The sequence below is a fragment of the Hydra vulgaris genome, chromosome 12 (assembly GCF_038396675.1).
Source record: "Hydra vulgaris chromosome 12, alternate assembly HydraT2T_AEP".
Lineage (NCBI taxonomy): Eukaryota > Metazoa > Cnidaria > Hydrozoa > Anthoathecata > Hydridae > Hydra > Hydra vulgaris.
In genome coordinates, this window is record NC_088931.1 from 26,681,508 (window position 1) to 26,825,686 (window position 144,179).

Sequence of the window (144,179 nt, forward strand, 5' to 3'; positions counted from 1 at the left end):
AATGATTTTTTTGGCAAAACGAATGATGATAGGAAATCACGATGAACCTGGAAATGAAGTTGTTTTCCGTAAGATCCCCAAACATAAGCTTGAAGTGAATATCTCAAGTTGCGCTTTATTATTTTCGCTTATATTGCGCTTTATTATTCAACAAATTAGTATGCATATAGGTTATAAAATATAGCCTATTTCGAATTTTTAACGCAATGCCAGAAGGCAAACAGGTCGCATTGTCACTATAGAACAAGAGCAACTTTTGCTTGTAAAAGAGCATGAAAAGAGTATTTTCAACAATAATTTCATAAAAAATCTGAAATTAAAAAATAAAGTGTTATTTAATCCAGATGCGTATCATAAAAATATGGATATAAAGTAACATAAAATAAAAACACGATTATTAACTTCAAAAATTTATTTGCTTTTGTTTTAATTTCTTTTTAGAATTATGCATGGTAATGAAGCCGCCTATATGGAAACCATACTCAGTTGTGTAATACATCTGGTTTGCTGAACAGTCTTGTACTAATCTTGTTTCATTGTTTTTTAAGCAATGTAAAGCCGATTGGTACTCTTACCAAACTAATATGAATGTTAGGAGCTTCACAGTGCTCACATTGGATTTCGGCTGGTTTTGTTCTAGTCTGTGACGCACGAACCTAGCTTTGTTTTATGTAGATTCATCCTTAAATGTAGATTCATCACTGAACATAACCTGAACAAAACGATCAGTATTGACGTTTAAGACGTTTTCAAATACAAGTAACATCAATTGAGATAAGATATAAATCAATTCCAGTATTTGAAGATTCGCAAAACTAAAATATTATAATTAAAGTTGTTTTAATCTTTTTTTTTTTTTTAAAAAAAACAAACAAAAAAAGATTTAAACTTTTCTTTCTTTTTTTTTTCAATGCTATTAATCTAAAACAAAAAAAACGCGAGTTTGTACCTTAATATGAGTCGGTCCGGTTTGTATGTTAATATTGTTTGCCTTGATGAGTCGGTGCACTACGCAATTTTATAAAGAATTATAACATCGACCCCTGGCTTTAGTAGAAAAATAAAATCTTGCTTTTAAGTAGAAATGCAAAGATATAATTTGCGACCAGGAATTACTAAAGGCTTATTATATATCATGTTACCGGTATTTAAAATTATACATGAAATATATTTACAAAAAAATAAATAAATGTTTAATCATTTCAGAAAGAACCATTCGATTATTTAATTCTCATAAAAATCAGGTCGTCTAATTCTCATGCATCTTGAACAATCTTGCAACCTCGCTACTTTAACAATCTTATGTACATAAAGCAAAATTCATAAAAGTCATCCAGAGTGCGATAAGACCAGCCAGCTAATAACAAAATAAAACAAACAAATAGGATAAACTGCTAGGGGCTTGCGATTATGTGGTTGGCTGTCGCCGAGAAATGCCAGAGAAGCTAAATAGAAGTTTATTCTATGAAATGTTATCACAAAGATAAAATTGTAACTCAGTTAAAATCTAGTCAATAGAGCGACAATTAAAAAAAAAATAAAACAAAGAATTAAAAAAAGAAGCATATAGAAGAAAACTTATAAAACAAAAAAATAATAAAAAAGATTTTAAAACCATATTAGAAAAAATATATATATACATCACAAATAATGATAATAGTAATAATAACAATATATAATAAAACGAATAAGATATATAACAACAATATAATTAACATTAAAATTATAATACAGGGGCGGATGCAGCATTTTTTGATGTCTGAGAAAAGGATCATCCATAAATGACGCAACACTAAATTTATTTAAAAAACAGAAGATCTTAAGCTCTTTTACGCGGCGATGCGGATTTGCATGTCAAAAGGTAGCAATAGTTAAAGAAGCAAACAATCATCAATGATTGATTTATAGGTTATTGCCTCGGAAACCTCGTTAAATCTTTATCCTGAGTAAACAGTTCCCGTTTAAAGCTATTTAATTGTTAATGTAAATTGAAAACAATTTTATTCATGTTTCTTGTTGTATGAAAAGAACATATATGCCATAATCAACACTTCTTCATAAGAATTTACTTAATAAGATTTTACCAACTTTGGAAGACATTTCATGTTGCAACTGTTTCAAAGCTAATAAGGAAATAAGAGTTTTTAACATTTAGAAAACAAAAACTTGAGTTATATTACATATGATACGATTCTTGAAATTAACTGTTCAATGTTGTTTTTATTTTTAGCCTCGTGCACAATCAGCGATTATGTTTTCATCAAAACCTACGGCAACCGCTTTTCTATCTGCATTTTACGCGTATTGCAAACGGTGCAAATGATACTGCCTATGGCTAATCATACTGCCAATGATGTACGGGAAAAAAATCCGTCGCGACGATTTTCATTAAATATAATGTGCTATTTAGATTTTTTATTTAATTTAAGGCTCTTGGAGGTAAAATCTTTGATCTTTGTTTTTTTTATTAGTGAAATTTAGCGTTGCATAGTTTACGGACGATTCTAAAGTTAAATTCTAGACAACTCTAAACATTTATATGTTTATACTTATGTCAAATAACGATGCTTTGTAATTAATGCGATGGCTGAAGCCTGGGAACAAATAAGCCCTAAAATGTTAGCTACATCTGCTCCAAACGTGAGAGTAACAAGCTAATAAAACATTTTTATTTATTATTTTTTACTAAATTTATATTCCTCGATAAATTTTAAATTTCATGCAATAATAACTAATCGTTCAAAAATTATGATCTTTTAAATTTGTAGCCCCCTCAAATTGAGTGAGGTTTAAACTTTATATCGTCATAATTTTACTATTAGATAGATACTATTAATAAAGTTATCTCAATCATCAAAAAGTGCCGCATTCGCCCCTGACAAATGAAAAACCAATAGTGAAAATAATTATAACAATAATAATAAAGTTATTGCTACTACATTATCACTATCATAATAAATATTACTAATTAAGTAACTAAATCTTTTTAATAAAATAACAATAGTGTTAGCAAATTGAATTAATATAGTATTTAAATATTAATAGTAATGAAAAATAATATCTTTATTATTACAGTAACATAACAAGTTTTAATTTTTTTTTTCTATTGAGAAGAATAAAGTTACTAAGAAAAAATAGAAAATTAAGTTTATAAATCTTTGATAAATGGTATTGATTGGTTACAATGAGAAATACATTGACGAAGAGCTTGTCATACTTTATTGTATCGGAAAAAAGGATAAAAATTTCCAATTTCCTATATTTTAGGTGCAATATTTATATATATATATATATATATATATATATATATATATATATATATATATATATATATATATATATATATATATATATATATATATATATATATATATATATATATATATATATATATATATATACATTCATATATATATATATATATATATATATATATATATATATATATATATATATATATATATATATATATATATATATATATAATCACTTTTTTTATAATAATTCTACTTATTACTATAGCATTACTATATTATATTATACTATTACTACATTAGTAAATCTTTTTTAAATATTAGCTCGAATAGAAGAAAATGCCATAATTCTTTTGAACGTATGCTGTAAACTGTTTATACAATTTAAAAAACTTTTTTTTTTGACCCTTAACAATGCAACAATAGCTAAAATGGGAAGAAAATATTGCAGTAGATTGATCTCAAATATTTTTGGACGCTTTTTATTTAAACAAATCATTAAAAATTTTTGTCAACTACACTGATAATAATGCTAGTAAATGTGAAAAATTCCTAAAGAATGAAGAAAATCTTAATATTATGTTATTAAGAATTTTATTATGATACTTTAGATTAAAAAAAAAGATTTTTACTTAGTAACAGAGGTGTAGAGTTCAAAAAAAGACTCTGGATTTGAAAGCCACAAAAGAATAATTTTTTTCTGGCTTTTGGTATCCAAGAGATCCAAAAATGTAAAGAAGCTTATGGACTATTTCTGGGAAAAAAATTAAGACTTTAAGGTTAGTGGAACAATCATATTTTAAACTTGGAATCCTTATCAAGGCCATAGACAACTTTTTTTGATGTTTGAGCTAAGCAACTATGAAGCATAAAGAAAACTCCATATTTAAGTATGTTCATATATATGAGGAATGAGGATGCTATGTAAAAAATTGCAGTGATTGGAGACTGGGAACAATAAAAACCCCAAAACGTTAGCCCCCAGCCCCAAATAAGAGGGCAATGAGTCAATGAATTTGTTATTTTTATTATAATTTTAAACTTTATTTATATTCATCAACAAATTTCAAATTTGATTCAATAATCTCTTTTTGATCGGCTCTTATGACTTTATAAAGTTTACACCTCCCTCAAATTGAGGCCTCACATACAGCCCTCAGAATTAGGCAAAATAAGGTCGGCAATAATTCGCCAAGCTTATTACACTTGCTATATATTTATTTATTACCTTATTCATTAACATTACTTATTTGAAAAAAAATTTGACAAAGCTATAAAAGTTTTTACTGCTTATAAAAAATGTTTTATAATTTCTTATTGTAATAAAATGCAAGCATTTTTAGAATTATTACAACAATTAAAAATTCCACAATAAAAGTGAATAATATATCAAAGTAATTAAAATGCAAAATATAACTCATTACATAAAATAAAAAATATTATGCAATAATTTAGAGTGTAAATTTTATATTTAGCAAACAGTCCGATCTAATCAAAAACATTTGCATTTAAATCGACACTCTTTTTAAATTTTTTTTTTTGCAACAACCATGGCTTTTAAAAAGCATTGCTGCTTATTACACAATTAATTTTTTTTTTATGAAAATGATTTTGTGCTTTTCATTTTAGTTACAATGATAATTACAGTTCTTGCAATTTCTTATCAAAAATTTTTCTATACTGTCAGAATTTAAACTAGTCAAAACTTTGTCAGAGTTTAGGCACCTTTAATTAAAAATTTTGGTATGTTTTGAATTAAAGTGAATTACATCCATAAAAATTTTTCTAATTGAGACAAACTGGAGGAATTTTATTTTCAGAATTGTTTAATATATAAAAACTACATAAAAGTTTTCCAAACAAAAAAAAAAGCAGAAGGGAAGGTTCAAAGCCCTCTGCCTCTTTAATTGTAATATTTTTCTAGAAAATTGTTATGCAATTTTTTAAAAAAAATTTTTTAAGTTAAGCCCCCCTCTCTTTTTCCAACCACTCATAGTCTTCTTATAAGGGTGCCTTTTAGACACCCTAAATGAAAAGGCGCTATCATTAAAAATATTTTAAAATTAAATTTCTGAAAAAATTTATTTTCAGAAAGTTTGAGAAAAAGAAATTATTCAATTGATATATCCATAAAATTAATAAGAATAAGGATGTTTTGCTCATTTTACTTATTTGTAAAATGTTTTTTAATATATTTGAAGAAAGACAGTTTTGGTAAGTTCATGATAACCATGGATAGGCTCTTTAACAAATTTTTTTTGACTTGACAAAAAAACTTACTCCGTAGTTTTTTTTAACCTCCTGAATCCTTCATGATGTTGAATGCCATCTGTCGTTTTAAATGTTTTCAGAGTATTTCTGATGCAAGTTTCTGAAATTTTTCATATTCTTGTTTTTTATCTGTTACTAATCATAGAGCCTTCATATTTATTTTTTCATATTCACTTATTATTTAGCATCCTTCATACTTATTATTTGCCAGTTTGCTTTTGCTTTTTAACCTGCGGTAGTGGTAGAGCGCTCGTCTCATAAGCGAGACGTTCAGATTTCAAACCCCACCACGTCCCTGGTAGCGCTTAACTTGTTTCTTCATGCAGCGGCTTTGTTTGTCGAGATTTGTGTTTCAAAGTTATAGAGTTGAGAGAGGGTGTAACCACAAAAGCAGCCTCTTTGACTGTAGTGGCCTTCTCAGCCTTGGGGATGGTAATAATTTATAAAAAATAAAAAATAAAAACTTAAAAAAAGGCTTTAAATGTGGCAAAACTATTTATTGTAAGCAATTTTATATAATTGTTAACCTTTTTAAGTAATTGTCGACCTAACTAAGTTTGCTTATTTATTTACAAGAATTTTTGGTATGTTTTTTGTATTCTTTTGATATAACTAAATTAAAAAAAGAAAAAAGTAACAAAAAATGGAGTTTTTATTGACATGTTAGTTGTAGAGAGTTTTCATGTCTTGCAAAAAAAAAAAAGTCTTTAGCAAATATTGTTATTTTTTTATGTTAAAAAAAAAAAAACTTTTTTAATATTGATTTAAAATTTTTTTTTAATAAAATTCAACAAGATGTACGTGGGGGTAAAAACATGAGGCATGAATCTCTCTTTTTTTTGCAATGACATAATTTTCATACTTCTATAGCCAAGTTTTTATATGTAATTCATAAATAAACATATTTTTAAATTGATTGTTAATAAAAAAAATTGCTGCAGACATGTTCAGAATAATACTAAATATTGCTTTTACAGACTTGTAACTTGTAAAACATATAAGTTAAATAATTACCAAAACATGACCATATCATTGTCACCATAACAACCAGACACCTAATGGTAAATAACAATGTCGTGCTTTTTGCAAGAAGAATTATCTTACAAACTATAAGTGCTGCGACAAGCGGAAGAACACAATAACCAAGAACACAAACACTTTGAAAAAATGAACTAAATAAAAGTAATAAATATAATACTTTTATATAACTTAATATAAATAACAATTAAATATAAATCAACTAGGAAATATTTTTTAATCTAATAGGAATTTAAAACTTACATGGTGCCACCTAAAAGTTTTGAATTTAAAGTGACTACTCCAGAACCTACCCAGACAACAGCAAAAACTTGAGCAAACTGTGGTGCACCATCACTCTCTCTACCTTGCAGGAGTGTGGCCAACAAAATACATAAAATCAATGGACCCCATAAATCCCCTAAATAATTACAAAAACAAACTTAAAAACAGTTTTTTTTAAATAAAAAAGTTTCATCATATATTTTTATTGACTTTAATTCAAACAAAATAAAATTATTAAAATAAATTTTTTAATAATTTTATTTTATTTGAATGAGAGAATTCATTTAAATTGATGTTTCATTAAAATGAAAGAACAAATTTAAAACTCTTGTTTCATTAGAATAAGATTAATCATATTAAAAACAAGCGTAGATATAAAAAAAACCTTAAAACTTTTACCTAATTTATATACCAATATCTGTTTCTTAGGTACTCTCGAGTCCTTAACTCAAGGGGGAGGAGGAGGGAGGGGTGTAAGAATTTTTCCATGTTACAATATAAGTTTTTTTTTATTAAAGATTTCAGTTTGTAAATCCAAACTAATATTTTTTACAAAACATGCATAAAGTCGTTCAATTCTAGAGTGGCTTGCGGTCAAATGCACATTTTTTTAACAGCTGTTTTATCAAAACTTCAATAGAATTTAATATGTTGAAGTTTTATACTTTGGTAAGAAATAAGCCAAAAGCTCATTTTTAACAAATCAAGATTTACTAGGATGACAATTTTTAAAGCCTGTTTACACTGAAAGTTTTTGTTTGTAAAATTATAATAAGTAATAAACAGGGGGCTCTTAAAAAGCTTAGGGTGGTTGGGAAAATTAAAGCATCTAATTATATTGACATAAAAGACTACAAAAGTTTAAAAAAACTTGCACACTTAACCAGAGATTACTAATCGAGGCTATGGTTAACCTTGAATCTAAATCTCTAATTTATTATTAAAAACTAATATAATTAAAAAAATCTTATAAGCTTATAAAATAAATTAGAATGAAATAATTCATTGCAACAATTTAAACACTTTTTTTTCTATGTGTAACCGTTTACACAAAAAATTTCAAAATGGTAAATTAAAAATGAAAATTTCTCTAAAATTTTAGATAAATAAAGACAAAGTATAAATATTAAAATGTAAAGAAATTTAATAAATCTTTTCAATGATTCATAAACAGCTTCAAATTTAAAAACTGATAAAAATGTAAAAATGTAAAAAAATGATCAAAAGGTAACATACAATCACGTAGCAAAGATTTTTTTTGTCTTGGAACAATAACATGAAGAAACTTCGAAACTATAGCAGTCAAATCTCTTCTCTAAGTAAAAAAAAAGTTTATAAACTGTAATAACTATAATACAAACCTTTAATAAATTATCAAATTTATGGATTCCAAAACTGAATTGTGGTCCATCAGGATGGATTTATATATAATATTATTTGTAGATAAATTACCACCCCAAAAGAGCGTATAAACTGATAACTCTTAAGTCTTTAAAGTAACGCTCTTGATATGAACTTTTTATAGATTGATTAGTAAAATAACTTTTACTATTTTAGATAAATATGATCCGTATCTTAATTTATTGTTCATATTATCATTAATTTTTTTATTGATAAGGTTTAATGTATTATTTTAAGTGGCTCTATGTATTACTCTATGCAGTAGCAAGAATGGCACCTAGTGTAGAAACCAATGTCACCACCCTTTTTCCTAGCTTCATTTAGAGTTTGCAGATTGAGATTAATTAGACAGTCATTGTAATCTAGATTTTCTATTTCTGGTACCAGTTTGATTGCACTTTTCTATATAAAACTTTTTTGTCTTTTAAAAAAATTCCAAGCAGATGCATAATATTCTAGATAAGGCTAAACAAAGGTTGTACACAGTTTGATAAAAATAGAAGATCTAGATTCTTGTTTAAGAATTCCTAAGATTACATTTGCCTTATTTGTATGGGCGTCAAGATCACTTTAAATTGATAAAATAATTAGATTATTTTTAATCATAGTGACAAGCTGGCAATCAACTGCATAAAGTTTACAATTTTCTTCCTTTAAACTATTTCTGGCATATCATTATTATATGTTAAAAACAACACCAGCGATTCCTGTGGTACTCCACTAATTAGCTTTGCCTATAAATACTTAAGACTTCTCTTAGAAAATCAGAAATCCAAGTTAATACTTTTACAATAAATCTAAAACCATAAAATTTTAAGTTCATGGCTTACTAAAAACTTTAAGTTAACAGTTATGCTTTGTTAAAATCTTTGGAAAAATCAAGTAGGATTAGGACAGTCATATACCTATGATTTAGTGCCTTAGTAACAATGTCTAAAAGTTCTAAGAAGTTTGTGGCATATGACTTTTCACTAAGAAACTCATCCTGGTGAAAAGAAAGTAATTTAAGATTACTAAGGTAATTACATGTGCTTTTAAGTTTCTATTCTTTTTTGAAGATTAGTAAGATATTATCATCATTCAAGAGCACTACGCACAGAGACACACAACTTTATAGGTGTGTGTGTGTGTGTGTCAAAAGTCAAAAGCAAGGATCAAGAATAAACTTAATAGTTAACTTTTTTTTCTTCTAAAAACTAGACTAGAGCAATGTTTGTAAAAAAATAAAAAAGTATGGACTCATATCAAATTTATAAAAAATAAAAAACCCGAATATTTATATTTGCATAAATATGCAATAAAAATAGATGCTTTAAATTTAAAAAAATATGCAATAAAAATTGTTTTAAAACAAAGATTAACCAATATTTTATTACATAATATCTACAACTACCAAAATGTAATAAAAAACTCTGTATAAAAAAATGTAAGACTTTTAGCATTACAAATAGCAGATACCTACTGTAATAATCACATAGAAATAATTTGCATAAATTGGCATTAGTTCTATATGAATTATCAAATCGAGGAAGTGTACTGCACAGTTGTGACAACTACCTAAGCCTTGTAAATTGTGCATTATATCGTGTTTACATTATCTATAATAAGTTATCAACTATATATTAATGTTGTGCTCAGTTAAAAAAAAAAAAATAACTTTATGTTTTTTAGTTGGGTTACTTATATTTTTATACAAACCAAAAAGAACTTTTTGGTTTGTATAAAAATATAAGTAATCCAAAAAGAACTAAAATTATTTAATCTTTTACCCACATGAATTTGTTTCTGTGGTCGAGTAAATAAACTAAATTAGTGTGAAAATTATGAAAAGTAGCGATTATTTAGATATATTTTATATTATAAATCCGGTGAAATATCAAAAGAGAAATGCAAAATACTAAAGTTTGAGTTATGGGTTCATCTAAAGTGCTTTGATCTTCTTCTTCAATCGAAATTCCAGCTACATGGATATCTCCTTCAATTTCAGATGTATTTAATTCATGAAATTCACTTTCCTTGCCTGGAAGGATTTCACCTGCCATTTTGCATGTTTTTTTCTAAAATGTCAACACTGTCATTTAAACATAACGGCGCGACGTAATTTGGCGTAAAAAAAATTATACTAAAGGGTCTTTGTGCCGTGGCGAAATCCAGAATGTATTTTTCTTACAAAGGAAAAAAAAAACCAAATATCAAAAAAAGAAATTGTTTCAATTATAAATTATAAAATCAAAATAGAAAGATGTAGTAATTAAAAAAATGCTTGCTATATTATAAAAAAATAAATAAAAGGCGACTTAACAGAAGTAGAAAAACAAATGGTAATCACAGAAAACGTCTAAAAGCGGTACAATAAACTTTGTAGGAAACGAGTTAATTATTCATAAAAAAATCATGAAATACTATAAAAGCTAGCACACAAGTTTTTAATAGATATTAAATGTTTCAATCGTCAAGTTCTAAAAAAAGAAATAAAAAAGTTATTTTCCAATTATGTCATTTTTCGGAGCTGGCAAAGAAAGATCAATACGAATTGTTGTCTAATAACAAACTTGAAACTGAAATGTACCTAAGTACTACAGCGTCCGTTGTATCACATCGTGATAAAAAAGACTTAATTCATTTCATAAAAGAAATAATTCAAATTAACATGAGCCATAGAAAAGAAAGATTTGAAAGTTCCGACCTCGAACCACGGACCTCCAGTTCTGAAGCCAGAACTAAAACTATTAAACCACGGCTGCTTTTGTCATATTCGTCCATTTTGTCTACAATCTGCTATTTTACACGATTTTGTCGTTCATAAAAATCAAACTTAAACAGGAAAGAAAAAAAACTTTATTGAATTAAAAGAAAAATACGATAAAGAAATTGCTGAACTTAAAATGATTATGATTACATTAAAGTCCGAAACTTTTTATTTAAAATAAGCTGTGTAAAACCTTTATAGACGAAAAGATTTTAGCAATTTTTACAAAAAACATCTTCTATTTTAACCATGGCTATAGTTGTTTTTCGAAAGACATAAATAAACCAAAAATTTTTACACAAAGCGTATTCAATGTTAACTCAGTAGCTCAACAACACAGTTTAAGTATTCTTCAAGCGCGTATCACTTGTGTATACGTTATTTTGAAACGATGTTACAAATTTATCACACACCTGTCTTAAAATTTAATGGAAAGTGCATTAAAATGAAAGTAAAGTAAAATAAGGAAGGTTAAAATTCAAAGTTTATTCAGAAACAAACTTAAGATGGGCATGCCATCTATTCAGAAACAAACTTTGTATTGGCAAGCCAAAATTAGATGGTAATACAGAAAACGTAGCAAAAAAAAGGCAATCAAGGATCCAAAGCTTTTATCTGAAATTATTTTACATATCAATTTAGAGCATATTTAAAAATTATAAAACATGATCTAGATAAATTTAAAGCTAAGATTTCATGCAAAATATGATAGTTTAACAATCAAACGTCAGGGACAAGTGTCAATCAACAGAACCTTAAATTGTACAAGGAAAATGGCTCGCAATTATTTAGGTTTGTTTGTGTTTGAAAAAATGTTATGTTTCATATTTACCTAACTTATTGCATTATAATAATATGTTTCTCTTTAAAGCTCTTTCTCTCCTTTCAAAGTCCAGATAGGTATAACTAATTTAATCAATTATATTGTAGATGCATTAGCAGAGGAACTTATTGCAGCTGGAATTATGACAGAAGCAGAGCAAATTGAGGAAGGGGTTTGGAAAAGAAATATTGACACCACAAGAATTTATAATAATGATGAAACTCCTCAATTCATTCATTATGGTGTTGATGGAACTTCTTGTGGTTTGGTCTATGCTGCGAAGGGAGATCAATGTAAAAAAATGCGAAAAAAAAAACAGAGAATGTGTTAGCATTTATCACTTCGTGTCATTCTCAGGTTTGTTTTAATTTTTGTATTCTATATTTACAAAACGGTCGGTCTTGCTCCATCATAGCCAGCTGTTAAAAGGGTGCTTTCTTATAATCTACATTTTCTAAAAAATCTCTTTTTATTGAGACTTGATTTAACATAGACTCTCTATATATTTAAAAATAAAAGTAATAAAACTGTTTTTGTTCAGGAACTTTTAAAACTAACTTAAACTGAAATAATATTACTAATAAAACTATACCTTACAATTCCAGGAGAGGTCTGTATGTGTCAAGTGATATTTAGCAATGTCAGTATAACAAGCCTGATGGTACCAAATGAAATAGCAGCTAACATAAAACATCTACTAGTAACCACTTCAGAACATGGTGTATCAAATGGCCATACCCTTTTAGCTGCTGTTAAAGAATTTGATGAGTATTTGAAAGAAAACAATGTTAAAAGACCTGTAATCCTATTATCAGATGGACATAGTTCGAGGTTTGATTTTCATGTTATTTCATTCCCTTTTGATTATGAAAACTTTTCATGAAATTGAATTCATGCAACAAGACAAGTTTAAAAGAGCAAATAGTTGTATGGAGACTCCTGAAGACCCATCAGTTTCATCCACACCATCAATCATAAGCTCTGATTTCTCTTTTGTTGTCTCTCCTGATAAAAGAAAAGGATCAGCATTGTATTGGAAAGAAAAATTTGAAAGTGCTCAATTTTTGATTAAAGATATGCATGAGAAGAGCATCCAATTAGAGGAGATACAAGGTTTTATGACCATTAAAAAAGTAAAGCCAAATCTATCAACCAATTCCACACGAATAACTCAAGTGCATGGGTCCATGAAGGCTAAGGATGTTTTCAGTTTAGTTAAAAACATAAATGAAAAGAAAGAGCAAAAAAGTTCGAAAACAAGTGCAAAATGTAGAAAAAAAAGAACAAGAAAAAAAGTCTTTATTAAATGTAGAGAGAAATGTGTGTGTACTGAAGAAGTGTGTCAGAGAAATGTGTGTGTACTGAAAGCATTTGTAGAGTAAAAAAATTGAGGGGCCCAAAATGCCACAATATTTTGAAATCCTAATGCAGCAAGTTAGCATGCCGTGATGATGGAAAAAAACCTACAATAATTTTTCCTGCTGCAGCTTTGCAAAGAACAGTAAAAAATCGAAAAACAGCTTATTTAATGCAGATAGTGATAGCTTATTCAATGCAGATAGTGATTCAGAGAGCAATGAAGGATTTATTGTAAGCCTAGTTTATAATTTCATATAATACTAAACATTATTCTAGTTGTGTTATTTGACTTTTATGTTTATTTGCAAAATGCACCCCAAGAACCTTATCACTACTAAGTTGACCTTTGCTCAATATTATCAAACATAACACTTAAATAGATTTGACCATTTGATTATTATTAAAAAGGACATTCAAGAGCTTAATAAAAAGTCAACTTCGCAAACTTGACATTTGCGTATTTTATTTTATATCTGACATTTGCGTATTTTTTATTTATTTATACTGAAAATATTGCTTTAAAAAACCAGAGAAAATTTTTGAAAAGGCTTAAAAAAATTGTTTTATGCTATAAAAACATCAATGTTTTTTTTCTTCTTCATTAGTTTGAACACAAAAAAATTGCAATCTTATACTTATTATGTTTAAATAGGCCTGGCTACAGTGCAATGTGTCCGTGTGGTTTTTGAGGTGCGTTAGTTTTTGCGGTGCATATACCTGTACAACGCTTTAAAAGTTAAAGCAAAACATAATCTTAAGACTTTCGAAGTCCAGCATTTCTCAAGTCCTATGCGTCTCGGCTACTTACATACTTATAAGACGATTGCCTACCAATTAAAAATATTTATTCTTATTTTTACGATGAATAAAAATAATTAATCTTTTCCGTAAACAAGCATCTCACTCGTCTCATGTTGTCATAGAATGACTACATTAAACTAATTTATAAATGTAAAAAAAAAAAAGAAGACAAAGTTTAAAGTTTAGAAAGTTTTTATTTAAAAGTAAAAAATCTAAAACTTTTTTAAATTCTATTTTTCATTTTGTAAAAAATTTCTTCGAATAACTTAAAGTTCTTTCATTTCTTTTATTTGAAATTTGACTTATCAAATAAGGCCATTCGCCACGTGATAACTGCATAGATACTATTACGGTCACAATATAAACCAAATGCAACCTCAAAGCTACAACTATAACTAATTTCCAAAATTATTTTTCGACTTCGCTCAAATCAGGAATCCAAAATGCCTAATAAAGCAAACAAAATTAAAATAAAAATACATTTACTGTGATAATAAAAAACCGAGAAAAGGTGTAAAAAATTCATATATAAAAAATTTTATTTTCTTCATTTCTCTCTCTGTATATATATATATATATATATATATATATATATATATATATATATATATATATATATATATATATATATATATATATATATATATATATAAATATATATATATATATATAAATATATAAATATATATATAAATATATATATTTATATATATATTTAATTTCTGACCCCATAGTATCCGTTTATAAAAGACTGTAACTCAGTTGTTAGTTAATACTTTTTATTCATTTTTTCACAAAATTTTTAGAACAATGTTACTGATCATTAGTGAGTCATTCCACCATTTTTACCAGAACATTCTATAATTCTGCCACGAGTACTTTCAATGAGTGAATAGCATTCTTCCTGGGTGATGGAAGCCCATTCTTATTTAACTCTTGTGATGAGTCGTTGGCGGTTTTGAGGTATGGGATTTTAAAAACGCTGTTCTTGCCAATACATGCTCAATGCAATTAAGGTCTGGCGAATTCCCTGACCAATCAGTCCAGACTTTATTGAACTCACTATTGACGACATCCATTATTGGATTAGCGGTATGGCACTTTGCTCCAACTTGCACTAAAACAGCATACTGAGCAAGGGGAAATTTTTCTTTATCAGTCATGGCAGCTTTGTAAACAGGCAAGATCTTTTCTTGTAATAGTCACCACCCACTGTGTTTTGGTCAAACATTGCAATGAAAAATATGAGGGGGTCAGATACTAATTGTACATGTAAATATATTTATATAGTTAAGATTATAGATTAGGTTTTTTTTTCAAAAACTAATTTCCTTTAGCCAAGGAGATACTGAGGGCGTTTATTGGGAGTATTATTGTTTAGTTTAGATGTTTAATTTAGAGGTTGACTGACACAATATACATCAAATTTCAGGAAAATTAAAGTCTCAGTAAACTACGTCAATTGATAATTTGTTAAATTAAACCATTTCTTAGAATATTGATTTATAAAAATATATTAACCTAATAAAGAAAATACTGAACAAAGTGTTTTGTTTCAAAAAAAGCCTGCAAAGAACAAGACTTCGTTCAGAAAAATGATGAATACGTTTCAGTTGTGCCAACAGAGATAAAAATGTCTACATTACAATGAGGAGTATTCAAAAAATGCAAAGGAGCAATTCTTTTTCTAAATGCAATTACCTTTTGCAAGCTTGTAGCTTTGTTAACTTTTAAGTTTATAGCTTTAACTATAGTTTATAGTTAGCTTGGTTAGATTGCAATCTTGTAGCTTGGTTAGATTGCAATCTTGTAGCTTGGTGCAAATGTGTATATCAATCATAAGGCTACAAATCTTGTTTTTAAAATAAAATTTTAAAAATATTATATTAAAAGTAAAAAAAAAAGCTCTTCAAAATCAAAATAAGATCTTTTGTACACCGATTTCTACAAAATTCTTGAATCTATCATCTCTTTTTCTTCAATCAGCAGCCTTTTTCATCAAGTTTTGTATTTTTGAGTTAAAGGGTTTAGAAAAGGAGATAGCAAAAATTAAGAGATAAACAAAAAAAATATAATAAAAAAGTAATGTAAATAGCCTCTTATAAAATAACCAGCTCCCCACCAAGAGGGCCACTATAGTACTCTTGGATCTTAGGCAGGTGAATTAAGTTTGGTAAACAAAAAAAAAAAAGTATAATTTTTTACTTTGATCATAAAAATTGATTTTTAAAAATCATACAAATTTTATAACTTAAAAAAAAAAGTCTCACATCAGCAAAAAAGGTTCTCACATCAGCAAAAAAAGTTCTCACATCAGCATAATCACATCAGTATTTTAAAAAAAAGTCCTCACATCAGCATTATCACATCAGCATCACCACATCAGCAATTAAACCAAAATTAATTGATAGATTTCAAGCTTCATGAAATTGTTTAAAAGCCATAAACATTTTAAATTGACAACTTTTTATGTCTTAAGCATGGGATTGAAAGAAAAGAGAAAATGAAAAAAGAGTTAAAAAAGGAGTACAAAAATACTTTATTGTATTTCAATAGTGGAATTTTGTTTGTAGGAACAATTTGGGTATTTTATTGCTTGGAAAGAAAAAAGTAATTGTAGTATTTCTTCACTTTCTTTACCAAAAAATCAGAAACGTTGTACTTTTAAGTTCTTTCTCTATTAGACAAGCATGGATTTCTTTCAAAAGAACAGCAAATCTTACTGTTAATTTGTTGTTAAAAAAAAAAATTTTTCTTGAACTTTTAGCTCGTTCAATAAATACAGTCTTATATCTTTTTATAACCTTTCCAACAGAAGATATAGGAGTTCCAGTAGCTTTTAAGAATTGTTTGTAGTTCTATGATGGATTTTCTTTATGAATGTGCAAGATTTTTTTCCAATTTTCAACATGCATCAATGCTATTTTTATAAATTACTATTTGAACTACTTTTTTTTATGTTTTTTGACAACTACTATCATTACTAGAATAAAAAATTACTATTGTTTTAAAAATATTAATTTATTTTGAGAGTGGTTTCTGTTTCTCAGTTTTAACAATCTTATGCTTTAAGTGGAGAAAGAAGGAAAGTTCATAACAAGTTCAGCCTTATAACAAATAAAAAGCCTCATACTAATTATAAAAAAAAAGGTGTAATAGAAATAAATATAATACCAAATTTGAACAGCCAGTTGAAAACATCATATACTTTGGGTTGAAACGTATCCGTAAACAGGGTCCTGGATGCATTCCATCAAGAAGAGCTATTCTTTTCCCACTATCAGTTGACCATATATGGACTTTACCGTCAAAAGACCCTTAAATAAAACTAAGTATTAAAATTATTGTTTTTTTTTTTGATAATTCAAATTATTATTAAATAAGATTTTTACAATATATATATATATATATATATATATATATATATATATATATATATATTCATAAAATACTTATAAATGATATATTATACTTATAAAGGCCACACAATATTAGAAAAGGGTGTAACCTATCATTGGAAAATATTTTGCTAACAAAATGTAAAAAAAATCTCGCACATGTGTAAAAATTATTAAAATACTCAAAAAAGATATTTTTTTACTTACTTTTTTTATATATAAAAACTTTAAAACAGGAAAATATAGGATTTTGAGGAGGATTAGTTATATAAAAACGGAAAAAAAAGCAAGGAAGAAGGGGAAAAGTAGACTAATATTAGGAGGGGAAAAAAAAATTATTATTAAGAGGAAACATAATATCTAAAAATAATATAACATAAAATAACATCTAAAAAAGAAGGAAAAAAATTTAAGACTACCCTTTGTAAAATTTAACAAAATGATCTCAAATCTCAACAAACTGCAAGATAAAACAGTTTAAATTGGAAGTTACAAAAATTGTGAGAAAGATAGTTCAAGTCTTCTTTTGCTTATTTATATAGATATATACATCCCTTATATATATACATATACATACATACATACATATATATATATATATATATATATATATATATATATATATATATATATATATATATATATATATATATATATTAGGGATGTACCGGAATTCCATTGCCTAAAAATCATAAATTCCGGCCGGAATTTGTGATTTTTAGGTCATTTTGGTTCTGGCTGGAATGCCGGAATTGTGACACAGACAGTAAATTAGATTAAAAAATTATTTTCCTACAGGGAAATGAAGTACTAAAGGTGAACCTAGGTGAAAAATACAAAATTCTAAATAAACACAATGTAATTATATTTGCAGTAAATTACAGCAGTGACCGATCCAAGATTTTTTGGTGCTTGAGATAACTAACTTCCAAACATGGAGCAAATTCCAAACATTTGTATGTTTATACTTATGTAAAATAATGAGGCTTTGCAAAAAAAAATGCAATGATTAGAGGCTAAGAACAAAAAAGCCCTTTGGCTTTATTCCCCCCCCCCCCCAAAAAAAACAAACATGAGGAGCAACAAGTTGATAAAATATTTTTTGTACTATTCTCAACTAGGGTTTGGCAAAAACCGGTAAATTTCGAAAAAACAGTTAATAATAGGTTATCAATCCTGTTTGTTACATTTGATTCATACAGCAATAATAAAAATTCGCTTTTATAATAAAAAACCGGTTTACACCGGTTTTTTATTATAACCAGTTTACACCGGTTTTTTATTATAAAAGCGAATTTTTATTATTGCTGTATGAATCAAATGTAACAAACAGGATCGATATACTGGAATTAGATCTGTAAACTAAAAGAAAGTTTTTCATAATAAAAAATTAATTTTTATCAATGTACAGAAATATTTACATCTTTTTTAATCATTATTAATTTAATTTGCATCCAATGATGCAAATTAAATTAATAAGTCTCTTTTTTCTTTTTTAATCTTTTTTTTGTGGCAACTCAAATCCTTTTTTATTTAATACTATATATATTTAATACTATATAATACTATAAAAAGTAGCATACTCATAACTGAATATGCTACTTTTTATCAATGTAAAATTATGCATGTGATCTGTTTACAAAAGTGTAATGTAAAAATATACTACGATTTATAATATTTAAAGTAATACAAAATAACAAAAACAAATTTATTGACGAAATATTTGCTTTTGCTGTTTAACTTTTTTTTTCAGTTTATGATTACAATGATAGTCATAATACATAATAACATAAAAGTCTTTTAAAAAAATAAACAATTCAGCGTACAACAATATAAAGCTAGGTTTCAGAAAGAAGTAATAAGGATTTTATCATCAGAACCTTAAAAGTTAAATATATTTATTTGTAATATATAGATATATTGAAGATTTAACATAATGCAAAGATACAACATACAAACATTTTAATATATAATATGCTGAAGATTTAACAAATACATTTTACATACATTTTTAATAAAATTTTAGAATGCTGTCCATAGAAAAAATATTTTTAAATTTAGTTTTAAAAACAGGAAGACCAAAAGTAGGATCAAAATATGGTAATACTATTTTATTTCAAAGATGGGGTGCAAGATTTTGAGATTTAACAACCTCAAATTCAAAGAATTAAACAACAATAACAAAAAATTAAACAACAAACGAAAATATCAAAAAGTTGACAAAATACTTTAAGTTAGTGTTACCTGACTTTCCTGGATTGTTTTGATTATTTTAAGTATTTTAAAATTTAAATATTGTTGAAAGATTCTGTCAGTATGTAATTTATTAGTAAATGGTAAAAAAAATATTGAAATAAATAAAACTAAATGTATAAATATCGAAGTGCTTTTTATAAAACTATATATATTTTCATGTTATTTGTGCATTCCACGCTACTTGCTAGTTCATCAAAACAAGAAATCTTTAAACTATTTATCTATTTAGTAATGCATAACAACGACCGGTTATTTTTAGGGAAAAAAAAACGTTTTTCGGTTTCGAGGAAACTGAACAAAAAACCAGTTAACCGGTTTTTTGTTCAGTTTCCTCGTATACTAATTTTTTATTCTAGTAATGATAGTAGTTGTCAAAAAACATAAAAAAAAGTAGTTCAAATAGTAATTTATAAAAATAGCATTGATGCATGTTGAAAATTGGAAAAAAATCTTGCACATTCATGAAGAAACTAGACTTATATTCATAGATAAATTTTAAGTTTCATAGTATTATCTCTCAGCGTTCAAAAATTATGACCTTATAAAGTTTAAACCTCCCCCCCTCTACTTGTGGGGGTTACAAATTCTATATGGTCATAATTTTTAGCTCTTTTTTCATTAAAAATGTTACCTGCCTCGGAGAATAGTCTTATTTTAAATGTTACTTAAACTTTAAATAAGGTAAAAAATTACAAAATATATATTAAATAACTCTTATTCCAGCCAAAATTTTATTAACAATTCTGGCAAATCCGGTACAACCAGAATTCAAAATTTCTGACACAGTACACCCCTAATATATATATATATATATATATATATATATATATATATATATATATATATATATATATATATATATATATATATATATATATATATATATCATAAATGTTCTTTAATTAAAGGCTTTTATTTATTTATACTTCACAACAACTAATTAAAAAGTCTTTTTTATGACAAAGTATTCTCACATTTGAAAAAAAAGTTTTATAACAAAAAAGTACTTAATATTAAGTATCTTTCTATATTGTAAAATTCAAATAAAAAAAAGTGAGAAAATTTCTATTACTTTTTTATTTTCAAAACCAATTATTTTTTAAAGACAAAAAAAAAATTAGCTACAAAGTAATATCTTTAAAAACATTTTTTCTCTTCTGAAATTTGAACTGCTTTTTCCAAAGTTTTAACTTTAAAACATTTTTCTTTGCTCTTCCTTTTCAAATCTTTTCCTTTAATTAATCCTAAATCATTGATCTTTTTATCATAGAGCTTTTAAGTTCAATTTCCACAATAAGCAGTACAGAGGATATTGAACTTGGATCAAACACATTTGCATTTCTTACCATACAACAATGTAATGGACTTTTTGAGTGTTTTTCTCCTTTATAGTTACCATTTTATTAGCTTCCTTTTTAAACTATTTTACATTTGCAGATTTTACTTTAAGTAACTTTTATTTTAATTTTATCTTTAAGCAATAAATTCTGAAAATCTCCTTCAATTGTTCTATTAATATTGACTTTAAAAACTGCAAAATAAAAAATTAGTTCCCTGCACAGAAAGTATAACTGAATTGTTCAAAAACAGAATTTTTTTTCTTCTGTTTTTGAACAATTTTATCAACTTTATAAGTCCTATTCTTTACATGACTCTTTAATGCCACAATGCCCATGTTTAATGATATATCAACTTTGCAAAGTCTACTTCTTGGTTGAGAGTCCACTACTGTTTTACATATATATGAACTAAATTCAGAAAACAGCTAAGTATCATTGAAAATATGTTTGCCTAATTTTTTAGACATTTGGAAAAAATTAATAGCAAAAATAAATTGAATGTTTTAAGACAATACTGATTGAGTCTATATTTCTTGTATAAAACAAATGTATTTAGAATTTATTTAATATTATAGAATAACTGATTTAATTTCTTTAAATTTTAATTAATAAATAAATTTGAATGAACAATAGAAATTGAAGAATTTTAATGAACGTAGAAAGTAGACTAACAAATTTTATAAATATAGAAAACTGAAAAAATTAAAATATTAAATAGTCAATAAATAGTTTATATTTAAAATAATTAAATTTAAACATTATTAACACTCAATATTCAAAATCCAATAATTACAAATTAGTTGTAAGATACCTAATTTCATTTTTACTGAAATTAGGTATCTTACAACTAATTTGTCCAAAATAAATGCAAAAAGAGTAAAAAACATTGCAGTTTTGATTATCGACAAAAAAATTTTATCAACAACAAAAAAATATCATCATTAAAAATGTAATTATATCATGTATTTTTTCAGTAGGTTGTTGCATGCAATGCTTTTTTTAATGGTTTCTAAGCACATTGACATACTATTTACAAGAGTTAATGTGAAATCAATATTAACTTCATATTTCATCAGAAGCTTTATAAAAATCTTTTTTTGTTTATTTTAAATGAGATATTTGGATCCTAAATTTCTAATAACTTTTTTTATGAGTTGAAGTTACAGACTTCGTGGCTGCCCTTAGGATGTTAAGGTTACTTTTTTTGAGGAACTGTTATGTTTGGATTTAATTTCTTGTTAAAAAAAACTATTAGCATTGATAAAAAATTTTTGGCAAGTAAATCCATGTACAATTGTCCTGACATTATACCTTCACTATTTACCAACCTTTCTACACCATTAAAATCAAAGCATCCTGTAACATTCATTCATTCCCAGACCATGAGATGTTTGACAAGACTTTTAAGAACATTATACTTTGTGATTTTTTAAACCAAATATTTTCAAAATATCTTATATTTATATATCTTAAATTTACTAATATCAAACCACAACACAGAGCTTCATATAGTCTGACCTAATTTAATTTGTATTTTTGCAAACCCAAAAGGTTTTTGTTCATACAACTAATTTAGGGTTTGCTTTTCTGAAGACAAAGAGTTTGGGGATATAGAGGGAAATGCATTTCTGAAAGCAGCCTATTAAACCATTTGAATTATTCTATGCACAATTTGACTTCTTATGCAAATCAACATATCAGTTATCAATAAAATCTTAAAAAACAACCAAATTTTTTCTAATGAAACCAATTATTTTATATTTAATACACATCTTTAATCTAAAATAAACCAATTATTTCATAGTTCACACACATCTTTCTAACAACGCTTACTGATAAATGAAAATTTACAGCATATTGTTTGTAGGTTAGATAATTTTTTTTACAAATTACTCTAGTTAATAATTTTGCTAAATAGTTAATAATTTTGATGATAAATCATTATTAGTTTTATTTTCTCTAAAATAAATTAAAAATAAAAATTTAATAGGTTTAAAATGTCTATTTATAGTATTTTTTTTTATTAAAAAAAAAAAATCTTTGATCAACAAATTGCAACAATTTTTGTTGATTTTTTACATAGACTTAATTATTTTGCAGTAAAAATGTAACCTTTTTTTAAATATTTAATAAATAAAGTTATACTGTTGTTGTTTTGGTGAATATTATAATGAAGATGTAAAAAAAGCATACTAAAAAATATTTTTGGAGCAGTATTTCAAAAATATTTTTGGAATGCCTTACTTTTGACTCTTAGTCATAGAGTTATTCAATATTGTCTGTAACTGTATATATATTTTTTATTGTTAATTCACCTCCCCAAGGCCGAGAAGGCCACTACAGACGAGGAGGCTATTTAATTGTGGTTATAACCTGCTCTCAACTCTATAACTCAAAAACACAAACCTTGACAAACAAGGCCACTGCGCGGAGAAACAAGTTGAGCGCAGTATATTATAAATATACATACATAAAACATAATGTGAAAGAAAAGAGATGCTTTGATCCAATTGTGGATCACACAGTGACCATTTTTTAAGGGTATGATTAAGTATTTAAAATAAGATAACATTAGTTCTGCCCTGATAAGAAAAAACACAGTATCTGTAAAATTTCTTAGTTAATTAAACCAAAAAACAAAATTTTTTTATTTATTTTAATGTTAAAACTCATTAATAAATACAACCTAAAAATTTATGAAATGTTTGAAAAAAAGTTTATTAAAAAGTTTGTATGGTTTCGCATATGAACATTGAGTATATTTAAAATTGTGCAAGATTAATATTTTACAGATACTGTGTTGAATATCCTTTTTTATAGGGACATTATCAGCATTATGATAAAAATCATGCTGTGTTTTAGAGTTAACCCAATACCTTATACCTCATACTACAGTTATAGATCTCACTACTAAAAACTGAGAATTTATGCTCAGTGCAAAATATCTTTCCTTTTTCAGAAAAAATGCAAAATAAAAATAAATAAAATTAAATGATGTTATACTAGTTAAACTGTTATTAAGTTTTTAAACAAACTTAAAAGTTTTTAAACAAACAATAAAAAAATAAAAACCTGATATTTTTTTAAATCAAATTTACTCCTATCAAGCCTGCAAACAACTTTAAAACAAAATTTAAGTTGAGAGTTAAAAAGAAGAGTAAGACAAATGTTGACAAAAAACTTAAAAAATTGTAACTGTATATATTATGAGTCAACATAAAGATGAAAATCATATTCATAACAAAAACAAGATGAAGTCTTTAAAATAAAAAGACAATCATACAGAATGTCACAAGATTGTGTTGGTTGGTGAAACAAGATTTGTTCATTTATAGCTTGCTTAAGCAGTAACCATGGAAACATTTTTATTATAAAGAAATAAATATGCTTATATTATACTTATATTATAAAAGAATAAACCTTATGACAAATGGGACAAAGGCTTAAACTTAACAGCAACTTGAGGTTTATTGACAATTATATTTACAATGCAGAACCAAGGAGAAAATCTTGTAGGCACCCAATAACTACAAGATTTTTTTTCTATTTATTGCTTCTGTCTTACGTACAATAGAACCTTTTTTTTTTGGTTAGTATCAGTAGCAAGTCAGCAGTAGGACAAACGGATCATATTTGACCAGGGCCAACAATATCCATAATAATTGTCAGAAAGTCATTAATTGGACTTAAGCTGAGATATTAGAAGTGTGATAACAACTCAAAGACCTTGAGTTTAAATTATTGAAGACTGATAAGGTAATAGTTACAGGGATCAGAGGGTTTGTTAAACAGTTTAGCAAGTTTTAAAGAGAGTTCTGGAGAACGCTTTTGTAAGACTGTGACACTAGTGTTGTCAGGACCACAAGCTTTAGAAAGAGTTTAAGTGAGAAATAACTTAAGCAACAGAATACAAAATGATTCCAATGCCTAAATTGGATTAACCTGTTTAACTGGGATGTTAGGAGGAGTTTAGGAGGAGTGTCAGGAGTGTAGTCATTAGATTCAAAAGATGAATTAGGGAAAAAGTTCTCTGCTTTATTTTAGGATAGGTAACAAAACTGACTTATATAAAAAATATACTTTTTACATTAGAATTGGACAATAGTTTTTCACATCTATTTCTTGTGATGATAAAAAAAACATTCTCAAGTTACTTGTTTTGGTGAAAGACTAAGATTAAATTGCAAATAATAAAATAGGAAAAAACTGCAAAGAAGCCATTTTCCAGCCATTAAGAACAAACTGCAAATAAGCCACTTTCAGGCCATTAGGAAAAAACTGCAGAGAAGCCATTTCCCAGCCATTAGGAACAAACTTCAAAGAAACCATTTTCCAGCCATTAGGATTAAACTGCAAAGAAGCTATTTTCCTGCCATTAGGAACAAACAAGATCAGTCTTAAACAAGATTCAGCAAGAAGTGAGAAATAAGTTCATCATCAAAAGCCAGAGTGATTAAAGTATTTAACAATGGATTAAACTGTTTCTCTGGGATGTTAGAAAAGTGGTCATTAGATTTAAGAAATGAATTAAAAGAAAAGATCTTTGCAACAGTTACACCTTGGTAGAGGTTATAAAATCTAACATGTGTATGAATTATCAAAATTCAGAATTATTTTTGTTAAAAAGTTTCTAAAATCTAATTTCTGAGTTCTGAAATACAAGATTTAGTAATCTGACAATAGTGAGCTTAGCATTAGAAAATATCTTTTTGCATTAATTTCATCTAATCATAGGAAGATTGGTTTCAAAAAAAGTTATCCAAGTAAAAATATTAAAGAAATGATTACAATTAAAAATAGTAGCTGCACAAGAAAGAAAAAGACATAAGGAGGAGAATAGAGAAGAAGAGCCATACTCATGAGAGCCATAGAGTAGATGGAATTTTGATGTGAAACTGAAAAGAAGGAATAAAAGTGCCTGTGCTTATCTAAATTAAGGAGATTATATTGGCTTCCAAACCTAAATCCAGTAGGTTTTTTAGAAGTTGTTTAGTTGGTTGGGTTTAGAAGCAATTTTTCAGAAGAATAAAAACAAAAGCACCAGCATAAAGACTATTGCACAGAAAACCACAAAAAGAACCCTTATTAGAATCCTTATAATCAGATAGTAGTAAAAAATGCAATAACATAATAGCATAAGGGTGAATAAGATGTAGAAAAAAGACAAGATAAAACTTTTACTGAGACCGTAGCATGATTTAAATCATCTAAAGGAGAGCAAGGAAAAATTAAGTGAAGCACAAGCTAGGGTCAGAGAAAAGGCATGAATTGAGGAGAGATGGTGATTGTTTTAGATTATCTGAAAAATATAATTATCTGGGCAAATGATTGAGAAAGACAAAAGGTTTACATTTAGACCAGCCATTTAAATGAGAAAGGATGATTAGTTCTTAAGTCTTATCTAGAAGGTCTTCAACAAGACAGCAGGCAACGCAGTTAGACTTATTTTTATTAAGACCTCATCTCAAAGCCTTTACTCAACCAAGAGCTCTTAGGCAGGATAGTATAAAGTTAATTTCTCCTAGCCTTTGGTATAAAAGTGAGTCAGCAATGGACAGCAATGCATGTGTCAGGCATGTCAGCATGTCAACAGGACAGCAATGCATGTGTCAGGCTAGTACTGGATTATACATTACCCTACTGCTAATGTATAATACTACAATTAAATCAAAGAAATAATGATCCTGACCTGACTTGAATTATTTGGAACTATATAAAGTACAAGGAACCAAAACAAAAGGTTGGGTACCGCATAAAACATTAGGAACCAGATAAAACACCAACTATTTTGCTTTTTTTATATTAAAAAAAAGAAAATAAGAAAAAATTCAAAATAATTTAACTGGAAAGAATATTTATGTCAAGGAAACTAATGCAATGTAAAAAAATATGTACAAATGCCAAATATTATATTGACTGAAAAAAAATATTAGAGAAGTGCATTTAATTCAGATAAAATTATTACAGTAAAAATTAAGCAGTATTACCACCAACTTAGTACCCAATTCAATGGAAAAATAATTTAAATATCAATGGGAAAGCTAATTTTTTAAATAATTTAATTTGACTTAAACATATTTCTAATGAAACTAAAGTGTATGCTTTTTTAATATCTAAATCTTTTTGAATGTCAAATTTTAGATAAAAAAATTTTAGAAAAAAAATTTTTAGAAGAATTTTAGAAGAAATTTTAGAAGAAAAAAATTTCTTTTCAATATTCTACTGCTTTATCAATTATATATTATCAACTTTTAATGGTTTTCCTTTATTATTTATCAAATATAGATTTGGTTAACTAATCAGTTGCTATTAAGCAGATTAATTTTATCTACTTTTGCATCTAATATCAGACAAATTACATCCTGCTTATGACAACATATTGTTTGAATAAAGAAGAAATGTTTAAAGTAACTTATCAAAGATTGTTATCATATTTTACTTACTTAAAAAAACAATTTAATATTTTTATAATTTTGAAATTTATACTAGTATTGTAATAATGGAAAATACTTTGATGGGTTAATTCTAAAACATTGTCCATTTTAGGAAGTTGTGAGAAAAATGATTTTAAAAGTTTAAACTCGTATATAAATTCAAATATTTAAAAATATATTATAATTGTTGTTTTATTGTGGATATCTCATCCACTCCCTATAATTTGGTAGATAGTAGAGGGTGCAGAGATTGACATTTTAACATTCATAACTCAATATAGCCCAAATTTGGACATACAATGTTTTAGAATTAACCCATCAACTTAAACTAATATGTTTATAAAAATTCATAAGTAACATTCTATTGAGGCGTTAAAAGTAGGTCTGTGTGGTATCAGAAAATTTCCTTCGTCAGTTTTGTGTAAAAGACATAAAAATAAATGGAAGACTAACCATCCATGGAAAAAAAAAAAAATTTGACATAAAAATATAAATATCAGGAGGGGTAAAAAACAAACAAAAATAAAACAAACAAACAAAAAAAGAACCAATAGCATGATCTCTTATTAAAACAATAAACTTGTGACTCATAAAGCCAGTTTAGCATATCTAGTTATAAAATAATTAAAAAGCCAGTTTGGCTCATCTAGTTATTGAAAGCCAGTTTAGCTTATCTAATTTTATGTAAATTATGTAAATTTTTTCTAAATTATGTAAAATTATTCTTACATTATTTTTCATTTAAAAGTAAAAAGTGTTTTATGCAATAAAATGTAAGTTATCATTGGAAATTTCCAAAGGTTAACTATCACTTAATTTAACCCTATGGCCAAAATGATTTAGTCTATCTCAAAGTCAAAACAATTTTGTCTATCTAAAGCCAACATGATTTTGTCTACCTAATAAATATTAAATAATATCTACATTTTGTAAGTGTTTATTTGAAAATTTCATTGTGCTGAAAAATTTTTTTGTGCAAAGACATGACCAAACTAAAACTTAAAAAAAATTATTTTATTTCATTTAAAATATAAAAATATAATTCAAGATATTTAAAATACCTGAAAGGACATATTGTGAGTCAGGAGAAAAAGAAGCTTCTAAGTATGTTGACGCAGTGCTGCCTTGAGATAAACCCTAAATGTAGAGAGTTAAAATGAAGAACTTTATTTCAAGAGAAATTTATTAAATTTAATACTTTTTACCTGAGTAATACTTTTAAAAAGCATTAATGCAATTAGTACTTATTAAATTATAAAACATAAATATATTAATAATTTAAATTATTTTTAAATTATAAAACATTCTTATAACTTTTTAAAATCAACATTAATTGTTAGAAATAATTTCTATTTTTTTTTTTTTTACATTAAACATGTTAAACTATACATACAAATTTATAATATAAGTAACTTGATATAGTTAAGAACTACAAACCCTGTAATTCAACAGATTAACAAATACATACAGAAAATGTATGCAATAGATTTCCTTGAAATGCATCTAATAAGTAGACAGAGCCATTTGTTGTAGGAACAATAAACTTTTTTCCATCATTACTAAACTTTATAGCTGTTAACTCTATACCAGCGTCAGCTAAGGGCAGATTAAATGTAGCAAATGGACCCTTAATAAAAAGATAAAAGATAGTTGTACTATAAATAATTTCTTAATAAAAGTTATAATTATAGACAACCCTATACCAGTTACAGTATGAGTTGCAAACCCTATCAGGGTTGCAACTCATACTTTAGTAAACAGTTTGCAACAAATAAATAAATAAAACATATTTTTCACAAGTTTTAAAAATTTTATCCAAGTAGAGTGACAACCCTGTTATAATGGTAATAAATGAACTTATACCTGATTATTCCTTTTTTTAAAAGTTTAATTACAAAATAGAACATATTGTTATAATAAAAAAATAACTGAAATTTAACCAATAATTAATATAAATATAAATTTGAGATAAATATTCATTTTCATTTTCTTAAAACTCTTTTGATTGATTTTAATTGAGTTGAAGTAATGTTATTATTAGTATGTGACTGGAGTTGTGTTTTTGACTAGGTATGGGTATTTCTTTGACAAACCTTCTCCAATACACTCACTTTTTCTACTCTCTACAATAGATCATGGCTGTTTTTCTTGTCTTAATAGAGCAACACCACTTATCTTATTGATGATCATCTGATCATCTTCTTCTCTCTTAGAAAATACTACAAACTATCTTGGTTTTTAAAGCTGTCCGTCAAAAAATGCATGTGCACTACCAATTCAAAGCTTTTTTTGTAAAAATTTTTCTAGGTGATCCAATTTGGTGTTCACACTAAATTGATTGCACCAGGTAAACTATACTTCTATGGGTTATACAACTTTTCATGTTTAATGTGATGGGATTTAAAATGCAAGAAATAATCTAAACTTATCTTATAAATTGATGCAAGCATGATATTGCAGTGATATAACAAAATAGTTCAAAGTTTGATCAGAACTACCAAGTTTTCCTATTTAATTAGTGATAAAATCAAAGGGTTAAAGAAATTGTTCAAGCATAATTTAAAAATAAATAGCTACAACCATAAACCTCAAAATTAGTACTTTGTTAAGTGATTTTTAATTAATAAAACAAAATAATGTCGTAACAGTTAAAGCTTTTATACAGTTTATTATTTGTAGAATTTAATTTCGCCTAGGCAACTTTAATCCCATTATAAGTTTTGAATGAATTGTTATACTTATCAAATATATATATAAACTGAAACTTTTTGATCAAAATTGTGTGAACAACAACAACAAAAAACATACTATTTTTATTTTTTTTAAACAAGTTTAGTGATTCGTTATTTTGTATTCTTTTTTTTTTTTTGTATGCCATCTAAGATGGGAAGCCAGAATCTAAATATTAAAAGTAAGAAACATGTCAGTGTGTTTTTATAATGGCTGACATTTTATGCTTTTTTTATTAGATATGAATGATAAACTCATTAATTTGATTTTTAGTACAATTACTCATAATAATAACCATTAATAAAAAAACTACATAATAATTTTAGAATTTTTAATCAAAAATTTTATCAAAAAATTATTAAAGACTTGACAAAATGTTCTCTGCAAATTCATTAAATAAATTCAGGGGCATCCATTTCTCCACAAATATAAATTTCATTAATCCTGAGATCAATAAAAACTGTTTAAAAAATAATTTTTTTAGAATTAAGATTAATTATAAATAATAAAGATTCATTCGAAATCATACAAATATATAGTTTAATATTTTATTTTTAATAAAATAAATAATTATTTACTTTGTGAAGTGAAATTTTTGATTTTTTTAAATCTCTAAACTGATATTAAAATGTTTCACCTGATGATGACATCATGACATCAACCTGATGATGACATCATGACATCAACCTGATGATGAAATCATGACATCACCATGATGACACCTAAAACATCCTGATGATGACATTTAAACTAATTGATTAATTACTTAAAGCGCTTAAAAAAATTTACTTATATTATTATAATTGCTATAAGAGAACCAGGTAAACAGTGACATGAGCAATTATATATTCATAAAGTCCTTGATAAGCTTTAAAACTTACCAAAAAAAACATTAATTTTAATATTGATTTATCAATAGTCAAATTCTTATAAAACTGTGATTTCATAACAAGTTTATAAGAATTTGACATATCTGCAAAACTATAAACATTACAAAATATATTCTAAAATATATTGCAGTTTTATATTATGTTTTGAATACACAAGAAAAACGAAGATCAACTTTAATGCAAATTAGAGCCAAATAATATCAAGGTTTTTAACAGTTGTGTAAACTCCTATCTTACCCAATCAGGTTTTATTTTTTTAGGACCAAGCAAGTAGCCACTGCTGAATAATCAAAAAGCTAAATATCTCTAGTAGACCAAGGACCGCCAACATTTGTTATGGCAAACTACAGTTCAGAGAAAACTAAGATAAATCGTATTATTTTAAAGAACACATTGCTGTTGTCTTTTACTTTCTCATATGCAACTTAGATCTTTAAAAAATCGAGTTACTAATTCAAATTGTTTGCTACATTTCTGATCCAGAATATGTCATCTGGCCTGGTCAATGATTAACTTGATAAAAAATTTCCAATCTTCTATGGCCTAGAAGTTCATCAGATATGAATCCAATTTAAAACATAAAAAAGTCAACATTCAGAGAGTTTCACAGCATAAACAAACTTTTTATACATTAATTTAGGCAAAATTTAATTGATTTTGTTTAAATTATTGTATACATTTAAAAATGGTACTAACCCTGTTGAAATGTTTGTTAATTAAAAGGTGCGTCAATCAGATGTTTGATATAAACATTATAAAGAATTCACAAGTTATTTTGCATGAAACAAGTGTTTCATGTTTTTTAAGTTGTTAATTCTATATTACACACTATATACTATATTTGTCATAAAATATTATACAAATAATAAAAATGATGATGCTCAAAAATGGTCATCACTAAAAAGGGAATTTTCTGATGTTTAATGTCTTTTCATTCATAACTTTGTTAAATGGATGGCTCAGATCTCTAAAAATAATGGCTGATATCTGCCATCAAACAACCCTAAATTCTAATATGGCTAAATTATGTAAATAAAATTTGTTTAATTTTTTAAAGAAACTTAGATTCTTTTCGAATCAGCAAAACTCATAAACTGAATATGACAAATTTAATGCAAATTAAAAAAAAGGTAAAAATCAAGGTTTTAAAAAAATATAATTTCTCAAGATTCTCTTCCAATTACTTGCAGTAGTTGAAATGGCCTATTTCAATTTTCTAGAAGATCCTTGAAAAACTCCAAAATGTTCCTTTTTTTTCTTTGTTTTATTCTTTTTTGATTTAAAATATTTTTTTTTCCCCTTAAATACAAAAAGTTTTTTTGTATTTTTCCCTTAAATAAAAAATATATTTAAGGGGAAAAAAGTAATTACCTTAATAAAATAATAAATAATTAATAAATATAAAAACTTAAAACTTATTTGTAAAAGTTTTATTATCAATTCAGGTTTAATTAAATTCATCTTTATTATTTATAATTTTTATTAAACAAACTTACTTTATCAAATGTTCTAATATCATAAAGTCGAATTACTTCAGAGTCAACACCTGCTGCAAATATTAACCCTTCAGGATCAAATGATGTTACAGGTCTACCACTTACATGCATTATACCCTGTTAATGAAATAAAATTAATTTAAAAAAACTACTTTAGAATACAAAAAAAAAAAAAAAAAAGAATTTACAACTATACAAACTTTATTAAATGTGTTAACCATAACTTTATATATTGATTTAAATTTCAAACTGACGAGGAAGTGTTCTAACTATCGAAGGGTGTTAGTAGCATAATAATTACATTTCTATATAAAATTTTTATTTAAACAACATGTGTATACTTTAGTATATCAGGCCTTGTTAAGAAGCATTATGCAGCTCACATTTTATGTACAAAATGGCGATTTGCGTACCCGTTCAGCAGTTTTACATTAAGCACAAACTTTTTTTTATCTTTTAATATCCTTTATGTGATGTTTATTCAGAAAATATTAGATTGTAAAAAAAAGCATTTTAACCACAACTGTGATTATTTTTTTAAAAAAACAGAATAAATTTTATAAAAATTTTTTATTTTAAAAGACTTAAAATTTAATTTAATTTTAAAAGTTTAAATTTAGTTTTGATGGAATGTAAAATAGTAAACTGTAGAATATAAAATTTAGATTCAAAGGAATGTAAAATAGTTTTGCAATATTTATTAAAGAATTTTTTTTTCTTATCATCTGCTAACTAATTCATTACATAAAACATAAGTCTCCATTATAGATTAAATTATTTGAAAGCAAATAAAAAAAAATTTTAAGAATTCTCTTAAAAATTTTTAAAATTTTTAAGAGAATTCTTTTCACAAATGTATTCAAAATTTTTTGTTCTTTATTAATTCAATATGGTGTAAAGTTTTTTTCACATAATTTATTAATGAACATAAAATACGTTTATGAATACCTTATTGGTAACTGATAAAATCTATCTATAAATTGTTTATAATCTTTATTTTAAAATATTACATTAAATATATAAAAAATAAAATAAATAAACTGTGATAAACAAACAAAATAGTATGTTAAGTATATGATTATTTTAAGTAATATAAAGAATGCGTATTTTAAAGTACTGGGGTGTAATTTAATTTAATTTTAAACGCGGTTTAAAATTAAATTAAATTACAACGCAGTACTTTAAAATACGCTAAATGACGCAACTTAACTTTTAACGATATAAATATCAAAGCTGTGTTAAAGTTATATTAATTGGTGTTGCATTTTATTGCATTTTTGTTATGCAATAAAATTTTATAGCAAAGCCTGTGAATATAATAGGCTGATACATAATTATTGCAGCTTTTTTTCACTTTTTTTGTTGATGAAAAAATTGGCATTTGGTTTATTACTTTTTCATAAAAATAATCATTTCTCATTTACAGAAATGCATATTGAAAATTATCTTCATATTCGTCACATAATGCTCTACCTCTTACTCTTGCCACATAATGCCACCTCTTCAAGAATGGTAGAAAAACGGCAGAATCATTTCATGACTTCAATGGACTTTTTTGCAAGAGAACAATGAACGAAAGTTGAGTGATGGTTTAAGATCAAACAATTATCAAAGCTCAACAACCAAGCTCTTTTAGTGAACATGGAAGAAGACAAAAGGCTGACAACAAAAATGCTAGCTAATGACTTCAATGTTAACCGGTCAACAATCGCTTGTAGTCTCAAAAAATTTTAAAAAGTCTCAAAGATGACTGAATGGGTCCCTTAAGAACTTTCAGACAACAACAAAGCAGAATGTGTATGCATTTTTACTCATTTGCTGCAATAAAATGGAAAAGCTCTGTTTCTGAAGCATGGTTAATATTTAAAAACATCAAAATGAAGACTTAGGTGTCGTTGAGTGTTTCTCCAAAAAAATATCAAAAGGTTTCTACTGTAAGAAGAGTAAGTGGCGTGAATAGTGGAACAGAAGCAGAATCATCGACTGGGAAATCATCTCAAACAGCATCTGCTATAGGTTAAATGACAATGAATAAGTACAACAGTGGCAGATTTGGGACAAAGATTCAAAATATTCTCAGTATCTAAGTATGCTAGAAAAATGAGTTTATTATTTATCTATAGTATTTGTGCACGCGTACAAAATTTTTATTTTATTTTGCAACCATTTTTTTCTTATTACATACTTCTTAGTAAGCACTTATTTAAAAACAAATTATTTTTACTTTTTCACCTAAAAATTCCATGTAATTTCCAAAAATTTTTAAACTTTAAACAGAAAAACTTCAACAAGAAAGTTTTTTTTAATGAAATTTGTAGTCTATCATTAATTCTTGTTGTGTTTTTAGATAGAGCAAATATTTTTGAAAAGACATAAACTTACTGCAAAATGGGAGATGATGAGTTATATGGTTATTTTAAGATCAGCAAACACACTCAAGACAACATCACCTGACAATTTAAAAACAAGATATCGCCATAACATCAGTATATAAAGATATCTTATCAAAGATTTAATACATGGCCTAAATCTATGTCTAAACATGTGCATAAAATGCACAGGTTTAGTCATAGACTCTCATTGAGATGTGGCTGACCTCTCATTGTTTCAATCAACTATTCCAAAAGCTCAAAGAAATTTATTCAACAAAATGTTAAACAATTTTAAAAATAGTAAAAGTAAAACATTTTTACCCAAAGGCTTTTAATAGAAAAATTATACCAATTTTCATATTTTTAGTACCAATGTCAGGTTTAGCCATAAACAAAAAACAATTTTACTAGAGCTGGCTTGCAGGAGACATTTAATATTTATGAAATACATCTCAAACATTTCTGCAAAAAAATTTAACATTGGAAAAAACTCTCAAGAAACTTAATAAAATGGTTTCAACAAACTTAAATGACACAAAAAGTAAAACTTATTTTGTAAACTTTTTCGAGGAAAATGTATTGGCTAAGTGTTAGAATGTACATAAGAGTCAGTTTTAATGGCTCCTTGTAATCTCTTCTGGATTTCTTTCTTAAAAAGAAGGATATCCAGACCATCAAAACTGAAAAATTATGCTTTTTTTTATAAAGATAACACTTTATAAAAAAAACATAACCAACACATTTTTGCCAGAAAAGACTACAACCATCAAAACTTATATATGCATTTTTACACTTATTCAACAAATTTTTGCCAGAAAAGTTAAAACCATCAAAACTGACTGAATTTTTGCCAGAAAAGTTAAAACCATCAAAACTGACTGAATTTTTGCCAGAAAAGTTAAAACCATCAAAACTGACTGAATTTTTGCCAGAAAAGTTAAAACCATCAAAACTGACTGAATTTTTGCCAGAAAAGTTAAAACCATCAAAACTGACTGAATTTTTGCCAGAAAAGTTAAAACCATCAAAGCTGACTGAATTTTTGCCAGAAAAGTTAAAACCATCAAAACTGACTGAATTTTTGCCAGAAAAGTTAAAACCATCAAAACTGACTGAATTTTTCCCAGAAAAGTTAAAACCATCAAAACTTATGAACTCTTAGAAAGTCCTAAAAATGTTGACAGACTCTAAAGTACATGCCCCATGTGCATTTTATGGCGAAGGTTATCTATTATTTAAGATTCGAAATATTGAATATCAAATACTTTAAATTGTTGCGGCATCAATATCATATTAGTTTTATAAGAACAAACAGTACCTAGATGTTCTGCTTTTTCTTCTAGACCAAGATCTTTCTATTGCAAAGAAAAAAGATGGTGCTCTTCTCAAAACTTGTTCCTGAACTGTTCAGACATTCAGATATTTTGTTAAAGGCTCTTGACTTTTAGCTTTAAAATCTCACATAATTAGTAAGAGAAAACTCAGGAGTATGTTGACCAGTTTAGAGTTTTCACCAACTGTGCTGATGCATTCAACAGCTCTGTTGAAATTGTAATAAACTTTACAATGCTCACAATCAAGATAATAATTAAGACCTACTACTTTCTAATTAGCATGGGAGAAAAAATTTCTATGGGGCAAAAACTAAGGAATTTACAAGTAGCATAAAAGCAATCTTAAAGTATCTTTGATACAGTTTGTATAACAAAATATTAAGTTGTAAAGTATCTTTGATACAGTTTGTTTGATAACAAAATATTAGGTTGTAAAGTATCTTTGATACAGTTTGTTTGATAACAAAATATTAGGCTGTAAAGTATCTTTGATACAGTTTGTTTGATAACAAAATATTAAGTTGTAAATACAACTTAAAGTATCTTTGATACAGTTTGTTTGATAACAAAATATTAAGTTGTAAATACAACTTAAAGTATCTTTGATACAGTTTGTTTGATAACAAAATATTAAGTTGTAAATACAATCTTAAAGTATCTTTGATACAGTTTGTTTGATAACAAAATATTAAGTTGTAAATACAATCTTAAAGTATCTTTGATACAGTTTGTTTGATAACAAAATATTAAGTTGTAAATACAATCTTAAAGTATCTTTGATACAGCTTGTTTGATAACAAAAAAGTTGTAAATACAACTTAAAGTATCTTTGATACAGTTTGTTTGATAACAAAAAAGTTGTAAATACAACTTAAAGTATCTTTGATACAGTTTGTTTGATAACAAAAAAGTTGTAAATACAACTTAAAGTATCTTTGATACAGTTTGTTTGATAACAAAAAAGTTGTAAATACAACTTAAAGTATCTTTGATACAGTTTGTTTGATAACAAAAAAGTTGTAAATACAACTTAAAGTATCTTTGATACAGTTTGTTTGATAACAAAAAAGTTGTAAATACAACTTAAAGTATCTTTGATACAGTTTGTTTGATAACAAAAAAGTTGTAAATACAACTTAAAGTATCTTTGATACAGTTTGTTTGATAACAAAAAAGTTGTAAATACAACTTAAAGTATCTTTGATACAGTTTGTTTGATAACAAAAAAGTTGTAAATACAACTTAAAGTATCTTTGATACAGTTTGTTTGATAACAAAAAAGTTGTAAATACAACTTAAAGTATCTTTGATACAGTTTGTTTGATAACAAAAAAGTTGTAAATACAACTTAAAGTATCTTTGATACAGTTTGTTTGATAACAAAAAAGTTGTAAATACAACTTAAAGTATCTTTGATACAGTTTGTTTGATAACAAAAAAGTTGTAAATACAACTTAAAGTATCTTTGATACAGTTTGTTTGATAACAAAAAAGTTGTAAATACAACTTAAAGTATCTTTGATACAGTTTGTTTGATAACAAAAAAGTTGTAAATACAACTTAAAGTATCTTTGATACAGTTTGTTTGATAACAAAAAAGTTGTAAATACAACTTAAAGTATCTTTGATACAGTTTGTTTGATAACAAAAAAGTTGTAAATACAACTTAAAGTATCTTTGATACAGTTTGTTTGATAACAAAAAAGTTGTAAATACAACTTAAAGTATCTTTGATACAGTTTGTTTGATAACAAAAAAGTTGTAAATACAACTTAAAGTATCTTTGATACAGTTTGTTTGATAACAAAAAAGTTGTAAATACAACTTAAAGTATCTTTGATACAGTTTGTTTGATAACAAAAAAGTTGTAAATACAACTTAAAGTATCTTTGATACAGTTTGTTTGATAACAAAAAAGTTGTAAATACAACTTAAAGTATCTTTGATACAGTTTGTTTGATAACAAAAAAGTTGTAAATACAACTTAAAGTATCTTTGATACAGTTTGTTTGATAACAAAAAAGTTGTAAATACAACTTAAAGTATCTTTGATACAGTTTGTTTGATAACAAAAAAGTTGTAAATACAACTTAAAGTATCTTTGATACAGTTTGTTTGATAACAAAAAAGTTGTAAATACAATCTTAAAGTATCTTTGATACAGTTTGTTTGATAACAAAAAAGTTGTAAATACAACTTAAAGTATCTTTGATACAGTTTGTTTGATAACAAAAAAGTTGTAAATACAACTTAAAGTATCTTTGATACAGTTTGTTTGATAACAAAAAAGTTGTAAATACAACTTAAAGTATCTTTGATACAGTTTGTTTGATAACAAAAAAGTTGTAAATACAACTTAAAGTATCTTTGATACAGTTTGTTTGATAACAAAAAAGTTGTAAATACAACTTAAAGTATCTTTGATACAGTTTGTTTGATAACAAAAAAGTTGTAAATACAACTTAAAGTATCTTTGATACAGTTTGTTTGATAACAAAAAAGTTGTAAATACAACTTAAAGTATCTTTGATACAGTTTGTTTGATAACAAAAAAGTTGTAAATACAACTTAAAGTATCTTTGATACAGTTTGTTTGATAACAAAAAAGTTGTAAATACAACTTAAAGTATCTTTGATACAGTTTGTTTGATAACAAAAAAGTTGTAAATACAACTTAAAGTATCTTTGATACAGTTTGTTTGATAACAAAAAAGTTGTAAATACAACTTAAAGTATCTTTGATACAGTTTGTTTGATAACAAAAAAGTTGTAAATACAACTTAAAGTATCTTTGATACAGTTTGTTTGATAACAAAAAAGTTGTAAATACAACTTAAAGTATCTTTGATACAGTTTGTTTGATAACAAAAAAGTTGTAAATACAACTTAAAGTATCTTTGATACAGTTTGTTTGATAACAAAAAAGTTGCAAATACAACTTAAAGTATCTTTGATACAGTTTGTTTGATAACAAAAAAGTTGTAAATACAACTTAAAGTATCTTTGATACAGTTTGTTTGATAACAAAAAAGTTGTAAATACAACTTAAAGTATCTTTGATACAGTTTGTTTGATAACAAAAAAGTTGTAAATACAACTTAAAGTATCTTTGATACAGTTTGTTTGATAACAAAAAAGTTGTAAATACAACTTAAAGTATCTTTGATACAGTTTGTTTGATAACAAAAAAGTTGTAAATACAACTTAAAGTATCTTTGATACAGTTTGTTTGATAACAAAAAAGTTGTAAATACAACTTAAAGTATCTTTAATACAGTTTGTTTGATAACAAAAAAGTTGTAAATACAACTTAAAGTATCTTTGATACAGTTTGTTTGATAACAAAAAAGTTGTAAATACAACTTAAAGTATCTTTGATACAGTTTGTTTGATAACAAAAAAGTTGTAAATACAATCTTAAAGTATCTTTGATACAGTTTGTTTGATAACAAAAAAGTTGTAAATACAATCTTAAAGTATCTTTGATACAGTTTGTTTGATAACAAAAAAGTTGTAAATACAACTTAAAGTATCTTTGATACAGTTTGTTTGATAACAAAAAAGTTGTAAATACAACTTAAAGTATCTTTGATACAGTTTGTTTGATAACAAAAAAGTTGTAAATACAACTTAAAGTATCTTTGATACAGTTTGTTTGATAACAAAAAAGTTGTAAATACAATCTTAAAGTATCTTTGATACAGTTTGTTTGATAACAAAAAAGTTGTAAATACAATCTTAAAGTATCTTTGATACAGTTTGTTTGATAACAAAAAAGTTGTAAATACAACTTAATATTAAATGTTACTTAATCATTTCTTGCATCATTTGCTTTTCTAATAAAACATTTACTTACAGTTCAAAAATAATTGTTATAAATTGTCAAGTGAAGCAACCATTCTAAAAACCATAGAAGCAACCATACTAATAACCACACCCCTTCCACCCACTTCGTGGTAAATTCACGAAGAGCCTTTTGATTTTAAAAAGAACAAAAATAAGGAATTATTATAAGGCTATTACAGTTAGTGTCCAGGGCAGATTACCATCATAGATAAAAATAATTTTTTTAAATATTTTATTTGACACTATTATAAAAAAAAAATTGTAAGTTCTAGTTTGTTCTGTGTCTGGAAACAATTTATAAGGAAATCCTAAATGTTTTCTATACACCACTGGGAATTTTTGCTTTGTTTTAAAATTGCTTACTTAAATTTTAAATGAGAAAGTTCATTTAGAATTTAAGTAAGCAATTTTAAAAAATTATAATAAGAAAAAAGTGTAATCTTTGAAAAATAAATTTATAATAAATAATAGTAACAATGAAACATTTTTTTGGGAAAGAAACTTTTTAAGTAGCAATTTATTTTGAAGCCTTTAAACAAATAATTCTAGAAATGTAAGTTCCAATTTAAAAATTTTTTCTTTAGACTTAGTTTAAAGTTAGCTTGATCAGACAATACAAATGAACAATTTTATAGATACATGAAAATAATACAGTGCTAACTAATAAATAAATAATTTTTTTTACCGATTCTTGTGTGAGTTTTTATCTATTTTCAGTTCTGGTTTCAATTATGAAAACAAACCATTTTTTGTTCTGGCTTTAGTGTAAGCCACTATTTATATAATAATCAAATTCTCTTTAGAACAAATTAAAAAAAAATAACAACAACCAGACAGTTATATTGAACTAAACCCAAAAGTTCTTTTTCTAACAAATAAATAAAAATTTAGACAAGTAGACTAAACTTTTTTTTAGTTTATTTGTATAATTAAAAAAAACAAAACAATTACTGACAACTGCATACAACTTTATACAAAATAAATATTACCTGACAGCTATTAGATCTTAGATCCCATAAACGTATTGTTCGATCCAAAGATCCTGATATAAATGAGTCATCAACAGGAGACATGTTTAGTGCAACAACACTGTATAAAAAATTTTTTGTAAAGTAATATTACGTGAACCTCTCCCCTTCAAGAAAATTTTTATTTCTTTTCTAATATGATAATTCTTATTTCTTAAAAGCACTATCTTTATATAAACTGTAAGGTCTAAAAGGCTGATAAAATGGAGACATTTTTCTTTAGAAAACTAATAAATATTTTAGAGTATCAATCAAGGTCAAGAACGAAAAATAGTAAAGTTCTCAGCTTTAATGAACAGAATCTACTCCACTTAAATTATCTATTATGAAGAAAGTAACTTTGTAACTTATAAAAAAGTGTGAGAAATAAACAAACTACCTTTTTGTATGACCTGAAAAATACCGTAGATATTTGTTATCATGTAAAGACAGGTAGCGAATTGTATCTAAACAAAAACAAAAAAAGATTTATCTTATCAACATTTTTTCATCCCTAAAATATTTTCTTGTTTAACCTTTCTATATTCAACACAATCGAAAGTGTGTAAAAATAAGACCTGGATATGACAATGGTCTTCTGGTCTACATGACAATCTGCCAGAGGGAGGTGACTAACCATCACAAAATTTTTCTAGCAAAACAACTGATGATTTTTTTCCGATTAGGTGAGCATGTTATTCCTTTTATTTTACATGAAATGTAAAAACAAAAAAAAAAAAAAAAATAGAAAATTGTGTAACATTTTTAAAGGAATTTCTAAATCCCAACACATGTTTTGTTTACACAATAAAAGTTAATTTAAAACAGGTTTGGCTCTAAAAACCTCTTCATATTTCTACATATAATTCTTGAGGGAATTCTTATAACCTTTTTTTTCATTAAGTCCATCTACAAGAGCACAGTGAGCTGTGTCAAAAGTCAAAAATGTCATGCTCTTGAAAAAAAAATTTTTTAATAATTCTAAAAGTTTCTACAATATAAATATTTTATTCCTAATTTTGAGTATTGACTATTGATTTGTTTGTAATAACTCTAGCCCTTCCCCTCCTATTCTGGAATAACTAATAAAAATAATAAAATTAAGGTTGTAACTTAAGTTTTGATTTAAAAGTTATTTCTCATTTTCATTCACATTATTTAGTTGACATTTTTATCCATACACTGCTTCAATTTATAGGTTTTAAGTTGACCTAAAAGGTACTCAAGATGTTTCAAGATAACAATACTTTGGGTGTGCATGAGATGTATTCCATTGAGAACAAAATAAAATGCGTTCCTTTTTGGGATTTTTTGCTTTTTTAAATAATCACTTTGCAGATGAAATTTTAACTCAGCGACAGATTTAGCCTTTTTTGGTGTTTTAGATACTAACTTCTAAACATAACTAAAAATATAAATGTTTAGAGTAAACTTTAAACATTTATATTTTTATACTTGTGTCAAAATAAGGACATTTTGTAAAAATATTGGAATGTTTGGAACAAAAAAGCCCTATTAATTTTACCCCCTGCTCTAAAGGTGAGAGTAACAAGTTCATAAATTTTTTTTTTTCCACTAATCTTAACTAAAATCATATTAATTTAGAAATTTCCAATTTTATAACAAAATCTTTCAGCGTTCAAGAATTATGGCAATATTAAATTTGTAACGCCCTCAAACTGAGAGGGTTACAAATTTAATTTTAAAACTTTAAATAGTCTCATTTTTGCATACTAAGAAATAATTGCAAAATATTCGAAATTTCTTATTAAAAATGAATTTAGTTACAAATAGAAAAAATAAATAAAATTGTTAAATCGTTGCTCTCACATTTGGGGCAGGGGGGAAAATATTTTTAGGCTTTTTTTTTGTTTGTTTTATTTCCAGGCTCTAATCATCCTAATATTTTGCAAAGCATCTTTATTTGACACAAACTTAAACATATAAATGTTTGAAGTTTATCTTATGCTTTCTCAAACATCAAAAAACGCAGATTCTGAACCTGAAGTTTTTTTAAGCTTTATTTTAAACCTGAAAAGGTCTCTGCGTAAAAGCAGTTTGAAAATTTATTTGACATTTAGGTATTAAGATTAAAAAAATTTGCTAAAGATTTATGAAAGAGCTCCCAGTATCGAGTCAAAATGAGGCTAACAAGACAAAGGTTTCATAAAGATAACAGGAATGCAGTTTGTTTTTGCTGTCTAAATAAAGACATAAAATGTTATAAATAAGAGAATTATATATAAATAAGACCCAGCTCTGCAAGAATTATTTATTCTATATGTGGATCCTGGGTTTATTTTGGAAATCAATTCTCTACCATCTGAATGTAAAAAATGTCTTCATTTAAGAAAGATTAAACAAAAGTTTATCATTAATGCTGATGTATTGATGATATTAGAAAATGTAAATATATATAAATGAATATAAAATACTATATTAAATAATTTTAGAATGAAGAGTATATTTTTCAAAACATAGAAGATTAATGGAAGATTGGAAGAAGTTTAATACAGAAACTAGGATACTGATCTATGCATTCCATTTGTTATATTGCAAAAGAGAAATGTCATCGAAAAATCAATCTTTCAGAATTTATTGAGGATTTTAGTAAGAGCCTGTATCCTCAGGTGCGAAAAATGCATCTATTTGCACAGTTTGATGCCAAAGGGTAGGTAAAGGTATCATTCTTGTACAAAACCTGCAATAGTGCAAAATCTGCATGCGCTCATTTTTTCTCAAGACTTAAAAACATCCAAACAAGTTATTTCCTCTGTACTAAAAGATATGTATAAAACATCGGACAATAAATAATTAACTGTAGCAACAGGTAAATGTGTATTTCTATTTATCTATGTTTATTATCAATTTTATATAATTCATTTATATTGAAGTCAAACATTAGTGAATAGAAAATTTGGGTTGCGAAGATAACAGTAATGTAAATGAACTTTATCTTAAGTCTTTCCAGTTAAATCAAGTTTATGAAGTAGTTTCATGCAGCTTTCAACTAACACACAACAATGGAAACTGCAAGGTTGAAGATACAATTCAGAAAGATGTTGTACTTGTTCCTAAACCAGGAACAAATACAACATCTTTCTGTGGGAACTAATAAAAAAGATCTATGAACACAGAAAACTTAATCCCTATAATTGCTTAATAAGATTTGGTATTGATGGGGGTTAAAGTTCACTGAAAGTCATAATACACATCTTCAACCCAGAAGAGCTACAATCAGAGAAAAGAAACATAAAAAATACAGGGGTCAATGAAGTTCTTATTTTGGGTCTTGTACGCGGAGTACAAGAAAGTAACTATAATTTGGAGAGGCTCATTAAGTTACTTAAGCTGAATGAGCTAAAATACATAGTAGCAGCTGACCTGAAACTTACTAATTTGCTTACATTTACTATTTATTAAATACTGGCACATATTTATATATTTTCAAATAATTTACTTCCAACAAGATTGCAAGCAACCACTATTAAGTTATGAGTTATTTTAAAATTGAGAATAAGTAAAAATACTAGTAAATGGTTAACTGAAGACTTAAAAAAATGCAGGTTGTATATAAAAGTAAAACATAAAGATAGCTAAAAGTTATAAGGTTTTTGCAAAATGCAAAGAAAAACACTGGATTAATAAAAAAAATTTTAGCATGAAGGGAGCCACTGCAAGCCTTAGGCTGTTACAGAAGAGAGATCATATTAAAAATCTGCTGCTTGTTCTAAGCAATCAAAAAGTGAAGATTTTTTGTCAAGACAAGAGTATAAAGTTGAGTCATCAGCAAATAGAGCCACTTTAGATGTAAAATTTTCATGAAGATCGATATTGTAGATAAGAAACAATACAGGAGCAAAGATAGAAACTTGTGATACTCCTAAAGTTACTTAAAGTAAAAAAGAGTGTAGGCCTTCAAGAATAACTTTAATACTGCAGTTAAAAAAGAATAACTTAATCTAAAAACCTTTATATAAAGAAACTAATAACAGAGTGAAGACTAATCATAGGATAGTTGAAGAGGTCAAAGTATTTTCTAGAGTTTTGAAAAATTGGAACCATTTATTTGGCACTTTTTAAAAGTTTAGCAAAATGTAGAAGTGTTTAATTGAGAATTAACTTTAGCATTGGAAGCCAGAGTGATATGGATGTTTAACAATGGGTTAATATGTTTAACTGGCAGGAAGAGTGTGGCCATTAGATTCAAGAGTCAAATTAGAGTAGGATTTCTTTGCAAATAACTCTGCTTTATTCTGGAAAGAAGTAAAAAGATCAGACCCATGAATTAGAGATAATTATAATGTAGATATTTGATTTAATGATTATCATAATGTTATACTTACTTTAGTAAATGACATTGTTGAAGACTAACCAAAAGTCTCTAGAACATAACATCTGATGTAAGATAAAAGATTTAGTAAACTAAGAATAACAGAGCATAACATTAGACAGGATCATTTTACATTGCCTTTTGGAATAATAAGAGAACATTTGTCCTTAAGAGAGATGTTCTTGTAAAAAAGATGAAATAAATGATTAATAAAGCAACTACTCAACATGGTAAAAAATGTGGAGTAGAAGGAGGCTTGACTTAAAATCAGAGTTGTTAAGACCAAAAGTATTAAGGCCAAGGCCACATGTTGCAAGGCCAAGAATAAGAGTTTCAAGGCTAAGGCCTATGCAAACATCTTTAAGACCAAAGACTTAAATTTTTGCCTTACATTAAGGCCAATTATTAAAAAAACTGTTGGTAGCAAGTGCTGTGACAATAAAACCACATGATTTTAAAATTAGATCAAGGTTATGGGCAGAATTCAACTAAGTCAATAAGAAAATATGATTGTAGATATATATAAAAGCCGAAAACAAAAATACATAAAAATAAAGAATGAAAACTTTTAATTCTTTAATTTTATGTATTTTTTTTATGAAGGCCAAAACAATCAAGGCCAAGGCCTTAATTTTTGGCCTTAAGGCAAGGGCAAGGCCAAGGACTAAAAACTCTGCTTGAAATTGAAGAGTAGGAATAAAAGCTTCCACACTTTTAGTCCAGAAGGAAAAAAAGCTTTGATTTAAAAAAAGATGTGCTTTATGCATACAGATTATGGATATAAACATATGTTTGCTATTTATTTTGATGCTGGCATACAATATTCTTTTATTTTTATATATACTTTAGTATTTATATGGTGTAGTATTTGCCAAAATAGAAAATGATCAGATGATGATGAGGAGGAGGAGAATAGTAATGATGATTATAATGATCATGTTGATCATAATACTGTTTATATATAAACATATATATACAAAATATAACATGAACTTTAAATTAAAAATATATACTTTAGGATGCATAAATGTTTATGTAGCCTGATCACAAACCCAGCCCCGGCTATATTTTATCAAACCCAGCCCTGGTTCCAGTCAAATATCAACCTCGGTTGCTTACTAATAAATATAAATCTTTTGGAAATAAACAAAACATGCTTTTGAACAAACAAACATTTCTTTTATAAAAAACATTGACTATATTTTATTCAGGTCTAAGAGCATCTACAGAAAATTGGTTGTTGCTATGAAAAACTATCCATAGCAACCAAATATAATAAAATATCTTTTGCATATGAATCATAGATCTCATACTTGTACTCAAGGCAAATTTTGTAAATGTAGCTCTAATGGAAAACCTCTAACTTATTAAAATAGGCTACTGCTAGGCAAAATTAGGTATTTATTGCAACTAAATATATAAAAAAGACCACTTTAAAAAGAAGCATCTATCTGTTAAATTCAATTATATTCTTGTATCTACCTGTTAATTCCTTTACCCTTGTATCTATCTGTTAATTCCTTTATCTATGGATTTCTTTTATAATAAATTTTAATCATAACTAAATACATTCCCTTTTTTCTGAAAAAATTCAATTTCCCTGTAAATCCCAACAGTAAGTAACATCTTTTGTAAGTCATTTTTTTACCCTCTTAAAACAAATAGTATTAAATATTATAATGTTAAATAAAATTTCCTTCGCATCTGTTTCAAATAGAATGCAGTTTAAAAATAGAAGTGAAATAACGGTAACTAAAAACATTAGGAATGTCTAAAAACAAGAACTTTTTATTCAATTAAGAATTTCTCAAGCTGTCAAGAAAATAAATTTCTCAATTCAAAAATCAATAAAAATTATACTAAACTTTAAGTTCCTATAGTATCAATTTAATAGTTTTTTTACTACTAAAACTAATAGACATAAAAATCAAACAAAACATTAAAAAGCAAATTTTTTTTTTTATTGCTTTTCATTCTTCTTTGTCTGAAAAATGTCTGGTCTTGAAGTATATATTTTTAATTTAAAGTTCATGTTATATTTTGTATGTCAGGATTTTTCTCAAGAATTTTTTAAATCTAGAATATTTCAAATTTAAGTTTCCCTTAAAAAACTTTAGACAAAAACAACCCTAAATATAACTTTTCAACAATTTGATGTTATGAAGTTAAAACAAAACTTTTCATTATTATTGCACAACTTATTATCAGAGTAGAATAGTTGATATAAATAGAGATATGGTATATAATATTTAAAACAAGTGTGGAGCCGATTCAACACTTAAAAAAAATCTTTATTAAGAGTTAATCAGTTTAAAGACTTTGCTGGATCATTCTATAAATGGACATAAAGAAGTTGCTCGAAAACTCAAAATAAAATATTCAAATAAATTTTGTAATTTAGATAAATTAAGTTAGGGGTTTCAAATGAAGCGAAATCACATGAGAATTTCAAAATTGATAACAATACTATATAAAAATAAATGTCAGATTTAGCAACATAAAAAATGAATTTATAAACTAAATAGAAAAAAGTGCATTTTTACCAATTTTTTTAACAAAATTTTTTTTTCAATAAGATTTTTATAATATAATTTTCATTTTTGAAATTTTTATAAGTTTGCTTCATTTAAGACATAATACATTTTTAAAGAATTTTTTTAGTCGATAATATTAGGAACTCATTATATGTTCAAGGGTCTTGAGGGACCCCTAAAAATATCTTTACTCAACAAATTTTTAAAACCAGTGTTTTTTTATCACACAGAACACATTTAGGGGTGGTTGCATATATTTTTCAATAATTTTGTTTTTTGGGACACCCTAATATACATAACATCTTAGAAGTAACTACCCATCAGTTGAATATTACCCTTTGCAAAATTCACTAGACTTGCTTGGTCTTCATAAGTGTAATTAATGTAAAACTAATTTAGATTTCGTTATTCCTTTATTAGATATCAGCATTGACAGGATAATATATATATACACAGTGTGTTAGCCAACCCAACGGCGCCACGTATACTGCCAAGTTTAAGATTTCGAAAATTCAATGAGCTTTTTTTTTTTTTAAAAAAAAAATATAGGACAATATCAATAATTTTGTTGAAAAATAATAAATATTAAGTTAAAAAAAAATGTTGATATATATATACACTGCGACCATTTTCTATAGACGCATCTAGAATTTAGCGGATTTACAGTGTTACCGTGGTAATAAAAATGTTCTAATGGTACTTTTGAATAAGTATATGTAAGAAAATAATGATCCATTATGAATCTGATTATTAACTGTCTTGATTGTATTAAAATAATTAAATTTTTAATATTCACGTGGCAATTTTCTATAGACGCCTTATATTCTGTAATATTTTTTATTTTGTGAGTCGAAATTAAGTTGAACTTAAATAAATGCCGAAAGGAAAGACCCTTACCGATATTGAAAAAGGTCCAATATCGGCTTATCATCAAAAAAAAGATCCAAATCGAGAAATTGCTAGAAGATTGAAGAGATCAGATCACGTTACCCATAATTTCTTGAAAAATCCAACAGATTATGCAACAATAAGCGGAACCAAAGAAATATAAGGTTTCAGGTCGTGAAAAACGCAGAATTGTTCGACTTGCATTAAATTCATCAAAAAGTAAAAGTGAATAAAGCACCAAATTTGAAGCCCGTTCACAAACAGAAACGGATGAAATTCGCCCGCGAAAACATGGCACGCGATTGGAAACAAGTATGAAATTTCAGGGTAAATTCTCATGAATACGTAAGATGTTTAAATAGCTGAATATTTTTGTTTTCAATACCAGGTGATTTTTTCGGACGAGAAAAAGTTTAATCTTGATTGGTCTGATATTTTTAGTGGCTACTGGCGTGATTTGAGGAGAGAACCCAAATATTTTTCAACAAGGAATTTTGGTGGTGGATCTTTGATGGTTTGGCTTAGGTTTTGTGCAACAAAAAAAGTTAAATTTAGCATTTACATCTTGCAAAATAAAAAGTTCTGAATACATTGATGTGCTAAAATTATGTTTGATTCCATTTAAAAACAAATATCGACACAAAAAATTTGTTTTTCAAAAAGACGACGCCAGCATTCACTCTAGTAACAAGACTAAAGCTTGGTTTAAAGCTAAAAAAATCGAGAAAATGTGGTGACCTGCTCGCAGTCTAGATTTAAATCCTATTGAAAACATCTGGGGATTCATTGTAAGACGTATCTATGCTGACCAGAAGCAATATAACTCTGTGGCAGAGCTAAAAGTAGCGGTATCAGAATGCTGGGAGGATATGGAGCCAAAAGTGCTGGAAAACTTGGTGGGAAGTATGGCAAAACAAATTTAGCAAGTAATTGAGCGCAAAGGAGGTCCAATCAAGTATTAAAATGTGATAAAAACATTTTTTTTGATAGTTTTGTTAAAAAATGTGAACTGCGTCTATAGAAAATAGTCAGCTATCTTTTGAATTTAATTCATTTATGATTGGCCTCTTTTCAAATTTGATTTTTTTTGGTGATAATTTTCATTATTTTTTGATACTTTATTTATAATTTATTGAAATACACTATTAAAATAAAATAAAGTTAAGTACTTTTTAAGTGTATATATATATATATATATATATATATATATATATATATATATATATATATATATATATATATATATATATATATATATATTTAGTAAAAAAACTAATAATTATAACACTCGATTTATTTAAAACATTAATCCGAGTTTCATGCAAATAGCGATCATCAGATGTTACATCAGGAAAAATGAGGCAATAAATTGCCAACCTAAAACTGTTAAAGGTTGGCATCAAATTGACAAATAAATTTGACACAAAAGAGGTTACCATAAAACATAGAAATGAGGTCGGCGATTTTTTGCCGACCTCAAACACTTTAAGGTCAGCAGTTAAGACAGCATTTCCGAATGCCGACCATAATTCCGAGGGCTGTATATATATACTATAGCATATTTATGTAACAAATTGTTAACCTATTTTTGTTACATTAATTTATACAGCTATTTCTTTTTAAGGCTTTCAGTGTGACGTCCAACTCATATTCTGAGCATTTATTTTATAATCATTTTAGTTGTTCCAAAATTATTAGTAAATTCAGTATAGCATATAAACTTTTTATATACAAAACAAAAAATAAAGTTGAACACACAGTAAATAAAACACTTCATTTAATTACTAATTAATTTTTAAAAAACACTCAAGTGTTAAATTTTTTGAAATCAAGCAGCCCAGTTTTTATTATATATATTAAAACGTTAAAACTATCTATTATTAATTTAGATTTATGTTATTATTTATTTAATCTTTTGTCCAATGGTTTTTATAAATTTCAACAAATATATTAGCTTTTAAAACCCCTTGTAAATTTATTTTACAAAAAGTTTAACTTAAAAGTTATTTTAATGCTTATAAAAACCAGTAGTTTTTACTACACCATTAAATTTGAGTTATATTTGTTTTCACACTAACAATTTTTGCAATTAAAAGTTGTTTATAAAATCAAAGACATATAAATAGATTATTATTACTATTAATACTAAGTATCTGCGTCTTAAAACGGTACAAGACGAAATGAAACGAAGCGATAAAAAATATTATTTTGATAAAACAGGTACGAAACAAAATAATTTTTATACAATTTTACAAAAAATGGTACAAAACGAAACAGAGTTTTCTTGTTTCATGAAAAATACGGTACTAATCGAAACAATAGCTTTTTGTTTTGTAAAAACCGGTTTGAAACAAAATAAAGTTAAACTTTTTCTGAAATGAAATGGTAAAAAACCAGATAAACAAGAAATTTCTGAGTTTTACCAGGAATACTTATATTTTTACGACAGATATGGTTATCATAAAATTAAAAATTTACTTTTACATTGTACCAATTTACGCAGACATTTTCAATTTTTACAAGAAATTAGTTTTATTTAGACTTACTAAATTAATTAGCTTTGCGGAATATTGAAAGTTAACACAATTATCTCGTATTTAGTAGGTTCTCTCTTTTATATAATAGAACTTGAAATATTTCATTCAAACAAAGTTTGTTGTTGATATTTTAACCAAAAAGTATATTAACAAACCAAACAAAGTTTGGTTTGCTAATATACTTTTTAGTTAAACTTTTGTTTACAAAACACTAAGTTAGTAAGTAAGTATTAGACGCGCATTTATTCTGCTTGAATGTTAAAGTTCATGTATTGCTTGGGAGGGCGTGGGAAATTATGAAATATGTGTTTGGGGCGGGGAATTATGAAATACTCCGTAGAAACCAATACAAAACAAAACAAGTTTTATTTGTTTTGTAAATAACGATACGAAACAAAATTTTCTTGTTTTATAAAAATACGGTACGAAATGAAACAAGCTTTACTTGTTTATTTTTTTGTTTCGTAAAAACGGCATGAAACGAAAATTATTGTTTTGTACCGTGTCAAACAGAATTTCCGAGAGGATACGAGAAGATGCAGGTGCTTAATTAATACATCCTTGATAAAATTATTTGTAGAAAAAGTTTGAAAAGATTTATTAAAAAAACACAATATTTATTTAAATGAAACTACATATAATATTCTTTGATAATTTAAATGATAATTTAAAATGGTTTTATTGTAAATAGTCATTTAAAGAAATTTGTTACTTTATTTATTAAAGTAATAAGTACACATAATAATTTATGTAATCTATATATCTATAATTTATAAAAATTTACAAAGCATTTCGCATAGCATAAAAAGTTTTTAAAAAATTTTTAAATAACGAAATATAAAATATATTTCCCTTTTTAAATTTAAGTCTTTTTCATTTTTTGATCATTAAAAAACTATGAATGCATGTTTAAATAACATTTCTGACATCACACTGAAATAGCCTTCCAGGAGATTTAGTACATATATCTATGGAGATATATATGGTAATAAACATATATTTGATATTTATTTACATGCTGGCATACAATATCCTTATCTATTTATATGAACTTTAGTAGGGGAGTTGCTGAAATTGGAACACCTAAGGGATAAATAATTTAAATAAATTTTTTAACTAAAGATGGTTTAACTAAGAAACATTTGTGAATTGATTAATACAAACAGACAACCCTACTATACTTTTAACCATAATTTGTCTTCATTGATTGCACTATTATTGGAAATATATTTGGTTTTGTCAAGGTACGATTTTGTTCCAATCAAGGTAATTGGTTTTCTAAGTTGGAATACTTTGATTCCTTAACTAGATAAAATAAGTTTAGGTTATTACTTGCATTTTAAACCCAATTGTATTAAACATGAAAAGCCATATAACCCACAGAAGTATAGTTTACCTGGTGCAATCAATAAACCAAATTAGAATCACCTAAAATCAATGATGCAAAAAAGCTTTTAATTGATGGTCACATGAAAAATAAAACATTTTACTGAAAAAATGCAAAATATAGTCATGAGATATTTTGCTTCTAAAATAAATGCAAGTGTTTCAATTATGACGCAGTTCCAATATTGGCACTCTCTTCTATTTATATGGCGTAGTATTTAGCTTGGCCCTAGCCAAATATTATCCCTGGCCATTTACTGTGCAAATATATTATTTTATTATGTAATAAATTTTGATTTTTATAATTAATTTTTTTTTAAACTTTATTTACCTCAAAATAATTAATCATTGTGAAATTTTGAGGTAAACTTTACTTACTTCAAAATAATCAATTAACTATTTTGAGGTAAATAAAGTTTTGGATAAACTGCAATCTGGTGATCAAAAGAAAATATTTTTGAATGAAATTTAAACTTTTGAGATTTACAATTGCACATTTTAATATAATATTACATTTAACCCTTTCATTTAATTATCATCCTAAACAATGACTCGCCATAACGGTAACAAACTATTAAGCTCTAACAATTATTTTTAATATTTAAATTTCAAATTTTAATTGTTAATTTGTTTTTTGGTTGTTTATCAGTTGATAATCACGAGTCATTATTCTTGGATGTATTTATATTTCTTCCACCGAAAAAATATGTACGCTGTTTCCTTTTAATTAACAAAAATAATAGTTCTACAATAAACCCTAACTGACTGATTTTCTCATTTATTATTTAAGTTGACTAAAAATAATGAGTAAATATGTTTTAATATTCATTGTTTTTTTTTAATGTGATCTTTTTCAGCCTACTGTTATTTCCTTACATTCATGTTCAATATTTAATAAAATTGAACATCGTAAGCATATTAAAAATCTAAATATTTACGTTCATTACAAATATAAATCCTTACCATCTACTTTAGTGGATGTGTGTATAACTGAATGTGGTGCGTGTGTAAATTGAATAAGAGCAACACCATACTTTTTGCTGTGAGAGGTTTTTTTTTGTCTGAAAACACATTAATAAAATTAAAATTTTTAAAAAACAATTTCAAACTAAATTATAAATTAAGTAAAAATATTTGCACAAAACTGATTAATCTTTAATATTTGTATAAAATAAAAAAATAAAAAACTTACTTTCCATCAAAGCAGTCATAAATCACAATGGAGTCATCATCACTGCTTGTAACTAAAGTATCGCCTGATGCTGAATAATCTATGTGGTTGATTTTGTCTGAGTTATCACGGAATATTTTTGCAGGTTTGAATGCACGAATCACACTATCTGTCAACTTCATTGGTAGTTATATTACAATTAAATTATTTATTTGATACTATAATGATAGTTAATATAAAACAAGCCACACAAGCTTGACTGTAGTGGACTTGAAGAGATAGAAACATAAAAAAATAACAACTCATTTTTAGATCCTAAATTGAAATTCTGTATATCCAATTGATATTAAAAATGATTTTAAACAGAAGTAATTTCATTCAATACATTGTGAATGTGTTCAAAAAATTACAACTTCAAACACCTTTTTTTATCTTAAACAAAATCAATTTAAAAAAGCTCTAATAAATATTTTATTCTAACTTCATGACATCTTTTATTATTAAAACTATAACTATCAGTTGTTTTTTTTTTGTTACTTTTTACTCATTTTAGTACCAACCAAATGTAATTTTTCAGTGTTCATTTTGCATGTTTTATGTCTATATTCTTTTTTATTATTATTACCAACCAAATGTAATTTTTCAGTGTTCATTTTGCATGTTTTATGTCTATATTCTTTTTATTAGTCATGTTTAAAAACTGGCGTCACTCCTATAATTACACTGACACCATCCTTATAAATCATTAACATATTATTATAAAATAATTTTATATTTATAACTATGAAATATCTATTATCAATTTTTTTATTCATTTACAATTATTGTAATTATCATTATTATAATTAAAATTTGTATTGCTCTTCATTAATTTTGTTATCTTAACATATTTTTATGATTTCTACTATAATTCTTTATTAACAAAATTATTTTTATTGTAATTATTATTGCTGTTGTTGTTATTATTATTATTGCTATTGTAAAAATGATTACAAATGGAACATATAAAAAACTTTTGATGTTGTTGTTGTTGTTATTTGATGATGTTGTTGTTGTTATTACAAATTTAATGCATTGAAGCTTGTGAGAAAACAAGTCAAACTTTATTTAAATATTTTTAGTAATTTACATGATGTTTTACATGACTATACATTAAACATGCGATATAAAAAAAAATTAATACAATCTGAATTTAAATATATTCTGATATAAATAAAACTTTCAATAAATATATAACATCATAAATACTAACTTATCAAATAGTTACTATGAAAATTTTTTTTTTTATAAAAAATTTATTTAATAAAAAAATAAAAAAGGAAAATTTTCTTAACAGACAAAAAACTACATAAGATTGTAATATATTAATATGTTTTTATATATACATACTTATAATCAATATGTATATATTATATATGCACACATAAACATTTTTATCATATAATAAAAAATAAAAAAAATAAATAGTATTTTTTAAACCGTAATTTTCAAAATGGAAAAATAGAGAAAAACTTTTTGTATCTTCATAATTATTATATTAAAAACGATTTAAAAAAATATTTTAACAAAAAAAAATATATCAAATGATCAGAAAAATACTAACACGAGATTTATATATCTAAAATAAATTATAATAAATAACTGAGAGTTACTTTACTTTCCTGATTGCACTGGAAAAAAATATCATTTAAAAAAAGAAAATGTTAATTACACACTAGCATATTTCAAAACAGTCAGACCTTCTATTATAACATAATCCTATAAGGTTTCTAAATATAAAGAAAAAAGCTTTTTTATCAAGCTTCCCAATACCAATAGATAATAAAAGCACTCAAAAATGTTTTGCAAACTCGTTTTGCTTAATTAAAGCATTATATATAAACAAAAATACAAGATATAGCTGTCACAATTGATATTGTCAATGTACTACTAGAAATACCTGATTTAAAAAAAATTTTATATTCAAATGCTGGATTATTCATTATCCATAATAACTTATATAACTATAATTATGACTAGTTAATAATAATTTGTTAAAAAAATTGTAAAAGGAAAAAAATCCACCCATATTAGACTGGTATTAAATACAGATATTTCTAGCAGATTACTCATGTGTTTGACTAAAAAACTAGTGTTTAGGTTTCAGTGATTCAATAATCCAAACATAGAACGTAGAAAATTGAATTAAAGTTTTTAAAAAAAATCACAAACTAGTACACAAGGTTATTTTGAAATTTTAAAAATAATTAAAAACCAGCACAAAGTTTTTAGAAATAAGCTGTCCCATTAAATACAATACTAATATAATAAATACTAATAAGTGTAATTTTTATAATAATATATTTATAAAGGAAACTCATTTATCAATCAATAAACCGAAAACAATCATTTGCAATTTTCCAATTTCCATTAACATCCATCAAAATAAATTTTTGCGTAAAGTACTTTCTCTGTTTTTCATTTCCATACTTAACTGCGCCTTCACATACTAATAAGATAGACGTTCTATCAGGACAAGCAACAGAAGATATAGGTTGACAATCAAGTGTTGACAGCTCATGAGATGTAATTGGTAGATTGATGAATAAATTGTTGATGCTTGTAAGACCGTGATACCCGTTTCCATTCCATATAACGGAAGACATGTCTGTATAGAGCTTCTGTAGTAGGTGCCGTTGTTTGTCATAAGTGTTGTAATACAAAGTACTAAACTCTTCTGCTGATTCACAAGCTTTATCAGATAAAAACTTAAAGTCAGAAACCAATGCAGTAGCCATAAATATCTTGATAAAGCTTCAATAAATATATAGTACAGGATTTAGTAATAATAAGCAACAATAATATAGACTATTATAAAAAATATAGATGATATATATAAGGAAAACAACATATGTATATATATATATATATATATATATATATATATATATATATATATATATATATATATATATATATACATACATATATATATATATATATATATATATATATATATATATATATATATATATATATATATATATATATATATATATATATATATATATATATTTACACCACATCAGCACTAAATAAGTGTATATTTGTACACTTATATAAATATATTTAAGTATGTAGTATCATAAAAAAACATATATATATATATATATATATATATATATATATATATATATATATATATATATATATATATATATACCTCCACATCAGCACTATATAAGTGTATATTTGTACACTTATATAAATATATTTAAGTATGTAGTATCCTAATTTATTTTGCATTCTTAAGGTTTTAAAAATTCAGGTCATATATAAATATATATACATATATATATATATACACACACACACACACACATATATATATATATATATATATATATATATATATATATAAACACAACTATAAATGCGTGATTAGATAAACACGGTGACATCACACTGAAATAGCTTGCTGCTGGGGGTTTCAGTACATACATTGTTTATCTTATCTGATTTAGGTGAGCAGTGTGACATCATACTGAAATAGCCTACTGCCGGGGGCTTCAGTACATACATCGACTGACAAACAGCCTGACTCGCAGGCTCTTTGTCAGTCTGGAGTGCTGCTACATTGACTGAGGGTTTGGGATGGGGCTGCAATCTTTTCATTCATTATTCTTCGTTTTCTTTTTCTTCTAAAAAAGCTGTATCAATTTAGATAAGCAAAAAAAGTGAGCAAATGCTCACATAAATATGCTATAGTAGATATATATATATATATATATATATATATATATATATATATATATATATATGTATATATATATATATATATATATATATATATATGAATATATATATATATATATATATATATATATATATATATATATATATATATATATATATATATATATATATAGAGAGAGAGAGAGAGAGAGAGAGAGAGAGAGATGTGCTCATGTATACATTTATATGTATATATTTAATAAAATCCCAGCAAGTCAAACACCAGTTGATTCAAACTTTTGTTATCTCAAACTGTATCACTTGGTGCTTTGAAATCAACTGATTACTATTTAAATTCTCCGGTTAAGTTGAACTTTGTTAAATCGCACTATTTTTTTGTCCCCTTTCAGTAAATTTGTTTGGATAACACAAACTTTTTGTATGGGAAATAAAGAAATCAAAACAACTTGATTAAAACTTTTTTTAAGAAGTTGTTCTATATAAAACATTAAGAAAAGTTGCCCCGTTTTTTTTTTTTTTTTTGTTCTTAAATCTGAATAGATTGTCATCAGATGTAAAATAAAACTTTAATAAAACTGTTGCAAAATAAATCATAAAAAATTTTTAAAAAGGCAATTATTTTATAGTTTTAATGAATTTCCAACTAAGACTGTTAACTTTTAGATTTCATGACCAACTAAGTTGGTAATAAGTAAGGAAGTTATTGTGTTGCTAAACTTTTTTGAATGTTAATTTTTGAGTTTACATTAGAGTGTCCCAAAAAATTATGAAAATTTCAAAATCTTCAAAACTTTGGTCTAATACCTTCTAAACTTTTCTAAATTCTTAAGCATTCTTAAGCTTATCTAACTTTCTGTATGATTATAGCAACAATGCTTTTGTCATAACAATTATCACATAATACAGAAAATATTGTTATATATAAGTTTTCAAAATATACATCTTGCAACTGTTCACTAGATAAACCATAACATGGGTTTTTTCTATTTAAACAGACCAAATACCAAACATTGAAAAGGTATAGTCTTTTTTTTTTGTTTTTGTTTGGGACATACAAAACTTAACTTCTTTAATTCAAACATTTTTTATGCTTATATTAGTATAATGTGTGTATATATAATTGTATATAAAATATATCTTTTTAAAATGTAATGAAGATGAAGCCATTTTGGGTAAGCAGAGTAATAATAAAATTAAGTAATATTAAATATTAAAAGAGTAATAATAAACTTCAAATTACATGCCTCCAAATCACATCCCTGCATCAAATCACCCAGCTAGGTGATTTGATGCCGAATTACCCTCTAAAGAAAATTGATAATAATAACAAAAAAATTTTATTCTTCTTCTTCTGTTGAAAAACTATCAATTTTTCAACAGAAGAACTAAAAAGACTGCCAGGTTTTATATCGTGTCACTTAAATGAAACCTTTTCTATTCACGAGTACTTGTTTTGTAACAATAGAAAAGAGCTTTTTTAAAATCTGAACAAGGTACAAAGAGTCATAAATGACGAAAAATGTTAAGTTGAGGTCTTAGCCCATTTAAGCACTTTAGATCCGCGTTTTAAAAAAAATTTAATGAAGAGTATTTGTTTTATTATTTGTCAAAACTATAATATTAAATTGAACCACATTATGATCAGCACGGCAAAAGATATTTCATCCCACTCTGAGATGAAAAAAATAAAAACATAAAATTAAAACGATTAAAAAATTCTTACGTTATGGGGAAAACTCCCCAACACAACTAATAAAAAGTAACGCAAAAAACTCAAAGTGCTCAGATAGAAGCATAGCTGAAACAATCGAGAATTTAAAGATTATTTTTATATTTTTACAAATATTGGTTATAAATTGCAATCGGTATAAGCAGATCTCTGACACAAAAAACAATGTTAGAGAAAATTGATGAACTAAAAAGTATTTATATAATAAATTATTTAACAAAATTCACATTTTTTACACCAGGCTCAGTACTTTACAATATTATTTATTATCTAAAGTAAATATGCTTGTCTGCGATTCCATGTGCATTTTTCCAGTATTTGACGGTAACCGAAAATAATCCTCATACGATATATATATATATATATATATATATATATATATATATATATATATATATATATATATATATATATATATATATATATATACACACATATATATATATATATTCCATTCTTTAGCAAGGTTGATAAAACTACTTGAATTAATTAGTCGAGTTGTATTTTTATTTAATATTGGTTGAATGATTAACCAACATTAAATAAAAATACAACTCGACTAATTAATTCAAGTAGTTTTTTCAACGATGCTAAAGAATGGAAGATAGATCCTAATGAAATTAAAGTTTCATTTGTTGTAGTAAATTTATATCCATCTGTACCGATCGATGAAGCAATACCGGCAATTAGCATATTAAACGATTTTTTTTTTTTTTTTTTTTTTTAGTTTAGAATATATTTTGCTGTTTAATAAAATAAGTTACATAAGATTATCACGTAATAAAATATATAAAAAAATCAAAGAAGATATGGGTGATACAATACCACCACAATCTTTTCATAGAGCCCCTTGAAAAAATAAAATGTCGTCAAAATGTTCAAATAAACTGCAGATAAAAGTAAGATGTAAAAACTTCAAATTTAATTACTCAAGGATTTAAAATAAATACACCATTGCATAAATAACTACAAAAGATATGTACGATTAATTTTTCAAAGAATAAAAAAGTAAAACTATTTTTATAAAACTTAACGGAGTTCTTGTAATTCCTCCGTATTAAAAATGTGTTTTTTTGCTAGCAACTTAAATGAGTTTAATGATTTTACCATATTATCTTTTTTAGCTTCTTTTTTTTTTAAATAGTTCCATATTTTTGGTCCGCGAAATGCTATTGAACACTCTGTAAACTTGTTTAGTTTCTTAGGCAATTTAAAGAAATTTGACTGGTTTGTTCTAAGGAAATACTTTTCATTTATATTTTTTTTAAACTTACAATTAAAATTTACTGGAGTTAGGTTATTTGTAAACTTATACATAAAAATTAGGTGTTGATAAATATTTATTTCATAAATATTCATCATTTTCATGTCAAGCATTAAGGGTTTGTGTGCTCCCTTCTTTTTTTTCCGTATATAATTCTACACGCATGTTTTTGAACACTAAGTATATTTTTAAGTTTAGTAGTTTGCGTGCTGCCCCATGTAATATTGGCATAACTGATAAAACAATGAATTAAAGAGAAGTAAATTAATTTAAGACATATAATATTAACATAAGGACGAACTCGGTACATCATGCCGATGGCTTTACTAACTTTTGATTGTAAATATTTAATATGGGGAAGCCAAGATAAATGCTTGTCCACAAGTATCCCTAAGAACTTTAAAGAGTCTTCCTGTTTTATTTCTTTATTATTTAAAAAAAGATCTGGTAGTTTGAGGGGAAGGCTTACTTCTTGCGACTTTTTATAAAATAATGTATACTTTGTTTTTTTAACGTTTAATGAGAGTTTATTTGCTTGAAACCAATCATTTATCTTATTTAATTCAAAGTTCATGTCAGCATAAAGTTGCTTGATACTATAGTTGGAAAGAAAGAGATTTGTATCATCAGCAAACATAATTGGGTTTAATTTCACTGATGCATTACTTAAGTCGTTTATATAAACTAAGAATAAGAGAGGGCCTAGTATTGATCCTTGGGGTACTCCACAGGGGACTTTAAGAATTCCGTATTCTTTTTTATGAACATATTGTGTTCTATCAGTAAGGTAACTTTTAATCCAATTGAAGTCCTTATTAATTACCCCATAATACTTTAATTTTTCTAACAAGATGGAGTGATCAACAGTGTCAAAAGCTTTAGTTAGATCAATAAATATACCTAAGGTAAATTTATTTTCATTGAAGCCATTATTTATTTGATCGACTAATTCAATAATCGCATGTTCAGTTGAAAGATTTTTCTGAAATCCGAATTGTTTTGGATAAAAAAAATTGTTTTTTGTTAAGTGGTCAAAGATTCTATTATAAATTACACGTTCGAATATCTTTGAAAATACAGAAAGCAATGATATAGGCCTGTAGTTAGAAACATTTGCATGATCATTATTTTTATAAACTGGAATTACTTTTGCGAATTTTAGTACATCAGGAAATATTCCTTGGCCCAGTGAAAGCTTGACTATATAGAACAATGGTCAACTGATGCTTTTTTTATTTGAAATTAGTATATTACTGGGAATACCGTCAAATCCTGATGAATTTTTATTTTTTATCGAAGAAAAAGCCGTTTCAAATTCTTTTAATGTCAAGTCGAAATCATACAACGTTTTATCATTTGATGGTGTTAGATAGGTTTTATAAGAATTAAGGGGTGTTGTAATTTTGTTAGCTAGATCAAGTCCAACATTTGTGAAATATGTATTAAACTCTTTGGATATTTCTTTAGGACAGAATATATCATTATTATTTATATTGATTCGTTTTATTTTTTCCTAGTATGCCATTAATTACACCCCATGTTTTTTTAGTATCCAGCTTACAATTAGTAAATTGTTTACTGTAATAATTTTTTTTAGTTTTTTTTAAAAGATCGATATAAAAATAATTGTATGCTTTATAATTTTTTTCATTAGTTGTGCTTTTATTTTTAAGAAATTTATTATACAGTTTTTGTTTGGTTCTAGAGCATTTAATAAGTGTTTTATCCATCCATGGATTAGCAAGTGTTTTTGTTTTTATTTTTAATACTTCATTTGGACAAGCTTCATTAAAAATCTCTTGGAGTTTGTCTAAAAATAAATTAGATGCTTCATTTGCATTTTGACTTTTATAAACATCACTCCAATTCTCTAAATATAATTTGTTCGTAAGATTGTTTTTACTATGAGTTGAAAGGTTGCGTTTATTTATATATAAAATTTTGGGTTGATCATTTGGAATAACTTTTATATTTTTTATGGTAATGTATATTGGGAAATGGTCGCTAATATCCGTCTTAAATATTCCTGCCTCAAATGATGTTTCTAAGAGATTGTTAATAAAAATATTAACTATTGCAGTTGCAGAAGTTCTATTAACCCGAGTCGGTTTATTAATTACTGAAGAAACATTGTACTTATATAACATGTCAAAAAAAGATTTTGTTTTTGGAAATTTCTGGTATGTTAGTGCATTCAAATTTATATCCCCAAGGATAAATAATTTTTTTTTCTCGTTGTTTGTTTTTAGAATACTTTTTTCGATAAAGTCTTGAAATGATCTAATTTTACCACTAGGTGGTCGGTACACGCATCCAATTATACTATTTTTGTTTTTTGCATTAATTACTTCAATAAAAAGACTTTCATAATTGTTATTTGCTACACTTAATTGCTTTTTTATTTTAAATTGATAGTTTTTAAGTACGTAAACACCCAGTCCTCCGCCTTTTTTATTGCTTCCTCGTGGTTGGCTAATTAGTTTGTAATTTGCCAAACTATAATTCGAATTCAACTCTAGAGGACTTTCTGAATCATGCCAAGTCTCTGACAGAGATATGACGTCGAACGAGTAATTTATAATAAATAAAAATTCTTTAAATTTTTCAAAATTTTGCCGCATGCTTCTTATGTTTAAGTGTAATACAGAAAATGAGTTTAAATCTTTTTTGATTTTAAATTCATAAGGATCAAAATATGGTGTTTTAATTAAACTCATTTGAGTTTCTAAAAAAATATTTAAGTTGTCATCAGAAAGATTGTTCAAAAGAATATCTTCAAAAGGATCATAATTTAATTTTTCAAAATCTAATTGGTCAAACACATTATTCGCCATTTTTGATAAAAAAAAGAAAAAAGTAAAAAATTTAAATAAGCAAAAAAAAGGTAAATAAATACTCATAAGAAAATAGTATATTAAGGACATAAAATACTTTCCTTTTCTTTCCAATCAAGTACGATTAATTTATCGTACGATATGTATGCAAATTTCCCCGACTCTCTTTCCACTTTCATTTTTTTCACGCAAATCTTTTCGAATAAGGTTTGTTTCCGCGCAGAAGTCTTCGTTAATATATAAATTTTTTCCTTTTAAACTTGAAGATTTTTTGAGGATTGCGATTTTATCCTTGAAGTCCAATAATTTGAGAACTATAGTCCTCGGGTTTTTAGTGACCGTGTTACCAGTGCGATGCGCTCGCTCAATTTTTATATTTACCAAGCCAAGTTGCTCTTCAAACAAATTTAGAACCTTTGCCTCACTCACTTCCCAGGTTTCGTTTTCAGCTTCCTCTGTTCCGTTTATCCTTAGATTATTTCTTCTTGCTCGGTCCTCTATTTCTCTTAATTTATTTTTTACATAAACAAATTCACTCTTACCTTTTATTTTGTCGTTTGTTTCTTTTTTTTTATCCACGACTGTAATGGCGGTCTTTATTTTGTTTTCAAAAACGATGATTTAGAGGATTTAAAAACTAAGACTAAATTAACTCTTTTAGATATACACCAGTTAATTGAATTTTCACTAAGCAAGTGTTACTTTTTATACGAAGATAAATCCGAGTTTTACCTAATTCAGGTCCAATTGGTTTACCGTTGATGGTAGTCATGGCTGAAGCATTTTTGCAAAATATAGAAAAAAGAGCCCTTAATATAGCCTTTGTTAAATCATTCCAACCAATAACTTACAAAAGATATGTAGACGATACCCATGCTCGGTTTGATTCGAAAGAAAAACAAGAACTGTTTCTTAAAACTTTAAATGAATAAAACCCCTCCATAAAATATACCGTTGAACTTGAAAACGGAAGAAAACAACTTAACTTTTTAGATATATTTATTACAAACACAATGAACGGATTTTATGAATTTTAAATACACCGTAACGATGCGATAACCAATGTTCAAGTAAAACCAAACTCTAACATCAATCCAAGCATAATTACTGGCGTCTTTAAAGGGTTTCTTTATAGAGTAAAACAAATCTGCTCCCAAAAACACCTCTAACAAGAAATTGATTTCCTCATAGACACATTTTTAGAAAACGGCTATAACAAAGGTAATCTTATTAAAATATCCAAAAACTATTTAGACCGCATTTCAAAAAATACTACATCTAAACAATTAAATAAGCAGTTTGTTAAACTACCTTGGATACCTATTATTGGCCCTAAACTCCGAAGAGAATTTAGAAAACAAAACATCAGAGTTATATTTACTTCACCTCCCAATTTAAGTAACATACTATGCAACAACAAAACAAAACTACCACCGAACTCGAACCCGGGTGTTTATGAGCTTAAATGCTCATGCGGAAGTATATATATTGGTGAGACCAAAAAGAAAATCATTTCAAGAAGTGTGGAACACCAAAGAGTATGTAAAAATCAAAAATGGTCGAGTTCAGGAGCCACGGAACATTCTAGAACATGCCGTGGTACTTTCGATTGGCTGAATTCTAAAACCTTGGCAGTCATTCCAGAATACAGAATAAGAAAAGTTAGGGAATCCCTGGAGATAAATAAAGCAAGAATTCGACACAAGATTGGGCAAACTGTTCTCAATAGAGATGACGGCGATAATGTGAAAACAAAAACTTCGGGACCAATTTTGACAAAAATTTAATTAGCGTCACTATTATATTATTTGATTGGTTTTTATATTTTACGCTTTTTAATGTCTTCTTTTTTAAACTGTTGGTTTTATGTTGCTTTGTAATGTTTTTTTATTACCTGATGGCGCTGACCACAATAGGTCAACAAAATATCGTTAATATATTATTATATCTAAAATATATTTAAGAAATAGTTATACACTGCCTTTTTTATTAAAATCAATATATATATATATATATATATATATATATATATATATATATATAATATATATATATATATATATATATATATATATATATATATATATATATATATATATATATATGTATATATATATATATATATATATATATATATATATATATATATATATATATATATATATATATATATATATATATATATATATATTTAAATTTGTAGAAAATCACTTAACAAAAATTTTTCTCATTTCATTTCGTTTTTTTTTTGTTAAGTTAATTTTTGTTAAGTGATTTTCTACTAATAGTAGTTTTTGGAGCATTTAGGAACAGTCACAGAAAAGGGATGAGAATTAATTGAATGACGAGTAACACGAGAATGAATTGTCCAGAAAATAGGTCCAACTATGTTTACAATGCGTTTTTGCACCTTGTCTAAAAGAGAAAGGGCATCATTGGAAGATCCACCCCAGATATGGCAACAGTATTCCATACAAGGCCAGATTTGAGATTTAAAGAGATAGAGAATAGAATCCGGAGTAAGAAAGTGGCGAGCTCGATAAAGAGATGCAACCTTAGCAGATGCTGATTTTACAACTGATTTGATATATGGTTTCAAAGAAAGATTGGAAGTAAGAGTTAATCCTAGAAGATGAAGGGTAGATGAACCATTGAGTACATTACCGTTCATAAATATGTGAAGATCTAAATTATTGCGACAACGATGTGTGTATAAATATATATATATATAAATATATATATATATATATATATATATATATATATATATATATATATATATATATATATATATATATATATATATATTTATATATATATATATATTTATATATATATATATATATCAAGTACTGCAAAATGTTCTAAACTTATAGTTTGTAGTACTACAATTTATGTGTAGGAGTGGATAAATAAATATGTGATATTTTTCTTTTATTTGTAAATATAATTCTTCTTGCATAGTTGTAAGATGAAACTTGTTGCAAATCTTTGATATAAGAGCAAAAGAATAACAGCTTCATCTAGGTAAAGTGCAATCAAAAAATAAGAAAAAAATGTTGTCTGGGCGAAGATCAAAGTTTGATAAAACAACACAGTTTTCTATCAAAGCAAACTACACAATTTTCTATCAGTTTACAAGATAAATGTTCAAATAAGATGTGAAATTTTTTTCTGAGCTCAAATAAAAAAATTCTGTTTTTTTACAGGGTGGTCATAGATACCTCAAAAGTTTGTAATCTTTTAGGGTAATATTGACCACGTTAATACTACTTTTCAAATTAGCCTAATCATTATTTATTCTACTTTAATGGTTTTTAAAAAAATTATTATATAAATAACTCATTTCATAATAATAAAGATTATTTATTTTCAAGCTGAATTGCGTTTTATTGCTGTTGCTTTTTCAAATTTATGAAACTTTATATTTTTATTTGCTCTAAAGATAAGTTAATTAGTGTTCAATAATTGAATAATGTAATAATCATGTGACTGACAACTTTAAATAGTAGTTTATTAATTTAGAAGTAAGTTAATAAACTGCATATTTATTTTCACAATTAAAAATTTCAGAGTTTGTTTATGTTACTTATATTTACTTTTTTTTTAAGTATAATGACTCGAAAATATAACTCGAAAATTGCATATTCAATATTTTTTCTAACACCATTCTTTTGAAAGAGTGTATGAAAACAACTCATAAAAGAATGTCTAATCGTCAAAATTCAAGAAAGTTTACATACCAAGAAGTAATATCCATAATAAAATATAATAAATAATAACATGAAACATCAATATGTTCCTTTGGATACTACAAGTAGTATCCATTAGAACATACCAAGAAGTAATATCCATAATAAAATGAAGTATAAATAGGTAGCATTGGTTCACCATTTTCACTCATGATGACGTTTATTTTCTACTAGAATCACGGTTATGTGTAATTGAGGATTTCAATTAAAAATAGTTAATATAAAAATGTTAGTTGCTGCTTATTTAAAATTCTAAAATTATGCAGTATACAGTACAAATCTTTTCAAACAATATAACTGGTGATGATTGGTTGCAAATGTTATGAAGCGCTCACAGTTGATCCATAATATTGCATCAAACATAAAAAAAAACGTGTAATTTTTCTAACTGCAGCTACAAACAAAGAAAAATCAAAACTTCATTTTGAAAACATTAAACATGAACTTAAAGGATTTCCACCTTGTAACATTTGGAACTATGATGAAATCAATTTGCATGATGACCCAGGACATAAAAAAGTTGTTATGACACGTGAAATGAAGTACCCTGAAAAAATAGTTCTTCTCTGTGTTGTTTTGCACTGTTCCCCATTTTGACCGCCAGGATAAAAGTTGTGTCACTCAAACAAATTATGGTTTAATACAACACTTTGGATCTTAGAAGTTGTTTCTAATTGTTTTTAAAATCAAAATGACCGTTACACATAGCTTTTTTAAATTTTTTTGTGGCTATTTTAAAGGACTGAAATAGTAGTCGGTAATAGGGGCTACTCTGGTCTGCATAAGAGTTGGAACAACCAACCATCAGAGGAATGTCAGGAAAAATAAACTATAGTTGGTTGCCTTTTTTAACAATGCATCAAAAGTGGGAGGAACAATAAGTCTACCATCTTTTTCGGAGCTGAAATCACAATTTAAAAAAAATATCTGCTTTTATTTCTTCATTATTTTAATTGTCATTTGTTTTATTAGTAATAATATAGCCAAAAAGTATATATAAAGTTCTATTTATTCAATTGAAAAAGAAAAAAAGCACACACAAATTAGGTTATTCTACTTCTTCCAAAATGTTTAATAGCTGCCAAAAGTTTATCGCTATGCTCTGAATGTACTTCACTTCTTTTATATCTAGACCAGGTTGGTTTAAACTTGGCATGTATTGCTTCACCACAATGTTAAGCATATCTTCTTAAACTGCATCTATGATGCTTGACAAATAGAACTACACGGCATAAAATAATATGAATTTTCCAAGTCAAACTTTTTTTAACAAAGATTAAAGCTCGCTCTTGTTTAGAGATAAACGAATCCTTTAACTTGGAACTAGATTCTTTAAATCCAGTTTCTAAATTGTTACCAAAGCAAGCATCTTTAACAGATCTGAAGTTTTAAAGACACTCAACAAAGGGAGTGAAATAATAATGAGTGCTTTTAATGGCAAGCAATGCATCAAGATTTTTAATAACAGCATTTGAGTTGTTGCCATTCCAACCTCTACCTAGGTAACCTCTTCGAAGAATATTTTTTGATTTCAATCACTCATCAAAACCAGGTCATAGATCTAATAAAAGAGTTCCTAGCAAATTATAAGGTGTAGTTCTGGCAGAGCTACTAGGTACTGTATTAAAGATTTAGGATCTTCTTCTAAGTAGATAACTCTGGGATTTAATACATTCATACAATCTTTTATAAGAGCCTTGTTAAATCCAGTCTCAGCATATTTGGATTACCAATGATCCAAGCTTTCCAAAGATCTCAAGTTTCCAAACTCTGTTGGTGAGAGCTTCTCACATCAAAGACATGCTCTCAAACCAGCATGAGATGATAAACCAAATACTGAGTTAGCACATTTTAAATCAAAGTCTATATTGAACTGAATATTCTGCAAGTTTAGTTTTTCTAGAATAAATCGTACACTGTAATTTGATTCTGGAACATCTTCTATCGGGCATCTTTGAACTCCACTGTTTAAAAACCTTCCAGAGTTTACATTATTCTCTTTAGGATCAAATATATTTACAATAACTTTCAATAATGAATCCCCTGAGTCTAAAGAATTCATTACAAGAGTACTAAATGGATCCATTTTCCGCTATTCAATTATATTTAAAACAAAATTTGATGTTTCTAGGACAAGTACAACATCTCTACGAAGAACAGATTCATTTGGTCCCAAGAACTCAATCTAAATAAAAAATGTTATTTTAAAGTAATATTTTTCTTTGGTATTTTGTAATTAGTTAATACTTATATACTCCATTACCTTTTCAACTTCATAAAACTTTGAGATGGATTCTTCAATTTCATTTAGTTTTTCAAAGTTATTTGATTCAATGGATGATCTTTTACCCATACCTTTTCTTAGAAATGCTATCATATCCTTTGTTTTATTTAGTGAGAGTTCTAAAACAATTTGCAATTCTTATACAATTTCAACAGATAATTGTCTGATAGATTGTCTAGCAGTTTTGTTTTCAGGTGTACCAACCTTTGCAGTTAGTGGTTTTCTTCTTGTTGATATATAAAAGTTGGATCCATATGCTATTTTGTCAGTTTCCATTTTTCTCTGAAGTATTCCAGCTGCAACTTGTTTATATAAATATTAACGTATTCGTTTAAACATATAAGTTCAAAATTAATTCGTTAAACTAATTTGATGTACCATTACTCTTAAAAACTAATATTATTCCAAAAAACTTTGTTATAAATATAAATTAAATTAGAAAAAACAAAAACAGAATAAAAATTCTAAGATTAGGTATTACAAATATACCTCCATTGCACAACGTTATTAAAAAAAAAAGAATTAGATAAATATTATCATTACCATAGATATCTCTTCTCCCCAAGCCATTCTTGGATTTTTTCCAGTCTTGAGCAAATACAGATTTCTACGACAACTTGAGCATACATTTGTTGGAAAACCTTCTATTAGTTTCGAATATCCATGAAACACATATAGTTTCATCAACTTCTCCGCTGTGTTGTTTACATAATATAGAGATTTTGAATTTATTCTAAATAGCTCCCTACATCAACAACAAGCTTTCTGTAGACTCGCTGATAGAGTTGACATTATCATAAATATATAAAGTAGATATTTTTTTTATATCTAAAGATTTATTTTCAATCAAATAAGGATAGCATTTTATATAAAGCTATATAAGGATATAGTCATGCGTTGCATATAATATATAGCATATGTATAATGTATTATATATACTTAAATAAAAAATATATAATAGTAAAATAAAAAAACAAGTCGTTTATAAAAAAAGAATATTAAAAAACACATATGAGATAAAAAAAAAAATAGAACTTTGCAGCAGCTTAAGAAAGATATCTTTCTCAATCTTTGATCTATTAGATTTTTTGATCTCTCTTTACTCAGATTAAAATAACATAAAACGTAAATACTCTAACGAAAATTTTGTAAAACAAAACCTTTATTCAGAACACTTTGTACAAATTGGCGCAAAGTAATAATATTTAAAAATGGCGCAAATAATGAACTTCGAAAATGCCATGAAATTGAATGTAATCGTCATAAATTTAAATTTATATTGAATTTTTGTCTGTTGAGATGAGATTGTAAACATAACTCCAAAATAGTCGTAAACAGTTGCCGCAAAACTATATCAAATGTTGCGGACCAAGAAGAATATTGGCTATTAACAGTTTTTGATACCATTGTACCGTAACATGTGAGTAAATTGAACTTTTTTTCTAAACTGTTGTAATTTTTTATTTTACTTAAAAATTAAAATATATTGTATAATATTTTTATTATAAGAACGTTGCTTTTTAATTTAGATAAATAATAAAACAAATAAGTTTTACTGTTTAACATATATTTATTTTTCATAAACATACAAACAATTGTAAACTTTAAATTTGAATAAGCCTTCAATTAAATTTATTTATGAATATACTTTAAATATAATTTGTGATTTACTTTGTCTTTAATCTAACTTTAACAATTTCTAATTTTATACTACTTGTTATCAACTTAGTTATCTGTTACTTGACCAAAACAAATATGTATATATGTTTATTTTATTTAATTTTTTTTTAGTCCGATCATACAAGCAATTTATACTTTATTGAAATTGAAGATGCCAAAAGAAAGTGGTATTTGGCAATTCTTTGAAAAGCTGAATAAATTTGAAGCTAAATGTAAAATTTGCTTTAAATCTTACAAAATAAACTGTGGCAGTACTTCAACAATAACCAGCCATGTTAAAACCAAACATGAAACATCTTGGAAGGAACATCTTTTAAAAACCATAGAGGCACCTAATAAACGAAAGTTTGATATAAAAAAAGACGACAAAACAACAACAATTGAAAGTAGTATATTAAAAAATCAAAAATATGGGTTAAATGATCCAAAGCAATTAAAGTTTGACTTAGATTTAACAAAGTTTGTCTGCACTCTAGGTCTACCTTTTGAAGTTTTGGATAATAAAGGAGCTCAAGAATTTATCGATGAAGTAAATAATAAATTTACTGTCAAATCTGCATCAACATTTAGACGTCATAAACTTCCAATGTTGTATGACAAAGTTAAAGAAGGGTTACAACTAGAATTTGTCAAAGATTTTCCAAATGTGACTGGAGTTAGTTTTACAACAGATCTCTGGACAAGTCGAAACAATGATTCCTTCATGAGTCTTACAATTCACTACATTAATTCAGATTTTAATTTATTGAGTTTTCTCATTGCTTGCACACCATTTACTGGTAGACACACTGGGGTAGCAATCGCAGTAAACCTGGATACTTTTGCTAATTTGAACTTAAATGAAGAAGTGCACAGAGCCTGCGTTAATGACAATGGCAGCAACATTGTTTTAGCTGCTAAAGAAAGTGATGAAATTAACTCAGAGTTGCGCTGCAACGATCACACAATTCAGCTAGTTATTCTTAAAGCAATTAAAAATTCAATTGAATTTTCAAAAGCAATTAAAAACTGCACAGATTTAGCATCACACGCACATAGAAGTTATCTCTCTACTGCTAAGCTTCAAGGTGCATGCGAAGAACTTGGAATTAAGGCCAAGAAATTGATTGTTCCGTGTACAACACGATGGAAATCTGAGTACATGTGCATAAAGAAGCGATCAAAACACTTGCAAAATCAAATGAAGAATTTGAAAGGTCATGCCCCTCAGATGATCAATGGAAGACATTAGAATACAGCATGCCGTTTCTTGAAAAAATTTACAACATTTCAGTAGGTTTATCAGCTGATAAAAGACCAGCAATCCAAGATGTAATCTTGGATTACTGGTCCAAGAACTACTTGCCCACTGGTCCAAGAACTACTTGCACCAAGAACTACTTGCCCAGCAAAATCACAAAGACAAAGCAACAAGAATTTTTATAAAAATGCTGATAAGTGAACTACAGGAAAGATATCCTCTCAATGGTGCTGAGCAGCTGATTAATTGTTATGCTAATTTTTTAGATCCGCGTTACAAAGGCCTGCATTTAATTGAATATAAAAAAATTGATGATATAAAAGAAGCATTATTGACGCAGGAAAAAACAAAAAAAAAAAAGAAAAACTTCCAATCACAAGTAGTAAAATAGACAATGAAAGCAATCCAAATACTAAAGTTAATCACCACGAGTTGCTTAAAAAAAGACTAAAACAAGATATTTCAGCACGCAGCGCTTCGCCGACAACTAAATTGAGTTTAGAAATTGAGCATTATTTAGGAGCCGAAATAGCAGACGAAAAAACAAATGTTTTAGAATGGTGGAAAATAATGAAGTTACAGTACCCAATTCTATCTGATTATGCACAAAAATACCTATGTATAACAGCAACTTCTGCAACATCAGAGAGAGTTTTTTCAACTGCCGGTAATGTCGTAACCGCCAGAAGAACCATATTGGCCATTGAAAATGTCGAGAAAATTGTTTACATGAAAGAAAACATTAAAAAAATAAAAATTAATTTATAATTGGGTATTTTTTAAAAAATTATATTTTAAAGTTGTAAAATATATATACAAATAATTATCTTTAAAACCATATTTTGTTTTTAATCAAACCGAACCAAACCGAACCAAACCGAACCGAATTTTGTTTTAAACCGAACCGGAAAAAAACCGAACCGATGGGTTTAAGTTTAAAATCGAATCGAAAAAAACCGAACCGAAAAAAACCTTAACCGCGTGGCTTTACTCATGGATAAAACATCTTCCAAAGAATTTTCAATTTAATAGAACCTGGTTGGGTTGATAAAGTCAGTTTTGAGGACTGACACATTTTAACGTTATTACCATACATAACAAAACAAACTAAAAAAAAGTATTAGTAGACAATTTTTACTCCCATTTGAATGAAAGTGTTATTAATGTTTGTAAAAGTATGAATGGAATTGGTGATAAGAAAATATGACTCAAAATTGAGCCAGGAGAATCAATTCGAGCGGATTATGGCAGTGAAACATAAACAGCATCAGAAAGATAAAGTCAAGTTGACTTAATGTTAGACTTAAAGTAGGACTTGGCAACTGGTAGAAACCGCTACCGGTTAACCGGGTCTTTGTTCAGTTTTCTCAAAACCGAAAACCGGTTTTACATGTCATTATACATTGCTAAATAGATTACTACAGATTTCTTGTTTTGACGAGCTAACAAGTAGTGTGGAAAGCACAAATATCGTGAAAATAGTTTTCAAAAAAGAACTTTAATATTGCATTTAGTTTTATTTATTTCAATATTTTTTTACCAATTTTTAATAGATTACATACTGACAGAACCTTTCAACAATATTTAAATTTTAAAATACTTAAAATAATCAAAACAATCCAGGAAAGTCAAGTAACACTATCTTAAAGTATTTTGTCAACTTTTTGATATTTTCGTTTGTTGTTTAACTTTTTGTTATTGTTGTTTAATTATTTGAATTTGAGGTTGTTAAATCTCAAAATCTTGCACCCCATCTTCAAAATAAAATAGTTATACCAAATTTTGATCCTTCTTTTGGTCTTCCTGTTCTTAAAACTAAATTTAAAGATATTTTCTCTATGGACAGCATTCTAAAATTCTACTAAAAATGTATGTAAAATATATTTGTTAAATCTTCAGCATATTATATATTAAAATGTTTGTATGTTGTATCTTTGCATTATGTTAAATCTTCAATATATCTATATATTACAAATAAATATATTTAACTTTTAAGGTTCTGATGATAAGATCCTTATTATCTTCTTTCTGAAACCTAGCTTTATATTGTTGTACGCTGAATTGTTCATTTTTTTAAATAACTTTTATGTTATTATGTATTATGACTGTCATTGTTAACTGAAAAAAAAAAATAGTTAAACAACAAAAGCAAATTTTTCGTCAACAAATTTGTTTTTGTTATTTTGACTTTCGTATTACTTTAAATATTATAAATCGTAGTATATTTTTACATTAAACCTTTGTAAACAGATTACATGCACAAATTTTAGTAAAAAGTAGAATATTCAGTTATAAATAGTATTTTTAAAAAAAAGGATATTGAGTTGCCACAAAAAAAGGACTAGAAAAAAGAGACTTAAAAGAAAATGATCCAAGTTCACTACATTCGAACTAAATTTATAATGATTAAAAAAAGATGTAAATATTACTGTACATTAATAAAATCAAATTTTAATAATTAATGAAAAAAATTAAATTTTTTATTATAAGTATGAAAAATTTTCTTGTAGTTTACAGATCTAATTCCAGTATATCAATCCTGCTTGTTACATTTGATTTATACGGCAATAATAAAAATTTGCTTTCATAAAAATAAACCGGTGTAAAACCGGTTATTCGGTTTTACAATTAAAAAAAACCAAAAACCGGTTTTTTGAAATTTTCCGGTTTTTGCCAAGCCCTAACTTAGAGGATATTTGTTATTTCAATCAATTTTTACAGTTTATTTTTTTTCTTAAACTCTTTTTTATTGTTTGTATCCATATTTTATATTATGTTAAATTTTGAAAAACTCTTAACTTTTCTTCCTTAGACATAAAATATATGTATCAGGAAGTTTATAAAATCATGAGGATAAATTAATTACATATATAAAAAAAAGGATTCAAATTACATTAGTTGCTTTATAAGTTGCATTAGCATTGAGTTAATGAATATAAGTTGTAATTATAAGTTGCATTATTTAGTGCAATTAGTTAGTAAAGTTAGTAGCATTAGTTAATAGAGCTATAAGTTTCATTAGTATTGAATTATTAAATAATGTATGATTTATTAATAGGTTTATAATGAATTATTAAGTTGCAATTAGTACTTTATATTTCTTTTCAATGTCCTTTTTTAAGTCCATTTAGTTATTTTAAATTCTTTTTATGAAATATGTTTTAAGTGTAAATTTAATTTACTTTAAATATATATAATAACATCTTATTTGCGAGTCTATGTTAAAACTGATTTACGAGCCTATGTTAAAATTCCATATAATCTTGCATTTGATGAATACAGTGAATTTTATATTTTTTTACTTTATTTAATTTCATTTTTTTTTACCTATTTTTATTCATTTTATCAATTAAATAGCACCAGTTATCCACAACTTTTAACATCAAAATATATCGAGAAAAATTTTTTTATCAAAATATTACATTCTTTTTCAAAATTAGTACAAAGTTACCCGTTTTACGGTATGTATCTTAGTTCTCGTATAACTTTGTTTATTCAAGAATATAATAAATTGAAAGCCGCGAAAGATTGAACTCCCTATGAGAGAAAGAGCTGTTTCTATTGAGATACATGTCAGCATAATTTTAAGTAAATAAAAAAGTAACTTTAAACTTAAATTTTTTTTTTTTTTGATTAAAATTAAATTGTATTTGAAAATATTTGTTTATTTTTAGATAATTGTTCATCATGCGTGAAAAGTGGATACTTATTTGTTTTAATAATTTATTTCAAGTTCGTTAACCAGCAGGGGGATGTGATTATTTGTAAAAAAAACTGGTAAAGTTATAAGCAGCCCTAACAAGAATTTATGCATAAAACAAAAAAGATTGAAAATATTCAACTTTTATATTCAATATTCAACAAATATTCAAATTATGTCAATTAGGAGAGTTTTGGTATGTGTAAAACGAGCCCTAAAATTAAGCGTGCATCATTATTTTTTTGTTGACTAAATAGAGGTTCAAGTTTGTACTACCCCACGCAACATTTGCATAGTTTAGGTAGCAATGGATAAATGAATTATATAGTTGAATTAAAGTGTTTATTTAGAATGTTTCTTGTTTTGTATAATATCCCAATACTTTTAGATAATTTACCCAAATTTTTGATGTGCTTTTTCCATAAGAGATTTTTGTCAATATAAACGTTTCAAAATTTGGTGAACCTTACTTTTTTTATTAGAATATTGTCAATAAAAAGACAAGGCACTTTGCCCATTCATTTGGCAGAAAGTGTGTTTTAAAATGAGGGTGGAAGAAAATCCATTTGGTTTCATCAGTATTGAGAAATAAATTGATGAGTTTATTTTTCTTAAACCAATCAGATATTTTAATTAGTTCATTGTTCCTGTTTTCAAATAGAGAATTTATGTTATTATGAAATAAAAACAGATTAGTTTTATCTACGGATATAATGATCATTAAGTTTGATGCTTTATAGAGATCATAGATGTAAATAAGAAATAATAAGGGTAACCCTAATATTGATCCCAGGGGTACTACACAATTTCTCTGCCAATTTAAATCAACGTAGGTAAATTGCTTGCAATTAATTGAATAGCTTATAATCCATTTTAGGACATTACCATTATTCCATAATATTGTGATTTTTTTTATAAGAGTTTTATGATCTATGATATCAAATGCTTATGCTAAGTCTATAAAAATTACCAAAATATATTGGGAGTTTTCAAACAATTTAGTTTTTGAAAACTGTATAACTGCATGTTCCGTAGAATTATTTTTTTTGAAACCATATTTGTTGTTATATATGAGATTATTATTTACTAGGTGATTATATATTCTATTAAAAAAAATTCTTTCTAAAACTTCTGAGAAAACAGAAAAAATGGATATAGGACGGTAACTGTCAATATTAGTTAAATCTCCTCCTTTAAACATTGGTATAACCTTTACTACTTTTAATTGATTACGAAAAGTTGTTTGTCTGATGAAACATGAAAATATCTTTAAAAGTATATTTTTAAGACATCATATGAATTAATAACAATGTTTTTTTTGAAATCATTCGGGCCAACGACTTTGTAAGGTTTGAACATTTTAAAAGCACATTAAAATTCATCAAAAGTTGTCTCAAAGGAGTTAAGATGTTATGTTGATGGGAAAGAAAGATATTTTTCAAAATTATCAGTTTGATGAACTTTTTGTGGTTAGGTTTTGGGTCAACAGATACAAAATATTTATTTAGCTCATCAACTATCTTTTCTTGATTAAACAAGAACTCTTTGTTTACTATTATGGTTTTGGGTAAAGACTTTTTTGTTTTGTTACTGCCTATAATATCTTGAAGGATTTCCCAAGTGCGCATATATTATTTTAATAAATTAGTAGAGTATCTATAGTATTTATTTCTTTTTTTTCATTTTCGATTTTTTCTTTTTCGATTTTTTCTTTGTCGCACAAAAATTTTAGCGTAACTTTTATAAATAATTTTACTTTCCACTTTTCTTTTCCTTTATGATGAATTTTTATTTTTGAGAAACTTTATTCGTATATTTCAAAGAATGTTTAAAAAAAAAAGTGCTGTAGACTAAGTTTACATCATCTAGAATATTAATATGTTCCCAATGTAACATAAAGTTGTGTAATCTTACGCAAAGAATACGCTGCAAAGATTTCTTGTTTTTAAGTTTTTTAAAATGTTAAAAACTGATTTAGAAGGTCAACCACAAAAAAATAGCATAATTGAATTGTTTATTGAACTTTTCTTAAAAAATTATTTTAGAATAACTAGTTAAAAAAAAAAGTAAAATTTTGGACACTTTTTTAAATAATTTTTAGTATTGGCAACTATTTAACTAAAATTTATAATAAAAGTAAGTATACCTTAATAAAAAGGGATTCTTTGGGCATATAATGGGTTTTAGTAAAAAAAAAAAGATCAAATTAATTTTGTCCACCATATGTTTTATATCCGGCCCACTGTGGGCACCAACAAAAATATTTTTATGAGGGCAAAAAATTAGCACTCATAAAAATAATTTTGTTGAATGGCAAAAAAAAAACTATTTCACAGGACCCAAGGACTTTGTATACGTACATAACCTAAAATATCCATTAAAGTCAATGACTGAAAATGTTGGGCAACTAAGTACAACTCGTTTCTACTTGCGCCCAACATTTTCAGTCATTGACTTTAATGGATATTTCAGGTTGTGAACGTACACAAAGTCCTCGGGTCCCGAGAAAGAGTTTATTTTTCACTTTTTAGTCCATTTTTAAAACGTTGTTTTTAAAAAGTTTTTTTTATACATTTTTTATTTTAAAAACGAGTATGAACTTGGAGATATAATTTTTTGCACTCATAAAAATATTTTTGTTGGTGCCCACAGTGGGCCGGATATAAAACATATGGTGGACAAAATTAATTTGATCTTTTTTTTTTTACTAAAACCCATTATATGCCCAAAGAATCCCTTTTTATTAAGGTATACTTACTTTTATTATAAATTTTAGTTAAATAGTTGCCAATACTAAAAATTATTTAACAAACTTAAACTATAAAACTTTAAAAACGCAGATTTAAATTTTTTTAATTTCAAATCATATAAAGATATGATTTGAAATTAAAAAAATGAAAAGCTCAATATATAGAATTTTGAAATAATTTTTTTAAATAAATAAACTTCATAACAAGACAATTCAAACGATATAAAAAATATTATTCTTGCAATATAAATCTATCTTTTATTTTATTTTTAAAAAATATTGTTTTTATCCGGAATTAGGTGTTTATGTCCCTAATTCCGGATGCGTATAAAATACAGAAAAACACATACACAAATAATACTAACATTAAAATAATTATTTAAATCCATTAAAAAAAAGAAATCGTTTAATAAAAAAAGAATATATATTATTTTATACACATTCCTTACAAATAAATTCCATGGTTGGACGATAATCAAAGACACATTCAATGCATGACCAATTTGAACACTGCTCACACGCAAGCCATTGATTATCTAAATAATTTGTCCAACTAATTTCGCAAGAATAACATAGAAGATCATAAGATACTTAAATGTTATTTGAAACTTGAGGAAAATGAGGGTCTTCTATTTGATTCTTTGTCTTTATACCTTTTTTACCTGGTATTTTAGACGACTGACTTTGTCTCAACTTTTTCTTCTCTTTTCTGTGCATTTTTTGCTTTTTGACTAGCAGTGGAAATCTTTTTTTGTTCTCTAGTAAATTTCTTTGCAGCTTGTTCATCTAATTTTTGTTTTTTTGATGCTTGTTCAGCTTCATCGTAAGCTATGATATCCGCCGAAGTCATATTATAATTAGCTGGTCGCTTTATTCTCTCACTTTTTTGAACTCTTTTATTTAGAGTTGTCGTCAGTTGATCTCGAAGCATATTTAACACGGATTTGTTTATATCTTTGCCCACTTGTTGAACAGCATTATTCAAAGTAGCAAAACTTTTAAGCAAAAATTCACGATTTGACATTCTTGACGGTGTGTTAGGTGTATTGGTAGCATTTCCCATAACTAATGGACTAGATACTGTTGAAGAATCAAATAAATTTTCAATATTGTTGTTTTCGACAGCTTGAAGCACAGCACCAATGGAAGTTTTTTTAGGAGAAATTTACGAACGATCGAGTGGAAATATACCAGTATTTTTGAAATTACTCCGTGCATTTTCAGGTTTAAACCCACCATTTTGGATGAGATCCTTAAACATGGCCGGAAAATGACGATTAGTCAGACTTTGAAAGTGATTTTTAGTCAAATAACTTTCGACAATTCTCTTCCATGCGCCTTTTACTGTTTTAAAAACGCCAACATTTAGTGGCTGTAAAAAATGGCTGGTATGAGCCGGCAAACGCCAAAGTAAAATAGAATTTTCTAAAGCTTTTTTTTTTCAACTCTAAGCTCATATGTGAAGCATGGCCATCAAGTATTAGAACTTTATATTCTGAAAGTTTGTTTGCGTAAGGCAAAATAACCGTTTTAAACCACGGCAAAAAATGTTCGGATTCCATCCAGCCTGAACTACTACTGTTATAATAAACATTCTGGGCACCACCTTTGCACCAGTCTTTTATAACATGTTTGCCCTCATAAATTATTTGATGAGGTAAATAATTACCAAATGCGTCACAACAAGTCAAGATTGTCGTCATTTGCTTTTCATTCGATGGTGCTAGCTTTTTAGGGTTTTTTGTTCCTTTTCTACAAATAATTTTGACTTTGCCTTGATCAAATTGCAAACCAGACTCATCATAGTTAAATATTTGAAACGGCTTATCGCCTAAATTATGTTCATTATAATTGCTAATGCTAATTGCTCAAACCAATTGTCAATTATAGCTGGTTGTGTGGCCACAGCTCTAATAGTTTGCATACCGCTTACTTTTCTTGGGCAAATTTCTTTACGATATTTATTCATGAAAGCGGAGTAACATTTTCTAGTCGGTTTGCCGTCTTTGAATAGACTACGTTGGTTTGATTCTTTTGAATAGTTTTCAACAACAATAAACACGTCTTTTCTATTCAAGCCGAAGCCTATATCACTCATAAATTTTAATAAATCAACAATAATAGCTTCAGTGATGTTGCTCATCTTTCTTGGCGCTCCTCGATTATTAGATGATCCTTTTGTTCTGTCAAAAAGTGTAGATTTTGCCACATTATAACACTTAGCAGCTTGTACGTATGACTTTTTTTTCAGTAATAGCTTGAATAGCTAGCTGGATTCGACTCTCTCGTTCTTCTTTTTGTTTAAAATTATCCATATTCTTTAATACAGTAATACAATTAACACGAATGCGTTAACTTTATGGATGCTAAAAAAATAGCTGTATCTGGATTAGTGTCAATTATTTTTTCCCTGGTGGCTATTTTATTTTTTATTACTTTCATGAACATAATATATTATATTATGTGCATGAAAGTGATAAAAAATAAAATACCCAATTGTAATTAACTGTATCCGGGCATCAAAAGTGTATTTGCTTATTGCTGCTGGCTAATTTGTTTATTATTATTTTTTTGGTACATAAAATAATAATTACCTCTATCCGGAATTAGTTGTCTTTTTTTTTGGCTGGTAGCAAATTTGTTTTTCATTTTTTTCAATTATTTTAAAAAGTAATTTAATTTTTTTTTTGGCTAAAATAATCAGCATAAAATTCTGCACAAAATAGTGTTTTTACTTTTTTAATTTTTTTGTTGCAAGTCAAAGTTATTTTTTTCCTTTTTTTTGTTTTTTTAGTTATGAGAGATTTCAAATTGAAATCTTTCATGATTGCATTAGTTAATATAATTTTTTTTTTTTATATTTTTCGATTTATCTGGTAAAGACGTTTATTAATTTAAAAAAATTATTCATAAATTCATTATATTAAGGGAGTAATGAAACTTTTTATTAAAATCATCCGGAATTAGGTTACATCCGGAATTAGGAGTTTTTACGGTAACTTCTTAAAATCGTGGAATAAACTTAAAATAAAAATTGATGTAACAAACTTTAAAAATAAAAGTGCGCACTAAATTATACATTAGAAAAAATGAAAATTTATCACTAGATTTGAAACTCTATTATCGATATTATTATATGATCGATTTGAAATATATCAATAAATATATAGGAATAAATAAAAAACATAAATAAGTGAATAGATTTCAAACTCTATTATTGATATTATTACATGTTCACAACGTTTTAAATAAGTCTGTAGATTATTTATCATCTCTATATGTAATAATGTATTATTTTTATAATACATTATTATATATAGAGATGATAAATTATTGTAATGTATTATTTTTATAATACATTATTATATATAGAGATTCTGGGTGAATGGTATTTCAACGTTTTTATTACTATAAAGTCTACTGAGTTCTAAAGGTACTATACAAATAATCAACAGGCACTCTTCATACGTCACTATTTTCATTTTAACTTACCTGTTTGTAAACACTATATCCTATAGCACCATCAAAACCAGCTTTGCATATAAACGTTGGTTTAGTTAATTCCTTAGGATTGTGATTAGCACAGTAGTTTGTATATCACATAGCTTTTTAAGAGTGTGTTTTAGATGATCTTTTAGCAATATTTGTACTAACTAGCCATCTATTTGAATGTTCTTGGGATAGCATTTAGCTTTGAAGATTTTATACCATTATATAAAAGATATGAGTCAGCCTTTTTTTTTAGCACTATTTCTTAGAAGCTGGTATGCTGATTTTGATATATCACTATTAATAGTTAATGATAAAGTTTCATCACGTGAATATATCTAAGCAGGTTTAATGGGGTTTTTATTTCAAATTTCAGAAATATTTGTGCCTTAAACTCACTTCGTAGTTTTTTTTTATTTCGTACTTAAACTCACTTCTTAGTTTTAATTTTATTGCATGAAGTAAAATAGCTAAATAAAACATTACTAACATTCTTAGGCTTATTCTTTTTGTTCTGTTACAAGCTTTTCAAAAGAGCCATTTGGTTTCCCAACTTCATTAACTGATGATGTAGCAATAATTAACTGATGATGTAGCATTTAATTTACCGTAGGTGTATTGAAAATCTTGAGCTAGCCAATTTTCATTACTTCTCTCAAAATGAGTATTACCATTGTTTGCAGCTATTAACTTTTTACTCTAGTTTAATATCTGCAGAAACTAGAACAGTTAATTTTAATGAAAAGAATGGTATATCATTAGGAACTAGTTTATTTGTTGTAAAAGTCCGTAAATGTCACCAATTTATTTTATTACTAAACAAAAAAACAAAAAAGTTGTTAAGTAAACATTGCAACTTGTATTGAATTAAATAACAAACAAAATAACATGTATTTTTGTTTACAAGAAATAAAAGTTGATTTTAAGCAAATAACATAAGTTACGAGTCATTGTTTTAAAATGTCAAAGAAACCCAAAAGGGGAAGTTAGGGGCAAAGTATTTAGTTCAAATTGGTTGTATACATATTACATTTACTAGTTCAAGTATTTAATATAGGTTCTCATAGGTTCCCTAAATTATATGACACTTTTTGTACAAAATAAAAGTAATAAATGTTAAAAATTCTCCTTGTTATTTTAAAGCCAGATTATAAAGGTATTATAAAGACTGATCTTTACTTTAGATTTTTTTTCGATTTTTTTACTGTTAAATATTTTAAATATATAAACTAAATCCGTAAGCTTATAAAAGTTTAAAAGTTACTGTTTATTATAGCTATAAATTAAAAAAAAAAATTCACGTTTTTAAAAAAAAAAATGTTTTTCATTATACATGAAACCGCAACTACTTTTGGCTTTAAAAGATACTTTTAAAGCCACAAAATTTAAAAACTTTAAATTAGAGTATTACAAATATGTTTTATTATATGATTTTGAATATAATAAATATTTATTTTTTAGGTTTTGTCCACCACCCACAGTGGTGCCTTCGCACCAAAAAATTCGGTTGCGCGATGTTGTAGAGAAGGCTATGTCCACATCGGGCCGCTCATTGATTGTGATAAATCAAGTTAGCTAATTGATTGTCGTTGCTACAACACCTATAAATAAAATACATATAAATTAAAGTTATTAAATCTCTACACAAATAGTTTAGACGATTGATTAAAGTAATATTTACATATATACAGAAACAAATACTATATTTTAATTGAAATTTAATATATATATATATATATATATGTATATATATATATATATATATATATAATATATATATATATATATATATATATAAATATGTATATATATACATATATTATAAATATAGTGTAATGAATACCCAAGCTACTCGAATATATATGTAAATATATATTATTTTTAAAATTTGTATATGATATATATATACATATATATATATATATAATATATATATATATATATATATATATATATATATATATATATATATATATCATATATAAATTTTTAAAATAATATATATTTACATATATATTCGAGTAGCTTGGGTATTCATTACACCATATTTATAATATATGTATATATATACATATTTATATGTAGTATATATATATATATATATATATATATATATATATATATATATATATATATATATATATATATATATATGTATATATATATATATATATGTATATATGTATATTTATATAAATATATATATATATATATATATATATATGTCATATACATATATATATATACATATATATGTGTGTATAAATATATACATACATATATACATATATATACTTGTACATATGTTTATATATACATAAAATGTATATATATATATATATATATATATATATATATATATATATTATATATACATACATATACATATATATATATATATATAATAAATATTATATATATATATATATATATATGTATATATATTATATATATATATTTTTTGTTAATTCACCTCACCAAGGCCCAGAAGGCCACTGCAGACAAGGAGGCTACTTAATTGGGGTTAAAACCTCTGAACTCTTTAACTCCGAAATGCGAACCCAGTTAAGTGCAGTACTACCAATGATGTGGTGGAGATCGAACTCAGAACATCTCGCTTACAGAGCGAGCGCTTTTCCACTACACCACTATCGCATATATACCTATATATATAAATATGTATATAGGTTTATGATTTATGTATTTATATAATATATATATATATATATATATTACATATAAATACATTTTTATATACATATATTATATATGTATATATATATATATATATATATATATATATATATATATATATAATATGATTATGTGTATATATTATATATATAGTGTAATGAATGCCCAAGCTACTTAAATATATATACATTATTAATATATATATATGTACATATATATATATATATATATATATATATATATATATATATATATATATATATATATATTTACATATATATATATATATATTTACATATATATATTTACATATATATATATATATATATATATTATATATATATATATATATATATATATATATATATATATATATATATATATATATATTACATATAAATATATATATATTATATGTGTACATATATAATATGGTTATGTGTATATATTATATATATAGTGTAATGAATGCCCAAGCTACTCAAATATATATGCATATATATATATATATATATATACATATATATATATATACATATATATATATATATACATGTATATATATATATATATATATATATATATATATATATATATATATATATATATATATATATATATATATATGTATATATATATTACTGCAAGCATGGGGCTCGCAGTGGCTGGTGACCTTTTTTTATTTTTTATTTTTTTCAACAGTTTTGCTTCCAGCAAGGCTGCAAGCAACCACTATTAGAGTTAAAAGTTACTGGAAGAGAAAAGATGAAGTTTTTTAGAGCAAGATAAACAATTGACGACTTAAAAGGTTACTAATTAAATGAATCAGGAAAGCAAAAAGGAAGCGAATTCCAAAAAAGCGATGTTCGAGGAAAAAAAGCTAGACAAGTAAGAATTTTTTGGAGCACTTAGAAACAGTCATAGAAAAAGGATGAGACTTAATTGAATGACTAGTAACACAAGAATGAATTTTTAGCAAATGGCACAAAAGACGCTGCTCGTTAGAGCAGTGCCCATTATAGTATTTGTAGAAAAGAGAAAAAGAAGCAACATTATGACACCATTTTTGCACCTTGTCTAAAAGAGAAAGAGCATCGTTGGTAGATCCAAGATATTGCAACAGTATTCTATACAAGGATGTATTTGAGATTTATGAAGATAAAGAATAGAATCCAGAGTAAGAAAGTGTTGAGCACAATAAAGAGATGCAACCTCAGTATATGCTAATTTTGCAATGGATTTGATATATGGTTTCCAAAAAGATCGGAAGTAAAAGTTAGTTCTAGAAGATGGTGGGTAGATGATGAAGATGATGGTAAATGATGATGTAGATGATGGTAGATGATGATTCATCAAGTAATTACTGTTCATAAATATAGGAAGATCTAAATTATTGCAATAACTTGGCTGAAAAAAATTGGGTTTTATCTGAATTAAACATGCTCTTTCAGCCAACCTCCAACTATTATCACATCGTCGAAATGTTGCTTCTCTTTCTCTTTTATACAAATACTATAATGGGCACTGCTCTAAAGAGCTAGCGTCACTTGTGCCGTCTGCTAAAATTCATTCTGGTGTTACTCGTCATTTAATGAAGTCGTATCCTTTTTCTGTGACTGTTCCTAAGTGCTCCAAAAACACTCATTTGTCTAGTTTTTTTCCTTGAACATCAGTTCTTTGGAATTTGCTTCCTTCATCTTACTTTCCTGATTCATTTAATTTGCAATCTTTCAAGTTGTCTATAAACTTTATCTTTTTTCTTCCAGTAACTACCAACTTCAAAAATGTTTGCTTGCAGCCTTGTTGGAAGCAAAGATGTTGAAATATATATATATATATATATATATATATATATATATATATATATATATATATATATATATATATATATATATATATATATATATATATATATATATATATATACACATATATATATACACATATAAATATATATACAAATATATATATATATATACACATATATATATACACATATAAATATATATATATATATATATATATATATATACAAATATATATATATATATATTTGTGTGTGTGTGTGTTAATATGTTTCTTAAACATAAAAAGAGGACACAATTATTTGTCAGTAAACTTATAGATGTATCACAGAATATCCCTCCTCAAAATTAGAGGATGGTTTGTTAAAATATTATTCTGTTTTTTGATCTGAAGAAACATCATTTTTGATGATAATAAGCTATAGATGTGTAGTTTTTAATTAAAAAACCAATGTTGATATATGATAAATATCTTGTAAAATAAACTTTAAAATAAAGTTAATGAAATGCATTTTTATGCTGTAAATAACATTAAAATATATTTTTATTCATTCTTGGAATAGGCGTATTTAGTAGAACTTATAATCTTTTTCAAGACCATTTTTATTGCAGCATCATTCTTCAGCATTCAATTTTCAGCGTCATTTGAATCATTTCATGAAGTTGTTACGTGAAAGATGATTATAATTGTGTTGTCAGTTGCAAGCTGGCTCCAAAAAGCCTAAACAAGATTTTTCTTAAAAAGCCTATTTTTGCATGTTTTACCATATATGCTAGACTTAAAGGCCCATAAAAATACAAATGCTATGTTTTATAACAACATTTCGTTTAGGGTAATCTAAATAGTGCTACATCGTGTTATAAAAGATCTGGTTTTTATCAGCATTGCATAAAAATGTAATGATAGATTTCTAATGAAAGCATTTTTTTTTAATACTTAAAAATCAGCGACTGTGATTTCTTTTAATTAAATAATTTTAGGATTGTGAGTCCTCATCTGGCTGTCGCCATCTTGATTTAACCCTCAACACAGTTTCTTTAATTTATTATAATTGTTAAAAGCGACTTATTTGACGTAATAATAAACATTTTTTGTTATTATTTTTGAGGCTGGCATTAGATAATGTTTTTATTTTATGTGAAATACTGATATAATAGCGGTCAAAGTTTAACACTTTATATTAGATAAATAAAAAAATTTATTTGTGAAAACATAAATAAAGTAAATAAAAAATTATTCTTAAAATAAAATAATTTTTTAAAAAGTTTTCTTTTTTAAGATAAAAAGCTTAAGCCCCATGTAGAATTCCTGCATAGCCGCTGGGGCCAGCATACTGCTGTGTAAAGTTAATATAGAATTCACTCAGTTGACTAGTAAATTGTCTTTTTCTTTTGACCATTGTGGTTGTATGAAAAAAAAAGTGTATTCTATATAGGCATTATGAAACATTATACAAAAGTAAAACCGAGCAATTTTTAAAAAGTTCTTTCTTGCAGCTTTCAAAATATTTGGCGCATTGCTCATAAGCCAGTAATTTCTTACAAAATTGGTTTTCATCCACAACTAGCTGATTTTTTGCAATCATATATAAGTTTTAAAACTGATAAAACAACTTGAAATCATAAATTTTAGTATTTTTATCAGCAAGATATTTAACACTTCAACTTTATCTTGGCTTATGTTTGAATTCAATCAAAGCTTTCATCTAATCAAAACTTTCAAACTCAAGAAATTTGTCCTTTATAAGGTAAACAGAACATGAATATAAATTAACAATGCATCTTTCATAAATAAATCACACTTTTGGTCTTTTCCATATTCCCTTGGATTTTGCAATATTGATTTCAGTTTTACAATTTTTTCTCTTTCTCTATCCTTAATAATTAATAAAATTGTATCAAATTTTAATACAAACTAAATCAAGAACACTTTAGTGTTCTATAATGCTTTAAAACTCGAGCTTTGATTAAGTTTTTTTATATTTACTAACTACACCTTACTTATTATTTAGCTGAAGACACATGCCAATACTTTCATGTACAGCAATGGTTTGCTTATATTAAAAATTTTTTTTTGAGTTTTAAGTGAAAATTTGGACGTTTGTGGCTAATTGAGAAAACTTCCCCTCACAAATTTTTTAATAAAAAAGTGGACATATCCGAACATATTATATCCAATCATTCAAAGTAATTCGTTTTTAACACTGGTTCAAAAAAAAATTTTTGAAAACATTTTGAATAACATTAATAATACTATTATAACATCAACAGTATAAAACATCAACATTAAATAAAAAATTATTTTTATGCTTTATCAAAGAAAATACCTTCTAACCAAGTGTTAAAATATAAAATATCCCAAAAAATTTTCATTGAGATGCAATTTATGAGTACATATTCTTTAGTTTTATATTAAACAATAACTTTTTAGTTAACTTATAAACTTAAACAGTATTTGCCTGAAAATTTTAAAATTATTTTTAAAATATCTTTTTGTCAAATATAACAATTTAAAATTTTAAAGTTATTTTTAAAATATCTTTTTGTCAAATATAACAATTTAAAATTTTAAAATTATTTTTAAAATATCTTTTTGTCAAATATAACAATTTAAAATTTTAAAATTGTTTTTAAAATATCTTTTTGTCAAATATAACAATTTAAAATTTTAAAATTATTTTTAAAATATCTTTTTGTCAAATATAACAATTTAAAATTTTAAAATTATTTTTAAAATATCTTTTTGTCAAATATAACAATTTAAAATTTTAAAATTATTTTTAAAATATCTTTTTGTCAAATATAATAATTTAAAATTTTAAAATTATTTTTAACATATCTTTTTGTCAAATATAACAATTTAAAATTATAAAATTATATTTAAAATATCTTTTTGTCAAATATAAAAATTTAAAATTTTAAAATTATTTTTAAAATATCTTTTTGTCAAATATAACAGTTTAAAATGAGGATTTTTGCCCTGATGCTTAGAAATTTTATTTTTTGATTTTCAAACAGGTGAGCATGCCATGATAGTGCTAATAAGTAAAGAAAAAGTATTTTGTTTTGCAACAAAAACATTTTGTTTTGCAAGTATTTGAGTGTGAATGTTCTTCTAATAAAACAAACCTTCAAATAATTGTTTATATTATATGTTCTGTTATTGACATTTTCAGATTTGAATACATTTTGATATACTTCTATTGACCTCTGAAACCATAACAAGTGATTTACTATAAATATTCATGATAAAATAACTTGTAGACATAAGAAATTTTTCATTAATCATATTTTCATTATGATAACATTTTAGCCTTCCTTAAAAAATCAAATAGCATAGAAATCTACTTTTTACATATATTTTATAATCCTAAGTTGTTGTTTTTTGTTTACAAAAAGTATTTTAAAAATTTCTATTTTATTTTTATTTTAAAGTTATAAAATGGCTGATTATGATGCCAATGTTTCCCAAACAGGATGGAGAAAATGGATTACATTTGCCTGGGTAACTACTCCATTAGGGCTTCTTAAAATAGCCGAGTTTGTGGTTTTATTACTGGCATTAGCCATAATGGGTAGTATTCCAGCTATGAAAGGAGGTGAAACATCTGCTGTTAAATTTTTTATGTTTGTTGCATCAACTTCTGCAATATCAGTATTCATAACCATTCTACTATATTTGTTAAACTTGTTTAAAAGATTGCCATCAATTGTTGTGAGCAATGTTGCTTTTGTTATTTGTTGTGGTAGGTTGTGTTATTGTTATATTGCTTTAGAAATTGTTCATTTTTTTGTGCAATAGATTTACTATTTCATTGATTTAGGTGTTGCTGTTCTTTCACTTTTGATTGCTTCCAGTGTTTCAATGACATATCTGAAATCAGAGGATCGTGCTTTGGCCGGAGGTTCATTTGGCTTGATTGCTATGTTTCTTTTTTTATTTGAATTTGTTTTTTATTTTATAAATCTTCGCAAAAATGGGGCCAGAGCATCCACTTCAAATCCGACTTCTGGTGCTGAAGATATGATTCCGCCAGCATAACTAAAATGCACAATGGTACCTTCTGAGTTGTTATTCATTTATATATTTTGGTTTTACAAAGGAATTAAAATATATAACTAAATATATTGACATAGCAAGGATATTTTTATATATATTTCTTTCTAAGAAGAAAAGCATTATTTTAGAAAAAAAATGTACTATTATTTTATACATTATTGTATTCATATTGTTTTGTTACAGTTTTTCCTTTTATTTTAAAATGTTTTGGTTTTATTTTACTCAACAGTTATGATGTTTCATATTAAATATGTTTGTATGTTACACTTGTTAGTTAGTATTTTGTTTGACACTTGTGTTACGCATTTCATTTGTTACTACTGTGTTTTGTCAAAACTTTTGTGTCACTGAATAATATCCAGCATTTCATATATATATATATATATATATATATATATATATATATATATATATATATATATATATATATATATATATATATATATAATTTATTTTTTTTACTTTTATTTCTCTGAAAGAAAAAAATATTAAAAATTTTTATTTTTTTAAATAAAATTTTTATATTTAAATCAAATATCTCTATTAAATAGATTTTAAATTTACAATGAAATTAAGAAAAAACATCTTTTATATCTTTTTTACATTAAACATCTTAAATTACCGTAGAGATGGTTACGGAAAAATTTCACAAAAAATTAATCAATGAGTAATACTATGTCAAAACAACCAGGCCATGCAACCCTATGTCTTTGGAGTTTTTTAATATTTTTACCATAGTACATTATAAAATAAGATAAATCCCAAAGTTTCAAGGTCTAACTCCCAACGGTTCGTGAGTAATGGTTGTTTTAATTTTAGCTACTATTATTGATTTGGTCATTTTCCGCCATTTTTAACTTTACATTTCTCTTTATAAAACCAAGCCTTTAAACGTGTGAATTCTAAAAATAAGTGACTTAGTTAATCTCAAGGTGAGGAATTTAATTATATAAATAAAAAACTCATTTTTTAATTAAAAAGTACCTAAATAACAATTATAAATGTTAAAATAATGGACACCTGCCACTGTAAAATTTTTAGGTGTGCGGTAAATTTTTTAAGCCTAAAATTTCAAATTAGGTCATTGTATGTTTGAAGAACATTGTGTGAAAAAATCATTTATGCCAAATACATAGTTTTGTAAATATTTTACTTTTGTACTAAAAATGTATATATAATTGCAGGGGCGGACCACGATTTTTTGGTGTTTGAGTTAAATAACTTCCAGCTAAGTTCTATACTCCAAACCTTTGAATGTTCATACTTATGTCATTTAAGGATGTTTGCAAAAAATGGCGCTGCGAAGAGCCTGGGAACAAAAATACCCTAAAAAGTAGAAATCATCCGCCCAAACGTGAAGGGAATTGATTTTTCCAAACAAAAAAATTACTTTAATAAGCCTTAAAATTGTACATATTTTTAAAGTTTTGTCAAAAAATCATTTGGCATTCAAAAGGTATAACCTTGTAAAGTTTACAACCCCTTCAAAACGAGGGGGGTTGTTTAATTAGGTATGATTTCTAAACAAATCATTATTTTTCAATGAAATTTTATTACCTTAAAGAAATTTCTACCTAGTTTAGGATATGAGAATTCATATTTCAAAAAATTAATTTCCCTCACGTTTTAGATTTCTAATTTTTAGGGTATTTTTGTTCCCAAGTTCTTTGCAGCGCAAATTTTTGCAAAACATCTTTAAATGACATAAGTATAAACATTCAAAGGTTTGGAATATAGAACTTATCTGGAAGTTATTTAACTCAAACACTAAAATATTGTGGATCTGCTCCTGAATTAAACGTGCAATTTTTATTTCTTTTCCTAAGAGTAATTCCATTTCAAAACAACCAGGCCATACAACCCTAAATTCTCTGATTTTTTTTTCAATTTTCGCCAAAGTACTTTAGGAAAAGATGATAATTCCTACCTAAATCTAAATCTAAGTGGTTCTCAAGTTATGAAAGTTTCTTTAATGTATTTTTTGTTTCCTTTTTGTTCTTTGGTTCCTTGTCTTTTCCAATTATCAAAGTTTAATTGCTGAATTCAGACATATTCATCTAATTTAAATGTTGCAATTAGTTCTACATAAATAATGCAATTAATACTTGTGCATTTTTAAATTTGCAAGTATAACATTTTTTAATTCATTATCAAAATGATTTCATGTGATATTGGTAAAGTTTTGAAGTCGGAATGCCATAAAATCTCATATTCTAGAAATAAAGAGATTTTTTTACTACATGACCTACTACACTGATCTCGTCAAAACATTTTATGGAGACCTGAGTTGCGTGCTTGTGAAGAACTATTCAGCATTTGTAATCGCCATTTTCACTACTTTGTAAAAAGATTTGAAAAGAAAAATGGCAATTGTTGTAATGTTTATAAAGTGCATAAAAAAAAAAAATGAAAGGTAATTTGATTTAAAATATACTTTATGTAATTATATCAAAGAAACCTTTCTTTAGTTCTCAAATTGTATTACTTTTCTGATGGATGTGGAGGACAGTATAAAAATTTTCAAAATATATGCCATCACTCAGAAGATTTTTTATTGAAAACTGAATGGATATTTTTTGCAACTAGTAATGGCAAATCTTCTTGTGATGCAATAGGTGATACAGTAAAACGAACAACAGCAAAAAAACGTCCAAAGAAAAATCAAATACTAACAATCGATGCAATGTTTGAATTTTGCACTCAAAAAAAGCTCACAATAAAGTTCTTTAAAGTTGATAAAGGAACTATGGTTAATGTTAGAGCTACATAAAATAAACGATTTGCGAAGGGAAAAACAATACCAGGAAGTCGAGGATTTCACCATTGCATACCAGTTTCGAAAGCATCTATGTTATTTAAAAAAACTAGTAACAATATAAATCCAAAATCTATTAATATAACTAAAAAAATCAAATTACCAAAATTTAAGTTTAATAAATTTTGAGCTAATGCACAAATACAAATATTACACATGTACATATGACTCGTTTTGGTGAATTGCAGTAGTTGAAGAAAAAGATGAAGAATATAATGATATAAAAATAAAGTTTATGCATCCACACGGTCCATCTGAACAGTTTTTCTGGCCGAAAAGGAATGATTATTGTTGGATACCAATCACCAATGTAATAACATTAATAAGTGCACCAACAATATTATCAGACAAATATGAACTTTCAAAAAAAGATTTTAACAAAATTAATAAGTATATATTTATAAATCAATAATTTTTAATGGATATATTATAAAAAATTGTATATCAATTCAAGTATGCATCATTTTTATTTATTTTGAATACTACGATAAGCCAAATATGCTATATTTGCTTTTTTTGTAATATTTTTCATTTAATTTTTAAACTATGTATTTGGCAGAAATGATTTTTTCACACAATGTTCTTCAAACATACAATGACCTAATTTGAAATTTTAGGCTTAAAATTTTACTGGGGCAGGTGTCCATTATTTTAACATTTATAATTGATATTTAGGTACTTTTTAATTATAAAATGAGTTTTTTATTTATATATTCAAATTCCTCACCTAGAAATTAACTAAGTCACTTATTTTTAGAACTCAAATGTTTATAGACTTGGTTTTATAAGGAGAAATGTAAATTTAAAAATGGTGGAAAATGACCGAAATAATAAAAGTAGCTAAAATTAAAACAACCATTACTCACGAACCGTTGGGAGTTAGACCTTGAAATTTTGGGATTTATCTTATTTTATAATGTACGAACTATGGTAAAAATATAAAGAAAATCCAAGGACATAGGGTTGCATTTTAAAAAAAAAATTGGTTGTTTTGACGTGGAATTACTCCAATGGGTTTTTTTTATGTTCGTTGTTAATACGTAATTTAATTACGGACGTATATAAAATGGAAAAAAAGCGAACATTTTTTACTTGGCTTTTTCTTTTTTTGAATAGACATAACGATTTTTTCTTTTTCTTTAGTTAAATTAGCAACATTAATTTATATTGAAGCAAACAACAATTATAAGTTTGAACATGCAAAACACAAGTTTATATGTTTCCGTAATTTTTATTTGTTGGTACTTTTTGATTTAGTTCTATTTTTTCAAATGATATCAATAATAACTCGAGTATTTTTGCATATTATTAATCAGAACTAGCTGTCTATACCCGTAAAACGGGTCACGTTTGGTACATTTATATACTTTATTATATATATTTAGCCTGAAATATATATATATATATATATATATATATATATATATATATATATATTTATTTCAGTTGAGAAAATAATTCATGGTTTTGAGTTAACGATTAATACTTTATAACTTTAAATTTACTTTATGTTTTTAATTAAACGCCGGGGTTGGACGCCTAAAACTGAAATCTTTTTTCTGACTCCCTTTTCCCTCCCCCTTTTTACTGCTTATGAATTATTACTTGTTATCAACAAAAGAACAATATCGAAAACTTTGAAAAAAAAATTATTTAATATATTAGTTACTAATAAGATAAAACTTTAATAAGGCTTTAAAATCTTTCACTTTTAATAAATTTCGATTTGTCAAATTTAATAAACGTTTATTTCAAACCATAATTTAAGACTTACGCGAGCATAATAAATTCTATTGAATAATATTAAAACAGACTTTATTTTCTCCTCCCCCTCCCCCAAATCTTCTTTCCCACGCACCCGTGAATGGTTAAAGAAAATATGGTTTCGCAATATCTATTTTTCAAGAAAAAAAAAATTCGTTTCTTTTAAGTGTGTAATTAAGCGGAGACGTTAACATCTCAAATCATAGATAAAAAAAAAGGCGTTTTCCTAACAATTTTCTGCGTGAATTTTCACGTTTTAAGACATTTTTGGAAAATTAAAAAAAACTGATTAAAAAAAACTTATTAGATTCCATTAATATTTCAGCAGTAGTGACTTGTGAAACGGGCCATGGTAGGTCGCTTTCACACCTACCATCTATATACTGATCTCTTTGTAGTCTAATTATTTCATTAGGTTTTAGTAAATAGTAGAAATATTTTTGGTTCTCAAATGTAAAAATTGAAGTATATATATTTACAACCAAAATTAACACAACGTAACAAATGTTAATATGGTTCTCTAATACACCCAAATATGTCATAAATCTAAAATAAAAAAAGTAAAATAATTATGATATAATTTATAAAAAATAAAAATCACATCACATAAAAAAACTGGATATCAATATGCCTGCTTTCGGTAACCTGATGTGATACAAAAACACCATTCCAAAAACCTTTAATAATAAATTTACGAAAAATGTTAACAATAATTACACTCTTAGAATAAATCAATGGAATACTTATAAATTGCCTAGAATTAGGAGCAAGTATTCTGAATATGGAACAGCATACCGTGGACCGAAACTATGGAACACATTTCAAAAAACTAAACATTTAAATACGGTAAAATCACTAAACTCCTATAAGTTTCAAATAAAAAATGAAAATTTTAAACATTATAAATAATTTTTTAATTTTTCTAAATGAACATCGAATTCCATTATTCTTAGTTATCGACCAATATCTATCCTCTCTGTTTTTTCAAAAGTTTTAGAAAGAATTCTGTTCAACCAAATATCTAATCATCTTGCTGTTAATAATATGCTTTACAAAAATCAATACGGTTTTAAAAGAAGTAACTCTACTGAACATGCAATAATTCATCTTACTCGTAGTATAACTGATTCATTCGAAAAGTCAGAGTTTACTTTAGGCGTCTTTATAGACCTATCTAAGGCTTTCGACACAATTGACCATGAAATACTGTTTAAAAAACTTGAACATGACGGTATCACCGGTAATGCTTTAAAACTACTAAAAAGCTATTTAAAACATCGCAAACAATTTGTCTATGTCGACGGATCTTCTTCACAAGATTATCTAAATATAGATTATCTAAATATAACCTGTGGTGTTCCAAGGGATCTATATTTGGGCCCTTATTATTTCTGATTTATGTTAACGATCTCCATGAAGTCTCAAAATTAACAACTATAATGTTTGCTGATGATACAAACCTATTCTTATCTAATAATAACATCAATAAACTTTTTTATGATATGAACATTGAACTAACAAAAATATCAGACTTGTTCAAGTCAAATAAACTTTCACTCAACATTGATAAAACTAAATGGATTTTCTTTCATCCACAATTTAAAAAACATTTACTTCCAAGTAATATGCCTCTTCTTCATATTGATAATATTCAAATAAAAAGAGTACTTCTCACAAATTTCTTAGGTATCATTGTAGATGAAAATCTATCATGGAAGAATCACATCGGACGTTTATGCAACAAAATTGCAAAAAGCATTGGAGTTTTATATAAAGCAAGAAGTGTTTTAAACAAAAGTTCATTAACTTAACTATATTACTCTTTTATACACTGTCATATTAATTATGCTAATATTGCATGGGGTAGTACCCATAAAAGTAAATTAAAGCCACTTTATTGTCAGCAGAAGCATATTGCACGTCTTATAAATTTCAAAAATCGTTTTACTCACTCAAGGCCACTCTTATTTAACATGAATATTTTTAATATATATCAAGTAAATGTTTATAATGTACTTTGTTTTATGTTTAAATGTAAAACCAACTCATCTCCAGCTTCCTTTTTTGATTTATATTCTTTAAAAGAAAAAAATAAATATTCTTTAAGAAATGATAATTTTATTAAACAACCAAAATTTCAAACAAACTTTGGTAAATTTTGCATTTCTTTTTGTGGAGCTTTTTTATGGAACCAAATAATTTTAAAAAATTTTGATTTTTCTCATGAATGGAATTATTATATGTTCAAAAGAAAACTAAAAAAAAGTAATTTTCTCAATTGAAAATATTTTTATATAATTTTAATTGTACCCAGTTTTGTCATCACTCATTTATATTTTACTTTTATACAATATTGATTTAAAGTTTATGTGAGAAACTATATTTAAACACCATTATTTGAATTTTGTTAAAAGTTGCACTGACATTATTTGTACAGTAGTCATTTATTATTTACTTGTTTACTTTTTATTTTAATTCGTAATATTTGTAAATAATTTGTATCACGAACGGAAAAGTTTAAAATTTGTATTTATTTATTTTATTTATATTTACTAAGTTCAAAGTTCTTCAACAGCGGTTCTCGGTGACAAGACCTGTATGGTCTTCTTTGAGTATCCACGTTCTTTATCTTTATTCTTTATTTATTTATTTTTAACGATTTCTTTGCATGTAATTTTTCTTATTGATATGTTTGTAAATATTGTAATAAAGAACAAAAAAAAAAAAGTTTTTTTTTTTTTTTTTGTTTGATTGTCTCTTATTTTTTATCTTTAAAATAATTTGTTAGTATTTTTAAATGACTATCGTTAAAATTATATTGATACTATTTACTTTCTTTCTTTAAATGTAAATATTTATGAAAGTTTTTTATCTTTTTATTATATTGGAATTGTATAAGTATTTTTAACAACCTTATTCTATTTTAAACTTGTAAAGCCCACATAGGGGCTCTATGAAAAGATTGTGACTTTAGTCATCCATATCTTCTTTGAGCCCCTGCCTGTTTTTTTATAAATCAACTTTTTTTTGTATGTAAATGTTTCTTTGTAATTATATTTTTTTATTATATAAACAGCAAATATATGTTTAAAAAAAAAAAAAAGTTGTTGGTGTTGTTAAATAGCGTAATACAACATTAAGGTACCTCTAGAAAAAAGCTATTTTCTTTTATAGTGATAGCGAATCGTTCTAATATCAATTTTTCAATACTAGAAATAAGTACGAACTTAAAAAGTATAATTTTATAACAAAATGAGCATTTTTTAGGCTGAGTCAGTATTTTTTTTACAGTTTCACGAGCAAAATTAGGAAAAACTTGGGACACAATAATTTTGGAACAACTTATGCATATAATATGAAATTTAGTACAATGATATATTACATATATATAAAGGAAATGAGTGAAAAATAAAATCTATAGACAAGCTTAAAAACTCATAATGGCGGCCAACTTTAAAAAATACACTTGTGAAACCCTCTATCCAAATAAAAAATTGAAATAAGAGAAATCAAATAATGAGTCATTAATTTCTTTCCGCTCAGTTTTTAAGTTTATGTTTGAAGAATGTTTCCAAAAAATTTCAAGTCATAAAGTTTAATATTTATGAAAATATGAGATTTTAAAAACTTAAAATTGCATGAAAATCATATTTCGCAGAAAATGCTGTTTGAAAACTTAAATACAAAGAAAAACAATACAAACTTTTATTCTAAAATCCAAGTTTTTCATCTTTACACTTCAAAAGACCCCTAAAATAATATATCATTGGAAAGAGTATAGAATGCCATTTAAAAAGTATATATATATATATATATATATATATATATATATATATATATATATATATATATATATATATATATATATATATATATACTCAATTTTTATCATTATTTTTTTTCATGTTTTTTTTTCTAGGGGAACCACCTTAAAGAGATCAAAACTTTTAAAAAATTGCAGCTTTAGTTACAATAGCAGTTTCCGTTGATTAAATTAGAACCAATATTTATTTGCCGATAGCGACGATTATTAAATGTATATTAATATAATTATGAAATAGTAAATAAATTTAATTAAAACCAAAAAAAAAAAGTTTTGATTTAAACCTGATTTATTTTGAAAAAAATTTTACTTTTAACATCTTTTCGCTTTAACGACCCATTACGTTAACGACCCGCTACCATTACGTTAACGTGAGTGTGTGAGACGCAAAATCAACAAAAGAAAAAAGTTAAAAAAACACAGTTTTTTTTATCTCTACGTACAGGTGATACAATAGATAGTTTTAGTTTCAATAGAGAAGTAGTTTTATGATGGGTTATGTCTATTATATTTATGTATGGGTTAAGTTGTTGTGGCGCGAAGTTTTTTTGTTTTGTTTAAAAAACTACTGTCGCTTTACAGCAATATTTTTGCGTGTCATCTTAAAGTAGAAATATATATATATATATATATATATATATATATATATATATATATATATATATATATATATATATATATATATATTTGAGTCTAAACAAGTATAATATTTAGTATAATAAAAGTTACATGAAACAAAACTTTACCTAGTGCTTAAAAATCATTATCATCAGCTGTTAAAAAATTTAACACCATGATTTATATCTGTATTATAGTAATAATTTACATGTATACATATATATATATATATATATATATATATATATATATATATATATATATATATATATATATATATATATATATATATATATATATATACACATGCATAAGTGATTTTCACCCAGGCGCACAGTGGGCCGGATATTAGACATATTGTGGACAAAATTATTTTGATCTTTTTTTTTATACTAAAACCCCTTATATGTCCAAAGAATCACTTTTTATTAAGTTATATTTACTTTTATTATAAATTTTAGTTAAATAGTTGCCAATACTAAAAATTATTTAACAAATTTTATAAAACTTTAAATAACGCGGATTTAAATTTTTTTACTTTCAAACCATATAACTTCTTAAAATCGTGGAACTGAATAATAAACTCTTCTGGTGGAATAAACTTAAAATAAAAATTGATGCAACAAACTTTAAAAATAAAAATGTGCACTGAATTTTACTTCGGAAAAAATGAAAATTTATCACTAGATTTGAAATTCTATTATCGATATTATTATATATTCGATTTGAAATATATAAATAAATATATAGGAATAAATAAAAAATATAAATAAGTGAATAGATTTCAAACTCTATTATTGATATTATTACATGTTCACGACGTTTTGAATAAGTCTGAAGATTATTTATCATCTCTATATATAATAATGTATTACTTTTATTTTTAATATATTGGCCGCAGATTCTGGGTGAATAATATTACAACGTTTTTATTATTACAAAGTCTACTGAGTTCTAAAGGTACTATACAAATAATCAACAGGCACTCTTCATACGTCACTATTTTCATTTTAACTTACCTGTTTGTAAACACTATATCCTGTAGCACCATCAAAACCAGCTTTGCATATAAACGTTAGTTTAGTTAATTCCTTAGTATTGTGATTAGCACAGTAGTTTGTATATCACATAGCTTTTTAAGAGTGTGTTTTAGATGATCTTTTAGCAATATTTGTACTAACTAGCCATCTATTTGAATGTTCTTGGGATAGCATTTAGCTTTTGAAGATCTTATACCATTATATAATGGATATGTGGCAGCCTTTTTTTCAGCACCATTTCTTAGAAGTTGGTATGTTGATTTTGATATATCACCATTAATAGTTAATGATAAAGTTTCATCACGTGAATATATCTAAGCAGGTTTAATGGGGTTTTTATTTCAAATTTCAGAAATATTTGTGCCTTAAACTCACTTCGTAGTTTTTTTTTATTTCGTACTTAAACTCACTTCTTAGTTTTAATTTTATTGCATGAAGTAAAATAGCTAAATAAAACATTACTAACATTCTTAGGCTTATTCTTTTTGTTCTGTTACAAGCTTTTCAAAAGAGCCACATGGTTTACCAACTTCAACTGATGATGTAGCATTTAATGTACCGTAGGTGTATTGAAAATCTTGAGCTAGCCAAATTTCATTACTTCTCTCAAAATAATTGTTATCATTGTTTGCAGCTATTAACTTTTTACATTATAATTTTATAAAGTTTTTCACTCAGAATCCTCTAGTTTAATATCTGCAGAAACTAGAACAGTTAATTTCAATGAAAAGAATAGTATATCATTAGGAACTAGTTTATTTTGTTGTTAAAGTCCGTAAATGTCACAAATTTTTATTTTATTACTAAACAAAAATACAAAAAAATTGTTAAAATTGTTAAAATTATTAACACACACACACACACTTACATAAATTATATTTATTTACAAAAAAATATAATTATATATACGTAAAGTATATAAATGTAAAAAAAAGAATGACGAAAATACTCTTTTTTACGTAGGAGAGCGCAAAATTTCATGATATTCATATGAGCGCCGAACGTCCGCAAAATTTTATATCCGCCATGATGGGTGGCAAAAAGATGTAAACAAATGTGAAAATGGTTAAAAGCTGTTGCGCACCATACTGTGAAAACAGAAAAATTAAAGGTAGCACAATTCCTTTTTTTATAGGTTTCAGAAAGAAGAAGAGCGAAGGAGGTTAGAGATATTAAGGAGAACTTGTTTTCGAGAATTTTTTTCCTTAATGTGCTGTAATTATTGACTGCTTTGAGATTTTTATTGAAAAACCAAAAGATCTTACAGCTAGAGCTCAAACTTTTTCTAAATATAAACACCATAATATTGTTAAAATGTTTTAATTGGCATTACTCCACAAGGCATTTGTTTCAGAAGCTTGAGGTGGAAGAGTATTTGACGTTTATATTACAGAAAATTCTGGAATATTAAATAATTTACTTATTGGTGATCAGGTGTTCGCAGACAGAGATTTTACCATTGTAGATTCCGTTGGTTTATATTGTGCAGAATTAAAACTTCCTGCTTTTACACGAGAAAAGTCTTAGTTAACTCAAATAGAAGTTGTTTGGACACAAGAGATTGCCCGTGTACGAATACACGTTGAACGTTTAATTGGGCTCTTTAGAAATAAATACACAATTTTGCAAGGCATACTTTCTAATAAACTAATCAGTCGAACAGATGATGGAATATGTAAACTAAATGATATTTTAACTGTTTGCTCTGCTTTATGTAACCTTTGTTGTGGAATAGTCCCTATTGATTGACTTTTATTTTAATATATAAAAATACATAAATGTAGTGTTATGTTTATTTATTCATTTAAAACATTTTTTTTAAATTCTGGTTTTCTTGCGGCAACAATATGGGCAAAACCATTTTCCAATTGGTTTACTTGTGAGTCCGAGACAATTAAGATGATAGGTTTTTATAACGCAAGTTAAATCGAAACATTTAATTATAATACTCTCTTTGATTTCACCGCAAGTACATATTGTTTCAAAATTGATACTTTGTTTTAATGCCCCAATATTTACAAAAGATTTCTAGAATACCATTTAGCAAGGAGTTCAGGCAATATTGATAAAATAAAAAAATCTCTTGCTTTGTTTAAGATTTCAGTGAGGAATTCTTTATCAACATAAACCATCATACACGATAAAATAACATATTGGAATATTTGAAATTAGTATTTGTAGCTGAACTTGATAATAATACTGATGATTTCTTTTTAAATAATGTTTTCCGTCCTTTATTTCCATGAAAAACTCTTTATCATGATTTACCAGTTTAAAGACATTTCTTTTTGTGTATTTAAATGGACATTTTATCTTATCTCTTGTATGTATTCATGAGAACAGCATGTGCATTTCATAATACCATCAGGAGTTGCTCCGAGGTATGGCCATCTGGGTGTTCAAAGTAAAATTTTCATTATTAAATTTTTAGAAGGCATGGCTATATTTGAATGACAACAAGCTTTGAATTTACTAGCTGTTATAACCCCTACACGTGCTCAAAACCATAAACTTGATTGAGATTGAGTTTTTGTATAATCTGAAATCAATTTAAGTTCATCTTCAGTTTTTTTATATCTAAAAAAGTTTTATTTGAAAGTTGCACGAGTTCATGATGCTTTAATTGTTCATGTTCTCTTTTGTAAAACTTAAAAATAATTGTATTTAGTTTTACAGCTTAAGGTATATATTTATAACTATATTCAGTAATTATACGAAGAATTACATTATCTCTTGCATTATCTGATATTTTGCTGTAAAAGTTAGCAATTTCTGTTTTACTTGTTTTTACTTTTACTTCAAATTTTTTTTTTAGGCCTAAATCGAACTAATAAAAAAAAATTCTAAAAACATTTTAACCAGCTGTTGCTATAGGCCTCCAACTGGAAGAACAGAAAATCTTGGAAATTTTTAGAAATACAACCTAGTCAAGAGAGAAAAAAAAGTTATATTTTGGGTGACTTCAACTTGGATTGTTTTGAGTATAGCGAAAACCAAAACATAACAACATTTTATAACAATTTATTTGAAATGGGTACCAATAATAGATAAACCGACTAGAATTATAAACCATTTGTCAACATAAATTGAAAATATATTAACCGCAGACTATTTTAATAAATCTCTAAAGAAAGGAATTATAAAAACTGATGACTTTTTCTGTATTATTTTCTATTAAATCAAATTATCAAATAAAAAACGAGGGCAGAATGACAATAAAAAAGCGAATTGTTAACAATTGTAACTTAAAATCATTCAAAGATCAAATTTTACAGCAGGACTGGAATCACATAAACTTTAATGATAACACAAACATTACCTTTAATACATTTTTTAAAACTTTCTTTAAAATAAACTAATGACTATGACGCTAATTTTCCAATATGTGAAATAAATCTCAAGGTCAAAGACATATTATCTCCTTGGATAACTAAGGAACTAAAAAAGTCTTCACAACTAAAACAAAAGTTGTATAATAAATACTTAAAAATGAAATCCGAAAAACATAAAAAAAATTATAAAAACTTTAAAAATCCGTTTGAAACACTTAGTAAAAATGCTTAAAAAAATTATTACTTTTCATTGCTTACTCAGCACAAACATAACTCAAAACGCGTCTTGATTATAATGAAAGAAAAACAGAAAAGCAGAAAGTAATTACAATCTCTGCCACTTGTAATAAAAATTGGAAATAACATATTTATGATACTAACAAAATTGCGATTGAATTTAACAAATTTTTTTTCTTGTATAGGAGCAATATTGTCAAACAAAATCCCTTTAACAAATTATAAATTAACAGATGAACTTCAAACGCCAAACTCCTTACATTTTACAAATTTAATGCTTGAGGAATTTGACATTTGAGCTTTTTGATCGTTAAAAAAAATAAATCAGTAGGACCTGACAATATATATGGAAATATTGTCATAAACTCTTATGACATCATGAAAGATATTCCTTACAGAATCTTTAAATCATCCATTAAGCAAGGTTCTTTCCCAGACTCTTTGTAATTAGCAAAAGTAATTCCTATTTTTAAGACAGGAGACCCGACCAATATAACAAATTACAGACCTATTTCTGTTCTTCCAGTTTTTAAAGAATAATGTATAACAGAGTGTACACTTACCTAATTACCAATAAACTCCTTTATGAAAATCAGTTCGGTTTTTAAAAAAAACAACTCAACCGAACATATTATTCTTCAATTAACACGTTGTATTAACGAATCTTTTAAAAATCAAAAATTTACACTTGGTGTTTTCATTGACTTGTCAAAAGCTTTTGACACGGTCGATCATAATATTTTGCTTAAAAAACTTGAATGTTATGGCATAGCAGGAAAAACTCTAAGTTGGTTCAAAAGTTATCTCTCCAACCGAAAAGAACTTGTCTTTAACAAAGATTCCCAAGCTCAAACATTAATGAACATAACATATGGTGTCCCACAAGGATTCATACTTGGACCACTTCTTTTCATCATATGTATCTTAACAAAGCATCCAATATAAAGATTTATAATTATACAATTTTTGCAGACGACACAAACTTGTTTCAGTCACATGAAAATATAAACATACTTTTTAATAATATGAACAGAGAACTTAAAAAAATTTCATTTTGGTTCAAAAAAAAAAAGCTATCTTTAAATATTGAAAAAACAAAGTTAATACTTTTCCGTCCAAACTATAAAAAACAGATACTGCCTGTAAATATGCCTGATCTTTTTATAGACAATGTCATACTAAAAAGAGAAAAAGTGACAAAATTTGTCTTGGAAATCACATATCAATAATATTTCTAATAAAGTTGCAAAAAACATTGGAATTCTTATACAAATCTAACTTAATCTGTAAACACCAAATATAATATAATAATAGATATAAATGAAAACAATAATATCAACATTAGGACATTTATTTAAGTTAAATGAATGTCTATAATTTTGTATAAAATACTATGTATTATTATTGTTATTATTTTCATTTTTATCTATTATTACATTATATTTGGTGTTTACTTCAGATTAGTTTACTACTATTTGTAAATGTCCTTGAATTGTAACAACTTTTTTATTTAGAAATATATATTGATATAAAAATATATAATTATATATATAATTAGTAATAACTTTATTCGATTACAACTCTTGTTCCTCAATCTTTGTATAAGATAGATTTAAGGTATTTTAAACAAAAGCAATCAACACAGTTATATTACTCTTTTATTCACTGTCATATTAATTATGCAATTATTATATGTCATATCAATTATGCAAATATTATATGGGGACGTTCACATAAAACTAAACTTAAATATCTTTCGCTCTACCACTACACCACTGCCGCATATATACCACCACATGCCGCACAGTATATATATAAATATATATATATAAATATATATATATATATATATATATATATATATATATTATATATATATATATACACTGTATATATATATATATATATATATGTATATATATATATATATATATATATATATATATACACTGTATATATATATATATATATATATACACAGTGTGTATATATATATATATATATATATATATATATATATATATACAGTGTGTGTATATATATATATATATATATATATATATATATATATATATATATATATATATATAGTATATATATATATATATATATATATATATATATATATATATATATATATATATATATATATATATATATATATATATATATATATATATATATATATATATATATATATATATATATATATTTATATATATCAGGGGCGTGGTGGCACCTGAAAAGCAGGTTCGAATTTCCAGAAGAAGGGCCCGGTGAAGTACTTTTAACGAGAGACAAATACGCGATCAAGGAAAATTATATTTATATTAAAAAAAGTTTTTAATGGATACAAAATATTGCGTAACTCATTTGTATCAACATAGTTTTTTATTATGTCTGAATGCGTCAAATTCCACATTTTTTCATGTTCCATTGACAAGAGAATACAATCCCCAACATGCTCTAATGTCAACCGATTTGCTGGACGAGTTTTGACAAGTTTTAGTTTGCTGAAAACTCTCTCACACTCTGCTGAATTTGTTGGAATTGTACTGAATATCTTGTATAGAACTGCAACTGAGCATCTAACAACTGCAAATACGGCATTTAACATAATCTTCAGCATAAAATTGTAAATGGTGAGGAAAGAAGGCAAAGTTTTGTTATCCTTCTCAGCAGCCTTTTTTTATCTCCACAAAATCAACTATTTCAGTAGCGAATTTATTTAAACTGATACCAATTTTGAATTTTTTCAGCACTGATTGAATTTTTCTTGTGAACTAGAGTTATGAATATTATGACTAATATCTTCAATCATATTCCTCAATAAAAAATGTCTATGCTTTCTAAAAATTTCCGCTGTGAAGAAAATTTGTCAACAAGAATTGCAGTTGCTGAATCCATTTCGGTATAAAACACTTCTGCAAGCCACTGATCTTTAGCCTGAGTAAGCCGTTCATCTTCTGCTTCATCGAAGTTCGTTTCTTTTTGCGAGTCCTTTTTTCAACAAATGTTTGCTGTTCAAGCTGAGCTTCAGTTGAACAGCAACTAAAATAGCATTTTGGCTAGTACTGTCCCTTAGTACTTGAAGCTTTTTTGGTGATACATCGACAGACATTATAGCAATGGAAAAATCAAGTGTTTCTCCTTGAAGAATTTTATTTAGGGGACCACTGTTCTCCAAATTGACCACCAGGTTGAAACTCTCCCCACTCCCAATTTTTTTGCATTATATCAATCATATGCAATAGTAAACACAATTTATGTTGCCAAAAAAATCTGAACTAAGTGCTAAGTATGTAAATTTTAAAAATTAAAACATATCATTTTTTGCTTTTTTTTCCCTATATTTTAAATATAGTCAGCCATTATGGCATTCAAAATAAATTATTTACAGCTTCTTTCCAGATATAATTATTATTTTCCAACATGGCGACAGAATTTAAAATGTGTACTTGTGCAGTTTGCTTGACAAATAAAGGTATCAGATCAAAATGTCTAACGCTTATAACTCCCTCGGTATGCAAAAATATTCAAGAATACATTTGGCCAAACTTTGATATTGATCTTGATGTTTGTCCTTCAGTAGTTTGTTCCAACTGCAAAAGAAATTTGTTTAGTCTAAACAAAGGAGAAACTGCATATCTTTCCAACTGGTTAGAGAGTATATCAAAGCTACTTTTGTATGAGTTAATTATTACTTATATATATGTATATGTATATATACATATATATAAGTATATGTATATATACATATATATATATATATATATATATATATATATATATATATATATATATATATATATATATATATATATATATATATATATATATATATATATATATAAATTAAATTAGTAAAAAACACTTATCTAACTTTTTTCTTCTACTTAAAGTTTCATCATTGCTGGATCATCAGGAAGAGTTTCTTCCTGATACTCTTCCTGTACTTTTCCTGATGATCCAGCAATGGTGAAACTTCAAGTAGAAGAAAAAGTTAGATAAGTGTTTTTTACTAATTTATTATTGCTCTGTTCTTTAAGAACATTGAGCACACTATTTGTAAAATACACTAACATAATTTACATATATATATATATATATATATATATATATATATATATATATATATATATATATATATATATATATATATATATATATACATACATATATATAGGTTGATAGAAGCAGTATTAGACGAACCTCCTCACTGCTAGGTATCCAAAAAAATGTTGATACAGAGCCAAATACAACTGAGATAAATGTTGATACAGAGCCAAATACAACTGAGAAAATCTGTAGTCTTTGCTATTTAAATCTTGGTATGAATAATAAATATTACGGTTTTATAATTTAAATTAATTTTATTGAAATGTATTTTTCCTTTATTTTTTATCAATCAAATCTGTTATATAAAAAAGTTTATAATGTAGAAATAATCCACAACTATTTAGATTCTTTTTACAAGTGCAAATATTTTGCACTTTGTAGATATTGTTAACTTGTTTGTTCAAATAAATTTTTAAAAATTTATATTGTTTTTAATAACTTTAAAATTCTATATTGCTTGATAAATTTTAAAATCAAACTGTAAAGTTTGATTTAATAGTTTTATTGTTTTATTTCTTATTCAATTTTTAGTTATTTTTAAATACTTGTTAAATTATCACTGTTAATTTTAGGCAGAGGAGTTCCTCATACTTGTTGCAAAAGTAACGCTGTAAGCAATATCATAGATATCAGTGAGTCGCTTGGAGAGAAAAATGCAGAACAAATAGTTTCTGGATTGTTAAAACGCAAAATGGAACGTGAAAACATTGTAAGCGGAGAGCAGTTCATGTTGTCTACAGGTGGAAATCTTCTCTCGGTTACAGTTGGAGTTAATAAAATTAAGTCAAAAAGAAAGAAAGTAAACCAGATCTCATTCCAAACTATTATGGAGCTATCGAATGAATTAGAACTTTCTAAAAACAAAACAAAAAAATTATGTTCTACTTTACGGAGGAACGTAACTGGTGTTGTAGAATCAAGTATTAATATTAAAATGACTGAATTAGAGGAAACTCTTGATTCTTTATATGAATGCAAAACAGAGGAACTGGTTGACGGAGATCAGACAGTTTTTAGAGATATAGTTTATGTAAAAAATACAACAGTATTTATTAAATTTATAACAGAAAAAAGAGGTATCGATAACCTTAATGCAATGGTAAGAATTTCTATAGATGGTGGTCAAAACTTTTTTAAAGTTATCATTAATGTTTTTGATCCAAAAAATCATTATTCTTCATCTGAAATATATGAAGATTCTGGCGTAAAACGTTGTTATATTCTTGCCATTGTGGAGTTGGTTTCAGAGGACAATGGCAATCTCCAAAAATTATTGGCTCCTCTAAAACTTGAAGAAGTAAATTTTAGTCTTGCATTTGATTTAAAGTGTGCAAACAGTATTTTTGGACTATCAGGTCACTCTGGTAAATATGCCTGTTTGTATTGTTAAGGAGAATGCTCGCTAGAAACAGGAAAACTTAGAACTTTAGGCTCCATAGACCTGTGTTATGATCAATATGTATGTGATGGGAAAAAAAGATTGAAAATGCAGGAATACAAAAATGTTATCAATCCTCGTTTAATTTACTTACAAGAAGAACAAGAAACTCTTCCTGAACACATTGTTCCTCCACCTGAGCTCCACATTTTGATGGGAGTTGTAGATAAATTTTGTACTTTACTTTTGTGTGTTTGGCCACCTTTTGAAAATTGGTTGAAAACACATTACATACTAATGAGAGGGTATCATGGTGTAGGTTTAGATGGAAACAATGCAAATAGATTAATGTCCTTGCTAGATGTTTTAGAGAGAGATGTCACCTTTGCTGCAGCAATTAATATTTTACCGATAGTTAATTGTTTGCGTAAATTTTTATTAATAAAATCAGCAGTGTTCGGTTTAGAACTGGGTATAGATATTTCTGTTAAAATTGAAGACTTCAAAAGTTCATTTTTTAATCTTCAACTGTATACCAAAGATATTTTTGACTACAATTTAACAGTTTCATGGAAAATTCATATTTTAGTGTGTCACATTCTCCCTTTTGTAGAACACAATAATACTAGCTTAGGTAACTATGCAGAACAATGTGGTGAAGCTGTTCATCACAAATTTAAAAAAACTTGGGTGAATTATAAAAGAACTATTGGACACAAAAATTATGCAGAAAAGCTAAAATCTGCTGTAGTGAATTTCAATTTAAACAAACAATAGTGAAAATATCATTTGTGTTATAAATATATTTATTGAGTGTTTTTTTTAAATATAATAGATAAATATTATTGTGTTATTTTGACAACCATAATGGCTGACTTTATTTTAACTTTAAAAGAAAAAAAGAAAGAAATGATGTGTTTTAATTTTTAAATTTTACATACTTAGCACTTAGTTCAGATTTTTTTGGCAACATAAATTGTGTTTACTATTGCATATGATTGATATAATGCAAAAAAATTGGGAGTGGGGAGAGTTTCAACCTGGTGGTCAATTTGGAGAACAGTGGGACCCGAGATAGTAAAAACTTTATTTGAAGAGGTATAAGTCTCAATTGCTTCATATGACTGAAATCGGGATAAAAGACCTTGTGTTTCACTTCGAATATTCATTTTAAAATCTATGTCATTTGAAATTTGTTCAAGGCAATCAATTACTGCAGGGTATAGTGTCAGCAGTCGGTCTGTAGCATTTTGTAAGGAACTGAAACGAACACTGTGGGTAGCAGCCAGTTCAAGAGACTGATCCACATCCTCAAGAGATTCTTACTTCTTAAATATATTATTTCATTTCCTTGAGTTTCTGTATAAAAAAGTCTTCCATTTCTGTACATCACCAGGCTTGTTTTCTGTACCAAAAAGGTTAACAGAAACAACTGAAGATTTTGCACAAGCTTTCATAACCAGATTTGTTCCATGAGATCCATAATAAATATTTATTGCCGTGGGAGAACACTGCATCAAGTGTGTTGCAACTCATTTGTTTATTCCTTGCATATTGCTTGCAACATCAAAAGGCATACCCACACACTTTTAAATATCTACGTTATTTAATTTGATCCTTCACCAGTTGTTGTTTCAGTTTTAACCATTGAAATCACATGCTCCTTTACAACGGCCTCTTCTGCAGCAAGCGTAAAATAACGTAATACAATAGAAGTTTGCTCACAGAGTGTAATATCAGTGGTGCCATCAGCTGATAGTGAAAAGAGTACTGTGTTATTTACCTCTTCTGAAATATCCTTCTTGACCATCTGTCATAGTATGAATTAGCTTTTTTTGTGCATAATTAGAAAGAAACATAAAAAATTAGAAATTTTTTGCATTATTTGGATTGCTTTGCAAACAATGCAAAAAACTTTGTCTAGTGATATAGAGTAGGTTAGCCATGACCTTTTCTGCACAACTTCAATGTCATTAACTTTAACTGATTCAGTGTAATACTTAGATAACCTTGAATGTTTTGTTGGCTGATTTGGCCCTAATACAATAAATTGCATTTTATCAATCATCTTTGCAATTTTTAGTTCTAGAAATTTACCTGGATCATTTTCATTGACATTTACAACGTTGTCTGGTTACTTCTGATAATCTTTTCTGCTAGAGTTAGGTCCATTGCTGCAGTTACAGGCACTTCATAATTACCCATTTCTACAGTCACTTACTTAGTTTCAGTAATTTTTCAGTTTCTGAATGTTTCTGAATATTGTAGTTCTACTCCATTATCTGCTGCAATTATGACATCTTGATTATTGCCTGTTTCTTGTACAGATGATTGGTCACTAATCTCTGTGATTGGCTCTGTTTCAATAATAGGCTTACTTGTGATATTCACAATGGATGTTGATGTTAATTCTACATTCTCTGTTGCTGTAAAAGATGTCCCAGATTTTTCTCTGTATTTGTTGCACTTGCATTGACGCGAGACCTGCCGTTAACTTTAATTGTTATGGATCATTACCAGCTGCTTTCAATTCACCAGATTTGTATTTCCATGTTGCCTCTTTCTTTTTTCCCTTTATTTCAGCTGAAACATAAATAAATAAAAAGTTAAAAAAATGTCAAATGATAGAAACCAGGGCATTGGTTTCTTTGAGTTATAACTATTATCAGTCCATGAAATTTATAAATAGTAGCACTATTTATAAATTCCATGGACTGATAAGGAGTGGACTGAAGCATATTGATTAGTAGTGAATGAAAGTAATTGCAAAAATTCATTAGGCACACAATTTTATTTATCAAACATATATTAACCGTATTTATCAATGCAAAGCAAATGAATTCATGCATTTTATATATTTATTGTTTTGAACTTTTCAATAACAATTTTCTCTTTTTTCTGTTCATGGGGTGGTTAATTTCACCAGATAAAGAGGAGAACATCGTTTAATCGTTCGTCACTACAATGCTTGTTTTCGGTATCTTTTTTGTTTAGCAATATTGCCTAACCTTCTTCTGTTTCAGCCATTCTTGCGTCAACATATCGTTCTCTTCGTTTTTTTAGCCGAGATGCTCGTTGTTCAGCTGATTCGTTTGCTCTAGCTCGAAATTTCCGTTCTCTTTCTCGAGCAAGACAAGCTAATCGATTAATTTCAGTTTCAGCTTTCTTTTTTATATTTAGCTATCTTCTTTATATTTCTATGTTTATAAGATATTTACTTTAAAAACTTTATTATTTTTAAATACTATTTATAAGTAAAGATTAAAGCATTACTTACTTTTTTACAGTATAAAATCTATCAATTTCAAGTCAACAACGTTTTTTATTATTATTATTTCACAGCGATTTTATTTATTTACGCTAAACAAAGTTTGTTGTTTTTTGTTTGTTTCAATTACTTTTCTTAACGAACGTTTTATTTACGCTAAACTAAAGTTTGGCGTATTTCTTTTAAACCTAGTGCTTGTTTTGCGCGGACACCAAACAAACAAACAAACCGACGTGAAAGCAAGTTAAATTAAATAAAAAGTTGTAAAAAATGTCCTGATAGAAACTTATAGAACTTATAGAACTAAAATATTTTCTCTTTGAGGATTGGGGGCCCAATTTCTTTTTGGGGGCCTAGTTTCCTGAGCCAGAATCAGGGCCCAGTACAAGTCCCCTTTTTCTCGTACTGGGCTACCACGTCCCTGATATATATATATATATATATATAGATATATATATATATATATATATATATATATATATATATATATATATATATATATATATATATATATATATATATATATATATCAGGCCTTGTTAAGAAGCGCTACGCAGCTCGCATTTTGCTTGCGAAAAGGCGATTTGCCTACGCGTTCAGCAGTTTTGCGCTACGCAAAAACTTCTTTTAGAATATTTAAATTATCTTTGATTGTCGTTAACGTGACGTTTATTCAGAAGAAATAAAGTCGTAAGTAAAAGCATTTAACCGCAATTGTAAAATAATAGATTTTTTTGTTAAAGAAACAGTTTGTTTCATAATTTTATTTTTGTTATTAAAAATTAGTTAAAAAAAAAAGTGTTTTAAGTTTTATCTTAAGGAATTAAATATATAAATTCCTTTTAAATATAAAAATTATTTTTAGTCATAATAAGTTTAAAAAATGCACGATTTATTTTGATGTAAATATTTTATTAATAAGATATTTTGTTTATTGTTAATTCCATAACGTAAAGTTTTAATGACGTTCATTTAATTTATGAAAATAAATTATGATCACGAATATGTTCTCGGTAACTGATAAATAACAACAAAAAATCTTTATTGTTTAATCAAATCAAATCAAATCAATATATTTTCACTTTAATAATAACTGTATATATATACAATCGTGCGGGACATTTACAAACAGTTATAAACTGATGACGCGTAAAGACCTATGATGGTATAAATATAGCATAATAATAATGATAATAATAATAAGTAATAAAAAATAATAAAAATAAATAGAAATAATAATAGTGATAAATAGTAATAATAATATTAAATAGAGTAATATAATAAGTACTATCTATATATTTTACTATAAATAGATATATATTTTACTATATATTTATCTATATATATTATAGTGATTATCATAAGGATAATGCAAAAAAAATAAAAATAAATAAAAAATATAAAAATCATAACAATATCAATAACAAAAAATATAACAATAAAAAGAAGGAAATAAAGGAAGTAGAGTCAAAGAAGTAGAAGTCATAGGAATTTTGTTGTGATCCAGCATTTTTCAAGCATAGAAAAATTGAATATGAATTAAAGTAAAAGAAAAAAAAAAAAAAAAAAAATTATTATAGAGAATTAAGCGGGACGATTGCATAGAAAATAGTTTATTGTTTATTTATTACATGTTATATGGTTTAGTAGTGCCACAAATTTTAGAGCCATATAACTTTACAGGATGATGAAAATGAGGGTACTTGATTGTGACTAAATGAACATTTATATATTTTTATGTTTTATTTTTAGTTTTATGTTTTTATCTCTATTTTATTTTTAATTTATGAGTTTTATATTTTTATTTCTATTTTATGGGTTTTATATTTTTATTCTTATTTTTGGTTTTATATTTTTATTCTTATTTTTATTTTTATTTATGAGTTATTTTCATTTATTTTTATGTTACTTTTATTATATTAAAAATTTAGTTATAGAGAATAACTAGGGGGTGATTGCATAACTGATAGTTCATTGATAATTTTTACTGAAGATAAAGTTTTTTACATGGGTTATAAAGGCATTTCTATTTGATATTTTGGAGAATATTTTTTTAGTTTCAACAGGAAGAGAGTTCCAACATAGAATTGATTGATACTTGATTGACTTTATGCCATACTTGTGTGTTTGTTTTAAAGGCATAGAAAGACTACAATAAGATACAGACCTAAGTTTATAACTATGAACATCATTTGTGAATTTAAAATAGCTAGTGAAGCAGCTAGGCGTATTATGGTGGACAATGTCCTATACAAGAACACAGTTTGATAAGTAGATAAGTTCGTCAAGCTTTAAAATTTTAGAAAGATTATAGAGTATGTCAGAACTAAAACTGTTAGGTTGAAAGTGAATTATTCTTAAAGATTTATTCTGGAGATTTATAAGGTTTTTTTTATAAATGGATGGACTTTGCCCCCATATCTGACAACCATAGCGTAGGTGGGAGTTAAAAATAGCATGCCAAATATTCACAAGGGTTTCGTAATTCACAAAATGCCTTATTTTGGTAAGCATTCCATTTGCTCGACTTAATTTGTTTGATATGGACTTAATTTGTTGAATGAACAAAAGATTTTCATCTAATAATATGCCCAGATATTTTATTTTATCTACAATATTTAGTTTTTGACCACTAATTCTAAAATTAAGTTTTTTGGTAATTTTTTTGCCTTGAGGTTTAAATAGAACTAATTCAGTTTTTTTGACATTCAAAGATATTTTGTTTGATCGCAGCCATTGAACCAGTGATGCCAGGTCATAATTTAGGTACTTATTTAGCTTTTTTAAAGACTTATCTACAATCAGAAGGTTAGTGTCATCAGCAAAATGATACACCTTTGAGTATTTAATACAAGTGTTTAAATCATTAATGTAGATAAGGAAAAGAAGCGGACCCAAAGTTGAACCCTGAGGAACACCTATAGATGTAAACTTAGTAGTGGATGAGATATTACCAATAGTAACACTTTGTGGACGATGGTTTAGATATGACTTAAACCAGTTCAGTGCAATTCCCCTTACACCATAATGATACAGTTTTGATAATAAAATTTCATGGTTGACAGTATCAAAAGCTTTTTGCAGGTCAACAAATACTCCACCAGCAAATTGCTTTTGATCCAAAGCCTCACGTATGGTTTCAGTTATATCTATGAGTGCTTGGTTAGTAGAGTGTTTCTTTCGGAATCCAAATTGCAGACTATATAAGTTATCTGACAGATTTAAAAAATTGAGCAGCCTGTTATACATAAATTTTTCAATTAGTTTACCTATATTTGAGAGTAAGGATTTAGGCCGATAGTTACATGGATCTTGTTTACAGCCGCTTTTAAAAATTGGAACAACTTCTGCAACTTTAAATAAGTCAGGGAATATCCCTGATTGAAAAGATTGATTTATTATAATACTCAAGGGGAAGCTCAATTCTTGAGATGCTAAGGTCACTATTTTTGAAGGAATGCTATTGGGACCGGTGCTTTTTTTTGGATTCAAGAGGGAAATATAGTCATTTACTTCTTGAGGAGTAACTGGAGATATAAAAAAAGTATCAGGATTTTGATTTTTCAAATAGTGGCTGAAGTGAAATCTAGGAGGTATAATTTCTTTAGAAAGTTTATCTGCAATTGAAGAGAAGTAATCATTAAAAGTGTTTGCAATTATTTTCTTGTTAGTTATAGTTTTATTATTGATATTTAAACTATCTATATTATTGTTGATCTTTAATTTAATATAAATAATACTCCTTATTCCTTTCCAGGTATTTTTAAGGTTATTTAAGTTTTCATTAAAGTAGGTTGAATAATATGATTTTTTTGAGTATCGCAGTAGGTTACTAATTTGATTTCTGTAATATTTGAATTTTTGAAAGTATTGTAGCTTTAAATTCTCATTTTTACATTTTATAAACTTCTTGTGCAACTTATTTTTAATTTGTATTGACATAATGATTCCTTTAGTAATCCATGGCTTTGATAAAGATTTATTAGCTTTTTTGGTTGACATTTTAAAAGGGGTGTGATTATCAAGTAATCTTTTAAGTGCATCCAAAAACTTTGAAGTAGAGTTATTAACACAGTAGTTTAAATGGTTTATTGAAAGCCAATCAGTTTCTTTAAGGTCTTTTAAAAAACTTTTTTCATCAAAATTTTTAAAACATCTACGTTTTAAAACATCTACGTTTTAAAACATCTACGTTTTAAAACATCTACGTTTTAAAACATCTACGTAAAACATATACTGTTTAAAAACATTATTAAAAAGAGTTCACAAATTAAATAAGAAAAAATGTATTAACAGTTAATAAAATAACCAAAAACCAAATATAAAATTATAAGAAAATAAACAAATATTTTACGTTTCATGAAAAAAATATTTTTTTCAAAATAAAATTTAGTTCATATTTGAAAAATATAATAAAAATGATTTTTTTAATAAGAACTTAGATTTTATTTGTAACTTTTGTTATAGTGAGAAAAAAACAAACTGTTTGTATGATTTTCAACGCGTTAATAAAATAACTTTAATTACAATGCGGTACTTGAAAAGACGCTAGTGACGCAATATAACTTCTAACGATGCAAAATATATTTGCTGAGTTGAGTTACTTAGAAATGCGTTACGCGTTTTCGCTACGCAGCGAAATCTCGTAACAAGGCCTGATATATATAGTTAACAGTTTTACCCTGATTCAGAATCGTAAAAACATCGAGATCATAATCGTATAAAAACATAGGTAATGGAATATCAGTTATAATTTTATACTGTAAGCCTAATCTTTTATTTCAAAACCTAATGCTTTGGTTATTACTTATCTTAATTCCGTTAATTTTATTAAACTTAATTCAAAAAGAAATAGTTTAATTTCTATATTAAACTTACTGAAACTTGTTATGCACGTCAAAGCGTAGAAATCAAACAGAAAACTCACGGAGCTTGATAGGTTTTATTGAAACACGCGAGCACATGGTGCTTTCAAAGAAAGTTACTTAATTGGCTAAAACAAGACAACCCGACTTTATTATTTCGGCACGTTTTTTATTGTATAAAAGGTTTTATGAATACAATTTCGTAATGGCCCCAAATATATGCATCCTCCTAACTTGCCTATTATTTATGGGCGATTAAATTTTGCTCAAAATAGTATTAATAGTTTTTTAATTAGAACTTTGAAAACACAAGTTATTTTGTTCTATTTTTCGTTAATTTTATAATCGTAGACTATAAATTGAAATTGAAATCGACTACAATAATTTATTTGGACTACAAATAAGTTTCTGGTTTATTCTACAAATGGCTCCGCTTGGGCTACATTTTTAACGTTATATTTTTTATTCATCATAAAATATAGACTCACCCGAGAATTGGTTCACTAACTAATATTTGAATTGAAGGTTTGAATTGAATTGAAGGAATTGAGGTTCACTAACTAATATTTGAATTGAAATCTTGTTTAAATGTTTATCTTATTAAAATTAAGAAAATATTAAAAAGTGTAGTTAAAGACATATTAATAAAACCAATCGTCGAACAGTTGCTTTCAACAAAATAAAAGTTCTGACATGAAATTGAGGCAGTGTAATAAAACCAACCGTTAGTCGGACAGTTGCTTTCCACAAAACAAAAATTCTGACATGAAATTGAGGCAGTGTAATAGAGCTTTATATTTAAAAATTTTTATAAATATACAGTTTACTTGGTCTGTTAACAGTATTAAAAAATGTCTACTAAGTCCAGTAATTTCAAAATACTGCAGATGGTTTCCACAGATTTACTAGACTATCAAAAAGCAGCAACCTTTGTTTTTTTCTAAAATTCGTAACACGAAAATAAAACCAATTGTCAACAATAAAAGTACAATTTTGAAAGTTAATTTTTGAATATTTTTTAACGAAGACTTTAAATTTGTTAGAGTTGGATATTTGCGGAATACAAGGAAACAAAAACCTACTGAGTTAATGCAATTGCCAAAAATTAAGGCTGTAAAAACTGAGCACTTTTCACAATTGAAAAATAAAACAAAAAGATTTAGCCAAAATGCTCAAGTATTTTCTCTACGAAGTAGACAAACAACATGAATTGATTAAAAAAAAAAACATAAAAGAAAAGAGCAAATCAAAGAAGATTCTTTGAAACCGAATATATATATGTATATATATATATATATTCGGTTTCAAAGAATCTTCTTTGATTTGCTCTTTTCTTTTATGTTTTTATATATATTTATACATATATATATATATATATATATATCTATATATATATATATATATATATATATATATATATATATATATATATATATATATATATATATATATATATATATATATAAATTGCCGAAAATTTAGGCTTGAAACACTGAGATTTAGCCAAAATGTAAAATTAAACTATCTTTCCAATATTGAAAAAATTATGTAAATCCGACAGATCCATTTAAAAAAAGAAAAAATAGTCATAAAATTGAATTTCACCTTGTAAGCGCAGTTTTCTTGGAGTTAATTAAAATTTTATAGTATCAATATCACGGTACTTATTTTAGAAAACTTAACAAACAAAAATAATCTTGTTTTTATAATTTAATATAGCTTAACATTAAATATGACAGTAAAAGTAATAAAAAACATAATAAAAAGTTACCATAAAGGGCTCAAGGTCTTTTATCGCCCACGTTTCCCCACTATGGGAATAACTCTTTTACAGTGTCTCAATATTATAGAAGGTTTCTCATATCTCAATATTCTCAATATCCTGCGCAAAGTTGCGCAAATTAAAGTTTAACAGGCTTTAAACATACGACTCGTTCGTCATTTTCATTTGTTCAAAGCACATCTTGTTAAGTTTGAACTCTAAATAATTAATTGCAATTACGAAAACAACAGGAAATAATAAAATTTAATGCTATTCCTCTTTATTAAGTAATATGATTTTATTTATTTATAAACTTAAACTTATTTCAGTTAATTATCAATTATGTTTTTAATTATCTAAAATATTATTTGAGTTATATTACAAAATCTGGTATGAAAAAGAACTACAAACAAGCGATGCATGTTTTGAAACAGATAAACTAGACAATAGCCAAAACTTGGGCTTGGCTTTTCTAACTTCTTCTCACAATAAAGCCATGATATTTCATAAAAATTAAAGTAATGGACTCATGATTTTTTTTACTATTTAATTGTGTTTTAGCAAGTGTTTATACTATTTTATTAAATTATCTAATACTTTAACTTAAGTAAGTTGTCTACAGGAAACCACCAGATGCAAATTACATCCCAGGACAAAATTTGTATAGATTTTCTATACAAAAAATCAATCCTTTTTTCTATAGGCTTTTGGAACATATTTTCTATAGAAATTCAACTACTAAAAGTCTATAGAATATGCAATTGAAAGTCTATAGAAGTTTCTATACAAAAAATCAAACCTTTTTTCTATAGGCTTTTGGAACATATTGCCTATAGAATTTCAACTGCTAAAAGTCTATAGAGTATGCAATTGAAAGTCTATAGAAGTTTCTATAAAAAAGATCAATACTATTTTCTATAGGCTTTTGAAACATGGTCTATAGAAATTTAACTACAGAAAGTCTATAGAAGTTTCAATAGATCGTATTTTTCTAGAGTGAATAGAAAATATTTTCTATTATCATTTAGATGGTCTATAGAATCGATGGAATATATTCCATCGATTATAGACTATATTATATATAGTACATATATTATATATTACATATATTATATATTACATATATAATATACTACATATATTATAGACAATAAAATTGCTAGCTATAGCAATTTCATAGACTTTTTATGATATTCTATAAACCATCTGAATATTACATATGAGGAATATTTGCTATTGGGAGAAAAAATAAGAAAAAGAGCATTTATAAACTTTTAAAACAAATGACTATATATTAAATAATCAAAAAAGACAGAAATACACTATGTACATTCTTATAACATCTTTCATATTTTAACGCTTCTTAACTTTCGACGCAATATTTAATTTTATTTTGATTGCTGTTCGCACATCCTTTGACGACACTCCCAGTATCTGACAGGCACAAGCTAAAAATACAAAAGAGTTCAATTAATTATTTCTTTCGTTTAATAAAGAAATTCAAATGCTATAACTATTTACCAACAACACCATCAACGAGGTCTTGACAAATTTTGGGTTTTGCTACTTTGTCAGAGTGAGCATTACTTTGCTTGCCAGAAAAACAGACACTTCTCAGATAGTCTGTGCTTCCCACCAATGACACCAAAAGATCGTTTACAAATCTATTTGTACCATGCGATTTGTTACATTTGCTGAATTTTACATGGTCAATGTATATTTTGTGACCTGGCACTAATTGTTTCTAAATTACAAAGTAGAAGTTTTATGAATATAATTCATATATAACAAATATATAAATAAAAAAAATAGATAAATTTTGCAACATGAAAATTTCTTACTCTACTAGATCCGTCTGGGTAGTTAGGTTCTTTCCAGATTGGAATGGATATACAAACAGGAGTTTCAGTAAGATTTGATTTAGAAACAAGACTGTCATTAAACGCATTACTATTTGTTATGCTAAATGAATGATTAAGTTGATCAGACATATCAGAAGAGTTGAGAGTGTGGGAGGTTGCTCCACTAGACCCATATGAAGTGCTGGGTGCCTTCCACTTCTGAAAAGATGAATGAAAACTTTGAGTTACATTGAAGTCACATGTATTTTCTAATTCAACAGAATCATTTAATAAATCTGAATATTGATTTGAGTTAGAAGTAAGACTTTTTGTCAATTTTGGTATATGATGTGTTAAAGAAGATAGATCACGGGGCTTGTTTAACTGCAAAACTGCATTGGATAAGTCCTGGGTTGATTTCTCTAATGAACTTAACACACAAATAATCCCTAAAAAAGTCATTAAAGCAAATAAGTTAAAATAATAAAGTTAATATTATAAAATGCAATGCATTTCAGAAACAATAAAGCCAAATAGAAAACAAAATAACATTCACTTTTTTCATATTCAGAATGCTTTTTCATTGATGTCTCCATTGTAGTGAGAAGTTGAGCAAATCCTAATTAAATAATCATTTAAAATTTTTTAACGATGCATAAATTATTTTTAAATGCATTTCAAAGCTTTACTTACTATTTTCATTGCATTCCTTTCCTTTAAGATCCCCTTAAATACAATACAGCTATATTAACTTCATTAAAAATAAAATGACATCATGGAGACCCCTCCAAACCACAAAAGTGTGGAACCCTGTGTGTACATACATACATACATACATACATACATACATACATACATACATACATACATACATACATACATACATACATACATACATACATACATACATACATGCATACATACATATAAAAATGTAGATATGTATAAATTTAAAGACACCTGTCGCTCTTTCTTGCAGTTGTTCTCTTAAAACATTATTATCATATTTCAATTAATAAAGTTTAATTTATAAAGCAAAATTATCTGCAATCTAAAATAAGAACATAAAGTAATACTTAATTGAACAAAGTTTACTATTAAATTAAAAAGAATTTACCGCAAACCCATAGTTAAAATTAGAAGTATTTATAATATACAATAAACGTACAATGTTTTTAATAACTTCAATGTCTTCTTCAACACGCAATCGTTTAGCTTTTGCACAACTTTTACCATCATATTTCTAAATAAAGCTGATAAACGAGAATGAAATATTTTTAAATAGCATTTAACATTTTTAAAAAGTTCTTAAAAATGTTCATCTTAACTACACACTTAAAGTTACCTGATTTGGTAATGGTGGCACAACTTTTACAAGGGCATTTGCTTGATTGTTTAGCTCCTCCAAATCATCTTAATTATTTAAAATATAAAATATTATAAAGATTTTTCCACCTGCATATAAATGTATATATATCCTAAATTTTACTTACCCCCCGATTTCAAGACCTTTACCTCATAATTTTTCCAAGTAGGAGAACCAGACTTTAACGTCTGGTTCTGCAACAGTGCATTGAAATGACTTGATGGCCACTCTACAACAACATTTTCTCCATATGTAACAGGACCTTTAATCCAGTCAGTTCAACCAACCTATATGAAATTAGTTAACTATAAATAAGTATTTATTTTTAAAGAGGTTTTATACCTTTACTCTATCAAACTTTTCCATTTTATCAAAAAAGAAAAATTAAAATAATACCTCAATAGAATTATCAACAACAAAATTGTAAATAGAATATTCAAAATTCATTTTAATTTAAGTCTTTTCTTTGCCATTTCAAAAAGTCAAAAAAACTAAAAAGCAATAAATGATATTAACAAATTTAAAAAAAAAAATAAAATAATCTTCTTTTTATAATAATCCTCTAATTATTATTGTCCTCTGTAGTTGCTCTTTTTTAAATTTCTTATGTTTAATTTATACAAGCCAAAGTAAGGAAGTCATTCAATTTATACCAGTCAAAAACAAGGAAGTCAGACACATTGACTTTCTGTTGTAATAACAAAAATATTAAAATACTGATAATATAAATTTTCCCACAGACTAATGGGAAAATTTAAATGAAGTTTCTGTTTACACAAGCCAAAAAAGAAACAAAATAGAAATAAAGTGCTGCAATAAAGCACATGATTAGTAATAAGAAATATTTTTACTATTAGTAATTAATGATATTTTATTTTTATTATTATTAATTTTGAAAAAAAAAGTTTCTTTATTTTAATGATTTTTTTTAACAATTTTAAATCTTTAGTTCACTCTTAATGCATCATGTTTATTAATATTTACATTAATTTAATTTTGAACTTTTTGAACTATTTCTTGCAGCTAACAACACCTAACCCAAATCACCTAACTTCAACATTTTGATTTTGTTTTTATGACTCTTTTATACTTTAAAGGATCCTTATTGATAGCAGTTGAATATATTGATATATTTGTTGAAAATGACAATACTGTTGACAATAATGAATATTTTAATAGAAAAATTATTATTAACATATTTTTATAGTTTTTTATAAATAAAATAAAAATTGTTTTAAAATCCAAAACAAGATGAAAGCAATTCTGACATTTTTCTTTAATTTTATATTTTAATTAATATTTTTTAGTAATGTTTTTTAATCTTTAAATGTTACTTGCAGATTCTTCCATTGTACAACCATTTTTCACCATTAATTTGCATGTATATATATATATATATATATATATATATATATATATATATATATATATATATATATATATATATATATATATATATATATAATATATATATAATGCAGTGCTGATCCTAACCCCAACTGTAAAACTTTTCGACAGGCTAAGAGTAGACATGAGTGAATCTATTAGGAACAACAATGTAAGTGTCGTCAACTTTAACTACTTTAGATATAATCTTTGTTGCATCATAAGCAAAAATATGTTTATCAAAGTCACCTTTGTAATAATACCAATCAGTATTACAAGAAAGAAAATGTTTCTTTGATTGCAACTTGTATCCAACAATGAAATAGGATAAACTTAATATTGCTTTTATAAGAAACACAAAACCAAATGACAGTTTAACATAACAATTGCTCCGTTTTTTCCCACTACAAAAAGAATGTGTTGAAATAAGTTGTCCATAAACATGCATGCGATAACAAGAAAAAATTTCTTCAAAATTAGAAACACCAGCTGTTTTTAATGCTTCCATTGTAAGAAAATCAATAACTGCTGGTTTTATATCAAGATGCACAAGACTTTCTGAAGTTGGCAGAGATTGTCTAAATATATCATTAAATAATACTTGAAAACCTTCAGATCGAGTTGTATCTTTAAGAATAAAGGATATATTGTTTAACAAAAGGACTGATTTAGCAATTTGTTCTGCAGCAAACACTGTACCATTGTGCATTTTTTTCATTGCTCCAAGGTAATTTTCAAAAGTGAAACATGAAGTTGCCCATAAAGGCCCCCAATTTTTTACACTTAAAGCTAAGTGACGAAGTAGGTGTATATTGAAGAGACAATGATTTTTTCCATATAACAATTCCACATCTGATGAAAATTCATTCAACAAAGTGTTGGCATCATCCACCATTCCTTGATGAATTGAATCAGATACAAGAAGCATTATAGCTGTGACAAGTTTTATCCAATGAGAAAAATATGGTGCAGGTATTCTATTTTTTACTAAAGGCCAACCAAAAAACAGAAAGTTCTGCCATTCGGAAGCTTTCCATTTCTTCTTTTCAGTTAAAGAACGAGTGTCACGACCACAATTATTTGGTAGATTGATATTTTTCCAACTGTTACTGATATCACATATATTTTGAACTGAAAGAGAATAATCAGCACCACGATTATCAATCCACAATGACACAAAATGTTTAGTGACTCCTAACAAGACACTGTGCATGTAGTCAGGAATAGTATTATTGATTATATCAAAGCATGGAATATCCATAAGAATTAAAGTACCTTTTACCCCATTAATAGGATAACCTACTGCAACAGCATTTATACAATCTATCATATGTAAATCTTTTGAACGATGCTGAAAATTGATATGTCTATATACATGTGCTCCATCATGATGCTCACCTTTAGCATAGCAAAAGTCACATCCATAATATCCGTTGAATTGTTTAGTATTTGTAAAAATTGGACGGGCTATAGTATCAGTAGTGAAAATAGTAGTTAGACAGCGTGTATGCTGATCATTGCCCCAAGTAAATCCGATATTCCATAATGATTTTGCTTCTGCTACAAATGGCTTCAAAAAAGTAGTAGCAATTGGTTTGTCTTTACCTAACCAAATTCCAGCGCAAATAATACTTTTTTTCCTGTCTGAAGGAATAAGTTCATTGATTGATGCCAAAATTGGATAAATTGATCTTGTTGAAGAGTTGTACAAAGGAGAACCATCAATATTAAAAGTTAAAGTAATATCATTGGGAAGCAGAGGCAGTTTTTTGTATGCATCTCCATCTATGACATCTGACTTGTAATAATTAGCTCGATTTTTGTCCATGAAACATACATTTCTAGACTCTAGTATATTTCTCAATTGATTTTCTATTCCACAATACAGGAAATAAGAATCTTGTGCCATACTTTTTTTTTTATCATGCAAGGTATTACACATAGGACATTCCCCTGTTTCCACTTCCCCAAGATAATACTGACAGTCTAGGCAATACAGATGAACTTGAACTTGCTCATGAATACTGCTTAATTGCTTTTTATATAAATAAAAAGAAGAATAGGGAAAGTCTGGTTTTAACAGGCATACTAGTTTTAGTAAATCTTCTATTGCAACATCAGACAATCCATGTCGTAAAGAGATTGAAAGAATCAAAACAAAAATTTCAGAAATTGAAACAAGAGCAACACTGTCTACACCTTCTTCAACCAAATCATTGGGTTCCTTTTCTTTTTCTACTATATCAATAGGTAGTTGCATGGTTACATTGAAATTAGCATCATCTATACCTCTTTCTACTTCAGAATCAAATACATTTTCAGCTGAAATCTGACTGATATTGTCTGTTAATCTACATTTTCTATTTCTGCACAAAGTTGAACGTGGGATTTCAACATTATCTGCTTGAAGATAACGTTTGTAATGTTTCATTTTACTTTACCTATATAAAATAGACTTTACCATATAAGTATATTTATTATTATTATTATTATTATTATTATTATTATTATTATTATTATTATTATTGTTATTATTATTATTATTATTATTATTACTAAATTTAATCTACAACAGAAAAATCTATGAAAAAGGTGGAAAAGTCACTAACGCCTTCCATGGAAGATCCAATACAGAAGGTTATTACCAAACATATATTATTACCAAATATATATATATGTGTATATATATATATATATGTATATATATATATATGTATATATATATATATATATATATATATATATATATATATATATATATATATATATATATATATATATATATATATATATATATATATATATATCTGTGTGTGTGTGTGTGTGTGTGTGTGTGTGTGTGTGTGTGTGTGTGTGTGTGTGTGTGTGTGTGTGTATATATATATATAAGATATATATCAATAAGGATCCTCTAAAATATAAAAGATTAACAAAAACAAAATCAAAATGTTGAAGTTAGGTGTTTTGGGTGGTAAGTTTATAAGCAATAGTTCAAAAAGTTCAAAACTAAATTAATGTAAATATTAATAAACATGATGCATTAAGAGTGAACTAAAGATTTAAAATTGTTTAAAAAAATCATTAAAATAAAGAAACTTTTATTTTCAAAATTAATAATAATAAAAATAAAATATCATTAATTACTAATAGTAAAAATATTTCTTATTACTAATCATGTGCTTTATTGCAGCACTTTATTTCTATTTTGTTTCTTTTTTGGCTTGTATAAACAGAAACTTCATTTAAATTTTCCCATTAGTCTGTGGGAAAATTTATATTATCAGTATTTTAATATTTTTGTTATCAAAAGATTTTTAAAAAATGGCGAATATGAGGGTGAATAGACCCTCATATTCGCCATTTTTTAAAAATCTTTTTCAAAACGCTTTAATTTTTAACGAAAATTAATTTCCATCACATTGCGCATTATTGATCTTTAACTTGTTATTCTCAAAATGGCGAATATTAGGGTTTTTAGTGAGATTTTTTAAAACTTTGACTTCGAATTAGAGCACTTCCTGTTCATTTTCAGGTCTATGTTTTTATATTTTTCTGAATCAGCATAAAATTCTCTATCACAATCAATCATTAAAAAAAAAAGAGGGAGGAGGGAAGAAGTAACAGTAGCGCTATATATATATATATATATATATATATATATATATATATATATATATCTAGTGGCTATGGGGATTGTTTCCCTCAAGTTTAAGTATAGAAATGAACTACTAAAAATCAAAAGAAAATGTTCCTAAACTTTGGGTTGATGGAGCTGCCCGATTATTTATTTAAAAAGATTAAATTAGCCTATTTATGTATAAATATTAAAATATCATTTATAAAAAACATTATTGTAACATGTTATAAAAGTTTTTTATATAAAAATCCACAATATAAAATTCAATAGACGTTGTTTTCTCAAGAAACATGTTATTTTGTAGAATATCTCTATAATCTAATATTAGATCAATTCTACCCAGGAAAAAAAGTTTTATAGAATTTTTATAAACTTTTGGAACATATGGTCTATAGAAATTCTATAGGATTCTATAAAATTTCTATAGAACCTCTGTTAATTTCTATAGAAATTCCAAACTTTTTTTTCTACTTTTTATTTTATAGAAAATAAAGTTTTATAGCAATTTCTATGGAAATTAATAGATATTTCATAGAAATTTTATAGAACTCTATAGAATTTCTAAAGACCATATGTTCCAAAAGTTTATAGAGATTCTATAGAACTTTTTGTCCTGGGTATAGACAAAGTTTCTAGAACCCCCCCAGGACAAAAAGTTCTATAAATTTTCTATAAAAAACATTTCATTTCTATAGGAGTTCTATAAAAATAATTGAGTTCTATAAAGTTTCTATAGACAATATCTTGAAGTCTATAGAAATTTCTATAGACTTTAAAATATATTTTGAATTTCTATAGACTTCAAGAAATTGTCTATAGGAATTTTATAGTTCTATAAAATTTCTATAGACAATTTCTTGAAGTCTATAGAAATTCAAAATATATTTTAAAGTCTATAGAAATTTCTATAGACTTCAATTAATTGTCTATAGAAATTTTATAGAACTCAATTATTTTTATAGAACTTCTATAGAAATTAAAAAGTTTTATAGAAAATCTATAGAACTTTTTGTCCTGGGATACCACTTACCCAAGTTTCTAAATAAGCGAAGAAGAGGAGAGCAGAAAAAATAGATATTGCTGTTGAAAGAGAGGAATTGTTTTACTTAACTATTTCAAAACTAAAGAAGGAAAAAAGGTTCAGCGATGCCAAGATACATCTATACTATAGTCATTTTTAATTCATCTTATTATTAAAAAAAAATCTCAAAATACTACAAGATAAAAGACTTATGCATACCTCGTTGTGGAATAAAAACTACTGATTATTTAGCCTCAGTTGATTTACAGAGCTTTATTGAACATACTACATAAAGGTTGTTAAAAATACTCAATGAATCTGTAAAAGCTCCTGAGAAATCTATTCTTGTCTTTATTTATTTATTTTTCTTTCCAGGTATACCATATAAAATATACATTTATTATCGTGAAAAAAAGAAAATATATATACAAAACTATTACGTATCAGATTGATAAAAATATATTAATATAATATTGATACATTAATATAATAATGATGCAAACTCTAATTTAGTTTTGGTATAGTAACTTATATATATATATATATTTATTTTTAGGAAATGATCGAAGGTTCAGCGATTTTGGGTATAAAACTTTAAAAAAAATCTTTTTCAATTTAATGGTTTAATCGGCCAATCATTGTACAAACAAAGTACAGAAGACGAGATAGGTATCAGTTATGTGGTGGAACACTCTTTATTTCTATCTTGCATCGCTTCAATTAAACTTTATATTGAAGAATCTGGAGAATTACAATAGACTAATGAAAAACCATCCTCTACACTTTACTATCATCCAGTATGATTTCAGTACATAAAAGAAAGTGCTGAGGTAATTACATTTTCTTCAAGAACAGTTGTTTGAAACCAACGGTCTTTAATTCCTTTATAATCAAAAATAAGAATGCACAACGATTGATGGAAAAGTGGCAACTATAGTTTTGAGTTTTAATTCTTTTTAAGTAATTCTTTTCAAGTATATAGTATTTGAGGAGGCGTAGCTAGGCGTTGGCATATGGGCAGTTACCAAGGGCGCAAAATTCGAAAGGCGCCAAAATTATTTCAGATAAATTGCATATACCTAACTCGTATAATTGTCTAGAAAATAAAATGCATATACGCATATAATATGTTTTCCCTAAAAAAAGGTTTTATTGCTTTTGTTATGAAGCCGTTACAAAAACAAGCTTAAAATTAAAGAAATTCATTCGTTTATTAAATGAAATTTAATAAACGTATGAATTTTTTGAATTTTAAGATGCTCAGGATCGATATATTTTCCAGAAGTTAACAAACTACCCCTCCTTCGTATTAAGCACCTGAGAGTAAACGCTTAAACAACAAGAATTTGACAAGGTCAGGAAAATATTAAAAGCTCTCTGAGATTGACAGTTAAAAAGATATTTTAAAAAAATATATTAAAAATTTATTTAGTTATTATGTATATAAATTTCTTTTTAAAAATTAAAATGCCAAATAAAATAAGAACATATTTCCAAAATTGTTTATGAATAAGTTTTAACTCATGATTTTTAAGAAAGCTTAAGTTTTATCTCGGAAAAATTTGTTTAAACAAATCTTTTTAAATAGTTTTTTTGTATTAGTACTTGTATAAGGATTACACAAAGGAATATATACAGTGCTGGTCAAAAAGATCCGACCACACATTGTTTATTTATGTATACAGTATGTACATTGTAGTGTAGGCGTTTCCTCGGAATTTCACCATCACGCTTTGCATGCGTGATTGGCTAGTTATCAGCCAATCAAAACAGTTGTACCATTGTTATATACCATCGCATGCGTGACTGTGAATTGCTATTTGTATTTGACTATGGCGACAACATCACCTGGAAAACGTGCTAAAATACAACTTTTGATGGAAGACGAGAAGTCTGAACGTGCGATTGCCGCACGTTTACAAATGCTGACAACTGTTCATGACGTCAATTAGCACATCAAGTCAACAGGCACCAGCGCTGCAGGAAAATTCAGTGGCAGACCGAGATGCACCACATCAAAAACTGACGCTATGATCCGCCGTGCAGTCACGAAGAACCCACTGGCATCATTTTCACAAATTCTCATTGAACTGCCTCCTGATGTGAATGTGAGCTCTCGCATTATTCGGCGACGTCTTGTGGACGATTTCAATCTTCGATCCTATTGCGCTGCATTAAAACCACGATCTCAGAAAAATATTCGTGACCGCTTCAAATTTTGTAAAGCACATAAAAATTGGACCGTGGCAATTTGGCGACGTGTCATGTTCTCAGACGAATCGCAGGTGAAACAATTTGCTACGCATAAAGTGAATGTTCGACGGCCACCAAACACATGCTACAATGCCCGTTATGTTGCTCCAGCGGTAAAACATTGCCCTGCAATTATGATTTGGGGAGCAGTTACTGCCAGAGGTCGAGCGGGAATCCATCTCATGTCGCCAGGTGAAACTATCAAAGCTGTAAATTAGTTGCAAATAATAAAGGAAAATGTTCCTATTTGGCTCAGAACTCGCAACTGTGACATCTTTATGCATGACGGCTCGCCATGTCATCAGGCAAAGATCGTCAAAACATAGTTTCAAGAGAACTCCATCAATGTTTTTCCTCCGTGGTCTGGCTTGTCCCCGGATTTAAACCCGATTGAAAATTGCTGGGTAAAATTGAAAGCAGAAGTGGCAAAAGCAAACTCGACGTAGGCAACAACTTTGAAGGAGGCTATACTGGAGGCGTGGTCCTAAAAAATAACGCCTGGTTACTGTGACTCTTTTGTTGCGTCTATGCCTTGAAGAATAGAAGTTGTCCTCAAAGCTGGAGGAAGACATTCGAGGTACTAGAAACTTTTTTCTGATGTGAACTACTTGTTGGTTTCTTCGAAAGTGTGTCATTGACTTATGTGAATGTTGTTTGTTGCGTTTAATTCAATAATATTATTATTAAATTGAAGTGGTATTACGTTTCTGTCTAAAAACCTTAGTGGTCGGATCTTTTGGACCAGCACTGTATATGCACAAAGAAAAAAAAGTGAAAAAATTGCAATTTGCTAAAAAAAAATAACAAAATAAATAAACAGCTAAATTTTACAAAGATATTAAAGCGTTGTTAAAAGTTTACCAATTATGAAGTAACATAAACTAATTAAGATGCTAGAGCCAATAAAAAAATCAATACTCCATCAAATAATCAGATTTAGATTTAATCGTTAATTTTTATTTGAATCTAAATACATGTTTATTAAACCGTTTAAAATAAACACGTGTTTTTTACAATACTTTTTCATTGCATGGCCTCTTCTTTTTTTATCTAAAAAGACTTTGTTTCAACCCTCGCATTCCTTGAGCTAAAATATAAAAGTTGATAACTTGCTGGTTCAAGAAAGTTATAAAAGTAGAAAAATAAAGAAAGTAGAAAAATAAACGTAGAAAATTGAGATTAATCAAAGCAATCAAATCTTTTTTTTATATTAATATATTAAAGGAATAAATGATACAGAAAATCAACAATAAAATCATGGTTATTTCCAATATTAAAATCAACAATGCTGCATTCTGTATTTATATCAGAACTAATGAAGAGTTTACAAATTTCTTTTTGACTTGATTAAGTTGTTTTCTAAAACATGAAACAATCTTCAAATAATTTCTTCATTTTTCATAATGATTGATAGAAGAAAATTTAAATTTAAAAATATAATTATAGTTTTTGAAAGTTTTAAAATATTATTTTTATTTCAGATAATTAAAAACATAATTGATAATTCGTATCTTTTAGTTTTTCCTTTTTTTAATTATAAAAAAAAAAAAAAACAACTGGCAAGCGTTCAAGGTAGCATAAATATGATGAAAATAAATCCTAATAAAATTGTTTTATTGCACTTTAATACACATTTTCTTCTGAATTAGTATTAAGTTTAATTGCATTTTTTATTGTTTGTCTGCATTTCGATCCCAGAAAGCTTTGCGAAAAGTTTATCAAATCTATTTTTAGAGCCGCAACAATACCCTATTTGTGAGCGTATGCATTTGTGTCACTCAATAAATATGCTTAATATATCACTAATTGATGTTAAAAAATAAAATAATAGTCTGCGTAAAGAAGCAAATATCCAATCATCAATCGCCGATGTTTTATCAACGCCTGGAAAACGAAACACAATAGGTTTCAAAAATGGTACGAACATGGTTATTCTACAGCAAGAATAACGACGTTTTATATTCATTTTCAAAATTTTTTGTAAAGGGCCAAAGACATGGTTGTTTAATTGACGATTTACTGCAAACAGCTATAAAATGGAAGCATATTTTAAAAACTGTATTAAAATGTATAATATTTTGTACATTTTAAGTTTATGCGGACATAGTAGTGACATTAATAAACAGGACTGTGGAATATTTTTAAATTTAAACATGAAGTTTGGTAGCCATTATGATGAAGGGATAAAAAATGCAATTGACTCTTATTTATATAACCGTGTTAGCTAATTATCACCTTAAATTCAAAACGAATTTATTGAATTATTTGCCACAGAAATAAGAACAGTTAAATATTCTTATTTCTGTGTATTCTAATATTTAGCGTTTTGAATTTCTTCCCAGCAAGCAAACGACGTCGTGTCAACGTCTAAGCAAGGTTAAAATTTTTAATGTCGGAACTTTCAAAATTGCCTCCACGTTGATTTACCGTTGGTAAAGTAACGTTGAACAATACGACGTCGTTTCAATGTTTTAGTGATGTAGAAAGTTTAACGTCGAAATTTTCCACGTTACTTCAACGTTGATTTGTAGTCGATAAACTAACGTTGATTATTCAACGCTAAAATGACGTGTCTTTTTAATTTATATTTGATATCGAGGCAGATATTATATCGAGGCAGATATATTATAAGGTTTTTTAAAAGTAAAAATGGTACTTTTTTTTTTAATCGCCCAGCAAAAAGAATGTGTTTTTTTTATTTAATATTTAAAAGTGTTAATATTTAAAAATTACTCATAATTTTACTTGAAATTTGTAAATAACTATTTATATATATATATATATATATATATATATATATATATATATATATATATATATATATATATATATATATATATATATATATATATATATAATATATAATATATTTTAAGAAAGGTTTTGCACTGACAACGCAAATGGTGGAGGTATTTTTTGACAGTGAAAGAGGAAAATTAGATAAATGAAAGAGAAAGAGAAAATCAAAAAAAACATTTTTAAAATAGAAGAAAAAACAAACAACAGCAATAAACAAAGTAAAAAAATGCAAACAATTTAAATAAATAAACTAACTGAAGAGAAAAAAAAACAGTAAAAAAAAAATAAAAATTAGAAACAAAAGAAAAAGTTTAATACAAAACTTACAAAAATATTAAATAAAGTTTTTATAGCGAACTTTACAGCGAAAAAAGAACGAAAAAGAACTTTTTTAGTTAATTAATTCTTTAAAATTGCTTTTATACATTGTTTATATTGTCATAAAATTTTGTAAGCTGTTATAATTGTCCTGTATTTTTTAAAGTTTGTTTAACTGTGTATTTTTGTTTATATCGTTTGTTGTTTTATTTTTTCAGACATTATTGCGCTTATATTATTATGTTTTTGTTCAATGTTTGTATTGTCCTGTCTCGTTATTATTTTTTCCTTTTAGTTTGTTTAATGTTAGTCACACATTTTTAAAATTGTATATATTTTTAAAAGTATATATCTATATGTGTATGTATACATTTCTATGTAAATGTATGTGTATTTCTGTATGGCGCTTATGTGTATTTCTGTCTAAACTGTGTACGCATATCTATACATCTGTATATGTGTATACGTATGTTTTTATGCACGTAACAATATAAAATTTTTTATATTTTTTAAAGCTTTTTTTTAACTGTATTTTTGTTATGCTTTTTGTTAGTTTTGAATTTTTGATAGTATTACTTTAATGCTAAATATTTTTATCTTATTTTTAATCTTTTTTGTTATTGTTATTTTGAATTTGTACTCTTTCCTTTTTTTATATATAGGTAAAGCCCCTAATGATATAAAATTGTTAAAAAAATATCTCGACAGGTTTAATGGTTACAAATATGTCTATAAACTTTCATTTATTGATTACATATGTATTTATATATATATATATATATATATATATATATATATATATATATATATATATATATATATATATATATATATATATATATATATATATATATATATATATGTATATATATATATATATATGTATATATATATATTACAAAAATATACATAAAAAAAAGGAGAGTTGATAAATATGGCATTTACGTTGAGATTCAAAAAATATTCAAGGAAATGTTTTCAGATTATAAAAAAGAGACTACAGCAATGTTTATAGAATATAAAAAAGAAACAGCAGTATTATGAAAAAGAAACAGCAATATTAAAGAACAAGAAAAAATTGTTATCGAAATATTAAGTGCAAACACAAACATAATCAATGAAAGACTAGACAAATTTTGAACAAAAATTTAATGACAACGCAAGGTAATGGTATTAGTTAAAGATGTAGACGATGCTAAGTTTAAATTTCCATGATGAGTTATTTGATAAAATAATTTGATAGGAAAAATGGCATTTGTGGAGGCGTATGTATTTTTATTCCTAATTCTTTTACTTTTAAACAATCAAAAAACCTCAGTATTAATGACGCAGATTGCGAGTCATTAACAAACGAAATGATCAACCAAAAATATTTTTATAACTGCTCTTTACAGACCACTTAATGGTAATTTTACAGACCACCTAATGGTAATTTTACAGACCACCTAATGGTAATTTTAATGGATTTGAAAACCACCTAAAGGATATTTTATCAAAAGTCATTAAAAACACGTTTATTTAACAGGTGATTTTAACATAGGGATTCAAAAAATAAATAATAATTACTACGCTAAACGGTTTGTAAATACTCTTCTTCAGAATAGCGTAATACCTATAATAAACAAACCAACGCGAGTAACGCACAATACTTCTTCAATTATAGATAATATTATTACTAACAATTACACGGTTTCTCAAGTGGAAAGTGGCATCTTAAAAACTGTTGCTAGCGATCACTTTCCAAATTTTCTTATAACTTACTCTGTAATTTCTGACACAATCAATTCTATTACAACATGCGTAAGGCAAATAAACAGTCAATCGATTTACAAATTTCGTGAATTGTTAGCGAAAATTGATTCGGGATTTTTAACTAAGTACAGTGATGCAAATGATGCATATGACTTGCTTATACGATTGTTTTCTAAACAATGTGAAATTTTCCAAAACTTGAAGAAACTACTTATTCTAAAACCTTTAATAACCCGTGGATGACAAATGGACTTAAAAAATCCTAAAAAGCAAAACTTATAGCAATGAAATTAAACACAAAAATATAAAAATTGTTTTGAACGATTAAAAAAAATTTTTTTTTAAATTTCTATTCTAATCTCTTAGAACATTCAATAGGAAATAGTAGTAAAACATGGGAAGTTATTAAAGAAGTAATAGGAAAAAAACAATCAATAAAAACCAAAAGAGGTTGAAAACTAATATAAATTAAGATTTTATAAGAAAAAAATTGCTGAAAATTCAAATAAACTCTTTATTAATATAGGGACAAACTTAGCAGCAGATATAACACCGGAAAAAAAAAATTCCAATCCTATTTAAAAAAACTCTTTCTGTAATGCATGAGTCTGAATTATCAGTAAATGAACTTCGAATTTTTTTTAATGCACTAAAAACAAACAAGAGTGCAAGATTTGACGATATTAATGTTCTAAAAGCTGTTATTGCATTACCTCTGTATTTAATCATTAATTTATCATTAACAACTGATGTTTTTCCTGGTTAATTAAAAATAGCAATAGTAGTTCCTGTATACAAAAATAGTGATGATTCTATACCATCTAACTACAGACCAATATCCATTCTCTCCTGTTTTTCAAAGCTGCTTGAGCGCATTATGTATAACAGACTATATAGTTATCTTGAAAAACATAATATCTTATTTAATAAACTGTTTTAGAAAAGGGCATTCGGCTCATCATGCAATAACTGATTTAGTCAGACAAATGCTAGATGGGTTCGGTAACAAAAATTATGCTCTTGACTTGTTTATTGACTAGTCAAAAGCTTTTGACACTGTTGCTCATGAAATTCTTCTTCACAAACTAGAAACATACGGAGTGAAAAACATAAGTAACTTTATAGTAAAAAGAGTCGTATCAAGGAAAGTCTTAGAAGTAATATATGATGAACATCTCGATTGGAAAAATCATATTGTGCTCATTGAAAATAAAATTTCTAAAACAATAGGCATTATGCATAAAATAAAACACCTACTAAGTAAAAAATGTTTAAAAGATATTTATTACTCATTCATCAACAGTTACATTAGCTATTGTAATATTGCTCGGACAAATACTCGCGCTTCATCTTTAAAAAAAAAAATCAAACAAAAACAAGCATGTAGAATTATATGTAACGTGCATAAATACGCTCACGCTAAGCCGTTACTCCAAGAAATAAAAGCACTTAATGTCTATGAATTAAACCTCTTCCAAAATTTATTATTTATGTTTAAATATCAAAATGACATGCTTCCAGAAACTTTTAATAATCGCTTTTCAAAAATTAACCATAAATACTTAACAAGATGCTCCGTTTACGACTTTATTTTACCTAAGTCTAATCTTAAAAAAACAAATTGTTTTTATGGAGTACAGTTCTTGATGAAAATATGAAAAATATAACCTCAATAAATTCTTTAAAAAATGTTGTTAAAATGTATTTGCTTGACTTCACTGATCTCAAAATAATAACTGGATAGCGTATTCTATTGTTTTTCGTAAAAAAAGTGGCCAGTTTTGGCCTACCAAGATGGCGCCGATTTGAACTGTTAGCGGTTTGAATCGTACAAAAATTCTGACCAAATAAAAAAAGTAAACTATTTTTAAGGAAAATAACACAGCGAAATAAGGTTATTTGATTTCTAATTATTAAAATATTCAGCTAGTATACGCTTTTTAAATGCAGTTTACAGCTTATGTACCTTTTAGTTCTTAATTACCCAAAGCTGTGTGCTAAAAGGTTAATAACACAACTGTATGGTAAGCAGCAACGTTTTCTACCTACAATCTTTAAAGAATTTTATAATCATGAGTTTTGTAGGTAGAAACACTATTGTAAAAATGCTGTATGAGTACACACAACTCAGAGATTCCTTCTAGAATTTTTATTTTTTTATTTTTAATTTTAATTTTAATTTTTAGGTACCCCAAGAAGTCCTTACGGTCTTATCACAGAGCGCCGCGGAAGAGCATTTAATAGGAAGTTTACGCCTCTTTCCCAACCGATGTCGCAAAACTTGCCCAGAGGTGGGGTTTGAACCACGGATTTTACGTTTCTGAGGCAAGTGCGCTACCACTGCGCCACGGCTGCTCGGATTATAAAAGGATTTCTATAAAATTTACAAACTTTTTATAAGATTTATATAAAAGGATAATAAAAGGATTTAATTAGGATTATAAAAGACATTTTATTATTTACATTAACTTTCTAGACTCATTAATTAGTAAAAATATAAAACAATAGTTATATTCCAAAGTAAAAAATAATCTCTCAATGACTTAGATTCAAAGTCATTGTCAAACTCAACTGTGAACAATTATTCCTCAAAGTTTGAAGGATAATTATTGACAGTTTAACACATACATAGTATGTAAAGATGTAACATATGTATGTTACATCTTTACATACTATGTAAAAATATATTTTTTAATAATGTATTTTTTATTAGATTATTTAGTCAATATTACAATAAAAAATTACTTTAACGCAATTATATTACAACCACTGATCTCAAAATATTAAGATTTTGAGATCGGTGTGTATTACAGCACTATTAAATATTCAGGTGTTTATATTGTATTATCACTATGCAGCATCTTTGGATGCAAAACTAGTTCTGGATCAAAAAACAGTGATCACAATCAAAAGAAAAGTTTTCATTTCACAGGTGGGTGAAATTTATTACATTTTATTAAAAATAAAATCTATAGAAGAGGTTTGGTTAAACCAATCAAAAGTGTTGTTTTGAGATCAGTTGATTTATCAAAATTATTCCCTGAGCTAACTCATCATATGTTTGATTCAGCTATAACTGATAATCATTTATTTTCACTGATTAAAGTTATTTCAGAAAATTGCTCAAAAATACACTTTCATCACCTAGGCAAAGAAGTAACTAACAAATTGACTGAAAAAAAGTTTATCAGTCAATTTGTTAGTTACTTCTTTGAATCAGTTGACTAAATTTGTCTTATTCAAAAAACATTGAAAGCATTTATTTTTATTAAACCATATATATACAATAAATTTCTGATAACTCAAACCTTTAAAAAATTGAACTTCCAGTATTTGCTCAGACACTTTAAGGTTACGAGTTATGAGGAGTTATATATGCATATATATAATATACATACATACATACATACATACATACATACATACATACATACATACATACATACATACATACATACATACATAAATACATACATACATTCATACATACATACATACATACATACATACATACATACATACATACATACATACATACATACATACATACATACATAGATAAATATATATATATATATATATACATATATATATATATATACATATATATATATATATATATATATATATATATATATATATATATATATATATATATATATATATATATATATATATATATATACAGTGGCGGCACAAAGTAAGGACAAATCCGACAGAATCTAGCATTTTTTACATTTAAGAGGTTCTAACGAAAGAGATTTTAGGAGATGTATGTTTTCTTATCTAAATTATTGAACACTACATACAGAGTGAACACATATGTAAAATAAACATTGTTTTATTAATGTTTGGTATGGTATCCACGAGCTTTAATCACACACCTCATACGGCTAGGCATTGAGGCAAAAAGACCATCGATTGTTGTCTGTGGGATATTGTTCCACGCGCCTTAACAATACCCACAGTTCATTCAAATTGGATGGTTTCTTTCCGTCAATGCTCTTAGACATGACACTATATTAAATTCTTGATGGGGTTCATGTCAGGCCAGTCGAGCACGTCCACTCCATTTTGACGAAGGAAATCGGTTACCTTCTTTGCTTTATGACATGGCGCATTGTCATGCTGGAAGATAAACCGATTTCCTTGTCCAAACAGAGTATCAGCAGATGGTAGCATTGAGTCCTGAAGCACCCCAATGTATTGGCCTTGGTTCATGGACCCAATGCACCGATACAACTGCCCTACCCCGTGTCCAGACATGCACCCCCAAATCATAACACTACCACCGCCATGTTTCACAGTTGGTGCAATGCAGTCTTTTTTAAACTTTTCACCAACTCTTCTTCTAACAATCAGTCTCTTTGCCCCACGGAATATTTGAAATAAACTTTCATCGAAAAAAATAACGTTTTTCCAGTCCTCGATAGTCCAGTCTTTGTGCTCCCTGGCAAAGACCAACCGTCGCCGGTCATTGGCGGCAGAGAGCAATGGTTTCTTTGCTGCCACACACCCTCTTAATCCGGCTTTTTGTAGTCTCTTCCGCACAGTTCTGGAGGCCAAATTAACTCCATGTTCCTCCGACAGTCTCCGGCTTAGTTGTGGTGCAGTCAGGCGACGATCGTGAAGTGACATGCGGGCCAGCACCCAATTGGTATGCGCCGTCGTCTTCTTTGGCCTTCCGGAACGTGCCTTGTCTGCTGTAGAACCTGAATTTTGATATTTCTTAACAATTTTCCTGATGCCGCTTACAGTAGAACCAAGAATTGTTGCAATTTTACTATAATTTTCACCATTTTCTGCCATGAAAACAGCACGGAAGCGCTCTTCCTGGGACAAGCGACGATATTTTACCATTTTTTTTACAACAAAAAATACTGACATTAGATTATCAAATTAAACTAAAACAGACAAAATAATATTAATACTGATAGTGAAGCTGTCAAAATGAAAGCAGATGCTAATAAAACACAAAAAAATTGGCTAAAGTAAAAAAACTTGGTGGAGAATACCTTAAAATTCAATAGTTACCCTTGACTGCTGGTTCTCAGTAACCATATCGGGCTTTAGATGACCTTAAATGGTATATACTGACTCAATATGTGATTGGTAATACAATGAACACATATTTTCTATCAATTAATAATGATGACATTAATATTACAATGAAGGCACATCACTTACCTCTACTGTCTTGTTTCCTATGCTTAAAATATGATAAACAACTTTTCAAATGTGTTATATTAATTTATCTAAAAAAACATGTGCTTGTTGCTAAGGTAAACAGGAAGTGCAAAGATATTGACGTGTCAACACAACAGAGATCAATAAATGTAGCTATGATGCTTTCATCTGGTAATTATTTGGACAAAAGTTGCAGTGATTTAATTTCTGCTGTATTTGTCCTTACTTTGTGCCGCCACTGTATATATATATATATATATATATATATATATATATATATATATATATATATATATATATATATATATATATATATATATATATATATATATATATATATATATATATATATATATATACAGAGCTCAATAGTTCATGCAGCAAATGTACATTACCAGTATCTATTTACAACAAATTTTTAAAGACTGATTTATATTAAACAAATACTAAGCTGCCTATCATACTTAATATAAATTTTATTTAACCTAATTTAATGGCCAACACTGTATGTGTTGGCCATTAAATTAGGACATTCATAAAAACTTCACTTTTTCTTGATTTTGAGTTAAAAATAACAGAACCAATGCCGTGTTGAATGGAGGAAAGCCGGAGTTGAAGTCAGTAGTAGAACTGTGAGAAGATGCCTAGTGGAACACGGATACAAGGCCTACAGGCCACAGAAAATACCAAAGCTTACACCGGCAATGTACAAGAAGCGACTAGCTTGGGCGAAAGATCACCAGAACTGGACTGAAGATGATTAGACAAAGGTATTTATTGAATATCAATATTTGTTTTAGTAAATATTGTCCTTGTTTGCTGGTTATTATTACTTATTAGAATAAACTTTTTGCTTTTTGTTTTAAGTGTAATAATTGCATTAATGTGAGCAACCTCGACATTCTGTTTAGTATTGATAATAATTAATTTATTGATTGTTATGAAATTGTGGTGTTCCATTAAAAGAAACTTTGTATTGTCTATGCTTAAGTCTGCTTCTCAGATGAGACAGTGGTAGAAGTTTTGGGAGAAAGGACACAGTATGTTAGGAGAAGATCAACAGAAGCATATCATCCAGACTCTATTCAAGAAACTCTTAAACACCCACAAAAGATTATGGTCTGGAGTGTGATATCTATTCATTGGAAAGGGCGACTCCACATTGTAGATGGTATAATGAACCAAGAAAAATACAAAAACTTATTAGAAAGAAAGTTATTTGCACAATTAGATGAATGGTATCCAGATGGCAATTGCATATATATGCATGATGGTCCACCTTGTCACATGGCCAAATCCATCGCTAAACTTCTTCACGAAAGGAATGTCCCAGCATTAAAATGGCCAGGAAACTGCCCAGATTGTAACCCCATTGAGGAACTGTGGAGAGAGTTATGTAGGGAAGTAAATAAAACAGTTTCAACTAATAGTTAATTGAGAAGCTAGTTCATGTCTGGCATCATGATGAGCGTCTCAAGAAACTTGCAGATCAATTTATTCGTGGAATGCCAAGACGTGTAAAAGCGCTCATAGATGCCAGAGGAGGACATACAATATATTAATTTTTTTTAAATTGGTTTTTTATGTGATTTAGGATGCACTCACTAACTATTTTATCATCAGTATTTCATTTTGGTGCATTTATATATGAAAATAAATGTTATAAATATATATATATATATATATATATATATATATATATATATAATATATATATATATATATATATATATATATATATATATATATATACATACATACATAAATGTATATATATACATACCTACTTTTATTTTTAAAAATTATGTGTTTTAAAAAAAAAAATGTATTTGTTTTTAAAATTGCGCTCAAGGTTTTTTGATTTTTCATACGTTACTTCTAATAGCTGATGGCAAACTACGCCGCCATCTTGGTAGGCCAAAACTGGCTTAAAAATTTTTCCGAATGGGCTATCCAGTTATTATTTTGAGATCAGTGGCTTATTAAGCATATTTTTGTATTTTTAACAGAAAAATAAAAATTTAAAAAAAAAAAATTCTTATATCAGTTTGGATTTTTGGGATTTTCTTTTATTAATTCTTATTAGACTATAAAATCTTGTTTTATTAAAGTTTTTTTATTTATTTTTAATCTATTTATTATATTAGAGACTTTCAAGGCGTGGTTTTAGCGTATGAGACTTCAATGCCATCTCTATAGGGGATAAATGAATCAGACCAAATATAAAGCAAATTATTAAATAAACTCTATCTTTTTTTAAATAAAAAACAATGGATGATACTTCAAATTAAAAAAGAACAATTTTATAAAATGGGTAACTGACTATGGTTTATCTACAAGTGACACTTTACATGAGTTATGTATCAGAATAAATAAATTAAAACTCTATCCTTTCCTAACTCATTAACTATAAAGAAAACAGAAAGACGTTTTGTGTTCGTAACTTTCTTAAATCCTTCAAACATCCCACCTTAAATTTCTCCTTGGAATAATGACGATTCGTTGTACCCTTCTATAACTCCATTTATATTTAAAAATTATGCTTTTAATAAAAGAGATGGCAGTTTAGGACAATAACAAAAAAGATATTCTATTTTGACGAGCAAAAAATGGTGAGTGTTAAAGCTTTAACGAATTTTAGTTCACCTAATACGTTGTTTGTAAGAGGACT

At 26.4% G+C, this 144,179-nt stretch overlaps 6 protein-coding genes across 6 annotated transcripts; 2 read left to right on the forward strand and 4 right to left on the reverse strand.

Moving 5' to 3' along the window:
- Positions 1-1,123: 1,123 nt before the first annotated feature.
- On the reverse strand, positions 1,124-10,315 carry LOC100211821 (protein YIPF6). Its single transcript, XM_065812737.1, has 5 exons — positions 10,127-10,315; positions 8,064-8,142; positions 6,807-6,963; positions 6,540-6,697; positions 1,124-1,445 (listed from the first exon to the last, which is right to left on the reverse strand). The coding sequence occupies exons 1-5, from the start codon at positions 10,268-10,270 to the stop codon at positions 1,330-1,332; spliced, it is 654 nt and encodes a 217-aa protein (XP_065668809.1). The 5' UTR covers positions 10,271-10,315; the 3' UTR covers positions 1,124-1,329.
- A 3,819-nt stretch (positions 10,316-14,134) lies between these two features.
- Positions 14,135-54,135, reverse strand: LOC100206133 (WD repeat-containing protein 82). The gene is made up of 9 exons (XM_065812738.1): positions 53,934-54,135; positions 53,705-53,802; positions 41,464-41,530; positions 41,046-41,145; positions 32,505-32,621; positions 28,857-29,015; positions 28,450-28,525; positions 17,135-17,277; positions 14,135-14,407 (listed from the first exon to the last, which is right to left on the reverse strand). The coding sequence occupies exons 1-9, from the start codon at positions 54,092-54,094 to the stop codon at positions 14,369-14,371; spliced, it is 960 nt and encodes a 319-aa protein (XP_065668810.1). The 5' UTR covers positions 54,095-54,135; the 3' UTR covers positions 14,135-14,368.
- A 2,140-nt stretch (positions 54,136-56,275) lies between these two features.
- LOC100214426 (NTF2-related export protein 2) lies at positions 56,276-56,689 on the reverse strand. The gene has a single exon (XM_065811673.1). It carries the CDS (start codon positions 56,687-56,689, stop codon positions 56,276-56,278), a length of 414 nt encoding a protein of 137 aa, XP_065667745.1.
- A 33,581-nt stretch (positions 56,690-90,270) lies between these two features.
- On the forward strand, positions 90,271-91,130 carry LOC100213215 (uncharacterized). Its single transcript, XM_065812740.1, has 2 exons — positions 90,271-90,613; positions 90,692-91,130. The coding sequence occupies exons 1-2, from the start codon at positions 90,310-90,312 to the stop codon at positions 90,907-90,909; spliced, it is 522 nt and encodes a 173-aa protein (XP_065668812.1). The 5' UTR covers positions 90,271-90,309; the 3' UTR covers positions 90,910-91,130.
- Positions 91,131-108,754: 17,624 nt separating this feature from the next.
- On the forward strand, positions 108,755-110,963 carry LOC136088611 (uncharacterized). The gene is made up of 2 exons (XM_065812741.1): positions 108,755-108,887; positions 109,248-110,963. The coding sequence occupies exon 2, from the start codon at positions 109,367-109,369 to the stop codon at positions 110,063-110,065; it is 699 nt and encodes a 232-aa protein (XP_065668813.1). The 5' UTR covers positions 108,755-108,887; positions 109,248-109,366; the 3' UTR covers positions 110,066-110,963.
- A 10,248-nt stretch (positions 110,964-121,211) lies between these two features.
- On the reverse strand, positions 121,212-122,793 carry LOC136087704 (uncharacterized). Its single transcript, XM_065811135.1, has 6 exons — positions 122,750-122,793; positions 122,483-122,515; positions 122,346-122,408; positions 121,790-122,238; positions 121,470-121,692; positions 121,212-121,396 (listed from the first exon to the last, which is right to left on the reverse strand). Exons 3-6 carry the CDS (start codon positions 122,383-122,385, stop codon positions 121,302-121,304), a joined length of 807 nt encoding a protein of 268 aa, XP_065667207.1. The 5' UTR covers positions 122,386-122,408; positions 122,483-122,515; positions 122,750-122,793; the 3' UTR covers positions 121,212-121,301.
- Positions 122,794-144,179: the final 21,386 nt, after the last annotated feature.

Excerpts from the sequence above, each read along its gene's own strand:
- LOC100206133 (XM_065812738.1), bottom strand. The coding sequence starts at position 54,094 with ATGAAGTTGACAGATAGTGTGATTCGTGCATTCAAACCTGCAAAAATA. Across the intron at positions 53,803-53,933 it reads TATGACTGCTTTGATGGAAA|ACAAAAAAAAACCTCTCACA; the intron begins GTAAGTTTTTTA and ends ATGTGTTTTCAG. Across the intron at positions 41,146-41,463 it reads TTTTCAGGTCATACAAAAAG|TGTTGTTGCACTAAACATGT; the intron begins GTAGTTTGTTTA and ends TTTTTTATACAG.
- LOC100213215 (XM_065812740.1), top strand. The coding sequence starts at position 90,310 with ATGGCTGATTATGATGCCAATGTTTCCCAAACAGGATGGAGAAAATGG. Across the intron at positions 90,614-90,691 it reads TGCTTTTGTTATTTGTTGTG|GTGTTGCTGTTCTTTCACTT; the intron begins GTAGGTTGTGTT and ends TCATTGATTTAG.
- LOC100211821 (XM_065812737.1), bottom strand. The coding sequence starts at position 10,270 with ATGGCAGGTGAAATCCTTCCAGGCAAGGAAAGTGAATTTCATGAATTA. Across the intron at positions 8,143-10,126 it reads AACCCATAACTCAAACTTTA|AGAAGAGATTTGACTGCTAT; the intron begins GTATTTTGCATT and ends TTTTTTACTTAG. Across the intron at positions 1,446-6,539 it reads AATGATATGGTCATGTTTTG|CTTCTCTGGCATTTCTCGGC; the intron begins GTAATTATTTAA and ends ACTTCTATTTAG.
- LOC136088611 (XM_065812741.1), top strand. The coding sequence starts at position 109,367 with ATGGAACGTGAAAACATTGTAAGCGGAGAGCAGTTCATGTTGTCTACA.
- LOC136087704 (XM_065811135.1), bottom strand. The coding sequence starts at position 122,385 with ATGGAGACATCAATGAAAAAGCATTCTGAATATGAAAAAA. Across the intron at positions 121,693-121,789 it reads ACCCAGACGGATCTAGTAGA|AAACAATTAGTGCCAGGTCA; the intron begins GTAAGAAATTTT and ends TTTGTAATTTAG. Across the intron at positions 121,397-121,469 it reads CCTCGTTGATGGTGTTGTTG|CTTGTGCCTGTCAGATACTG; the intron begins GTAAATAGTTAT and ends TTGTATTTTTAG.
- LOC100214426 (XM_065811673.1), bottom strand. The coding sequence starts at position 56,689 with ATGGCTACTGCATTGGTTTCTGACTTTAAGTTTTTATCTGATAAAGCT.